Raw genomic sequence first — 140667 nt, 5'->3', positions numbered from 1 at the left:
AGGGATGGAACCCAGCCCCCTACAGTGCAAGTGCGGAGTCTTAACCCCTGGACCGCCAGGGAAGTCCCTTGTTAATTTAAATTTAAATACTTGCATGTGTCTAGCGGCTAATGTATCAGACAGTAGAGCTCTGGTCATATTATTCATAGCAAAAGACCAGAACTCTGGGTGATAGCAGCTAAGGCCCCAGGCATAAGACTTGCTGAGACAGGCCCTCAGTAAGAATTGGTTGAACAAATGAAAACTCAATAATCAAAAGTCACTGTGTTCCAACTCTGCAGTGGCAGAAATTCAGACCACTTCTCAGAGATTTCCAGGAACTTCGAGAAACACAGCTTTGCCTGGGGAGAGCCAAGATCCCAGTGACATTTCCTGTCAAGTGTCCAAGGCTAACCCCAGGTCTTGAGTGTCCACCCTGGCATGTGGCACTGCAATCAGCACTTGGAAAGATTATTTGCCGCTTGTTCCCAGTGGTTTCCTGGTCGCGTCCTAAAAGCCAGTGGAGTGTCCACCTGATCAGAAAAGCCCTTTTATATTTGGGGTTTCACGAACAACTTCTAAAAATCTCTCCAGTTGTCTCCTGGTGTTATAGATTTGGAAAGAGGCGTTTTGGTTTCTAATTATAAATTCCTGGGTGATGTCACTCAGTCCCCCAACACCCACTGGGGCAATGCTAAGCAGGGAAAGACAATATGCTAACAAGTTATCTGGAGGTGTCAGAAAGAAAGGATGAAAAACAGTACAGTTTGGGGAAATGTTTTCCAGGCCGCTTTCTGGTTTTAGCAACTGCGCTGGAGGAGATAAGATACACATGGCTTTTATAAGGAGGCAGCGGGATCTCCAGGGGACATGAGGCAGGAGAAAAGAATCAGGCTGAAAGCATCCAATCATCACATATTCACTGAGAAACAGATTACAATACAGCAAAGGAAGCTCTTCAAGGAAGGACTCCTACGGGGACCTTTGGGGCAAAGATTCAGTGCGCTCTGGAACAACTTGACTTCAACTCGATGGTATTTGAATAATCGGCCAGAGAGAAAGCAGATATAGCACACACGGTCACATTTAGCGTTGAAACTTTCAGTTTGACTGTGAGTAATGATCTGCCGTGCCCAGAGGTCAGGCCGACACTCACTCAGAAACAAGTGGGGAATTGAAGCAATTATTCAGATACCCACAGACATAGCTACTGGCCAGGGTTGCATCCCCAATTTAGCCCAGAAACAGTAACACTATTATAAACTGTTTGCGATGTGTGGGGCCATCTTGAATTTATTAAGGAAAGGAGATTACAGAAAAATCCAGAACGTCAGTGGGAATGCAATCAGGTTAAGTCACATAGAGTAAAGTGGGAGATTGAGGGCCTCTTACCACCGAAAGGAACATCTTGCTTTCGGCCAAAATGGAAATAAAAATTGGGGTTTAAATATTTCAGATGGTCAGTTCTTCACATCACCCTTTATTATATGCACAGTTGCTAAATTTCATATTGGACTACATTTGAGCCAAAAGACCAAAAAATGGTGAAACAGGACATTAAGAATTTTGAAATATTTGCTATGAATAAAGTAATATCATTTCAGCTGTTAATTAGTCCCTTCCAGTGATTTTTGGTGGGCTAGCCAGAGGGAAAAATGTTTTTTTTCCTCCCTTCAAAGTAGCTTCGAATAGAATATAGTTTACCTGCCTTTAAGAGATAACCCAAATATCAGCAGCTTAAATAAGATTTATTTTTCCCGTTTAGTAAGAAATTCAGAGGCATGTTGGTGTAGCATAGATTTTAAGGCTAAATTTTTGGGTCTTTTCCTCATAGTCACATAGTTTTTCAGGTAGCAGAAAAGGAGAATGGGAAAAGAGATCACCTGAGTCTTGACCACCCCCCTACCCACCCAACCCCCAAACTTGAAGGAGCCTTTTGAGAAGGCCCCCCAACCAATGACTTCTGACATCTCATTGGCCAGCACCATGTTACACGGCCACGTCTACTTGCAAAGGAGGCTGGGAAATGTAGTTTTTAAAGCTAAAGTTTCTAAAGCCCCCACCCCCACCCCCCTTAAAGTTGATATTCTGTTAATAAGAAAGAAGGGAGACTGGATATGGGGTAGGCATCGAGTAGAATTTACCACTTCAAAGCATCTTAAAACAAATTAAAACAATTTTATCTAGTTTTACAAAAATAATCTTGATAGTCATTATGAATGACTTATTTGTAACTAAGTACCATGTAGTAAAACAATGCTCATACCTACTATTAAATACGTATATCAAGGAAGAAGACCAGTTAGTTAAAAGGAGTGAGTGTGTGTGTGTGTGTGTGTGTGTGTTCTGCAGGAAGGTGAGCTGCATTTTTACTGCATGATGATTTTCAGGACATTCCTCCTGGGGTGTTACATGAAGTAGGTGTGACTTTGTCTGTCAGCCCCTCAGTCTCCTTCCATTAGAATCAGAGCTGAGTGGGGTCCTCCTGAGAACTAACTTCAGGAGGAGTTTCTTAAACCTGAAACGCACTGTCTAGAGCAAGCTCGACTTCATTAGCGATTTGAAGAGAGATTTATGGAGCCAAACGTACGACCTCTCTGAACGGAGTGCGTCTACCTTGGTTTAAGTAACTAAAACAGTCATGGTATTTGAGTGGTGCTTAGATTCAGGTGAGAAACAATTTTTTTGTGAGTCAGGAACAAAAAGGGGAGTCGAAAAGAGGGGCTGGGAATTGAGGCTGGGGGCAGAGGGGCCAGATAGCACAGGGTCTCCTGTGCACGCTAACAGCTTGGGCTTCAGCCTGTGGCTCAGGGCTGGCAGACGCCTTCAGGGCCAGCCAGTAACACAGGTACATGAGGCTGGTCAGGGTGAGAAAAGAGGGGCGGGGGCAAAGCCCCCAGCTCTCCATGGTGACAGTCACTGCTGGGCTCCGGGCAATTAATTCCATGTGAAGCTGCAGACCCAGTGCTGCCAGGCAGATCTTTCAGGAAAAGCCCAATATCTGAAGGTTTATATGAAATCCGATTTGGTTATGTTGGGTCAGATCTTACAATGCTGGGCCAAATGCTGATTCAACGTGGCCGTAGCTGGCAACTTTGCTTTGGGAGCAATGTGATGCTACTAAAACTCTGAGCAGGTTGCGGGGGGTGGGGTGGGGGTGGAGGTGGGCTTGAGAACACTCTAGAACAGTGAGGAGGGTAGCACAAAGGTGGGCCAAGGAGGATGCTCTAGGCCCAGGCAGGGCGGGGATTTGGTGAGCTTCGGAGTTAAGGCAACGGCAGTGAGGATGGAAGCGTGGGCCGAATTCTGGCACAATTTCTTAGGCGGAATCAGAGGATTAGTGACCGATGGGATAAGGGACGGGCCCAAGGAAGGCAAAGGGGGATTTGAGAAAGGGAGTGATTATATCACTATTTCAGGTAGAAGTTCCCATCTGGCATCTTGGCAGCTGAATCATCCTCAGAGGTGTGTTGTGTGGACCACATGGGGTTACAGTTTCTTTTAAATTAATTTCCTATTCTTGAAAAATGTGAGCATTTATATACCAATCTAGATTTCCAGCTTCTTTTGAAAGAAAAAACTATCTGAGAGTATTAGACGTGGATTCCAAGAAAGCAACAATGGCTGGAGCTGGGGGTGAATTGGGGCTTGGGTGGTAGGGGAGAGGTTCATGGACTCCCCACTATTTCTTTTACCCGCCTGGTTCCTATACATATTTCAGCCTGTGACCCCCTGAAGGAGCTGGTTGTGCAAGCCATGGGATATAAGAGATTGCTCAGAGAAAGAAGTGAGGAATTCCAGGCAAGAGCCACTTCAGGACAGAGTAGAGGATGATTGCAAAGGGGATTTACAAAAGATAGGCTGGGAGAATGAAAAAGCAACAGGAAGAAGTAGAATAAGAAGTAGAGGGGTAGTACTCCCTCACACCACATCCAAAAATAAACTCAAAATGGTTTAAAGACCTAAGTATCAGACATGGCACCATAGAACTCCTAGAAGAGAGCATAGGCAGAACATTCTTGGCTATAAACGTAGCAATATTTTCTTAGCTCAGTCTCCCAAGGCAAAAGAAATAAAAGCAAAAATAAGCAAATGGAACCTAATCAAACTTAAAAGCTTTTGCACAGCAAAAGAAACCATCAACAGAACAAAAAGACAACCTACGCAATGGGAGAAAATATTTGCAAATAATGCTACCGACAGGGGCTTATTATCCAAAATATACAAACAGTTCATACAACTCAGTATCAACAACAACAACAAACAACACCAAAATGGGCAGAAGACCTAAATAGACATTTCTCCAAAGAAGACATACAGATGGTCAACAAGCACATGAAAAGATGCTCAACATCACTAATTATTAGAGAAATGCAAATCAAAACCACAATGAGATATCACCTCACATCGGTCAGAATGGCCATCATCAAGAAGTCTACAAATAATAAATGCTAGAGAGGGTGTGGAAAAAGGAAACCCTCCTACACTGTTGGTGGGAATGTAAATTGGTGCAGCCACTATGGAGAACAGTATGGAGGTTCCTCAAAAAACTAAAAATAGAACCATCATATGATCTAGCAATCCCACTCCTGGGCATATATCCAGAAAAGATGAAAACTCTAATTCAAAAAGATACATGCACCCCAGTGTTCACAGCAGCGCTATTTGCAATGGACAAGATATGGAAACAACCCAATTGTCCAATACACACACACACACACACACACACACACTGGAATATTACTCAGCCATAAAAAAGAATGAAATCTTGCCATTTGCAGCAACATGGATGGACCTAGAGAATATCATACTAAGTGAAGTAAGTCAGACAAAGACAAATATTATATGATATCACTTATATGTGGAATCTAAAAAATAATACAAATGAATCTATATACAAAACAGAAGCAGACTCACAGACATAGAAAACAAACCTGTGGTTACCAAAGGGGAAAGACAGTGGAGTGTGGGGATAAATTAGGAATATGGGATTAGCAGATACACACTACTATACGTAAAATAGATAAGTAACAAGGATTTACTGTATAGCACAGGGAACTATATTCAATATCTGGTAATAACCTATAATGGAAAATAATCTGAAATACATATATATATAACTGAATCACTTTGCTGTACACCCGAAACTAACACGATATTGTAAACCAACTATATTTCAGTTTTTTAAAAAGCAGTAGATGGGGTAGTATTGCTGCACGATGCTACTGAAGAGCTCAGTGTAGAAGGATTGAAGTAGGCTGTTCATGTAAATTGGTGCTGCCACCTTGGAGGGGGTGATGTCAATGTGTGTGAACGTCATCAGGAAAAAGTACTCAGCTCAGTGGCCTGGAGGTCCAGTTCTCGGTATTTTCCCTAGAGCAGTAAAATTCCCACAGAAGTGCCCAGAGGAAGAGGGTCAATAGTACTCTTTGTTGCCTCCTTGTTTGTGATAGTAAACACCTAATGTCCATCAGTAGAGTTACAGGTAAATAAACTCTGGTCCATTGTATATCTGAGCTGTGGAGACACAAGGATCACTTAGAAAGATAAGCTACACTAAAAGACTTCCAAACGAAACAAATACTACCTGGCACCTTTTCCATCTCCCTCTCATTCCGCCTCTCTCAGTCTCTCTGTATGTGTAGATAGGACCTGGAAACTGCTCCCCTCCCCCATCACCACACTTGCAACGCTAAATACCCTTGTTGGAGGGGAAAGTTTCCAAGATGAGGGATAAGTGGTTACCAGGGAATCTATCTTTAAGTTGTTAATTATTTTTAACTAGGAAAATGCCTTTCTCTATCACTTGTGCAGTTAGAAATTACTTGAAAGCATAGGACAATGCATCTGGCATTTTGCAAGGACAGTTGCAGCAGGGCAATGAGAGTGGAGGAGAGATGACAGCATCTTGAGGGGTAAATGGGAGGTTAAGAGACAGAAATCAAAGCAAAGGGAAAGAGGAACATAAGGCTACAGAAAGGCCTGGGCGGGGGGAGGCAAGAGAAAGTTCTTTGTTGGTTGGCTTTTAACTGGGGTGACTGAAAAGCTCAATAAAAGAGCATTTTGATTTCCTCTTACAGGCCATTGCTTCTATGGTAGAGCATGGGGTTTGCTTCTGATTTGAGATCACTCCTCTGATTCGCATCCCAACTATTCTGATGTAGAAAAGCCTAGAAGGATTTTGATGGGAAATTAAAATTGTTTGCTTGGTAGGATAGGGCCAGAATACCTGTATAAAGGCAAAACATTCCTAGGGAGAAAATGTTGCTTGAAATAGGATACAAAGGAATGTCCACCAATGGAGAAATAATTAAATATGTTATAATAATCATTGGGGTAGACTCTTAGGTAGTTACTAAAAACCACGTTTTACAAGTTTTTAAATTTGAAAACATGGGGAAGTGCTGGTAATACAATGTTTGATTTAAAAAATGCATGCCCGGGGCTTCCCTGGTGGCGCAGTGGTTGAGAGTCCGCCTGCCGATGCAGGGGACACGGGTTCGTGCCCTGGTCCAGGAGGATCCCACATGCCGCGGAGCGGCTGGGCCCGTGAGCCATGGCCGCTGAGCCTGCGCGTCCGGAGCCTGTGCTCCGCAACGGGAGAGGCCACAACAGTGAGAGGCCCGCATACAGGGAAAAAAAAAAAAGGTCTATATGCATAAGGGAAAAGAAAGAAGGAAGCATTCATTTGTTAACAGTGCTTTTCTCTGGGTGATAGGGAAATTGGTGATTTTATTTTTCATGCATTTCTGTTGACACAACAATTTTCTATCGAAAACATGATTGCTTTTTTAATTCCCCAAAGGAATTGTTTTTAAAACTGTAGTTTGAAAATCATTTCTGAGGGAAGACAGCCAAGGGAGGATTCCTGTTTGGCAAGGAATCAGCCACGCAGGACCCAAGAAGCCTTTTGGGGACTTTTTATTTCCCCTTTTGCCCAAATGTCAAGTGTCAGGCATTCACACAGTTAAAAAGGACCTAAAACGATCAACTTCCCCAATGCTGGGTGACAAGTGTCAACCCCTCCCCCCTCCCATCCCAAGGGGCTGTTGTGTGTTCTTACATTTATAAGAGAAAACACAGAACTTGAGCGGGCTGGAGCCACAGGCTGGCAACAGAGGTTTGGCCCCTGTTTCCTTAAACTGATCCCGAAAGAGTTATGTAACATGCAGACAGAAGAACGAAGCTCTCTCCCTCCCCCTGAATCTCCCTCCTTCCCACTAACATGGCAGGAAGCAATACAGCTTCATGATTAAGCCTGTAAACTTTGGAATCAAACAAACCCGTATGGAATCCTTGCCTTTCTTTCTTTTCTTTTCTTTTTTTTTTTTTAAACTTAACAGCTCTGTGGCTTCCGGCAAATTCTGTAAACTCCTTTTACTTTTGTTTTCTCATGTGTAAAATGGGGAGAAGATCCCCACCTCATTGGGCTCCTTTGAAGATTCAATAGGATAAAATACAGAGAGTGGACATGTAACTATCACTGAATCAGTAGTTTTATTCTCAGGTTACCTATTTTTCTTTTCTTCTCACCCTACCTTAGGGCCATCATTCATGGGATGAAATAGGAAAAGACGGTGTGGGGAGAAAGATACTCTTGTTAACCTGCAGATTTTCCTGTGAAAAGCAAAACCTCCCAATTCCAGGTTGGTATCCATTGGGAGCCAATGAACCAATCTGTTGAGCACTATTACCTGCTAGGCCGTGTGCTTCAGCCCCCTTTCAGGTCCACATCGATTATACCATCGTGTTACGTTTTATTCAAGTAAGTCCTGAAAACAGCCACTTCTCACCACCTCCTCAGCCACCATCTCCTCTCAAGGAGGCACAGCAACAGCCTTCTCCTTGGCCTTCCCTCTTTCATTCTTCCCATTTCCAGTAAACTTTGGAATCAACCAAAATAGGAGAACAACCAATCTGGAGAGAGCGTAGTGTTACCTGTGGAAGCCCAGGGACTTCAGAACCAGGGAGATTTGGGACTGAACCCTGCCTCGGTCAGTTACTAATGTACCTTCGGTCACAAGGTAGCAAGTGGCAAAGGCGCTTTTCATGCCCATGGCTGCCTGGTTCCAGAGACCCCACTCTGCACCACCAGGCTTGCACCCATCATTGCTGTGACAAATAACCATCAAGGCGTAGCTGGCTGTCTCCGCATCACTAGGAAGCGGCTCTCACTTAAACAGATTGCTGATTGCTCCTTCCTCTCTGCTTTACCAGCACCGTGAGAGAGAAATTTATCCACCCAACCCATCCTAAGATGTTAGGGGTTCCGCTTCAGGAAACACAATACACGGCTGAGAATCTTTCTCCGCAGCTTTTAAAAGCCAGTCTTTGGATTAACCAGAGGTCTGACGAGCTCTTTTTTTAAACACATACCTACTAAGAGTGACAGTGCCGTTGTTTTTGTTTATGAACACGTCTAACTACTCTTACCTTTTATTGATCCGTGTTGAGGGAGTTGTAGGTTTTCATACAATGTTTTTTCAAAGAATGAAAAGCAATACTTCAGAATGAAGATAGGATCATACGTAGTTTTATCACCTTGTAGAGCTCATTTTATTTCAACCTGACCTTATGGAAGGAGTCCCATTTTGGTTTCGTCTTTTGGGACTCCCTGCTCAGCTAACTTAAAGGTTTAGCTTGGGATGTTTAATTCCATAGTCTACGATCATCTTAAGAAATTTACAAAAAAGGCAAAACACAATACATAGAACTGTTTACTGTGGTAGAGTCCAAAGTAGAGTGATCTGCAGTAATTCTACGTACGACAGCACAGCAAAAGAGAAATGGCTTAGCCAAGCTCATGCGTTGACATGAGAGATCCTAAGGCCATAAAAATTATGATCACACAGCTTATGAAAAAACATAAGGGGAATGTACATGCTATAATTATAATATCATATCATACGTAATATAATATAACTTAGGTACACAACGCATAACACAAAATAGTTTGCATTGAATCGGACAATCAGGCAGTCAGTATGCATTTTATTGATTACCTGCTGTATGCAAGGTACTTTTGTATGAAATAATCTATATAAAAAATATCTGAAAGGACTATGTAACGATAAGACTGAGTCAGGGAGATGGGATTATCATGGGTTGTTTTATCTTTATTCTCCCCTAACATTAAAAATATATGATTTCAAGTGGGACCTAATTAAACTTAAAAGTTTTGCACAGCAAAGGAAACCATCAACAAAACAAAAAGACAACCTACTGAATGGGAGAAAATATTTGCAAATGATATGACTGATAAGGGGTTAATATCCAAAATATATAAATAGCTCATACAACTCAACATCAAAAAAACAAAAAAAAAACCCAAAAAACCCTATTAGAAATGGGCAGAAGACCTGAATAGACATTTTTCTAAAGAGGACATGCAGATGGCCAACAAGCATATGAAAGGATGCTCAACATCGCTAATCATCGGAGAAATGCAAATCAAAAGCCCAATGAGATGTCACCTCACACTTGTCAGAATGGCTGTTATCAAAAAGAACACAAATAACAAACGTTGGCAAGGATGTGGAGAAAAGTGAACCCTGAGTACACTGTTGGCGGGAATGTAAATCGGTGTAGCCACTATGGAAAACAGCATGGAGATTTCTCAAAAACCTAAAAATAGAACTACCATATGACCCAGCAATCCTACTCCTGGGCATATATGCAAAAAACACTAATTTGAAAAGATACATGCACCCCAATGCATGTATTTACAATTACATGCGTTATTTACAATTGCCAATACATGGAAGCAACCTAAGTATCCGACAACAGATGGATAAAGAAGATGTGGTGTATATATAAATATATATATATACACACACATACACAATGGAATACTACTCAGCCATAACAAAGAGTGAAATTTTGCCATTTGCAACATGGAAGGACTTGGAGGGTATTATGCTAAGTGTAATAAGCCAGACAAAGACAAATGTTGTACGATACCACTTATATGTGGAATCTAAAAAAGTACAACAGGGACTTCCCTGGTGGTCCAGTGGTTAAGAATCTGCCTTCCAATGCAGGGGCCATGGGTTCAATCCGTGGTCAGCGAACTAAGATCCCACATGCCGAGGGGCAGCTAAGCCCGCACGCCGCAACTAGAGAAGCCCTCACACCGCATTGAAAGATCCCACATGCCACAATGAAGATCCCACCTGCTGCAACTAAGACCAATGCAGCCAAATAAATAAATATTAAAAAAAAAAAAATACAACAAGCACGGGCTTCCCTGGTGGCGCAGTGGTTGAGAGTCCGCCTGCCGATGCAGGGGACACGGGTTCGTGCCCCGGTCTGGGTAGATTCCACATGCCGCGGAGCGGCTGGGCCCGTGAGCCATGGCCGCTGAGCCTGCGCGTCCGGAGCCTGTGCTCCGCAACGGGAGAGGCCGCGGCAGTGAGAGGCCCACGTACCGCAAAAAACAAAAACAAAACAAAAAAACAAGCTAGTGAATATAGCAAAAAAGAAACAGACTCACGGATATAGAGAACAAAGTAGTGGTTACCAGTAGGGAGAGGGAAGCGGGGAGGGGGGCAATAGAAGGGTAGGGGATTAAGAGGTATAAAACATTATGTATTGGGCTGGCCAAAAATTTCGTTCGGGTTTTCCATAAGCTCTTGCAGCAAATCCGAAAGAACTTTTGGGCCAATCCAACATTGAGTGAGCTACGAGGATATACTGTACAACATGGGGAATATCACCAAGATTTTATAATTATAAATGGAGTATAATCTTTAAAGAAATATATGATTTCACAAATTTTTTTTTAAAAGGATAAAAATGTTTGAAGCAGCATAACGATAAGAGCTGCAAATGCTAATTTTGTGCTAACTTAATCCCAGGTACTGCTCTGAGCAGGCCGGGAATTTCATCTGGTTACTTCTACAATGATGGTATTGTCAACATCACTGCCATTTTACAGTGAAGAAACTGAGACGTGATGTTTTATACAAGCCCAATGTCTTAGGGATAGTTCATAGGAGAACTGAGTCCTAGAATGTTCTTCATTACTACTCCAAACATATCACACAAGGGTACGACACACAACTATGCATGTGGGATTTCCTACAGCATTTCCTTGATATATGGCCTTGGGAATGGATCCCTCCTTAGCTATACTGGAGTGTCCTCTGCTTTTCTTGTTTACCACTCTCCCAGGCCCAGACTCACAACTGATACTCAATCGGTCAATGAATAAACCAATCCCACATTGATAAAGGCGGCCAGGAATCGGGTCATCCACTCCTTTTTTCAGAAGTGTCTGTCAACGTCATGGGACTTTCATAGATTTATTTCTGTGTGTCCACCATTCCAAGTTGAAACAGATAATGTCAACCCAGTTCACAAGACAAGCAAACACTTAAACTGAGAAGACGATGATAAAACCAGGGACTTATTTCACCCTGGGAATATTCCAGAAACCAAGTTTGAATAATTGGTTCATGTTCAGTTGGACACAGGTTTACTCCCAGGTTGACTCACACATAGAAATACTCCGGACTCTCTTATGACTGCTACACACACACACACACACACACACACACACACACACACACACACACACCGTCTTTCCAAAATGGTAATTATGCAGCATGAACCAGTCACCCTTAACTTCAGAGCACCGAGTCCTTCAATGTCAACCTTGATTTCCGTCTCTTTCTGATACTCTTATCCAATCTAACAGCAAACATTGCCCACCCCATCTTCTAAATTTTAGGCCTACTGTATGGCCAGCACATACAGTCAATTTTGGTAAATATTCCATATGTACTTCAAAAACATTATATATTCTGCAGTTATTGGTTGCTTTGTTCTATAAATGTCAGTTCAACCAACTGTGTAAATAGTGCCAGTCAAATTTTTTTTTTTAATTTTTTTTTTTTAATTCCTACTAATTTGCTTTTGTTGGTTTGTTTATTAGTTACTGATAGAGGAATGGTGAAGCTTACAACTACCATGGTGGATTTCTTTATTTCTCCTTCTAGACCTGGGGGTTTCTGCTTTATACATATCACAGCTATATTAGCAAGAGTTTCTAGATTTAAAATTGTTCTGTCTTTCTCCTTGTCTCTGTACAGAACAAGGGCAGAATAGGCCCTCACCAAATGTTTGCTGTCTGCGTCAAATAAAGGGTCAGAGGGAGACAATTCAGAGTCTCTCTGCTTCTCGTCTCTAATAGTCTCTGTTAGTCTCTCTCTTTTTTTTTTAATTGGATCCAATAGTCTCTATTTAGCCCCTGAATGAAGAAGCCTACGTTTCCCTCTGAGTCAGAGTCAACAGCAACAACAACAACAACAAAAAATTCCTGGCTTGGTCATTTTTCCAGAGTTGCTATCCAAGGCTGCTATGGCATCGAGGGATGAAAGAAACATCACCACCAGCCCCCATTCCAGAATTTCCTGTCTTGTCTTGTGGTTAACTTAAAACCTTTCACCTCCCGCCTCCCTCTTTCTCACCATCTCTTCTTTATGGTTAAAGAAGGTATAATTTTGCAAAGGGCATGATTAAGCAAATCCAGAGATCTTGGCTAGGGGACCTGATTTTTCAAGGCCCTATTTTTTTTGTGAGCTGAAGAAATCTGTATGTTGCAGAGTTTGCACATGAGTTTTTTAGCCTTAGTCAGGACTGGTGCACAATTTCCTGTTTTTGTGTCCTCAAAACTGCTAAGCTACTTGTGAACAACTGGCCAAGAGAGGGAGGGGACAGGGGCTGTGGAGAGAGGGTTTTGAGCCAAGAGGGGTGGAGAAGGCTGCTTCTCCCCGGGTTCTGGCAGAACTTCTGTAAAAGTGGAAAAGTTCCTTGGTGTTTTATTTTTGTTGTTTAAAGGCAGGGAAGTAGAGACTGGAGGCAGATTCTCAGATTCTAGACTTGAAGTTGGGGGTTTGTGTGGTTAAGAGAAGAAGAAACAGGTCTGAGCAGGAATTTTAATCAGTTTCCAAATACTCAAATGACAGTTGAATCTCATAATGTTCTGATAAACGTGAACATTTACTAAGCACTTATTATGCGCCAGGCACCGTGTTAACTGCTTTGCAGGGAGTGTGCTGTTAAATCCCCGTAGCAACCCCAGGAGGTGGATTCCACTCTCAGCTCCATTTTATGGATGTGAAAGTGAGCCTGGGAGAAGTGAAGTGACCTGGAATTCCAACCCAGGCCCTTGGACCCAGAGCCTGTGTCCTTAACCACTCCTCTGTCCTGAAGAGACAGAAGGTGACAGGGCTGTCTCAGAGACCATAGTAGATGTGCTCTTGTCTGTGGAAACAGGGGAGGGGATGGGTCCCTGACCAAAGCTGCTCCCTGCTTCTTCTTTTTCTCTCTCTCAAAGCAGGGCCTCCGACTGTGCTGGGCATTTGCCTATTTGCTCCTACTTCCTCTCTCCATGCTGCCCTTCACACTGCCTTTCCCAGGTTCCATTGCCAACTGGCTCCTGGTTTGCTTCAGCCAGTGGAAGGCTCTGGCACCACGACATTTTTCCCTCCCATCAGCAGAAAAACACTGCTTCCGGACCCCCGTCCCCACAGCTGCCCTCAGGCAGTCTTTCCCCTCCCGCACCTCCCCACATGGCGCTCCATTTCCCACAGGAGCGCCCGGTTCCTTGGTCTGGTAACACCACCTCTTCCTTTTATCTGTCTGGCCCTAATAGTGGTTGTGGCTTCCTTCTGTGTCTCATCTCTGGATGGCCTCCTTGTCACATGCTTGCCTTGTCAGCTCTTCCAGCACCTTTAAAACCACTACCCATATTAATCCTCCTCTATTAGACTACTGGCACAAGCGAGGTTCCCTGAGAGAACCCTAAGCGAGACACAGACGTTTGCGCTTTAGATACAGACCCTGAGACAAGAAGTTGGACGCAGGTTGTTTATTTGGGAAGGGGTCCCCGGGAGCGTGAATGAGGGAGAGTGTGTTTCTGAGTGTTACTACTGGGGCAGTTGGGTTCAGTCTTGCTGGGGACACTGTGGGAGCATGCGGAAGACCCACCCCAAAAGATGGCGAAGCTGAGATATTTATCCACCGTTTTCCACCCCTCACTGGTTGAGGGTAGCCTCTGGGGACATGAACTTTCAGGCATTTCCAGGATGCCCTGCATGGGGGCTGAACAAGTTCTCACAGCCCCTGGAGGAAGCCACCAAGAAGAAAAGCAAATCATGGAGGGATCATTGAGGTAGGAAGTTATCAGTACCGGTGAACTCAGAGCTGGACTGAGGAGCAATGAGGCGGGGCAGCCATAGCATCTGTTACTATAGCAACCTGGCTAATAGTACAAGTAGATACAACCAAGGAAAGTCAAAGGCAGACCTGAGTTCCCTCCCCCACCCACCCCCAATTCTACTTTATTTTAGAAGGGGATGGATACCAGGGAAGATCGGCATTTTTCTCCCTCTCTCCTCCCTCCTTTCTCTTTTCTTGGATGAGCCAGACAGACAAGTGGTTACCAGGACGGGGAAAGACAGGGATGCGGCTTAAGGGTGTCCCAAAGATTGGATGGGCTTTGAGCCCTTGAAAGAGAAGACGTACACTCTACCTTGTACAGGTGTCACCAGCCTCATCAATAATGCTGACTGAGCACTTAACACTTGCCGGGCACCATGCTAGCAAGCCATAAATGCGTTGTCTCATTTACCCTTCTCAGCAAGTCTCTGAGTTAAGTTCCATTATTATTCCCATTCTACAGATGAGCAAACTAAGGTAAAGTAACTGACTCAAGATCTCACAGCCTTGGTTCATAGATGTGGGTAATCTGGATGGACTGTGGGACAAAATTCCAAATTCACACTTACGACGCTTGGGAAGAAGCATTGAAGCATTCTTTTAAGGACCAGCGCCATTTAGAGGTTTTATCTGAGTATTTCTTACGCTCGTTAAAGAGTCTTAAAAACAAAATGATGATACTTTATGGTATCTAGTAATTCAGGTCACTCAAGGAATCCAATGAATATTAGTTGAATTGAGTTTGCATTATTAGATATGCCTGCAACAAAATACAAATCTGATTATGTAACCCTCCAGCTCAGGTCTCTCCCATGGCTCCCTACTGCCCTCAGGAGAAAGTTTAAACTTCCTATCATGGGCTCCTTACTGCGTGTCCCTGTTGACCTGGTCTGGCCTTCTCCCCAGCCTTCACCATCTTATCTATCCTCCCCCCGCAGCCTCACTCCAGCCACGCTGAGCTACTTGCCATTCTCTCTGTAGACTCCGGGCTTTTGAACTTCTGTTCTGCTGGAAACCCCTTTGGCCATTCTTTGAGAGTTAGCTCAACTGTCGCCTCCTCCAATGGCCATCCCCTGTAGTCTTGTAGCAGTGCCTTCCTCTGAGTTCCACAATGCCCTGCATTTACTTATCTTACATTATATTATGATTGTCTTTTTGTCTGCCTGTCTTTCCCACAGATATGAAAACATGCATTTAAGAGCTTAGGTTGGGTTTCAACCTTGGTTCTGACCTGTGTGTCCTTGGGCAAGGTTGCTTCTCCTCTCTGAGCCTTGGTTTTCTCATCTGTAAAATGGGCAATAAACAAGGGAATTCATGTGAAGCACAATACCTGGCATATAGTAAAGTCCAGTGTTAGCTATCATCATCTTTGCATCTCCTGGTCTTTTTTAGTTGATGCTCAGTGAAGTAAGAGCTCAACCTAGACCAGTGGTTTTCAATTTTTTCTGCATCAGAACCACCTGGAGCACTTGTGAAAACACACATTTGATCCAGTGGGTCTGGAGGGGGGGCTTGAGAATTTGCATTTCTAATTGGTTCTCAGGTGATGCTGATACTGATTGTTATGGGACCACACTTTGAGGACCACTCAGCTGGGCACCTGAGGAGGGAAGATGTCTGAGTGATCAAACACTTGGAGCTAAAATAAACTCATACTAGAGCATAAGGCAACCCTCTTCCCAATGGACGTGGCCATAGAATATTTATCTATCAATTTACCCATTTGGTTGCCATTTATTGAGCATCTACTATGCCCAGGCATTGTGCTAGACACAGACGATAGAGCAGTGAATGAGACAAGAAGGTCCCCGGTGTTGACGAGCCCACGGTCTAATGGCCCTGGTTTGCAGGGCAGGCATCATAATTGCTCAGGTCCCATCAATTTGAATTGAAGGGGCCTGGTTGTTTTGGGGAACGGCTACCTTTAAAAAATACTGAGATTAGGGCTTCCCTGGTGGCACGGTGGTTGGGAGTCCGCCTGCCGATGCAGGGGACGCGGGTTCGTGCCCCGGTCCGGGAAGATCCCCCATGCCGCGGAGCGGCTGGTCCCGTGAGCCACGGCCGCTGAGCCTGCGCGTCCAGAGCCTGTGCTCCGCAACGGGAGAGGCCACAGCAGTGAGAGGCCCGCGTACCGCAAAAAAAAAAAAAAAAAAAAAAAAAACCAAAAAACTGAGATTAATGCTTGCTTTACTGTTTACTGCATTATCCTAGTTGCCGTCTCAATATTGATTTCACCAAAATGATAAATCAAAACTGATTATGGTAATCCCGTCATTCCCTTGTCTGGCACTGCAGCCATCATCTGGCACTGGTTTTAGGATGAGGTCAGCTCATGGGACATGGCAGAGCAGAGTCCCAGAGAATCAGAGGCAGGCTGTGACAAAACACCTGTTACATGAAATGATAAATATCCCTACTGTTTTTATTATTAATTAGCCAATTTGAGTAGGAGTTTTCAGCTACTTGGTGCTAAAATGCCCTGTGCTCTATCAGCCCTCCTGTACTGTTTTTATGCACCAGCCACTGCATGAAGCGTTTGCCTTGCTCCAACTTGCTCCATGCTCACAGCAACTCCATGAAGTTGGCACTTTTATTATCCTCCTGTTTAGGGAGGAAACTGACGAGGTAAGTCACTCGCCCTCTCCCCTAGTTGGGTGTGGAGATGAGAGAGGCAAGGCTGCTTTGTGGAGCGTGGTGGGCTGGTGAGGGTGACTTACATGCTTAGCAATGACACCAACTTAAACGGTTTGCAATCACACTACCCTTCCTCAAGCTTCTTCCAAGACTGAGCTGATAAGAATGGAAAAACCACCAACAACCAACTTTACCTTTGCTTGGGGGACTGAGAATCACAGAAGGCAATTGACTTACCCGGTTTGGCCCTCTTTTTCTAGTTCTCTTCATTCAACTTGACCACTTTCTAGAAGTTACTTAAGAGTAACATATTCTTAAAGAGTTGCTTCAGCCCAGCCTCCTGGTCGGGCAGTCAGGGAAAAGGACCAGGCTAGAGACTGTGGGACGCCAGGTCTTGGAACTCCCGGCTGTGGCCAGATTTAAAGGGAAATGTCCTTCAACGAGAATAAATCACGTGAGCAATGAGCAATCATTGCCAGAGTTCCAGCTGGAGGCCATTTTGTTAAGGAGTGCGCCTTTGGGGGAAAAAAAAAGCCATACAGGTGCACACCAGTCCCCCTCATAATAAAATATAACAAAGGAGGCAATTAAGTGCAGTTAGGGGCATACAGCTTTAAATTAGATAATGTATTCAAAAGGCAGTCTATAAACTGTGAAGTGTGTTAATGTAAGGCCTTATTATTATTACCCTTACTTCTGTGAAATTGCACGGGTTGCTACCCAGGCACGGGCTATGGCTAGTTAAAGGGCCAGGGGATAGACAGGCTTGAGTGAATAGGTTTCCGGGGAAGGGAAACAGAGGCGAAAGAGTTAAGCTCCCCAGAAAACCAATTTATGCAAAGGGCTGGATCCTGACTGGCATTCAGGCCAGGGCTAAGATCTGAATTACAAATTTACAGAATTTGCTGCTCTGTAAGTAATTTCTTTTCTTCCTAATGGAGCCTGTAATTTCCAGGGGGGCTGGACTCCCTTTATTTCCACTGATAGAGTGAACAAGATCTAGACCACAGAGGAACCTAATCCTACTCACCGAGCAAACTGCCTTTTTAAAAGGCCGAAAAAGGGACATTGGGAGGATAAAAGCTGATAAGAATCATCTTACATTTCTGCAAAGCGCATTCCCTGCATTTGCAACCTGGGTGAGTTAATAATGGAAATCATTTTGCTTTCCTTCTAAGGTAGGGTGGCGATCTGATTTTATTTTGTAAGGCTTAAGGTCAACTTGGGATTATTTGACAAAAGAAATGATACTCGTCAGGTCTGCTCCCTTCCAGGCACTTTGAGAGAGAGCCAGCAGAACACAGATTCTAGCCTCTTGGAATCTAATTAAAGGGGACCCCAGTGCATCTGTTTGCAAACAAACAACAACAGTCCAGCTAGAGAGTCTGCGTGTGTGTGTGTGTGTGTGTGTGTGTGTGTATTTAAATCCCCGATAATTTGTTTAAAGGGCAGGGGGGTACAATAAAACCAGTTTGGCATTTCCTTGGGTGGTATGTGTCCCTTTCCCCAAGAGGATGAATTCATGAGAGACCTCAGGGGCTGCTGAGAACAACTGTGCCTTTGAATGAATTCTTTTATGGATATCAGTCCAGAAGTCGCCGTTGGCTGGAGCTGGAAAGCAGAGTTTTTTGATTTTTGTTTTCCCCGATTGCAGCCATTTCAGCTCAAAGGCCCAGTTCCTGGAAAGGGTACTTCTTCATGACATTGGAGAAGACACTCTTCCATGTGCACCTAAAAATAAAGAAGTCAATAATTTAATGAGTATGTCAACTTCAAAAAGGTACCTTTGCCCCCTCCTCCAGGTCTTAATTTCTCTTTCAGTTTCAGGGTGTTAACATTTTGCTGTGTGCCGTTTTGCTATCCGAATGGCATTCCTGGGTTCTGTAGTTTGAAGAACTTCAGTCCTTCTGTGAATCCGTGTCCTGGGAGCTTTCCTGAGCTCACTTGGGAACCGTGTGCTCTTTTCACACTAGGTCAGCAGGAGCATGGAAATTAGTATTTATTGTAAACGCATCAGGAATTGGCTCGCCAGTCAAAACCAAACAAACTCCACAAAACTCAGAAATGGCGTTTGAACTTGCTTCTCAGGCCACAACTGGCTTTAGAATCCCCCCAATAAGCCATTTATTTGAGTCCTATCTGGCTTAAATTTTCTTAAAAAAAAAAAAAAAAGCAATTTCATTACAAGATTGTTCTCTTTTTTGGCCAGGAGGATGGGAAACCAGTTACAGAAACTGTTGGCATGCTTTCCAGCAAGATTCGCAGCAGAGAACTTCTTTTTAAAAATTAAAAAATGTTTTTCTGGGGCGGGAGAGGGTGGGAGGGCTCCTTCTGCATTAGTGACTCAGCCCTGCCTGGGGACATTTCTCTTCAGGGCAAAAAGCCCCTGTGTCCAGTGAGGTGAAGCTTGCAAATAATACTGTCACCTTTCTCAATAGACTGGTATGGTCTGGAGCCCAAAGGTCACACCAGGCAACCCCCCTGGTGTTTAGAGACAAAGCAGTAACCAGCTGCCTGTTTGCCTTGAATCATCCCATGTACTGTAATGGCGATGGTGGAGGTGGAGGGAAAGTCACCCCCCACCAAGGGCTTCCCCAATGTTTTTTTTTTTTTCTTCATTTGGGCAAAGTTAAGCATGCAGACATGAAGCAGCATGAGGTCATTCTCAGCTGGGTGAGTCACAGACACTGAGGACTCTCCAGGTTCGGGCAGGAGGGATGAAGAAACCAACCCCTCTGCAAGGAAAAGGCTTCTGGTCTTTACTGGAAACTGAGCATTCAGGCAGCCCAAGCTGGGAGCCAGCGGGTTCCAGGAGCCAAGGATCTCCCAATTTGTTCTTTTAGAAACATTTTTGTCCCGAACACATTTTCCAAAGGCCTTTTTGCCTAAGCCATTGTTTTATTTGCCTAAGGTATAGACTTGTCAGGAGAGGATGTTCAATGTTATTTCTAATCACTGTGATGGATTGTACATGCAATGGACTTGTATGAGTCAGTGTATGCATGTGGTTCTGTCGGTTACACGTGTCTGTGTATGATTATGAATGTGTGCATGCACTTATCTGTTCCTGTATAGAAGTAACTATGTTTATAAGTATGAATGTGTGCATATGTGGGTATAAATACACGCTTGGACGTATACATGTGTACCTGTAGTGGACACTTGGGATGACCCTCATCCTCTAGCCGGTAAGGGATCCAGCTTCTCAGCTCAGTGGGAGCAGCTTGCCTGTCCTGACACCTGCCAGGGTGGCCCATGTCTCACCAACAAGGGGACAAACCCTGCCTTGTAGGTATGACCAACTTTATGGTGCAATTCATGCTCCAGGGCCCCCTGGCAGATCAGGATGAAACTCAACTCCAGCTGAGACCAATCCCTGCCCTGCCCTTCTCTTCTTCCCTTTCCCCTGGGAGCCCTCCTTCAGCCTAACACGTGCATCTGAATCCCTGTCTCAGGCTCTGCTCTAGGCGGCGTGGCCTAAGAAAGTGTTTGTATGTATGTGCATGTATGCGTATATACAAATATACATGTGCACACATTTGTATGTGCACGTGCCCACATACAAGGAAATTGAGAAGGATCTGGGAGAAGAGATAAGATGGAAAAAGAGCACTGATTTTCTACTGTGGAAGATAAAGGCATCTCAGACATAGAGCACGAGAGACCTGCTTTCAAAGTTGAAAATTAAAAGATCCTTCAGATGTAAATGTACTTTTTATTAAATCAGAGAAAGATACAGTATACATGGTATCAGTCAATCATATGGCTACTTTGGATTACATTTTAATACACTCATCGTCCTATGTACTCCTCTGTACAAGTATTAAAAAAAACTCAGGTATTTGAATAATCTTCTGTAAATTTTTATTATTAACTGGGGTTATAGGGAGGGTTTTATCAGAGCACATCCTGAGAACATTAGGAAATTACAGACAGACTTGAGATAAGTGTCAGACAGAACAGATGAAGCAAGCCCCTCAGCCATCTGAGAAACATTAATAATGTAAGATTGCAGAGACCGAAATCTTTGTTAGGGATGCAGGATGCGGGATGAAAATGGAGACCTTGGCGCCCCCTAGTGTTGCAAAATAAACTCGCAACTTCACTTATTCGGTTTGGTTTGTTTTTTTTTGAAGTTGTAATCCCCGCCCTTGTCACTGAGCCTCAAAAAGCAATTGTTTTCCCAAATTATGTCAAGCCCTCTCCAGTCAATCTTTTCCCGCTCGTCAGTAACGTTCAAGAACCCTATTTGAAAAACAACTCTTATTCATTCCTTTGTCATTCCCCACACATTCCGTTCCAGAAAATTGGCAACCTCCCAACACAGAGCCCACGTTTTCCCTCCTTGAGACATGAACTTAAACAAACGGATTCTTGTCTCTCCTCTTCAAGCTGAGAGGATGAGCGTGTATTTACTACAAAGCTTAATCCCTTCAGGCAGGCGTTTTCCTTCTGCAACTTACTCATCACCGGCCATTTTTCATAACTTCACCAGAACGCAGTCCTCGGCCCCCTCCCCCTACCTGCTTGGCAACCATCGACTCTTCTGACCTGGCTCGTTAACCTGCTAAACCATCTTGACAGTTATATTTACCAGGAAAGACTGGACCAGAGACAGAAATAATACACCTCAATATACAACAGCTCACGCTTAATGTGTAAGCAGAATTTCATTTCGTGGCCATCAGAAGAAAAAATATATACATGGAGCGGGGCTGGGGAGGAGACTGAGTGGGGAGAAGACCTCTTGGTGGCGGAACTTGGTGGGAACCGTGGTGATTTGTTTACTTGGATTTGCCAACTGGTCCGATGGATACGGGGTCTGTTTGCACTTGAGCGTCCAACATCCGCTTGGGTCCCTGGAGAGAAATATACAAGAAGTTGCATCCTAGTAAAGAGCTGTAGTATCAACAGCAACTGCCATTTATTCAGCACCGACTCTGTGCCACATAAATACACCTTATTCGTGGGCAGTGGGTAAGAGGACGGTTTCCAATGAGATGCCCGAGTTCAGTGCCCAGTTATATTACTTTCTAGCGTTGTGAAATCCTGGACAAATGGCTGAACTCTTTCTGCTTCAGTTTCCTCATCTTTAGAATGGAGGTGATAACATTTATCTCGGAGGGGTTGTTCCAAGATAAAGTGAGTCCTGACTTGTAATGTACTTAGTACCTGGGGTGTAGAAAACCTGCCACAGTTAGAGCTCACTTCCGTCACCCTCTCTAATCACTTTCTAACCACACTGCCTGTTTGCTTTTCTTACAAAACGTATCTTTGCAAAGTTTTCATGTAATGCCAAGTAGGCTGCTTTCTGTTAGAATCCAAGCAGCATATGGAGGAGGAGGGAAAAAGGGGCAGAATGAAGGGGATGTCACTAGGAGGGCAAAGGTCAGGCAGGGAGTGGTTGGCGGTGCAGTCTCTGAGAAGCTGACCTGAGGGCTGAGGCTGGGCTGGGTGGGGGTGAGGGGGGCCAGAAGCTCGTTTCCTGTAGGTGACAGGGCCTCGATGGGTCCCTGGCTGGTGCCAGTCCCGCTGCCGGCGTTGCCCTCTCAGGAAAGGGGTCAGACAACCCCAGGGAAACGTGTCCAGCCTGACAGTCCTCAGGGCTTGATCGGATCCTTGCAAAATGGCAGGAAACCCCTCCCTCCTTCTCCACCACTGTTGGGAGTCTCCTGACAATGGAAGATGGAGGACTTGAAGGATAAGCACTTCCACCTCAAAGGGACGTTGCCGTAATTAAAGAGATGATGAATTTAAGTGAAGCACAGCCTCAGAGGAAGGGCTCGGTGACTTGAATTGTAATTATTATCTAGAACCTGCCCACGTCTTGGCATCTCTGCAGGCATCACAATGCCACACCGCCACTGGCTCTCCCAGGTAACCCTAGAAGTGTTACCCTGGGCATCTGTTTCTGCTCTTGCCACTCTATAAGCCATTTCTGCACTATAGCAGCAAAATAGTCTTTAAAGGCCATAAACAAAGGTCCTTGCTTAACACCCTTTAATAGCTTCCCAATTTAAGTAGGATTATGTCAACATTCTTTCCACAGCCTGTACAGCCAGCCTGTGCTGCCCACTGCTCCAACCTTAGCGACTTTTATTATTCACCTAGCTCACCAACTCCCAGCAACGGGGCCTCAAACATACAAAGCTCATTCCCACCCCAGGGCCCTTGCACATGCTGTTCCCTCCTGCTGGAACAAAGAGCCTTGCTCTCTTCCTGTCTGGCACCGATAATCAATCCTGTCTCATCTCAAATATTATCTCCTCAGAAACACTTTCTGGATCCATAGATTCCAAGCTGCACACGTACTGCTGTCCTCATCCCCAGCGTAACCCTATCACATCACCATGTTTATTTCCCCTCCGTGACTTCCCACACTAACATTTTTGTGTTTTAATTTATCTACTTTATAGTTCCATGTGTCCCACTAGAAAGTGAGCCTCAAACTGAGGTTCTACACACATACTCAAGGACACAAAGATGAGACAGAAATAGATGACACTGATGATAAAATTTTAAACTTGGGGCCTGAGAGTCTGTATTTCTAATAAACTCCCCAGAGATGCTTCTAAAGACCCAACTGGGGCCAGAGGAACCACAGCCCTCGCCGAACCTCCACTATAATATTAGAGGCCACCAGTGTCTACAGATACTCATGAAACGGCATAGTTAGGAATGATTAGGGCAGTCTGCTTCATGTAACTACCCCATCTTCACTGCAACATGAAGGTGAACCCCGGTTCACTGGCCCCATAGCTGATGCCAGTGGTATTGCCTTGCCTGGCCCTCCTGGCTCAACCCACGTTCCCACGGGCCCTGGGTATGATTTCACTTGTCTCTCTTTCTTATTATTTGGGTGATGATTCTTCTCCCTGTTTGCCAGGATTTACGGTATCCCAGATATAATGAAACCTTTACTAGTAGCGTATTTCACTCCATCTATTCGTTCATCAACAGACACTGCTGGGGTGTCGACTGTGTTCTAGCCACACGCTGGCGGGATGGAGGGGACAGCACGTCTGCCTGTGACAGGTCTGGTCACTGCCTTCCCTAAGCTAACAGTCTGAAGAAGGAGACAGAGAAGAACCAAATGGACACAAATAAAGAACCCCAAGCTTAGTTCACTATTTAATGTCTGGCCTCCACTCATCCCTCCCTGGACTTCCCCAGAGGGAAGGGGCTAATCAGTTTTAGCCTGGTCTGTATCCCCACCGCCCAGGGCCAGGCTCACAGCAGCTTCCCTGGTGCAAACTCCACAAGGCTGACTTTGACCACAGACGAGTGTCCCTGCTTCTCATCATCACCTGTTCCTGCAAACCCACCCCATCCTTGTATTCCCTCTCCTCCAGCCAGACTGAGCCTCAGATCCGTGCCGTCTCCCCCCCACACCTTTGTTCCCATGGCCTGGACCTCACCTGCCTTCAGACTTCCCCTTGCCTCATCCCTCTACAGGTTAACTTGAGGTCCCTCCTCACATGGAACCTCTGAGAAGCCCCCGCCCCCCTCCTCCCAAACCCAAGGCCAGGCCACGTCCTCACCCTCAGGCTCCCTTCCCGTGCCCGCCCCTGCCTCCCCCCCCCCACCCCCCCCACCCCCCCCCCCCCCACCCCCGCCATCAGCGTCACACCTGCCTGTGGCCGCGGAAAAGCGATGCCTGCGCCCACCTTGCTCTCTGCGCGTGGCACACAGCAGGTCCTCGGTGTTTGGCCAAGGCCCAGCCACCCCCTGGCCAGCCGGTCCCCTTTGGAAAAGCCCAGAAAGAAGAGGCGAACCGTCCACCCACCAGGCCCTTGAAGAAGCCCCCGAGGGGCGGTCGCCGCTTCTCGAGCCTCTTCTGGGACTTGTCCCCGTCCCGCAGCGAGTTCGCCTCCCCCGGGGCCTCCACGCGCGGGGCCGGCTCATTGGCTTCCTGCTTGCTGCTCTTCTGCTTCTCGGTCTCGGCAGACGCCTTCTTGTCCTTGCAGGCGCCCTCTTTGCCCTTCTGGCCGGCGGCTGCTGGTTCTGGCTCTGGCGGCACCACCGCCTTCTCAGTGGCCTCTGGGGCCTAGAGCAAGTTCAAACAAAATGCGTTTTTAGTGGCTGCAAGACAACGCTCAGTGGCAGGTGAGTAAACATGTTAAAACAGAGATGTTCAAAGGTTGGATGGTGCCTACGTGTTCAGGATTCCTGGGTGAGATGGAAAAAAGTAAGAAAAATGTGTAAATGTGTACTTTTTATGGTATGAGGTCACAGTGGGGACATTTATTTACCAATCTGGTCATTCATTCATTAATGAAAACTTCCCCAGCAAGCATTCTTTACTCCTTCTTCGGGAACTAGAACCTGGGTTTTCCCTGGAGAACCACCCTTCTCTCTGGTTTATTCCCTGTGGTTTCGACACATTCATTTCATCCCTGGACAAAGGGCACACGACTCAGGCCTGGCGGGTCAGAGCACTGCATGTGACTGGGCTGCTGGGATTGGTTCCAGCTGGCCAAAGGCAGCTAAACCTGGGCTAATCTCAGGGCTTTGCTAAAGCAACCGAGAGAGAGGTCAGTTCCCTTTCCATGAACTTGAAGCTGGGAAGATGAAAGCCTGGAGCTTCCAGAACCACCACCATTTCCAAAGAAAAATCCTGGAAGTGGAATTTCTTTTTTCTGAAAAATGAACCATGAGGCACAGAGGAAAGCAGAGCTGAGAGATGAAGAGAGAGAAAGGGGAAAAAAGAGCCCTCGTATGGATGGCATTACGCATGCCCCTGGATCTAGCCGTTCCTGAAGCCCCTTTTTATATGAGCCAGCTTTGAGGGGATTTCTCCCACTTGCAACCACACGTCACTCTTCTTGGGATGCCTGGTCTTTTCTTCATGATTATGTCTATCTTAATTTCTAGCGTGAAACTGTCATTTCATAAAACAGTGGTAAAAGAAGATAATGGTTTTAGTTGTGAACATACATCTTTTCACGGTAGAGTGAAATGTTTGCATTCCTACTTGGTTCCTACAATTTGGAGGAATAAGGCTGTAAAATCTAAAATTCTAGGTAAATTACAGACAACCAAAAATCTGTTAGGAAGTAAAAGACTTTTTCCCATAACTTGCTTGAACTGAAACGACTCTGGGGGTCAGACAGATAAAACGAAAGCATGAAAGAGGCTAGGGGTAAGAATAATCATATGGTGAACTTATTTCCCCAGTTGTGAAAGCAGCATAAGGCCAAAGAAATATTTCTCTAGTGTACGAAAAACAGTTCAAGCCCTGCTGGCTTTGATGCTGGGGAGACAATTTGCAGTAGGGGGCACTGTGGTGAACTGAATGCCACATGCCTTGTCTAAAGGGGCCACGACTGCTCAGACCCACCAAAGATACGATGTGGGATTACAGCCCCAGTGCTGTCATATCTTCTATGTTTTCAGATGGAAGCTTGAAATCGAATTATTTCAAATGCAAAATATGTCAGTTTAAAAATATTGACATCGAAAGTTTTAAAGCCCTGTTCACAGCAAACAACCACAACACAGTTATCCCTGTGGGCTGCATTTGGCCCACTGGATACATATTTACAACTTATGATTCATAAAATGTATGTGTTGTCCCCAAGTCACAAAGTTCTAGGACAAAGTGACAGTTTTGATTCAGAGGGCATAGAACTGTCATTTCACATCAGTGAATCAAACACACCCCTTAGAAATGAGCAGGAAGACAGAGAAAATTCCCCTGTCCCGAAGGCCTCCCCAGGCTGCAGCGCCCTCCTGGAGGGCAGAACTCCTTGGAGAACAAAGCCTCAGACATCCAGTGCAGCCCAAGAAGATGTTTTACAAGCACATATCCTGAATATTTCTGTTGGATCCCAGTTGCCAAAGTTGTAGCAAATGCTAAGATACAGATGTTGAGTATAACAGAGGGCCTAGAGCAGATACTCGCCTTAGAAAGAGACAGAAACTCCCACTGTGCTGCTCTGCACAAAGGCCAGAAACCAGTGACCCTGCTCAAACACCCTGTTAACTGTTTTTGTTGCATAGAAGATTTTAAGATACAGTGAGTAGCTAAAAGCTCAGTGTCTGGAGTCAAAAGAACATGGTGTGGGGACTTCCCTGGTGGCGCAGGGGTTGAGAATCCGCCTGCCAATGCAGGGGACACAGGTTCGAGCCCTGGTCCAGGAAGATCTCACATGCTGCGGAACAACTAAGCCCGTGTGCCACAACTACTGAGCCTGCGCTCTAGAGCCCGCGAGCCACAACTACTGAAGCCCATGTGCCACAACTACTGAAGCCCGTGCGCCTAGAGCCCGTGCTCCACAACAAGAGAAACCACCATGGTGAGAAGCCCGTGCACCGCAACAAAGAGTAGCCCCCGCTTGCCGCAACTAGCGGAAGCCCGCGTGCAGCAACGAAGACCCAATGCAGCCAAAATAAATAAATAAATAATAAAATAAAAAATTAAAAACAAAAACAAAAACATGGTGTGGTTCTGGTTTCATCACATCCTTGCTGTATGACCTGGAATAAATGGTGTGATCTCTCAGCTTCCTCTTCTGTACGGGAGTAACAAACAAACAAATCATACTTCATGGTGTTGTGAGGATTAAATTAGCTAGTAATGGAAAGCCCACTGCACACAGTGTCTGGATGCCAAGCATAAAGGGACCAACCGTCTTGGTCTGTCTGGGAGTGAGGGGGTTCTAGGACATGGAACCTGCCTTTTTAAAACCAGGAACGTCCCGGGCCCACTGGGATGAGTTGGTGGTCCTGGCTTAACACTAGCAGCAGCGACTCTGAGGGGCTAAGCATCCAAGCTGCGGGTGTAGACAAGGCGCTCAAGAAATACAGACACCTGCTGAATCGAGTCCCCGTGTCTCTCCAGCCTCATCTTCTATCCCGCCCCACCCCGCATCCCCCCACTCATTCTGCTCCAGCCACACGGTGCTTTTTTTTCTTGAACAAACTTATTCTCAATTCAGAGCTTCCTACTGGCTGTGCTTCTGCTCGGTCTGTCTCCAGGGCTTCAGATGACTGCTTCTTTCCCAGAAGGTCTCAGCTCAAATGTCATCACCTCCTTGGAGACACAGTCCCTGATTAGAGGGTCTAAAGATGCCTGACCCCCCTTCTTGTGGAACACTGCTGAATTTTCTTTTCTTTTTTTTTTAACTACCTTTCCCTATTGTATTTTTTAAAAAATATTTATTTATTTATTCGACTGCGTTGGGTCTTCGTTGCTGCACGCGGGCTTTCTCCAATTGTGGCGGGGGGGCTACTCTTCCTTGTGGTGCGCAGGCTTCTCATTGCTGTGGCTTCTCTTGTTGCAGAGCATGGGCTTCAGTAGTTGTGGCACATGGGCTCAGTAGTTGTGGCACGCGGGCTCAGTAGTTGTGGCTCACGAGCTCTAGAGCACCGGCTCAGTAGTTATAGCGCAGGGGCTTCGTTGTGCCGCAACACGTGGGGTCTTCCCGGACCAGGGCTGGAACCTGTGTCTCCTGCGTTGGCAGGTGGATTCCTAACCCCTGCGCCACCAGGGAAGCCCCTGAATTTTCTTTATGTTTGCAGTCATCACGGGGATTTCTTTGCTCACCTGGGAATGTTCTGATTCCCTCCGGAGCACGAAACTCCTCTGTGTCTCTTCCATTGCTTTATCCCCAGCACCTCACCTGACACATGGTAAGTCGCCATCAAAATGGGCTGGATGAATGGCCAGCAACTCGCCTTCCAAGTGTTCCCAAAATACTTCCCTTAGCACATCACTCGGGTGTGAAGTGGGAAGTCCCTACAAACCAACAGCTCTCATGGGACACTGATTTTTTTTCAAGAGGGGAGCTTTCAATGGGTCATATCCATTTACCACATGGTTATTACTCCATCCCTATTAGGCCTAATTTTTTTTAAAAAATGGCTTAGAAACGAACTTCTGGAAACAATACATGGCCGGTTCCTTACCTTCAGAGTGAGCTAAGAATCGGAACTGCGCATGACTGCTTTGTCATGAAATGCAGAAGATTTAGAATCTTTGCTTGGGGCTTGACGCTGTCTCAAAATTTGTAACGAAAATTATTCCCATCTGAATAACCCGAGTGTCTCCTCTCCTAGAACCCAGGGATGCTGGCAGGAAGCTGGAGCACAAGGTTACTGGAGCATCCCGCTTGATTCAGACACTGGAAGCCAACCCAGGCTGGGAATTTCTTGGGCTTTTATTCATGGAAATATCAACTAAGGCTTTTATAACTCAGAGGGCAAATCTAACAGGAGCAGAGAATGTCTGTTCCCACCCCCCAAAGTTAAACGAAGCATTTGTCATCTCCCAATAGTACACACCAATCTTCTCACGTCTGGATCCAAAGCCCTGGAAAATAGAATGCTCAAAACATTTCTAGATGAGTGTAAATAGAATGACGTTTCCAGCTCATTCAAATTTCCACTGACTGTTTTCAGATTTTAGAATCACCAAAATGACTGGCATAACTGTTTCACTGTCAGATTCCAGACAAAATGTACAAACATATTTCAGTGTTTCATGGTGAATGACGTAAGTTTATCATGTTTCCAAGGTAGTAACCTTTGGGATTTTTGGTTCCAAAGTGGTCCAGAGTATGGGTTTGGGGGGGGCAGGTATAGTAATAAGTTAAAAAAGAAAAATGAAAATAATTTGAATGCACTAAAAAGCAATATATTCCATGTCGAAATATACAGGATAAACTAATTATTATGGAAGTAGAAATATCATAAATTATTTAGTAATTGCTGGAATCTGTGTGTGTGTGTGATATGAACAACATTACAGGGTGATAATTTCTCATCAGAAGCACAATAATAATAGTAATAGAACAACAGGAACAGCTATGGCTTTATATGGTGAAGCCATATAAAGTCAATGTGAAAGTATTTGGAGTAAGGAAGTAATTAAGGTTAATTGAGGTCATAAAGATGGGGCCTTGATCCAACAGGATTAGTGTCTTTGTAAGAAGAGACACCAAAATACTCATTCTCTCTCCTCTCTATGGTATTTTGTTACGGCAGCTCATGCTGATAAACACAGCAACTAACACTTGTTGAGTCCCTACACCAGGAATGTTCTAAGCGCTTTACATGTATGGATTCACCTAAACATGACAGCCCTATAAGGCAGCACTTTTCCTAGCTCCATTATACACATGAGAAACTGAGGCATGGAGAGATTGGTAATTTGCCTTTGGTCACACAGCTAAAAACTAGCTGAGCCAGGATTCAAACCCGGGCAGTTTGAGTCTGCAACCCATGCTCTTAACCACATCTCTGTATTACCAAAATTAGAACAAGAATATTTGATGACATTTTTGTGGAGGTATATTTCTAAGTTAAAAAAGAGTGCAGGTTATAAAATAGGGTGTTGAGCATGAGATGATCCCACTGGGGAAAAAACAATACATATATTTATAAAAATGTCATAGCTGTCTCTTTAGGATAGAGAAAATGATAGAAACGAACCACCTGACCCCATGTCTTTCACACATCTATTCCAGAAAAAGCTCCTACTATGTACCAGGCACCATGCAGTGTGATTAAAAAAAAAAAAAAATAGAAGAGGCCCCTTCCTTGCTCTACAAATACTCCAGACAGGGGCGGGAAGGGGTAGGGGAGACAGATAACTAATGGACAAATGACTTATTTCAATGTGTGACAAGTGCCATGAAGTAAAAGGACAAGATGCAGGGATGATGGGTGGAAAGGGAACAGCTTTTTGAGGAGGTGACATTTAGGCCAAGATGTGAAGAATGGGAAAGAATTGTCCATGTGGAGAGAGGGAAGAGCACATGAAGGTGCTTTGCGGTAAGAAATAGCTGAGGAACTCTAGCTTGTTCGTGCTTGCATCTGCAAAGCCCAAAATGGTGCCTGGTATACAGCAGGCACCCAACCTAGAGACATCAAATGAGTTGGCTGTGGTTGAGAATTGCATCAGAAATGAGGCTGCAGAGAACCAAGAACATGCCAGCTGAACCCACCATTGAACCGAGTTCACAGATCACTTACTTGGTAGCTGGAGTCTTTCCCATTTATTTCTTCTGAGTGGGTGATCCCTCCATCCCCTTTCACTGACTAAAATAACAAACAGACAATGGCCTTTCAGCTACCACAAGCACAGCAACATGGAGAATGCAAGGGAGGTTGTGAAATGGATAACCTCAGTCATTCATTGTTGAGATTCAAGGTCAGGACAAATGGAAGACCAACTAGAAACGCCTTCCTCATGAGTCACATGATTTCTATGTGGTCTATAACCAGAGCCTGATTAAATTCAAGTGTTGGTCTCCAAAAATAACTACAATAAAAGTCTTAAACCCTGGGATTAGGTAATTCTGGGATAAATAAATGATGATGAAAATACTGATGTTGGAACCAGAAGGTGGTTGAACATGTAGAATGAATGAATAAGTAAACAAACAATTAAACCATTGGTAGCTATCTATTGGTAACATTTAAGTGGTGGGTGTTTTGCTGTAGTATTTTTTGCCCCTGGCGGAGTGATGGACTGTCGAACACTCTATTTTCCAATCTTTAGTGCCCCCTGTGGCCGGCGGCATCAGGGACAGGGCTGAATGGGGCTGACGTCACAGATTTGGGCCCTTAACTCAAAAATCTAAGCTAAAGGTTCTACAAGTGTGACACCGGGACCAGCAGCTTCAGCATCACCTGGGAATTTGACAGAAATACAAACCCTGAGAACTACACCAGATCTACTGAGTCAATAACTCTCGGGGTTGGGACCCAGCAATCTGTGTTTTAATAAGCCCTCCAGGTGATTCTGAGGCATCACTGCTTTAAGCTAACTGGCCATAGACAAATACAGACCAATACTGGAGTCTGTAGTTTTAGCTGTGGATTTAGTAATGTTCTATGCTTGATGCTTGATAGAAGACCTAAGAAGTCTGGCAATGAATTGTTCAGTTATTAACAATTTGGACTCAGGTCTAACCCCACATATTTTTTCAATGCTTACGGTCTCCTCCTCCTGGCTAGAGGGAGGGATTGTAGAAGTGGAGGTTAAGCTCTGTGGCACAAAGAAGAAGACTTTAGATTCCACTGTTATTATATTGGCTGTTCTGCTTGCGGACAGCAAGAACCTATATAACACCTGCACGGAGAACAGTTACAAACATTAAAGCATTCAGTACTTTTTTTTTTTTTTTTTCAGTACTTTTTTTTACTGGTTAATATTATGCGCCTCTATAATCTGAGATAGGGTACTCATATTAGCAGAGATAATAAAAATTATTATTTACAAAGGCTAACTTTTAGTGGAGTGCTAAGTGCCCGGAACTGTACCAAATGAGATAATAACATGCGTTAGTTCATTTATTTATCACTCCACAGTCTTAAGACAGAGGAACAATTTTATTGCTCTTGTTTTACCAGCAAGAAAATGGAAGCTTCGAGAAACTAACATGGGTCATGGAAGTAGCAGGTTGGGAGCCATGATTTGGCACTATGGCAATGAGTCCATCTTCTATATTCTTATTTATTTTTTTACTTTTGGCTGCTTTTGGGTCTTTGTTGCTGCACGCGGGCTTTTCTCTGGTTGCGACTTCATTGTAGTGTGCAGGCTTCTCGTTGCGGTGGCTTCTCTTGTTGTGGAGCACCGGCTCTAGGCGCGCGGGCTTCTGTAGCTGTGGCTCGTGGGCTCTAGAGCGTAGGCTCAGTAGTTGTGGCACACGGGCTTAGTTGTTCCGCGGCATGTGGGATCTTCCCGGACCAGGGCTTGAACCCGTGTCTCCTGCATTGGCAGGCGGATTCTTAACCACTGCACCACCAGGGAAGCCCCATCTTCTACATTCTTAACCTCCTCCCCACACTGCCCGTAGAAGGTAGGAGGTACCATTCAACGAACAAACACTTATTGAGCATCTACTATGAAGCTACCTAATTAGGAAAAATGATAAGGGCTTGGATAAGGTGGAGGTTGAAAATCTCAGATAGGGATATTTATGGGACATGCCTATCATCAGGGCACAAATATGCTTATCTTTACTGCTTGGTGCTGTTCTCTGATTCAGAAGACTTGACTAGGACTGTCTATGATTGAACACAGTATGAGAATTCCAATATCCTTCCTACCCCCAAAGCAACCTTTCCAGAGCTAGGCTACTAGGACCTTGATACCTACTTCTTCATTGATTAGGAATGGAGAAGCCATTCCTGAACTCTTTCTTCAGCCTGAACTCCCGGTGTCTGGAAGTTCCATGCACTTTTCTTAGAGATATCATTGTCATGGGTTTCCCCAAGCTGCTCAACCCAAGGGCAAATAAGGATCTGTTCTCTTTGTACAATTTAGACCCATTCAGATGGAAGGTGGTTTTTTTCTTCCTCTAGGTCTTCTGCATTGTTCTACAAGGACCAATTTCTTGAGAACATTTAGAAAAAGAAAGGGCTCTCAGTTATTATTTCTCTCCCTGCAACTAGCTCTTTCAGCTCTCACCCAAGAGTTTTACCACTTTGGGATTTCACGGGGCCTCCAGAATTCAGGCTGTGTTGTAACTGCCCTGCCTACTCAAACATACTCCCTAGGGTCCTGTAGAACACAGGGTCCTGTCCTCATGAGGCAGCCTTTAGGGAATGCTGAAAGGCAAAAACTAACCAACATGGTTTTTTAAAGCAAAACCTGAATGGATAATTAGGAGTCATGTTACACCCGCTAAGAGAGAGAGATTTTTAACTTCCCTTTAATTGTTTCAATTTGGTTAGTGTTAGGTACCTGCCAGTTTAAGGTTAAAGTTGATTTTCTTCTTCCTTCCTTTCCTAGCTAGCCCTTGAGGGAGAATTTGGATTGAATCAGAAGGCTCCCTTGACAGTAGTGGATCTAGGCTACTACCATCCTGAAAACAGACCGTCATGCTGCCAGGGAAATCATTGCAAATAGGTTAAAAGTCTTTTAAAAAAAAAAAAAAAGGGAGAATACCTCGAGTTTTTCTATGATTTTTCTCTGTTGTTCACTTTGAGGCACATAAAACGGTATTTATGCAAAGGTGACTGTATGCTGAGTTTAGACTAAGGGTCTTATTAAGTCCATCTGAGGTCTCTTCAATACCTGCAGTTATTAACAATTCCTCCCCTCCTTCCTCCCTCCTTCCTTCCCTTCTTTCCTTTCTCCTTCCCTCTCTCCCTCTCTCCTTTGTTTTCTTTCTACCCCTCCTCTTTCCTCTTTGCAGAGCCCTCTTTCAGTGACAAATTAAAATAGTTCCTGTTGGGCTTTCTATTCAAAGGACCATAACCTCAGAAGCTTATTTTTCCCAGCTGTCACAAAAAACAGAGTTGCTGTTTAAAGAGACAAAAATGCTTTCAGAGACTATTTAGTACTTTAAAGAACAGTTTGAAGACTATTAAGTAATTGTGGAGATTTCCCAGTATGATACTGAGCAAGTTTCTCTACAAAGAGTTTATTTTTATTCACGAGAATCCAAGATGAAGCATCTCAGGGCATCCAGCCTGCGGTGCTGAAATGGGATCTGGTTGTGAATCCAAGCCTTGCATATTAATGAAATCACTTTTAAATTTCTTTCATTGTGTCATGCATTCCTATAGCTTGATACTCTGAAGAATGTTGGAAGCATCTCTGATATATATCACTTAGGTACTTAAAATTCTAGTGGAAGTGTTTGATGGTCAGTTCAAATCTCTTTGAAAGGAATACAAATGTATTTTGATAGAGATCTATCCCAACTGAAGTTGCGATTTAAAGGAAGAATTGGGATATTTTAATTTAGTGTGAGTAGAGGAGCCCGACTGTTTACTAAATCAACCTCATTACAACAAATCTAAAGAACTGGACCTGCTAGAAAGTTCCAGGATAAACAGAGGTTATGAGTCCAATCTTTGTGTTTTACCAAGACGCTCACCTGAAATGGAATTGGACAATTCAGACAAAACGACACAGCCAAGGTAAATCTCGCTTTGGTGACAAGTATATTCAGAAAACTTTCGTCCAAGCTTTATGTAAGACGTGTATGAATTCTGCTTTCTTGCGCTTTGTTGTAATTTCAGGTGGAGAATCACAAAAATGGAGCTCTGGTTGTTCTATTTACTCTCCAAGAAAATGGCTGCCAGAAGCAGCACAGGAGGCAGCAGTGACAAGGCTCAGCTTTCGAAGCAACGAAAGCCTGACTCTGAATTCCGGCTCTGCTGTCGACCAGCTCCGCGACCTTGGCAGGTCCCTTAAACACTGAGTCTTCATGCCCTCATCTGCACAGTGGGGCAGGAAGAGTGTTTGTTTCACAGGGTTTTTAGAACAGTAGCTATTATTATTATTACTATTAATAGCTGAGACCCACCAAATGACTCCAGAGTCCCCTTTTAGGGTAGGAAAGAATGCAAGTCGCTGATGGAGACAGGAATTGCCCCCAACAAATGCTACTTTCAGAAACCTTACCTTAAAGAACAACTCAATATTCATATTTTAACACTCAGGGAAGAAGTTGAGATCAAAAACTTTGGCTAAAAGACGCCTGTTTGTTGTTTTATAATTATCCTTACAAACGATTCTCCTTTTTCCACAAGACAGTCAATTTCAGCAGGTTTTCTTAGATTTATTAGATTGAGTGTAATTAACAAAATCCCTCTGATTTCATGGCTGTCTCACTTGGGCCTTTAATTTGCCCAGTATTAAAGTTCAAGAGTCTTTCTTATCTAAGCCTGAGAAGGTTATTCCAACAAAGAGTTTCTTACAAAACTAATGGTCTAGAGAAAGAGACAGGAGGAGGATTAAATGAAACAATGTATGTGGCAATGGTTTGCAGGAGAAAGCACTTTTCAAGTGTAAGGTGTTACTAATATTGACAAAGTATAAATCTATTATCTTTGTACTTCCATCCACCACCTTTTCTGGTTTCATCTGCCTACCTGGTTTGTGGGTACATGAATACAGTTCTCCACCCACGCACTTTGTAAAAATATACTAGTGCTTCAGATAGCCAATTTCTTGACATACCGTTGAATTAATACACATAAGACTCTTTTTCTATTTAGGGTGTGACAGATGTCTTAGCTATTCCTTGCAATTTTTTCGAAAGTCTGCAGGAGCCCATAGGATTTTTGTGAAGTGCTATATCTACATGTGCCCAATGCAATGTTAGGACTTATATGACTCTATTTTCTTTTCCCTGAAATATAATTATTTGAAAAATGATCTTCTTTCTATTTTTAGGAAAGATTAATTTCTGGAAAGAAAAAGATCACTTTAGAAATGAACTGGGAAATGCATTTATTTAAAAAAAATACTCAACCAAGAAGTACTTTGCCTTGGGATAGTAAAATACGCTATCTGAAAGAAATTTAAGGGAAGGGAAGGCTAGAAAGTAGAAAATCAATGATCAGATGAATGGAAACCCTGATTACAAAACAAGGGTGACGTGTTTGCAATTGAGTTTTCTCTTCTATTAAATCAATTACTTTTAAAAACTATATTTTGCTAAAAATACTTAAAATCAGTTTAAAACATTCACTTATTCAATTATAATGCTCAGGCACATACTAAAAGAAATAGAAAATAAAAATCCCATAGCGATGGGCCAGATGCTGCCTCTATCTTCAAGCCCTTAAAGCAGTTTTTTGTTTGTTTTTTTCCCTACATAAATCCAAAGACTTTAGTTTGGAAGCTATGAAATATTACCCAAAAGTGTTTCCTGAAAAAAACTGCTGAAGCTGACTTGCAGGATTCTACACTACGGGGATATTAACACCTGGGCAAAAAGTAGACGTATAACGATATTCATGCAGGTTAGCGAAGCAGCTGAGATCACGTGTGGAAGATACATGGTGCGTGCTCACTGAATACGGCACAGACTTCAAAATAAGTCTGTTTTCCTTACTAGGCTTTGTTCTCCATGAGGACAGGGACCACATCTATTTACGTATCTGTATTGTCTAGAATATAGTGAGAGCTTAATAATTATTTGTGGAATAAGTGAATAAATGAAATGCAGAAAGTTGGAAACCAAATGTCCATCCATAGCGCAACGGTTAATCAGAACACGATAAACCCAGACAATGTGATTCAATGAAGTTCTCATAAAGAGTGAGATGGCTCTGTATCTGGGGCTGCAAACTCAAATACCCATGGGATAGACCAGAAATGTCAATGAGGGAGGTGGCCTGGGTGGGGCAATAGGGAGTGGTGGGAATTGTGGTAAACTTGAAAAAAACCCTGTCTTTTGTGTATCTGAATTAACTGCAATGGGAATATAATGTTCTAATGAAAACAAAACAGAATGCAAGACCAGAATAATTAAGAAATCTGGAATTTTAGGGGAAATCTCAACAATCATGGAAGCTTGGGGGTTTAAACATTAAAAGGAAGCAATAATATTCAAGTTTCCAGGTATAACCCTTTTAGTGGGCAACAGGAAATAAGAACAATCGACATTATAAGACCTGGCAAGACCTGGCACTGTGAAGTGACGGAGGATTACTCGGGGAAATGTGTCTTTTTCTACCCCATCCCTATCCTATGGAGAATCAATTCCAAACGACGCTTGTTTCCAACTTGTTCAGACTTACACAGTTTCTACTGCTAGAAAATATCCCCAAACAACATCTAATGGATAACTCCAGAGGATGAATTTAAGTATTCAAGGAACCTCACTTGAATTTAAGGACTTGTTTTGAATGGATGCATTGGGTGGTTTAGAGGTCTTTCATGCTTTATTTGGAGTCTCTTGTATTTTCCTCCCTTTTAAACGAAGAAGTCTCATGTTGATTATTTGGAAGAGAAAGTCATTCTGTTTGCTTTTTTTTTTGTATCTCTCAACTCCATCCAGAAACGAGAAAGTTGGACCATCCTCAATGTTGTGATGAGCTATTTGGGGATCCCATTTGTAATGTAGATGGGTTGCCAGAAAGAGGCCAAATGTTCTTTTCTTTCCTGATGTCATGTAAAAATTGATTTAAAAATCTCAAATCTTGATGCCCATTTTCAGTGCCAAATTGCAGAATAAATGGCCAGGAATACAGATGGGGTTCCAGCCATGCAGGCTGCCCAGTACTTCTTACTCCATGAGAATTCAGCAATAAAAGAAAATGATTCCTGTCAACAGTTTCTAACAGTGATTTCTAATATTCCTCATCTCCCACTGGCAAGGGTTTTGTTCTGTTTTGTTTTGTGGACTAGAAAGAATTCCTTAACAGATTGAGCTTGTGAAATTAGAGAGTTGCTTTCTCAAAGGATTAATTCCCAAATACTCCTGAAAATAAAGGCACACTATAATGAAATTCTTGTTTTTCATTAAAAGAGAATTAAACCAATGACCTTTTACATGTTTTTTTGTTTTTTTGTCTTCCAGCCGATTGGGGTTTGATTGCGTTATATTAAGTTTAGATATTTTATGCACATGACTCTTCACAGACGCCCAAAGATGTCTGCCCAGATTCTTTCCATTCTATAGAAATTAAAAACATGGCCAATTCACCAACTAAATTATACACCCTCACTATTAGGAAATCGTCATTTCCTTTCATATCATACCCTTTCTGGAATTATCTATAAACAAGCTTTGCCCAAATTTGTGTCACTCATACATCCCCTTCAGAAGTTTTCCAACATCAAAATATAACTTGAACTATTACTTAATCCTTTAAAAATGCCTTATGTTCTTTATGTAAATAAACGTACTTTCAAAGGAAACTGCATATTATTACCATAACGAGGAGAATGGGATCATTTGCCAAATACACAGCGAAACTTTTAAAAATAAATAAAATTAAAAGTAAGCAACACTATTAACTTCCAGGTTGGTATTGTTGTCTGCCACAGCTCAGGAGCCCAGGCCAGCTCCTCCTTTGTTAAGAAGGCAGTTAGCAGGGGTTAAAGGTTAAGGAAAATTAGCAATAAAGAGAGACATTCTCTGTGATTAAATCAGGAGGACGAAAGGGAATTTTCTCAACTCCTATTCGGTTTATATTCCATCTATACTACCTAGAATCATGTCTCACCGCCTGACCTGGGCTCTTTGGTCTCAGAAGCTGATGTATGTATTTCAGTTTCCCTGAACTGGAAGCAAGGGCTTACCATCTGTCTGAGAAACGCCATCAGAGAGGGTCTTGGTGTTTTGCGTTCTGCGCTCTTGAGCGTTTCTTCTGTGGGTTCAGGTGTGCGATCTCCTTCTTCGCTGAGATCCACTGTTTGTAAGGCTGATTCTACTTCTTCGGACTTTACAGCCTCTACCTGTGATTCACACACCACCTGGATTGTTTTGCCAGGTAATAAGACAGTGGGAAAAAAACCCCATCCCCCAGACATGTTTTATAAAGTGGGGTCCCGGTTCTCCCCTCAACCACATGGTAGCTACAGTTTGGAGTCTAGGTTATACACAGGCACATCTTGAAGAAGTAATACTTACATCGTATCATGTGCTCTCCAAATATGCTGAAGTGGAAGAGACAAAATTCCTGCCCTGGGAAGCTACAAGGCTTGGATAGGGAGTCCCTTTTAAGGACTGCCCTTCAGAGCATGCTCAATACCCCTTCCAATCAATCTATCAGACCCACCTGTTTGGTCTCCCATAAAGGTAGATCACACCTGGCCTGTGTAATTATGTCCTTAAGAGTACAATCTTAGGACAGTGGCCGGGATGTTTTCCACTGCACATCCTAGCTCGCTGCAGCTGTGGAGAAACCGTCCTCTTTGCAAGAGAGGATAGCGTGAAAGCTTCTCAGTTTAATGGGCTTGACTTCCTTGTTAACTCATTTTCCCACTTCTCCCCAGACCAGTCACTTGTTCTTGTTACTTAACTGAAGTTCCTGCTTTCAGAAACAGGATGAACTCGGCAAGAGAACCCTGGCTAAGTTCCTGTGGCCCCCAGCAGTGTACCTCGTGAGCTCAGCGCCCCTTGAATGTCTGAAGGGATGGCCACCAGTGGGGGGCTGAGATGGAAGCCCTGCCCTTAGATGGTTCACCTGCGCTCTGATTCCAGATTTTGTTCGTTTGCATTGCCTCACTCCGTTTGGGCTGTGCCCCAGTCACACCTGGGACAGCTTTTGTGTTTGCACTGGTCCCTGCAACGCGACAGAGTTAGTTGTCCTGGAAAGAGTTTTATAATTTCCTTTTCATTTCCTCAGGCAGGGGTTGGCAAACTACTACCAAATTCATCCCAGAGCCCGTTTGAGGATGGCCCATGAGCTAAGAATAGATTCTAGATTTTTTAAAGGGTTGGAAAAATTGTTTAAAAAGATGAAGAATTGGCAACGGAGACTCCATGTAGCCGGCAAAGTCTAAAACATTTACTATCTGGCCCTTTACACAAACACTTGTCATCTCTGCCGCAGAGAGAAGTCCTCTAGAGCCAAAGGCATCTTTGCATTTGTTTTGGCTGGTGCCAGACCCCCAGCTTCCTCCGAATCCTGTTCTTGCTCTTAGGGAGGAGGGGAAGGGAACTTAGTCACTTCTAAAAACACAGGATGACTGTGGAGAAATCATTTTCCGTTCCTCCATGCGGAATATACCATTGGTTTGCAAATAACCCAGATGATCCAAATTGAGAAGGACCCTTCATCTTTATATTGTCAGCTGAAGCAGGAAGGTGCCCATCAACGAATCAGCATATAGAAACATCCCCAAACCTGGCAATTAAATCATAGCATTCTCTCCCCACCTTCCATTTCTTAAGGTATCGACACAACTTGCAGCATTTTCCCTTTGTAATCTAAGATCTAGGTTGGGGAGTTATAAAGTCAAAAGTCCCCAGAATGCAAGGCAGGTGAAGTCAGCATGGATTGACCAGGTTTAAGACAAAAAGGAGTGGTGGGAACTACAACAAATGAAAGTTAAGTCGTCCCACTGAAAGACAGTAAAACACTAAAACCACTGGACAGTCAAACAAAGCACGACTGGGAGGAGGCTTCTGCTGCTGGGCTGTCTGTCTTCAACCCAGGCCGGTCTTTAGGAAACCAGGCAGAGACTAGAGCCAGATAAGAGACTGGATTAGTGGTCAAATGTGGTCCTGGGTTTCCGCATCCAGGCCTGACTTAATTTAATTGCATTTCTGAAAAATAAGCTTCAGCCACAAGAGCCCTGGGGTGCATCTGAAATGTAGGCAGCCTGGTAGAGTGACCAGCCTGCCTGGGCCTACATCTTGACCCTACCCCTTCCAGGGGCTCTAATCCAAGTTTCCTGCTCCACACGTCTGTGCTTTCATTTCTCATTTCTCGATGGGGATAGTATGCACATCAGAAAGTTGTTTTGAGAATTAAATCGGGCAACACGTGTGAAGTTCTTGGAACCGTGCCTGACATGTAATAAGCACTTAATTAACACTAGCGGTTGTTACTCAGGCTATTTGAGAGCCATTTACTCCACGGGCATGAATTATCTGGAATCACCCACCACGCACACGTCCATTATTTAGAGAAGATATCAATAACTATCTCTTACTATGTCAGACATTGTACAAGGTATTTTTAATATATTACCTCAATAAAGAGTTACTGAGTTACTCAAGACAGCTCAGAGTAGGTAACATTATCCCTATTCTATAGATCAAGAATCATAATGAGTGAATGGCTTAGCCAAAGTCACACCACAGGCAAGTAGTCATTTCAATGAGGATGGAGTTGTTTACCAGTAACTGAATATCTAATAGTGACTTAACCAATAACAGTATGGAAGAAGAAGGTTGAAAGTAGGAAGTTATGGGGTTGGTTCAGTGGCTCCACAGTGTTTCTATAACCTGGGCTCTTTCTATCCTTTGGCTCTGCCATCCTTGTCATGCTGAACTTTCATCCTTTTATCTGCTGCCTCATGGATATAAAGTAGTTGCCACAGTTCCATGCATCACATCCTCAATCCAATGTCCTAAGAAGGAAGGACAGTCACAGCAAAAGAGCGGCTTCAAATGAACTTCTGTATTTTGATCCTCTACTCAGGTTACATTTCATTGACCAAAAGTAGGTCACATCCTTACCCCTTGACTAATTATTGGTGAAGAAAACGGGATTGTTGGTTTAGACAAATCACAGTGAAATACTTTGGGGTTGCCAACCTTACCTAAGATCAAGAGAAAGAGGGTGGAGGAATGGGAAATGGCCCTTAGGTAGGTAATGAACAGAGTCTGACTCACTGACTCTGGGTTCAGATTTATTTGCGATTGAAGCAGCACGTTCATTTTTTGTGTGGAGAGCCTGGTGGGCCATTTACTCATATGATAAAATGACTGTATGGGAATAACTTTGCACATCAACTTTACTTGAGTGCCAATGGTTTTCTTACTGGACCTTTCCAAATGTCAAGGGGTGTCAACTTATAAATCCTAGCCCAGAGTCCATTCTTCAAAACACAACTATTTCAGTAGGAAGAAAAAAAGGGACTTCTAGGGACTCTCATTAGCTTTGAAGTCAGGCCAAGAAGTTGGCTTTCAGCAGCCAAGAAAAAAAAAAAATCCACTGACATCCAGTGTGGAAATCTAGAAGGATTCGAGCTAAGTGAGGATCTGATTTGCATATACAGACATAAGAATTTGATTTTTCTTTGGATAGCTTTCTGATTCCTTTCCAGGCCAGAGCTTTGGAAAAAGTTGTTCCTTATTCAGAATACATGACTGCATCTGCACGCTTTAACTTTGGGTACAGTGGACAAGGTGAAAATCAGATTTGTGCTACATTTTAGAATTAAGTCTCCCTTGCTTGATTTCAGTAGGGGATATTGTATGTTGCATGTAGATGGCTAGTACAATTAACACGGACAATACACATTTCAGCAAAAGGTTTCACTTTTTGCCCCTAGTAATATACCATATTTACTCTTAAAATTTGGTTTACACAGTTTTTACTAGAGCTGTGAGTTTCAGAAACTGATTTATAGCAAAATGGATTTCCTCCACTTAAACTTCACCCATGACATAATAATATTGATATTAAATTTTTAAATTATAGAATCTTATTTGGATTTGTTCTGATTTGATTTATAACATGATTATTTAATTGCAAAGACACTGTAGAGATTTTATTTTTATACCCAGTAACTCTTTCACATTCTTCCTCATTCTCAGCCCCCTAGGTTTTCTTTGGGAGGACAATCCTCCCTAACTTTAATACTATGTAATACGGATGAAGCTGGTTGAGCAGGTCTAAGCCAATTAACATGGCCTAGCTCCTTGGTCACATGAGTTCAGGGATGGGAATATGTGGCAGAAAGTGGAATTTTCCCAATTATTCATTCTGCCTTCCTATAAAAGAATTACACATGCATGCCCACTGCTGTGTGACTTGCTTTGGAGAATGGAATGTGAGTGGACATGATATAAACCTCGACTGAGTGAAAGTTTTAAGAGCTATTCCATGGCTCAGCCATGGCACTATTTTCTCTCTGCCATTCCAGCTGCACCTCCTTGTTGAAGGGGCTGCTTTTTCCATCTAGATTTCAGTAGGAAGAGGCCATAAGGATCACCCACAAGCCAACTTACAGCTGATATGCAGCATGAGTGAGGAAAAAAAAAAAAAAAAAAGAATCTGTGCTGTTGAAAACCACTGGAATTCGGGGCTTGGTTGTTATTGCAACACAACCTGGCAGATGCTGACTAACAGAGCGTGGGAACCCGTTTAAGTCAATGAACAGGAACAAATTCCAGGACGTGCAGGGTTGCTGCTGCACCAGTTTCTCCTTTACTCTGCACTGGCTGACGTGATGTTGGAAGGCAGAGGACGTAGCCAGGCCAAGAAGGCTGAGCCAAGGGAGAGCATGAGAGCCAATAAATTCCACTTTCTTTTTAATCCAGGTAGAGATGGGTTTTCTTTCACTTGCAACTGAGAAGTTCATCACTAAGAAAGAGAAATACCTGTTTCCCTGACCTAATAGGTCACTGGGAAGGAAAGCTCCCACCCCCGCCCCCAGCCCCCCACCATTAGTTAGAACATTACCTCAATTAACCAGTGGTCAAAACATTTTCAGGTTACAACAAAAGAATTCAATATTTTCCGTAGTCAGGATAAACAGATTTTTTTTCCTGTTAGGACCAAAGGCTCATTCTAGGAAAAGCGTTAAAACTTCCAGGGGCTTCAAGCACCTTATTTTTCTTTTCATAAAACATTTTGAAAAATGTTGACATCAGCCTGCTCTTTACTTTGCACTGGGTGATAGATCAGTTTTGGAAATTCTCGGTAGAGAAACTTTAAAAACTAAACTCAATCGCATTTCAGCCAGAAGAAGTTGAGACTGTTTCAGGACTCTTGTAATATGGTTAATGACACCTAATTGTCCTGTTCTGAAGGATTAGAGTATTATCCATTGTTTGGATTAACACCATCTCTCTTACTTGGGAAAAGGAAATTAAACTAGTTGTTTTACACATACCTTGACTCCACGTGGACACTGAGTCAGCTGTGAGGTGTGTAATTTCATGAGGAAATATAATCCCTGATTACTGGGAAGCACTCACTTCCTGTTGTTACAACTCCTATGCATTGACATTCCCGCAGGGGGAGGCAAACTCTTCCTGCAAAGGGCCTTGCAATTACTCAGCTCTGCCCTTGTAGCATGAAACCTGCCATAGACTGTGTAAAGGAAGGAGGGTGTCTGTGTTCTAATAAAACTTTATTCATAAACACTGAAATTTGAATTTTGTGTAATTTTCACGCATCACAAAATATTATTCTTCTTTTGATTTTTCTTCAACCATTCAAAATGTAAGAACCATTCTTAGCTCATGGGCCATACAAACACAGGTGATGGGCTATATTTGGCCCATTAATGGTAGTTTGCCAACCCTGAATTACTGAGTTCTTCCTATGTTTCAGGCACTGAAATATGCATACTACCTGCATTACTCATTTAATTCTCACAAGAATCCTAAGGGGTAGGTAATATTATTACGGCCATTTAAGAGATGAGTAAACTGAGGTCCAAGAGGCAGCACAGCCTGGGGATGATGGGGCCAAGATCACAACATTTTAGCCTCGCTCTTTCCAACTAACAGTTAGGAGATGAAATGTGAAAGCTTAGAAATAGAAACATCATTTGTAGGACTAAGCAATTTAAAGCGATCTTTAAATGCTTCTTTATTTTCTTGACAAAAATATTGGGTTGGCCAAAAAGTTTGTTTGGGCTTTTCCATAAGATATTACAGAAAAACCTGAATGTACTTTTTGGCCATCCCAATATTTTGCTTTCATTTGTATCTCTATCTGATTTTGTGTTATCTTTCAGTATCAATCATTTAACTAATTCATGTTATTTTTCTGTTTCAAATTTGAAAATAAAACACATTCTGTTTGCCTGCTGGAGATCAACTCTGCATTTTCACATGCGAGCTGCAAGAGACACGAGGTTCCTCGGATAGGCAACTACACATGAATATCCAAAAAGAAGTTTCTCTTCAGAAAACCTGGAACTTCGAAGCTAACAACTGCCCTGGATTTAACCTGCAGCTTTTAAATTTAAAGTTCATGGGAAGAGGTCCCTCTTGTAGGCTGCTGAAACAGAGACCTAGGCTTGCTAGAAAATAGCCAGCAAACTCATGAGAATTTGAATTACCAGAGACCTGAGCTTTGTGAGCTACTAAATTTGGCTCCAAAAAGAAAGGGTGGGGGGGAAGAAGATGAAGAAGAAGAAGGAGGGGGAGACAGGAGGGGGAGGGGGAGGGAGAGGAAGGGGAAGAAGGGGAAGAAGTAGGTGGGGGGACAGAGAAAGAAGGGAGAGATGGAGAGAAGGAAAGAGAAATAACAACAGTAACAACAACAACAGAGCAGATTCCGAAGGGTTTTCTCCCAACAAGAATTACGACATAGCCATTCTAATTTTTATTCCACATCACAGACATCCTTTCTGGAACATATTGGATTTTCAACTTCTGCTCAGTTCCAGCAATTAAATAAAGGTGAAAACACAAGTCCCATCCATGGCAAGCAAACAAGAGACACCTCGGAAGAGCTAAACATATTTTGCTTTGGTGAAATGATAACAAACAGTTTCTATCTTAAGGGGCTGTGAACTTCGCCCACTTAGAACATTTTCCAAAGACTGTACTTCTTTCAGAGCAGAAAGCTGCTGTTTTGGGTCTGAAACTCATAAGGCCAATGTATTCATCTCCCTGGAAGATGTTTTGGAAAGATACGTTTTTGTGGTGTCTCACAGGGAGCCATCTCCTTCAGACATGAACGCAACGTCTTGAAAGTTTTGACCATCATTCTCGGAAATTAAAGGCCAAAAAGAGAGTGAGGCTCAACCTATGTCTGTCAAGTGTAGACCCATACAGTTGGCTCTCCTGCCCGAGACCAAGAGTCTCACAGCAACTACTGCAGCAATCTGCCATCATATCTGATGCAACTACCTGTCCTGGGTACCACCGTTAGTGGAGAATCTAGGTTGCCATGGAAATAAAGGCGCAAGAGCGATCGAAGTAAGATGAAGCAGAGGGTGCAGCATCATTGTCCGTTAAGGAAGCGGCAAGATGTTCTTATGTTTAGTAGACTCTTTCAGCCCCTTAAGGGTAACAAATGCTAAAAATGTGTGCTCTGATTTTGCATTTTATTTGCATTGGTTCAATGGGCTTTACAAATATTTATCCAAAGTTAAGGCAGAAATTACGTGAAAGGCAGTCACGTAATTACGTGAAATTACGTGAAAGGCAGAAAGAGTCTACAGCGGATGAATAACACTTGGAACATGCAAGAACCCAGGACCCCAGAGCTGACACCCCCAGTGGTCCATCATGCCGGAGATGAGTATGGAATGATTCTGTCATTTAATGCATAACTTACATTCTCCTCTGCACCTGTGGGAACTGAATCCTCTTTAACTGACTAAAGGGAAGATAAAAACAAAAGTAAGAGTCAGACTGTTACCAAAACCGGGGCTAACAGCTCTCGGGTGCCATTCTTGGACATAGCTTATGCTACCTTGTTCCAAGAAGAAACTCAAGGAGCTTTACACAAATGTAAACAGTGTAAATTAAGTTATGTATTTTAAAATGTAACAAAGGAAAAATAAACATACAGATGCAGGGAGAGTACAAATGGAGTAAGGAGAAGGGATGCGACAGAAAACACAAACTACAGTCTTGGCTGTGGGCAAGGAACACGTTTGCCTTGACAGTTTCTGGTAGCTGATGAAAAGAGGGATCTATGATTGGTCACACGATACAGTCATTGTTAGGCAAGATACATGAGCTTCTCAGGAAAATTCTGGTAACGTGTCCAGAGAAATCCATCCCATGGTGCTCAGAGAGCAAGCAGTACTCAGCCTTACCCTGGCAGTCGGGCAGTGGCCAGCATCCGAAGCTCCATCTTACATCAGCGTTCAACGTAGGCCAAGGTCACCATGCCAAAGTACAATCTGGTTAAAATACTTCTATGAAGGGCCAGAGGGCTGGGGTCCAACACACCCAGCTTCAAACCCTGTTAATCCCTGCAGTAATTCTGGCATCTACAGTCCTGCCCCAAATAGGAGAGGAGTTATCCAAATCCTATCAAAGGTCAATATCACAATCATTATATCAGTTCGCCAAGCTCCAACTTGGGAGGTCATCTTTGCATATTTTTTGCAGTTGTTCTGAAGGATTTTTAGGTGGGTGGGTGGTGGTGTTTACAGACCACTTTGAGACTCACTTGACAGAGCTGGTCTCTCTTCTCAGAAAAGTAAACATGAACAAAATATTTTGCAAATAATTTCAGGGTGTTCATAGACTCTTGTCTTTCTTTTGGATTCCAGGGTAAGAACTCTTATCTATGTTGATTTTGTTCCAAGTCCTGCCTTTATTTTTGCTTTAAAAACATGCAGTGGGAGAGGAAGAAGGGACCTGACATTTGTAAATATATCTTCTTCATGTGGTGCTCTGCATACACCATGTCACTTAAAGTAGCCCCAAGCGGTCAGCATGGTGACCTTCACTTACACGACAAGAGACCGAAGTACAGAGAGGTGAAGTCACTTGTTCAGGATGGTACAGCTAGAAAGTGGTGAGGGCTTCCCTGGTGGCGCAGTGGTTGAGAGTCCGCCTGCCGATGCAGGGGACACGGGTCCGTGCCCCGGTCTGGGAAGATCCCACATGCCGCAGAGCGGCTGGGCCCGTGAGCCATGGCCGCTGAGCCTGCGCGTCCGGAGCCTGTGCTCCGCAACGGGAGAGGCCACAACAGTGAGAGGCCCGCGTACCGCCAAAAAAAAAAAAAAAAAAAGTGGTGAAAATGGTTCCAAAAGCCAGGTTTTCCCCCTGCCGTGATAACTTGAAGGATCAGAATCACTTTGTGTGGGGCTTCCCTGGTGGCGCAGTGATAAAGAATCCACCTGCCAATGCAGGTGACATGGGTTTGAGACCTGGTCCGGGAAGATCCCACATGCCACGGAGCAAATAAGCCCGTGCGCCACAACTACTGAGCCCATGTGCCACAATTACTGAAGCCCCCGCACCTAGAGCCCATGCTCTGCAACAAGAGAAGCCACCACAATGAGAAGCCCGTGCACGGCAGCGAAGAGTAGCCCCCGCTCGCCCAACTACAGAAAGCCTGCACACAGCAACGAAGACCCAATGCAGCCAAAAATTAAAATAAATAAAATACATAAATTTATTTAAAAAAAAAAAGAATCACTTTGTTTGTGTGCGTGTGTGTGTGTGTGTGTGTGTGTGTGTGTGTGACTGTGTGGGCTTCTTCCTCCTCTACCAGACTTGCTCTCTCGCTAGATGAGATCTTCAGCTTGGACCATTTATTTTTCCTTATCTTCTCATACTGAAGCTTACCTGCACACAAAATATGTCCCTAAAATGGACTGTGGGTTTTCTGGAAGCTTCTGATTGTCAGAAAATTATAGCACACTCAGAAGGAACTGCAAGCAGTGTAGCTTTCTTGGAACTACACCCCTTCTCCCGAGACCGCCTGGATGCTATTTAATCCCACGAAAAGGCAAAGAGTTAAATGATATTTTAAAAGCCAGGCGTCCTTAAACCTGACCCACAAAAGTTTCAAGAGTCAATATACTGTCTACGTTAGGCTGAGAAAACCCGCCCACTATGTAAGAACGGCACTTTTAGGTTTTCAAGGCCTTTTTCCTGTCCCAGTTGGTTGTAAGGAGACTAGTTTGTGCTTTGGTTTCCTGTGTCTGGCAAGTTCTTGGCTGTTGACTGCTCACTGTTTTCTAGAGGAAACTGAGAACTGGGTGTAGGCGATGGTGCGGCGTGGAAGGAGCTATTCTCAACAGCGATGTTTCCATCATCTTTGTTACGGCTTCAGACATCCAGATCCTTCTGATGTTTCAAAGTTGGCATTATAAGTACCGTCTGTTTCAAAAGCAATGACTATTTCCCACTTCAAAGTTCTACTACCCAGCAAAACACTCCTTATTTTGGGAATTAGCCCAGTGGGACATTTCTCAAAAGTCAGTAATTTGCATACCATTTTCACGATTCTTGACCTGCCCGTGTACCATCTGTATTTACGTGATATTTGTCTTTAAGTTGACTATCTTTTTACTTAAACAAATATATTTTAAAAGAAAGCATCTTATCATTATCATGAATGTAATATCAACATCCTCCCTGTACCAAAAGTATGTATCAAAACTACTGCAATGAATAAAACAAAAATGCTCATTAAATTCTAAGTATTTTTAAGTTTTTGTTAAAAGGAGAGACCAGCAAGTGTTATTAGCACAGTAAAAAATGCCTGTTAATATCACGAAGAGATTTTATAATTAAGGTCACCAAAGGAAACGGAGTAGAATGGCGAGAAGATAACTTGGCATTACATGACTGATTAAATGTTTAGGGCTGTCTTCAAGAGCCACTCAAAATCATTGTACGTTGCACACTGGCCTCAGGGCATAGCCTTCATGTTGGGGCGGCTGAAATCCAGTTAAAAGAAGGACCCAAATTGGATAATGAGACGCCAGGTTCTTGTTTCCCTTTAGCGTTCGGCACAGGCAAGGAAAACCTGCTCAGAATCCAAGTCCAGAGCATCTTGGGCTATGGAGTCAGGTTCAAGTTCACTGTTTTAGCTGTGCAACCTTGGGCCAGTCAACCACAGCTCGCTGAGCCTCAGTTCACTTACTCAAAAGTGGGCTATTGGACTGTTACCAATCAGAGAGTTGTTCTAAGGAATAGATACAACAAAGCCTGTGAAGGGAAAGTCATGCCTGAGGAGAGCTGAGACTCACCTACGTCTGGTGGCTGGGGTCAGGCCACACAGCTCCTCCCCGTACGTATGTGAAGACCTCCCTTTCCAAGGGCATTAGAGACTCTGGAAGGTGTGTGTATGGTGGGAGGGACAACTTAAGCCATGTTTGCAATGAGGGGTCAGTTGTCTACAGTCTTTTCTAGAAGTCAGAAGGCATGGGAGGAGAAGAAATAAAGACTTTAAGAAAAGGACATCAGAAAGAGAATTCACCGATGGAAGTTAGGACTCCAGGCAAGCCAGCTACCTGCAGGAGGAGCTCTGGGTAGGATGCTGGTGGCTGGTAGACCAACTCAGACCAGCTCAGCTACCCTCGAGTTGGGCGTCCACTGGGGAGAAAAGGGCTGCGTGGATGCCAAGGGTGGGTCTTGTTAAATGGTGTCACTCTGTGTCCCGAGCCGCTGCTCCCAGAGCTGAGCACCACACAGAAAGAGAGTTTTCTCCTACTGCTTTGCAAGTGGCAGGGGAACTATGGCAGGCTCGTGAGGACATCAGTGAGGCGTCGGGTAAGTTGGTGTGGACCTTCTCCTTGGTGGCTCTGGTGACAGTGGTGTGGTGTGGGAGAGATCACCCAGTAGAGACATATGGGGGCCTGGACTGATTTGTGATCACATTCCTTAGATTCCTAGAACTATGTGAATGGGATGAGTAGGGGTGTGGATTGACGTGCTTCAGTCGATGAAAACTGCTGACGTTAATCTCATATGTGTAAAGCACTTAGCACAGTGCCCGCACATAGGATGTGTTTAATTAATGGAAACGATTTTTGTGAATGCTGAGGAAAAGTGGCATAAATTAGGCCTACGTGACCTATTTAAGACTTTTCTTAGGGAACCCTCCTACATTGTTGATGGGAATGTAAATTGGTGCAGCCACTATGGAAAACAGTATGGAGGTTCCTCACAGAACTAAAAATAGAGTTGCCATACGATCCAGCAATCCTACTCCTGGGCATATATGTGGACAAAGCTATAATTCAAAAAGATACATGCCCCGCTATGTTCATAGCAGCACTGTTCACAATAGCCAAGACATGGAAACAGCCTAAATGCCCATCGACAGAGGAATGGATAAAGAAGATGTGGTACATATATGTATGCAATGGAATACTACGCAGCCATAAAAAAGAATGAAATAATGCCATTTGCAGCAACATGGATGGACCCTGAAATGATCATACTACATGAAGTAAGTCAGAAAGAGAAAGACAAATACCATACATCACTCTTCTGTGGAGTCTAAAATATGACAGAAATGAACTTATCAACAAAACAGATAGACTCACAGACATAGAGAAGAGACTTGTGGTTGCCAAGGGGGAAAGGGAGTGAGGGAGGGATGGACTGGGAATTTGGAATTAGCAGATGCAAACTATTATATAGAGAATGGATAAACAACAAAGTCCTACTGTATAGCACAGGGAAATATACTTAATATCCTGTGATAAACCATAATGGAAAAGAATATGATAAAGAATGTGTATATATGTATAACTGAATCACTTTGTTGTACAGCAGAAATTAACACAACATTGGAAATCAACTATACTTCAATAAAATATATTAAAAAAAACTTTTCTTGACTAATTCCATGTTGCTTTCAAAATTTCCTTATATCTATCTCAGATATACGTTTGCTCCTGAATCCCTTAGGAGCAGACATTTTTAATGTTGCTCTTAGGTTATACTGGGTTCCAGCATTGGAATGGGGTACAGGATGGTGTGGGTCTCAGTTAAAATCGTGATGATCTGCTCCCTACAGGATAAGTGGCACACTGACCTTCGTAAAACAAAAATCCCAGGACATCCTAACTTCAGCCCATTGTGCCAGTATTTTGAGATCCTTATTGTTTATATTTTGTTATATTGTTTATATTTTGGATTGCATTAATGAGCCCACCCAGCCTGTAAACTTGACAAATGCCCTTCACAGTTTATTGACCAAGTTACAAATAAAGAATCTGAATAAACAGGCCTGAGGCCAGATTCCAGAGGCCGTCCCAAAGACAGCGTCTTGCATGTGGTTTTGATCCTCTAATAAATATCCTTTGTTGGCTTGCATCTACCCATCTTGTGAACATGCCTTAGATGCGACACTACAGAACTGAAGAAAAGCAGTAATACTATCAAAGATAATAATAATGATAACAACCCACATTATTGGGCTCTGCGTCAGGCAGCAGGTTAAGTTTTCACGTTAGTATTCCACGTCAGTCTTCAAAATGGAAGGAGATCTCCCCTAATTTCTAGGCCTCTGCTCCAATACCTATTACATTTTGCTCTTATTCTAAAACAATACCTCCCTTTGACGTTTGAGGTGTGTCTCTAATTCTCCTTCAAAGCTGACATCCTGGATCTCACATTTAATGTGTATCTGTAACCAGGATGGTTTCCACATTCAAGACACAACTACAGACAAAGACATCGGACAACTTCTTCCTTTTCTCCTCATCTTTTCCACACAGCAGAAAGCCTGTGAGCTGAGGACCCAGCAGAACCAGATTCCGATTCATCATTTCCACTGCCAGCGAGTACGCCGTGATGGGTGATCTCTAAGGAGGAGGAGAGAAGACTAAATCTTCCACACTGGGAATATGTTTGGGAAAGGAATTTCAGAGACAGGAAGGAAAATCGGACGGCACAGCAACTCACTTCAAAGCGAATGAGAGAGAATGATTGTAAAGTGCAAGGTCGATTTCTGCAGACCAGAGGCATTTATTAGGTTCTCAAGTCCTTCAGCCAGAGGAGCATGATAAGGTGTGGGGCTGGTCAGGAAACACACAGAGCGTGGGATTCTCATTCAAATCTCAAAACCAGGAACACTTCAATCTTTTTCAATAAACTGGACATCTGGCTGTTATCTGGCGAGTCTAAAAATTGTCCAATCTCATTAACAACAACAACAAAAATCCAGTTTGAAATCTAAAGGATCTTGTCTGGACATTTATATTGCCAAGAATAAGGATCTAAATAGCATATGTACTTATCATATAAACGTGATTAACAAGAGCTCCTCTCCTTTAAACAGCGCATTTCAATTCTTAAAGGAATGTTTCTTTAAAATGCTGTCACATGGTAGCACTTAAGCCAGAAGACACCCCATTGCTACCAAGTCTTCCAGAAGCACCATTTGGATCACGTGACGGCTGTTCTGAGTTCACTGATTTCACGGTGGACCTAAGACTTTTTCTATCAAGGCTGGATACTTCATCCCATCTTTCAAGTGCTTCCATAATTGTCCAGCCCTGTGCCGGGCTTTCTAAACCAGGATCCCCATGGATTCTGGGATCACACACAGGATTCTGTATTTGAAATAACCCAGATGAGTCAAAGGAGTTTTTAAGTTCTCTTAGTCTGTTTTGACCTACACTGACTGCTCCCTTGTCTAATCAGCCGCAGCGTTTTTAAGCTGTATTCCACGGATTAACACTGGATTCCACACCTGACTGTTTTGTAATTCACTCACTGAATGCCACTCACTTTGCATTCATTTTCCAACTCAGTTCTCCCCCAAATCATGAAGGTAGGTACCACCTCCTACTTTCAGAGCTGAGGAAAGTGAGGCTTGGAGGGTGTAAGTCTCTGCTCACATTCAGACAGCCAGCAACCCTCAGAGCCGAGATTTGACCATGTGTCTCTTTGGCTTCAGAACTCACATTATTTTTCTACTTCATCATTTGTCTCTCCCAAAGGAAATCAGGAAAAAGGCTGTTTTGAAGGTGCTCCAAATGTATCATTTACTAATTGTGTGCAGGCACATACACATACACACGCACGCGTGCATGCATGCGTGTATATCCTGTTCCTCCAAGTGGATTTCAAGGTTTTGATGGTAGCAAATATGTCTTAGACTTGTTTTGTACCTCGGGTGCTATTGGCACTTGAAGCCCCACGTGGCTTTTCAGATCATAACCAGCGATGTCATACTTGAAGAAATGAGGGTAACACCGTTCACTGAGCCCTTAGTATGTCTCAGATGCTCTCCATGTAAATGATTGGATTCTCATAACAACACTGTGAGATAAACACAGTGCCTATTTTACAGATGAGAAAATAAAGGCTCTGAGTGATCAAGTAATTTGCCCAAGGTTACATAGTCCCACCTTTCTGATTCTGACTGTTACGCAAACTCGCCATCCCCAAGATTTTTTAAGATAATCTACTCCGATCTTTTTACTCAACAGAGGAGGAAAAAGAAACCCAAACAGAGTAAATAACTTTTGTGAGGTCACAGAGCAAATGGTATTCCAGTTAACCCTGAACAATCAAGGGCGCAGTTAGGCCATATAACTGGATTTAAACATTTTCTGGCAAGCACAACATAATTTGAAATTAATTTTCTCAAAGCTTATTTTTGTTTTTGTTTATAATAAGAACTACTTTAGCAATCAAGACTATAAATCAAAATAATGCATAGTTTCATACTGACAGCCTGTTAGGGGAAAAATTCATTTCTGATGTTCATAATTGCAAACTTCAAAATGTGTTTGTTTAAAAGCTTTTCAATTAAAAGAGAAGAAAGCGAGCTTAGGGTTAGTTAGTGGAAATATCAGCATTTTCTGGTGTTTCCCTTTGTTTGTTTTTCAAAATTTTTACCAGAATGGTTTTATAGCCAAAGCTTATTCTAATCTAAAGAAAAGAAAACAAAGACTTTCATTTTGTTTCCTACTAGAAATAAGTTCCTTCATGAGAATGTAAGCTACCAGAGGACAGCAATCTGCTCACTGATATTTTTTCAATGCCTAAAACGTAGCACGCACACCCCCCCCCCAAAAAAAATTAGCACAAAGAACCACTGCTGAATGAGTGACTCTCCCCTTTTTCACTTCCATATAATCTAGTCTTTCAGATTGGGTGAAAGAAGGAAAGACAAGATTTACAGGAGACTTGGTTTTTAGTTTCTCTTAACCTCACTGTTTTTATGATCTACTAAAGAAATAAAAGTCAGATAATGGTGAAAAACCAGTGAGACTGAAATAAATGAATAGATGAATGCCCAGTGGTCCTGACTTTTATTTTCAATGGAAAGAGCCGGAATTTCAGAGAGGAACCAACACATCCCTTATAGATGCCAAAGATAAGGAAAGAGAAAGCATGTGAAGTTTAGAAGCCCCCACAGACTGGATGGCACAGAAAGATGCAGAAGTGGACATGTTAGTGTCCCAGCCCTCTGAGCATAAATGACGGAAGGAGGACGGACCACTCATCAGACGCTGTTGTGTGAACCGCGGTGGTGGTGACGGTGGCGGGGAGGCGTTTACTGGCCTTTTAAAATTTAATCCTCGCTCATTTCCATGGCATGGGTACTATTATCATTTGCATTTCACAAATGAGGAAACTGAGGCTCATGGATGTGGACTGGGACTCAGAGTGGGATCTGTCTGACTCTAAGCTTTTAACCCTGCATCAGTGTTCCTCCAACTTCAGTCGTTTGCTGACCTCCAGTATAGTTCTGCCACATTGTACGCACCATCTGTGGCAGCCGTGGCCGTGTGCTGGTCAGATTTCCCTGCAAGAAAGGTAGGCTTCGATTGTCACGCCTTCAGCATCTGCTACCGCTGAGATCTCGCTGCTCCCCGGAAACGACTGAGCACAGAGGGTGCTGGGCTGGTCCTGCCCAATGCAGGACTCCCCCCGGGGCACGCTCTGCTCTGGGGGATACCTCCCGCCCAGCTCAGCACCACAGCCACCCTGAGGTCTTTCCAACCCTCTCCTCCTTCCCCCTCTCCCTGCACAGAGGTGTCAGCCCCTCGCTGTGGTCTGCAGCCTCTCGCCATCCACTCCTGCCCCCTTCCCTTTATCCTCCACAGTCGGTTTCCTCCGATACATCTCCTGCACATCAATTCTGTCTTAGTGTCCGCTTCCTGGAGGACCCCGATTTACCGTTATTTACTTATTATCCGTACCATTAATTACATAACACTTTCCTTTTAATTGCATTACCTTTTTAAACTAAATCTATATAGTCTCACCTTGACCAAAATATGTTAAATCTTGACTTTAATGTGCTAGTTTTATTTTTCCTAATACACTTTGAATATATGTATATATGGCTATTTAAGTAAAAATATTTGAATATGAGTCACTTAAGTCTCCCCCTTGCCACCAATATATGGATGTAACTTTCTTGGAAATTTTCCCCTTCATTATATTGCTGATAAAATATTTTTGTAAAAACAGACTGGTGAAGAAGGAGGATTCGAACAGAATGCCAAGTGACATCATCCCAAGTTTTCATTAAGTATTAAGAGTTTGTGTTCTGGGCAGAACCTAGAAGGGAGATTTCTGTACAACAGAAAACAAACAGGAGAACATTTCAGAAATCCAGCTGGATTCTGGACAAGAGCATAAACTAACAGCACAGCGGCATCTGTATTTATCACCTTCCTTGCATTGCGTGCCAAGTGGCATGGATGTTTTGTTGAAACGGCTAAGTTAGATTTTTCCAGTTCTATCTTACACCTGCCCCCACCACCTCCCCCTGCCCCATCCCTGACTTCTCGCTCATCTTTTGGCCACATTTAAAACAGGCAAGAGTTCTGCACCTGTCTGGCAGCTGAGGTTTGCTCAGCAATGAGATCAGGGAATAGCTCTCAGAATTGCTCAGCCCTACCCACCTCATTTCCTTACTTGGCACCTTAATTCTCAAGGGAAAAGAATTCAGACAGCGGTTTGAATTCTCCTCTCACAGAGCATCTTGTGGGCTTGCCCTGGTGGTGAACTGGTTGACAACCAAGGAGATGGAGACCTTGGGGCTGCTGATGGCTGCTTCCATCTGGCTGGGGTAGGAGGGGCAGAGAGCCCAGAGGCGGTTCATCTCGCCAGGCTGGGAGAGCTCAGAGAAAGCCAGGAGGAAACCAGAGTAACCCACATTTTATTAGTTTCGTTTGTTTGTTCTGGAACTAAAAATATATTCACAAGTCTTAAATCTAAGGAAGACTGAAGATACAAGAATGGCCAAAGATGTACTGTGAGCAAAACAGCATTGATGTTAAATAAATATACTAACAGCCCCAAGCTGTTAAGGGGACAAAGAGAAATACTGTGCTGTGATGAAAGGAACAATCTACCCAACGATCCCAGTTTTAGGAAATGGGCAAAACTTATGAATAAACAATTCACAGAAAAACATTAATGGTTCTTAACACAGATAAAAAAAAGGCACCCTGGGCTTCCCTGGTGGCGCAGTGGTTGAGAGTCCGCCTGCCGATGCAGGGGACACGGGTTCGTGACCCGGTCCGGGAGGATCCCACATGCCGCTGAGCGGCTGGGCCCGTGAGCCATGGCCTCTGAGCCTGCGCGTCCGGAGCCTGTGCTCCGCAACGGGAGAGGCCACAACAGTGAGAGGCCCGTGTACCGCAAAAAAAAAAAAAAAAAAAGGCACCCTACCTCATTCACAAACTATACATAATTTAAAATTACACTTGAGTACCATTTTTCACTCTGTAAGACTGGCGAGTATTAAGAAGTTTGATAAAACGCTGTTGTCAAGGGTGTAGGATAATGTGCTCCCTTATACTGCTGGTGGGGGCATAACCTTCATGTAACCCACCATTTTAGAAAGAAAATGAAATCACGAAATACCATAAACCCTCTGTCATGAACCGGATTAATTCCAAGAATGAAAAATTCGACTTGTTCACTTCCTTTTCTTTCCCACAAAACACATGCTTCTAACGCGATAGGTATTTCATTTTTCCCGGGGGTGAGCTACAAGTCTTCAACTCAATGGCAAGATGAGTCATTCTGGAGAAAAAGAAACTCTATGCATTGCTGAATACATCCGTTGGCCCAATAGAAACCATATCTCAAGTCATCCTGGCCCCAAGGACTCTCCAAATCTTGAAACTAGGACTTACCTTTTTCCAGAACAGTTTGCCCAGAGGCAGAGAGGTGGGGCCCCCCTTTTCCTTGGCACCTTCCTTTGCTATTTCAGTGGATGTAGAATTCTTGGCAGCCCCTTGGGGCTCCTGGGGCGTAACATTGCCTTTGTCTGACTTGAGGTCGGCTGAAGTGGTGGGTGACTTTTCGGCACCCTGTAAGAGTTCAAAAAAATTAAAATGATCTCAGGATTTCAAAAGCAAAAGATCTCTTTTTTACAAATATGGACTGGGGTTATGCAAGTTAAGTGTCTTCTTCATAATTTTCTGTATTTTCCAAATATGCTACATGGATGTGGATTTGTGTTAAAATCTTGGAAAAAGATCAAGATATATTCCTTTTGCAGAAAAAAAAATATATAGAACCATCATGTAACATGTTTATGTAAGTAACGCATTAGGACTCAAAGTGATTGGAAGAGGCACTTGGCTGTTAGAATGTTAGGTCATGTTGAGGACCCTGGTCTTCTTTCGACCATGGTCATGGCAGTAAAAATAGTCTGAACATGCACCTCCAATACACACGTATTTGTTTACATGATAAAGATGTATTGTTTTACTAATCCAAATTTGAAATGAAAGATGGGTTCCAATAAATATACTTCCAAAGAGAAGTGCTGAAGTTTTCCTCTCACACTCTGCTTTAGAGATTACTATAGTGATCTATAGTCTACAAAGTTTAGTCTATAAAGATCTAGAGATCTATAGTCTATAGAGTTTGTGTAAGGAACTCAGGGAAGAGGTTTGAGCTTGAACAGCATCCACAAGCCCCATTTCTTCACTTTCAGATGCAGCCTCAACATCTAAATTAGATGGGACTGGATGGATTGTCATTGATACAAAACTCCAAATGCTATTCACTCAGTCCCTATTCTCTTGCTCTCCCCCACCTTCTCTCCATGCCACCGCCCCCCATCTCTCCCCACTCCGAGCGGCCAGGCTGAGGTCCACTTCCGGGACATCTGATCTCTTCAGTGACTGGGCTGTTACTTCCATGCTCTGCCACCTCCCGACTCATGGGACAAAGGAAGAGTTAGGAGACTTACAGTCTCCATTTACCTCGACGTGAGTGAACATTGCATTAAAATTTTTAACACTGGGCTCACCTGACCTAACCTCGTCATCTTAAGCATCTTCATTTTAATGATCCTTGGTCCAGGGACTTGTGACACAACCCTTTAAATTCCCAGGGAGGTCAGATCTTTGACTACATTTTCTGAATAAAAGAAAAAAAAAATCTGGCAGTAGAAACAGGGTGTGGAAAAATTCAGGACGTTTCAGAGTATTTTTGATGTTGGAAAGAGTCTTAGAGACCACCTAATCGAATGCCCGAATTTTCATGGATGGGGAAATTGAGGTCTACGATCTGCCCTACACTAACCAGGGCCACAGTCTGGTCTCAGATCCAGACTTCCGGCTCCTATCTGGTGCTCTTTCCACACTGCACGTTGCCCCTCCAAAGGGAGTTCACAAATAATGTGAACTTTACTATCTGATGTAAGACAGTATCTTCTGTGCTGACTTCTTTGATACTAGGAGGGAGTCATTTATTGAACAGATTCTATGTTCGAATCAGGAGCTACAGGGCCAATGTATAGAAATGACTTTTGTGATAGGTGATCCTGGAATAATCCCAGTTCCATTTAAAAATGTATAAAACCGCATAATGCTAGGGTTTAAAATAACCTCTGCCTTGTATCAACAGTGCAATCAAAATGGCTGAGCTCAGACGGTTCTGCATTTATGCATGTTCCAAATGGTCTCGGACACCTGGTGCTGTTTTAGCTCTAAATGGTAATTAAATTAACAAGCACTGGTTGAAGGGGAAGTGCCCTCCACCAACTAGCTTGCTTGCTTTTCCAGAAAACAGGAGGAAAGTACTATGATTTATTCATGTACTCATAAAAAATGCATCGACTGCCTTCTATGACCTGCGATGGGTACTGAGTGCTGGGGTTACATGTCCTCATAGAGAGAGAGAGAGACACCAAACAAATAATTCCACAAATGTATGTAAAATTTCAACTATGATAAGTGCTGTGGGGTGGAGAGAAGGATTTGGTGCTAAAAAAAAAAAAGGCTAAACTAGGGAATTAGATCCATCATGGCAATCAGGAAGGCTTGATAGAGAAAGGGATGCTGTGTCCTGACCTGAAGGGTGACTAGAAATTAGCTGCAGGAGGGAGGAGAAGCACACCAGGCACAGCGGACAGCGTGCTCTCAGCGCCCTCGGAAAGCATCAGAGAGCCGTGATGGAAGCAGGAAGGAAAGGAGTGGCCACGCGTGGTCCCCAACATCAACTCCCCTTCTGCTTTCTTGGGAAAATCCCCACTTGCTCAAGGGGTCCATGTTAGGCCAAGAATCTGGGGGCGGGGTGAGGCTGACCTCACTTCTATCTCTAAGAAAGGGTTCTTGTTGGCTTAAGTAAACCGTCCGTTCTGCTCACGTCATTACAGCAGATGCTCCATTGCTCCACACTGCTTTGATTTAAATTCTGCTGCTTTGCTTTCTATACTTAGAGACGCCGCGTTACCTAACCAGCTCCTGGACACCCCTGCGTATGTGCTCAGCCTACCCAGCCAAAGCCACGTGGGGGTTACCAAAAAAAGCTAGTTCTGGAGTTCTAGACTTCTAGCCAGGACAGGTCTAGTTTGCTTAGCCCATCACACGCCTCTGGTTTGGCTGGTTTGACCCTTTCCTTTTGTTCCCCTCAGCCTCCTTTCTCTCTCAGCCTCTGGAAGAGGGACTAGGGTCCAAGGAGACTAGGCACAGAGATGGCCAACTTTTAACTCTGATTTAATAGTGACAATAAAAGGTACCAGTGCCAGGCACTGTTTTAAGCAACTGAATGTTCTAACAACAGTCCTATGAGGAAGGAATTAATTGTTATGTCCATTTTATTGTTAGGGAAATTTTGGTCCCAGGTGGTTAAATAACTTGCCTGTGATTGCACTTATAAGGCGACAGAGTTGGCATCTGAATCCAGGGAGTCTGATACCCAAACCCAGACTCTGAATAGCTACTCTGTCTACACTGCTTCCAACAGACCAAGGTCTCCCCACTCCATGTGCTGTTGTGCCCATCAGGGGATGGAACCGTCTACGGCATATGCATTCTCAGCCACGGCAATCTTAACTCCACGTGGGGGAAAGTTGGGGGGTGAGATTGCCCTTGTTCTTGGGGCGGTGCGTTATGGGCAATTTTTAGATGTTTATATTGCCTATGGCCCTACTAAGGGCCACGGTACATCAACAGATAAACAGTGTAGCTGTTGTACTAAAATTCCATGGGGAGAAGGGCAATTAGGGAGAAAATATCTAAAGAAGCTTCATGGTGGGGGGGTGATAATGCGAAAAAGGTTGAGGAACACATCTATACTGATCGGTTTTGTTGGGAAATGGCCAATTCTCTTTGCCCTGGGAAGATACCCTGAGATCTTTGAAAAACATGACAAGGACATGACTCTATCATATGTATAGTAATAAAATATAACGAATATATCTGTGTAACTGTTGAGTATGCATTTCTCTGGCCAGAGTATGAGTTCTGTGAAGGCAAGAGCTGTTATGTCTTAGTCACCATTACACTCCTACCACCCATCAGACCCAGTGTCTGGCTCAAAACAGGCATTAAATAAATAACAAATTAATTTTACGAGAGGGACCACAGAGAGCTACCCACATAGCACCCTGCCATGTCATGTTTCCGTCCACCCACCCCCTCCTTACAGGGCTGTGGAGTCACACACACCCATTAGTCATCCTTTCCCTGCCTACTCATCTCCTTGCTTCCCAGAGAAGTGCCCCACATGGTGTTCTGCCAGCATCAACTGAATTCATGCTCTTTGTCTCCATTACGGAGGAGACTACGAAAATTCTATCCATGTTTTTTGGAGACAATCCCCTGAGTAGGGCTGCCAGATTTAGCAAATAACAGTGAGACTATAGGATGTCCTGTTAAATCTGAATTTCAGATCAACAAAGAATAAGTTTTTTGCCTAAGGATGTCCCAAATATTGCCTGGGACATACTTAGATTTATACTCAAAGATTATTTGCTGTGTATCTGAGATTTGAATTTAACTGGGTACTTGTTATTTATCTGGCAACCCTACCCATGAAATTCTAATGTATTAGATTTGGAGATTGCATATCAGATGACCTTACCTTCTTCCACAAGAAGTTTTCATCATTTTCACATTTGAGGGTGGGAGAGGGGACGTGTTAGTAAGATGGAAACATTGTACCAAGAGCCAGAAAACAATGAATGTGTGGCATAAGCTTATGAACCCTGGGAGGTAGCTGCTAATGTTTTAGCTGCCTTGCGGAGAGGGTGGGCATTGAGCAAACCTGAGTGGGGAGGGGAACGTTTCTGGGCGTGGCAAAGACATTCTAAAACAATGTCCTGCTCTGTGTACATGTGTCATGTCCAACGTTTGCAGGTCGTGTGAAAAGGTTTTATTCTGAGGAACCGCATGTGATTAAGTCAAGAAAAAAAAATTCAGATTCAGCAAAGAAACGCTGACCCCCTCGTTATTTATAATAATAAACTTACTTCATTGATTAATGTCAGCCTTTCCTCTTTGAAACTAAGCAGATTCTTTTTATAGGAAGGAAAATTGACATACAAAGAAATGAAAGGAGGAGTTAACCAGAATTGGTAACCACTGTATTTTTTTTTTTAAGAGCAAAACTAGAAGATAACGTTTTATCCTTGAATTTGCTTGGATGCCTTTTTTCTGTCTTAGGTCACGCTGAGATCAAGGAGGATGAGTATCACACCTCCCATAATCATGCAACAGGGTTCACTGATGGACTCTGGCTGGTCAATTTTAATGGCCCTGTTTTCCTATCTTTTGGGATGACAGAACAACCAATTGAGGAAAAGAAAAACACTGTCCTAGGCATGAAGGTAAAAGCCAATGAGATCTACCACACTGCTGTATAAATGAGAATTAAGAACATCTGGGAATTGTCCCCTTACTTTACTTTAACGTAAAAAAATAGACCGAATGTAACTCAAGGCAAAACCTTAGTCTGTGTTACAGTATCCCAGAAGGGGTCCTTTCTTCTCCATCGTCCCAGTGGTTTGAGAATCCTCTCCTACCCCAAACGTCAACTCAGTTGGCAGGATGTGAAGCCAACAATTGGGGGAAGCCCCAGGAATGCTGAACTTGGGTGGTCCACTTGTGGGAGGGGAGAGGTTCTGGAGGCACGAAATGAATGTCGTGATGAAATGCAGATCTGTGGGGGTCGGGGGAGGGGGAGTCATAGCGTCTTAAACTTTCAAGGGCCCCTACTTACCGAAGCACCGGTGGGAATTCAGCTAGATTCCTTTGTACCAGATCCATGACACATTTCACTAGCAGTTACCAAATTGTCGCCCACATACAGTCGTACCACTTTTTAACGTTCCCTCCCCCATTGCAGTGTCTCTCATCCACCCCCTTGTCTCGCTACAGGACAAAATAACCCTGTATGGAAATCGAAGGGTGGCTTCATAACCTAGTTTGTTTATGCAAATATAGATTCCGCCGGGAGAGCTTTCTACGGAGCTTTTATCTGCATACACAATCCTGGGACTATTACATCCAGCTGGGGAAGTTTTTCAAATAAGTTCATTCAACTTAGTGGAGAATGGTGGATATTTTAAACAAATTTACAAGCATGCTGGCCCAAGTCAGGGATCCTTTTAATTGATGGTTTCAGACAAATACTGGCATTTTCGTAGACATTAGAAGAGTGAAATCTCCGAAACTCACTTCTCTGTTGTCTTTACTTTCCAAGAACGTGGAGACAGAACTTGCTCTGCCTTCATTCATTGTTTTGTTCTGCCTGGGCTTCCATTTGGGCTCAGTATAAGTTTAGTGAATACAGGGAAGAGATGGAACGGACCACAGGAAGATAGAATTGTTATCTTGAGGTTAGAAGAGCATTTCCCAAAGTATAGCAAGCATACCATTGGTGGGATCAGAGATGGCCTCAGATTGTGCTATGATATTAAATAATATTAAAATCGTGAAAATACTTTTCCTTTTTCAATTCTCATCTTTCTAAGACCATTGGGGGAAAATCTCAGTCTGGTGCCAGTAGAGAAATCTTTAACATTTCCCTACTGCTGGCTAATTGCCTTTTCATAAAGCTAGAAATGGCAATAGATTCAGAGCTTAACACAAGCGAGACAGCTAGAATGTAATCTCTTTTTTTATTGCCCATATAACGGTACATTCCTCTTATGAAAAATGATCTGCTTTTCCAAGTGTGATGTAATACAAAGCTTCTTTTACAGATATCTTTAAATAGGAAGTGAGTCAATTTCAATATAAAAATATCAAGTAAATAGTGGTATATCTGCCCAAAACGATGAAGGTGGTATGCAAACATTCAACATTTGGGAAACACTAGGTTAGAAGAATAATCTCAGAACCCTGGTCCACACTAGGAAAGTAGTCTGAGATGTTTACAATTATGGGGACTTAAAATCTCTGAAATTTGATTCACATAGTACTTAATTCCCCTCTAATGATTTCTACCACCCAAGGCTCTGTCTTCACTGAAGTGGAGCAGGCTGGATACAGGATGGGCACATGTGTCATGTGGTGAAGACCAGGGTTCTTATTTTTCCTCCTATTTTAACAAGATACAGACCTTATGCCTAAAGAATTTTCTAAAGGCGAGTCCTAGCCTGGGGCTATGCAGATGCTTTTTCTTGGTGCCTTTAGCCTGGATCTCGGATGTCTTCTGCCCAGCTTGTCCATCACAGACACTTTCTGCTTTAGATGCCTTTTGGGCAACAGCAGTCACAGCTTAGAACTTTGTTTTTAAACAGAATGCATTCTTTTTCTGTTGTTTTTAAGCGCAGTAATCCACTTTGTCAATTAGCTGCCGGTATATCACCCCCATCTCCCAATCACAAGACATCATGTGAATGCTTATCTTTTTCAAACTCTCAAAGACGATTTGTTAAAGTGCAAATTCACAGTCTATTTCAGGTACATGTTGATTTTCAACACAGCAACCTATTTAAATGACCCAGATTAATGCAGCTCCATTTGCTAAAGACAATGACAAGATATTTAAGCTTTGTCTACAGGACATGTAATATCCAGGTGAAAAAAATTAAAAAATAAAAACGATAATGCAGTCCCTACCCGATGATTTTTAAAAATCTAAATGCTATTGTCACGTGAAACAGAAGAAAAAAATACCTGAAGACAAGCAATTTATTTTTGCATCCTGGAGTCAAGTACTGCCACTAAATGGCTTTCATTCTCAAACTGATCTCCTCTTTTGCGGTATTAGAAACTTCAGGGAAGCAGTATCACCCACAAAAATCTCAACTGACTTCTAGATGGGCAGATCTCCTGGGCAAAAGATGTTTCTAGAGTGAGTCAGTCCACTGAGCCAAAGTGAGGGGAAATTGGAACTAAAATAGCCCAGCTACAACCATTCAGAATTGTTGACTCAAGTCACAAATGGCAGGGGATTTTGTGTGTGCAGCAGTGGAGTGTGCTAAAAATTGCCCAGGGCCAAATGAGAAGATGGACAAAAGTGTTGACATTTCAAAAGCATGAATCCAAGAACTTCAGTAGAAAAGATGTCAAGAAGGCAAGTATGAGAACCAGGTTGGTAGAAAGAGGTCTGTTTGTGGGCATCACGGACAACCTACATTCACAAAACCTGCTTTTGAGATCCAGTTCCATCAGCACTGAGCGCATAGCTCTCTGGGCAGGGCCATGAGATTTTACCACTAGGTACTTTCAGCTGGGACCACATTCTGGGTGGGGGAAGAGCCTTGATGCCGTGAGCAGCTAAAGGGAGTGAGGGCATCAGGTCACTCGGGGAGCCACACAACACACCCACATACCCCACTGTTTATAGCCTATTGTGCTGACTCTGTGATTTCCAACAATGCAGGACACAGAACCCAAAGAGAAACATTTGGACCCAACCATTCATTGAACTTGACCCTAGCTGCCTTGTAGCAAATAAATAACCTTATGGGAAAATGCACGTAGATACCTCAGATATATCTTTTTTTTCAATGGAAGAAGAAAATTCTAGAGGAACCAATCAGTACAATACAGATGTAATCCTGATGTTCAGTCTGTCCTGCTGTGATTATGGAAATAGGGATCACCTACATTTGAACAGAGCTCCAGGGTTTACCAGGCACTGTCACACCTTCATTCAGTCCTGGGGTTGGGGAGGCAGAATTTTTATTGCCCCAGTTTTACAGATGTGGAAATTTGGGTTCAGACAGGTTAGGATCACACAGCTATCAAGCAGCAGGACTGCGGCTCGAACACAGGTCTTCTGAGACAAATTCTAGGATCCTTTTCACAACTTAGCCCCTTCAAATACAGGGAGCAGATATACTGGGTTGGCCAAGCCATTTGTTTGGTCCCAGTGCCTTTCAAAGCACTTTCAGTTATCAAAAGGAGGACACAAGACATTTATCTGTCACCAAGTTAAATTTCCCTCATGATTCCCGTGAAATTTAAACCACGTGTTCTACGAAAGGAAATCGGTTCTCTCAAGTGCAAAGGGAAAACATCTCTAGAAAGCAGTCATTCCAAACAAAATGTACTTTGAGGGGAACTGGCTGAATTTCTAGGATGACGGCGAAAAAGCACACACCCTCTAGGGCATCCTAACCCCTCTACTTGTTCCTTCATTTGGCAAGTGTCGACTGGTGACTATTTCATGCACCAAGCAACTGCCATTGCAGTGGAGACTAATTTTTTTCAAATTACATGAAAAACAAAGCAAGACATATTTCTTAAAAACCAAAATCTAGCAGCTCACATCTGCTTTAAATTGAGTCTCATGACTTTCGCATTTCCAGTGGCTAACTTTTACCATATTCCCTGGGTCTCTCTACACACAGCTAAAAAGACTAAGATGATATATAATAATGAGTATTCTGTTCTTATTCTGTATAAGAAATTGGTTTTTATGACATTATTTAGCCAGAATTGGCACATATTTCAAGCTTCCCACCAAAATTTTCATTAAAATACCATTAACGTAAGTAGAACATTTTAAAGACAATCTAACAGCACTATTAAATTGCTAAATATGTAGATGTGTGTATGTATATCCCACGCACACAAAATTCCAAAAACAAAGACGCATACGTAAATCCAAATCCAATTCTACGCACAAACCCAAACCCAAACACACTTCAAATGACCTACCGTGTCTTCTAGATCTTTTTTTGTTTCAGCTTTGTTAGGCGAAACCTTAAAAGTTTGAGAAAAACCAAATGTTAAAAACCATAGCTCTGTAGGGTGTTTCTCTTTCTTTCTTTCTTTTTATTTTGGTTCCCCGACCAGGGACTGAACCTGGGCCCCGGCAGTGAAAGTACCAAGTCCTAACCACTGCACCACCAGAGAATTCCCTATTTCATATTTTTATTTAGGGTGGTCCACTTCACTCTACAAGTAAGGAATGTAATGAGAAGTCCTTTTAATTTAGTAGAAACCCATGGACTTCTGGGTAATACCTAAGTATACATAAGTTAACAAAATTAATATTTTATAATGAAATGCATCAGATCTTATACATTCACTAAGAGCTTGACCACATTCGAAACTGTCTCCTGGAATGGCTACACACTTTCCAGCAAGTCCACCACTAATCCAAACAAATGTACAAGGCTTTGGTGTTTGTGGCACATTCGGTTGACTTTTTCTGTTTTATCTTTTGAAGTTGGTCTTGGCCTTTGGGAATAGCCCAAACACTTGGAGATGTCTGTTTAATTATGCATTCACTCATTCAGCCCTTTTTTGAGTGTCTGGCAGGTGCCAAGCTGCGGGGTCTGAAGAGTCAGACAAGAGCAAGCAATGCAAGATGTGAGTCCCTGCCTCCACCCAGTCAAATGGGAGCTTTAGATGTAACAAGATAGAAAGTGATTTCTACAGTTTTATTTGCCATTTGAGTGGCAAAAATGCTTTGATAGGTCAGCAACTCAAGGAAGTATTTTCCAATTATTTTTATGATCAATGACCATAAGATATCCAATTGCAGTAGCGTTCTACTACCACATAGCTCATGTCGCATAGTTAATCTCACAGTTCGCAGCAACTAAAGACTCCTTCACTGAAAGCCAATTCCCTTACGAAGCACATCTTGTCCCTGTTCTCCAATGTCCCAGCTGCATCAAGCCGTTTAGAGCAGTAACATTCAAGTATGCATCATTCTTAGATCTAACAAAACTTTTGAGCAATAAAATTGAGGAATAGAATAGAAAAGGAGATGAAACTGCTTACCAGAGTTTTAAGGAAGCTCATGATGGAATTATTATTCTCTGTCTGGGGGTCCTCCTTTGCAATCTCCAGTTCTTCAGGGACCCCGGGGACAGAGCAACTCACAGTTGGGATTTCCTGTTCTTCTTTTCCCGTGCCGTCAGCTATGTCCTAGGAACAAGACAGAGTTTTCATGGTTGCAACTTGTTGAATGTGGACTCTCAAAGTAATATTTTTGCTTCGCGCCCCTGTCTCCCTTACCCCCTAATTCCAGCCATACTTCTTCTGCCCACGGGGGTGTAGAACAATCAGGAGCTTATGAGAGTCACTCTTCCTTCCCCGCCCCCTCTTTCTAACATAATCAGCATTTGCAGTTAGTTGGAGGGACATTGTTTGGAGCCAGAGGCTAACAAACGCAGCAGTGCACGTTGCATCCCAAACAAAAACCCTTTTCTCCCAATTCTGCACAGAGGTTATGTATGATGCCAATATTTTGTGGTCTTCCAGTTTAATCATGGAAGATGCCTCTATCTGATTTCCCACAATCCCCGCAGTGCTGAATTGTATCAACTGAAAAAATAAGTACTGATGTTTTAAAATAATAATTCCGCTTTCAGGATCTGGGAGTTAACTGTGCTAAGGATGTGCTATTGGGACGGATTTTCCTCTCTAACTCACCCAGGAGTGTGGGATGCAGGCTGAATATCCTCCTTTTTTTCACGTTCACTCCCATGACCTTGGCCCAAGCCAGGTTACCTCAAACCCATTCATTCTTCAGGCTCGGGCTCAAGTTTACTTTCTCCACTGAAGTCTTTCTGGGCCACAGCGCCCATGGAATCTACCCCCTTCTCTGAGTTTCTAGACCACCTTCTCCGGCACACTCATTTGGCACGTGGGTTACCCTAATGCCAAGGACTGGGCCAGAAGAACCTGCATTATTGGGTTCTCGGGGTTATTGGGCTTCCCTGGTGGCGCAGTGGTTGAGAGTCCGCCTGCCAATGCAGGGGACACGGGTTCGTGCCCCGGTCCGGGAGGATCCCACATGGCGCGGAGCGGCTGGGCCCATGGGCCATGGCCGCTGAGCCTGCGCGTCCGGAGCCTGTGCTCCGCAACGGGAGAGGCCACAAGAGTGAGAGGCCCGCGTACCGCAAACAACAACAACAACAACAACAACAACGGGGTTATTGTGGAACAGTGATAAAAATGCATAAACACATTTCGGTGAATATTTTAAAAAGTAATAATAATGCTTGTATCCCACAGGGTTTCCCTCAGCCCCAGCACTCCCTCTAAACGGAGCAGTGCTTCTTGTGAAATGCCTCTTAAAGAGCTGGAACTTCATAAAGCCCAACGCAGATAGAAGCCAGGGCCTTAACAAGCTTCTCGGCTTTTCTAGTTAATTCCAGGCAAAACGTGTTTTACTTGGGAAGAGATGAAGTTTCAAACAGGTTCTAAAATAACTTACTGTTCATATTAGAATAGAACTCTAATGAGTGGAACTTTTTATAATTCCTATAGGTATAATTCAGATCCAGGTTGTTAAGTAGGTTGACAAGGAGGATGGCTGAAAATTCTGTTTATAGCAGATGAGTGTGGTATACCTACAGGGGTGGTGAGTTTACTTTAGGTGGTGCACACACATGCACACATACACGTGCACATACACGCACGAGGTTATTCTTTAAAAGTGCTTTTTGGAAAGATATTTCTTTGGTACAATGGATATTTTTGCTTGGATGAAGTTGAGTAGAAAATTTTTAGATAAAATGTTAAATTAAAAATATTACATGGGCTTCCCCGGTGGCGCAGTGGTTGAGAGTCCGCCTGCCGATGCAGGGGACACGGCTTCGTGCCCCGGTCCGGGAAGATCCCACATGCCGCGGAGTGGCTGGGCCCGTGAGCCATGGCCGCTAAGCCTGTGCGTCCAGAGCCTGTGCTCTGCAACGGAAGAGGCCACAGCAGTGAGAGGCTCACGTACCACAAAAAAAAAAAAAAAAAAAAAAAAAATTACATAAGTCAGGACTTCCCTGGTGGCGCAGTGGTTAAGAATCCACCTGCCAATGAAGGGGACATGGGTTTGAGCCCTAGTCCGGGAAGATCCCACATGCTGCAGAGCAACTAAACCCATGCGCCACAAGTACTGAGCCTGCGCTCTAGAGCCCACGAGCCACAACTACTGAGCCTGTGTGCCACAACTACTGAAGCCCACACGCCTAGAGCTCGTGCTCCACAGCAAGAGAAGCCACCGCAATGAGAAGCCCACGCACCACGATGAAGAGCAGCCCCTGCTTGCCGCAACTAGAGAAAGCCCATGCACAGCAACGAAGACCCAATGTAGCCAAAAATAAATAAATGAATGAATTAATTTTAAAAACATTACACAAATCATCAAGCAGGTGTTTGGAACATGAGCCATTACGAAAGTGGTACCAGGACTAAATCTAATGGAGAGGTGCCCCACTAGGCCTGACGGAGCTATTGCCTAGGAAATAGTTATTTATTTCCAATCACTCATTTACTCACCTTCACTCAATAGCTTGCTGGGGGAATTCTGACCATGTACAAACTGTATCGAGGCAAAATGATATTAGCACGGGCTCTGAGGCCAGCCCGCCCAGACTCCACTCTCTCTTCCATCCTTCACACCAGTGCGATCCTGGGCATGTTCCCTGACATCTGTGCCTGGGTTTGCTCATTTGTGAAAGGGGGATCAGTAGCACCTGCCTCTCAGAGTGGTCGGGGCGTAAATGGGATAATCCATCCGCAGGATTTAGCGTGGTGTGTAGCACATAGTAAACATGCAGTGAACGCTAGCTATTATCATCATTATCATTATTGTTACTATCATAGTTTACGTTACTGAGCCTTGTTCTGAGCCCGGTGAGATTAACAAAAATGAATCAGACACGTTCCTCTCTCGAGATGCTTACAGTCTCACAGTGGATAAAGGCCAGCAGAGGGGGATAAGTACTCGGATAAAGAGATAAAAGAATTCCACTAGCCCACTTAGCCCTGCACAGCGTTTTCAACCAGTATTAATGCCCAGATGCCACCCGAACCAATTCGATCAGAATGTCTGGAGGTGGGGCTCAGGTGTCAATATTTTTAGAGCCCCTGGGTGATTCCAATGTGCACCAAGGTTGAGAATAGCTGAAGTACAGGGACAAAAAAGGTGTGAAGATGAGGCAGCGTCTGCCCTCGGCCCTGGAGCCTGAGCTACAGGTCGACGTGCGGAGGTGGGGGAAGGATGGCGTGCTGAGGAATTTCAGACAGAGGAAAGGGCGTGAAAAACATGTAGAAAAGGATGAGGTGGGGATGGGGGTGGGGAGGGTTTCGGGGTAGATTGTTCAGGTCAATTGAGATACAGATAAACGCAAGGTGGTTAGAGAAGACCACCGTCAGCCACACTGAGCTTCCTCTCAATCTGCTGGGCGGCAGCTTATAAAGTAGGCGCTTTCTAGGTGGAAGGTTTCTGGGCTGGGGGTGGAGTATGGGGCAAAGAGCCCCCGTAGCAGAAGAAGCAGTCGAGGGGCTTCCCTGGTGGCGCAGTGGTTGAGAGTCCGCCTGCCGATGCAGGGGACACGGGTTCGTGCCCCGGCCTGGGAAGATCCCACATGCTGCGGAGCGGCTCGGCCCGTGAGCCATGGCCATTGGGCCTGCGCGTCTGGAGCCCGTGCTCCGCAACGGGAGAGGCCACAACAGTGAGAGGCCCGCGTACCGCAAAATAAATAAATAAATACAAAATTTTAAAAAATAAAAAAAAAAGAACGTAAGACTCTGCTTCCAGGAAGAAGGAGGATATAGACTTTCCTTCATTCCTCCCAGTAAACACAGTGGAAAATCCTGGACATTATGTAGAAAACAAACACAAAAGGACTCCGAGTGGTGGAGAGGAGAAGGCAGGCCAGCTAGGTACCTCAGCAACAAGATGGTGGTGAGTTCCCTGGGTTTTCCTTTTGCCGCAGATATCCTGGACTTGGAGTTGGAGAAGCCAATGACCAGGAAACACCGATGGGCAAACCCTCCCGAAACGCCTGCTCGAACCAAAGGGCCAGGAAAGGGCCAGTCTAGCATATGACAGAAAGCGTTTAGACAATAACTGCTCTCCACCAGCCAAACACCGTAGAAATGCAAATAAAAACCACAATGTAATATCACCTCACACCTGTCAAAATGGCTATCATCACACAACGAGAGATAACAATGTTGGCGAGGATGTGGGGAAAAGGGACCCTCGTGCTTTGTTTGTGGGAACCTAAACTGCTGCAGCCACTATGGAAAACAGTGTGGGGTTCCTCAAAAAATTAAAAATAGGCCTACTATATGATCCCACAATCCCATCTGTGGGAAAGAAAATGAAAGCAGAATCTTGAAGAGATGTCTCTACTCCCATGTTCATTGCAGCATTATTCACAATAGCCAAGATATGGAAACAACAAGTGTGTCTGTCTACAGATAAATGGATAAAGAAGACTGTATATAATATATATTATTCAGCCGTGAAAAAAGAAGATAATCCTGCCATTTGTGACAACATGAATGGACCTTGAGGGCATTATGCTAAGAGATAAATGTCAGAGAAAGACAAACACTGTATGATATCACTTATATGTGAAATTTTAAAAAGCTGAACTCATAGAAATAGAGAATGGAAAAGTGATTGCCAGTGGCTGGGGGGTGGGAGAAATGGGGAGATGTCGGTCAAAGGGTACCAACTTCCAGTTATTAGACGAATAATTTCTGGGGAATCTAACATACAGCATGGTGACTATAATTTACAATACTGTATTATATACTTGAAAGTTTCTAAGAGAGTAGATCTTAAATGTCCTCATCACAAGAAAGAGATGGAAATCATATGAGGTGATGGAGTTGTTAACTAACCCTACTGTGGTAATCATTTTGCAGTATATACGTGTATCAAATCATCAAGTTGTACACTTTAAACTTACACAAAAATTATATTTCAGTTACATGTCAATAAAGTTAGAAAATAATACCATTTATACTTGTACCAAAAATGAAATACAAAATATGTACAGGACTTATATGCAGAAAACTATACAATACTGATGAAAGGAATTAAAGAACATATAAACAGAGAGACATACAGTGTTCCTGAACTCAACACAGGAAGACTCAACACAATAAAGATGTCAATCCTCCCAAGGTGATATACAGGTTTAATGCAATTCCTATCAAAATCTCAGCAAGATGTTTTGTAGAGATAGATGAGATTATTCTAAAATTTGTAAGTCAAAGGAATTAGAATACCTAAAGCAATTTTGAAAAAAAAGAATTAAGTGGGAAGAAGCAGGCTTCCTGATTTCAAGCCTTGTTATTTAGTTATAGTAAGCAAGGCTGTGTGGTACTGGTGGGTAGAAGCATAGACACATAATTGACTGGGCCAGAAGAGAGAACCCAGAAATAGACCCACACAAAATGTGCCCAACTGATTTTTGACAAAGGTGCCAAAGCAATTCAATAGAGGAAAGATCATCTTTTCAAAAAAGGTGCTGGAACAATTTGACATGCACGGGAGGGGAAAAAAAAAAAAAGAACTCCAATCTAAGCCTTATACCTTATACAAAAATTAACTCAAAATGGACCAAGGACTTAAATACAAAATGTAAAGTATAAAATTTTCAGGGGAATTCCCTGGTAGTCCAGTGGTTAGGACCCTGTGCTTCCACTGCAGGGCTCACGGGTTCAATCCCTGGTCAGGGAACTAAGATATCACATGCTGTGCAGCAAGGTCAAAAAACAACAAAACAAAACAAAACAAAAACCCTTTAAAAGAAAATAAGAGAAAATTTCTGGGATCTATGGCAAAGAGTTCTTAGACTTGACATCAAAAGCATAATCCATAAAAGGAAAAAATGATGAACTGGTCTTCATCCAAATTAAAAGATTTTGCTTTGTGAAAGATCCTATTTAAAAAAATGGAAAAAATGGGACTTCCCTGGTGGCGCAGTGGTTAAGACTCCGCGCTCCCAGTCCAGGGGGCCCGGGTTCAATCCCTGGTCAGGGAACTAGATCCCACATGCCGCAACCAAGAGTTTGCATACCACAATTAAGGAGCCCGCGTGCCACAACTAAGAACCAGTGCAACCAAATAAATAAATACATTTTTTTTAATGGAAAAAAAGCTAGAAAGGGGGAGAAAGTATTTGCAAACCACTTATCTGACAAAGGACTAGAATCTAGAATAAATAAAGAATTCTCGAAGCTCAACAGTAAAACAAACAAAAAATTCAAGCAATCCAATTAGAGAATGGCAAAGACATGAAGAGACATTTCACTGGACAAGAGATATAGATGGTGGGCTCCCCTGGTGGCGCAGTTGAGAGTCCGCCTGCCGATGAAGGGGACACGGGTTCTTGCCCCGGTCCGGGAAGATCCCACATGCCGCGGAGCGGCTGGGCCCGTGAGCCATGGCTGCTGAGCCTGCGCATCCGGAGCCTGTGCTCCGCAACGGGAGAGGCCACAGCAGTGAGAGGCCTGCGTACCGCAAAAAAAAAAAAAAAAAAAGAATATATTCTTTTACCAAGCGATTCCACTCCTAAGAGTTGGTTTTAAACCTCAATTCACATAAGTGTGAAATAACCAATACACGAGCTTATTCACTACAATGAGGTCATGGCAAATGTCTGGAAACCTGCCAAATGTCATTAATAAGGTCCTGGGTAAATAAATCATGGTACATCCATTCATTGGAAAACTATGCAAGTGTTACAAATGAGGAAGCTGTACAGATATAGAAAGTAGTGTTAACTGGGAAAAAAAAGCATGGGATAGAACAGAGTGTATATTATATTACCATTTGCTTAAAAAAGAAGGAATGTGAATTTATACTTACCTTTTGCTTAATATATGCTCAAGAAAGACTCATTTAAAAATACAAACAGTGATCATCTATTGCAGGTGGCATTGGTAGAAAAGTATACCGTTTCATAATTCCTTATTTTGACCCATGTGAATGTATTATCTATTAAAAATTAAAACAAAATGTGGGCAACTAATTCCAAATTTTAAAAAACATCCAGAGGGCCACACTCAACGCAGTTTGGAAGACGATCCAGCCCAAGGCCACCAGTTTGTGGCCTATGCCTTAAATATTGGGTTATTTGTAGGAGCTTTGTCCTTAAGTACAAATACGTCTGTGCTATTCTCATGAGGCCTGCAGATCATTCTCAGCAAACAGAAATTTTAGATAGAAACATAGGCGTTCTCCAGGAAATATCTGGAAACCTCTTTTTAAGCAAACAGGTGTCCATGGTGTCAGCTTGTTTTTCATCCATATGGAAGAGGCCTGTATTTTTTTCCTTTCTGTTGGCTTCCAAGGGCAAACAGATAGGAACACCAGTTAAGTGATCACAATGTGTCATGTTGAAAAATTGTGCTGCCTCACCCTAATTTGATGGCCTATAGTAAACGCACATGGAACTTCCGGTACCTTCCTGCCACTGTAAATTGTCAATTGGCTTTCGTCTTTCTCTAAGCAAGGTCTGCATTGTCCAAGTGAAAATACAAGTGAAGGCAGGACGATCAAGGCTAAAAAAAGCTTTGTCTGGAACTATTTGTGATGAATGTCTAACTTATCTAGATGTCCCCACCGATTGTGCATACCGGTTTCATTTTGAATCTTTGTACCGAGAAATCAGTGTCTAACAGGCAGTTTAACACAGGAAGATTTGTCTAAAAAAATGTTGACTGGTACAGAAACCCATTACTCTTTTCCATCTGTTGGAAATTCGATCCACAGGCTGTCTGGGATTAAAGGGAGGAGCTATGTTTCCTCTCCCACTTGGTTGCCCCAGCAGCACAAAGGGCATCATCTGCTCAGCAACAATGTTCTCTAGACATACATCACGTCTTTACTTTTTTTCTTCTGGGAGCACATCACCTGCATACACCCATTGTCAGACTGGGGATGAAAAATGGGATTTGGTTAATTCTTAAAAATAAAAATTTATCCTCCAATTTCCATAGAAGGGGAAGCAAATTACTGAAACAAGCAGGAAGGAACTCTAAGAACAAAGTCTACCAACAATATTTAACGGAACGTCAACATTTCCGAAAGAGTTGGGCTTTTTTTGTTTTAAACTTTGTTTTACTACAAAGCCCAAAACCACCGAAGGAAGGTCTACCCCTGTAGCTAATTTTGTATTTTTATTTTTTCCCACTATAGCTTCCCAATGCACATCAACGGATAAAAATGCACTCACATCTTTTAAGCAAAAATTAGGAAAGAACGCAAGTAGCACAACCTTAAGAAGTGCCAATTACGAAAGGGCTTTGAAAACTGCCACCCACGACAAAATTCCTCTTTCCAAAATACACATGAGCTATACGTGTTAAAAATCAGTGTTATTTCTGAGCAGGAAATTGCCACACAAGCTCTGGACTGCACAGTTCCGGAATTACCGTGAGCGAAAATAACCTGTTAAACCGCTTGTTACTACTGCAGTTTCTAATACAGTTCAGGATGCTGCAAGCTTCATAGCGCTATCTAGTGGAGGAATCAGGAAATTACCTAGATTGTAGTATTTTCCTTATACTTAGGCAGTACTCAGTGCTTACTTGCTCTATTTCTAAAAAAGAGAAAATCTAGATGAGCAAAGAGTAAAAATATAACATGCACCCATTATCCCATTACAGAAAATAACTACTACTAACAATCCGCGATTTTTCTTTCCATACCCCTCTTTGGGTGGAAGAATGAATATGTGTGGGCAGGCAAGGCAAATATGATTTTTACCCAAAATGGACCTTTCTGTATATACTATTTTGAAAGCTGCTTTTTCCTTTTTTTTTTTTTTTTTTTGGCCACACCACGTGGCATGTGGAACTTCCCCAACCAGGGATGGAACCCACACCCTCTGCAATGGAAGCACAGAGTCTTAACCACTGGACCACCAGGGAAGTCCAGAACCTGCTTTTCTTTTTTAACATTATGTTATAACCGTCTTCACATGTCAATACTTCTATTTCTATGTCATCTTTGTTATGATGTCCAGCGTAAGGGTGTACCACAATCAGTACAAAACCCCTGCAATTAGATCTTTTAGATCTTCCCAACTTTTCTCTTACAGACAATGCCAGACTTAAAAAAAAAAAAGCTTGTGGATAAAATGTTGCCCATTTTCTCAATAAATTCCTAGATGTCAAATTGCCTTTTCAAACCTTCTTAAGGCTTTAAAATTGTGTACTGCCAAAGTGCCACGGTTGAAATAAACTTCCTAGTGATGCAGGTAGTTAAGAAATTATCAGACACTTCAGAGGGCAATAAAAAGAACATAAAAATATTGAAACGTGAGATCCAGATTTTCATATTGTCTTCTGGCATGTTTTCTAATTGGGGAATCTGCATGACACAGATCTAAAAATGCTCCACTTACCTATTTTTCCCTCCTCTTTTTGGGAGGAGAGAGAGGCAACTGTTCATTTTAGCTGCTTATGCTAATTGAATCAAGCGAGGTTGGACCAATTATCCAGTATGATGCTCTTTATTATAAATCATAAGATCACCACCTGTTTTAATACTCTGTAGACATAACCTCAGGATGTTAAAAACTCATATTCTATCTTGGTGGCAGAAGCGTAACATAGCACCTTGACATGGTAGAGCCTCATTAGCCCATGATATTGACGGATGCAGAGATGTTTTAGTTAAAAGATTAAATAAACCAGTTGTTCATTGTAGTCATAGGTGGAGAGTGGAAAGAAATCTATCAGAGAAAGCAATTCACACTTTCTTCCTATAAATAAGGGTTTTCCATTTTCTGTCTCAGTAACTCCTCTGCTTGAGGGGTAAGTGAATTTGTCAACTTGATTTCCAATGGCAAGTGAAATGTGGGTCGAGGATTAAGCAATACAATGTTCTTTCCTTGCTTCTGTTTTTGGCAACAGTAATTACTTTGAGGATATTCCTAAGAACACATAAGTTGGCACACTTTTTTTTTTAAATTTATTTATTTTTGGTCGCATTGGGTCTTCCTTGCTGCGCAGTGTGCGGGCTTCTCACTGCGGTGGCTTCTAGTTGTGGCACGCGGGCTCAGTAGTTGTGGCGCACAGGCCTAGTTGCTCCACGGCATGTGGGATCCTCCCGCACCAGGGCTCAAACCCATGTCCCCTGCATTGGCAGGCGGATTCTTAACAACTGCGCCACCAGGGAAGCCCTGGCACACTCTTAAATAGAGTCCATTATGTATGATATAAAATTGAAAAATACATTTACTGTGGGCAAAGGGTGGGTGGAGAGTGATTCCCACTTCACATCAGGCAAAAAAAGAATCTGTGGTAGATTCTTCTGTTCTATGATCAGTTCCAACATGTGCAACCTCCAGACTGATAATGACAATTTACATTTATTAGAGAAAAAAATATCCAACATCAAAAAAAACCACTTCAAAATACAAAAGCAAATAACCCACAGTCTAGAACGAGTTTGTCATCTGTTTAACAAACACTTCCCAGGAGTGAGAAAACTGTTTTGAATGCTGCCAAAATTAAGCTGCAGATTTTCTAAGAATGGTTTGGCCTTATGCAGAAAAAAGAAAAGTCACATCCTTTTTCCTGAAGTTTTACATTAGACCAAATCCTTCCTGACCCTACCCCCTACCCAATCCTAATTACCAGCCCCTTCTCTTCTCTGCTTTCTCAAAACTCTGTTTATTTCATTTGTAACCCTTTTAATACACTGGAACTCTCTGTGTATTTATTTTCGTGTTTATTGCTGGTCTTTCCACTAGAATGAAAGCTCCCATGAGGTACATCATTCTATCCATCCTAAAATCATTCCTGGCCCAAAGCAAGCACTCAGATGTTTGTTGAATGAATAAATTAAAGTATCAATGCCTCCCATTTACTGTTCAACACTTGCCGACAAACTGACTCTTGGGCTGGATTTATAGTTTATTAGCCAGATGGTCACCTAAATTGCTTCAAATTGCCTTATGTGCTACGAAGGATGCAAAGTGGTCTCTGATGGAATTACTCTCAACTCTACCACAAGAAAATAACAGTGCAAGTGTTATAGTGAAGGACAACTCACACGCTGTACTCTCAGGAACCAACAGGGAGGGGTGGGGACTTGGGTGAACTGGGGAGTGAATGCCCCATCTCGAGGGGCAGTCACAACTGACATCCCACCTGGGAATATAGGATGAAACTTCCCATTTTCCAGAAATTTCTGAAATATGGACTTCTATTGAAATCTCATAATTTAAAACTATTGTGAACTTTGTCAATTTCAAAATGTTATCAATTAATTAAAATATTATTTAAGACACTGTGTAGGTCAAATAAAACCCATCTGTGGCATGATGCATCCTACAAGAGCCCATTTTCCAACTTTGGTCTACATGCGTAGCTCAGCATTTCCTAGAAGAACTATTCCTTGGAAGATGCAACTGTTCTATGGATAATTAAGTCTGAGAAGCAGTTAAAGTGAAGCAGGTGTGCTTCTGCTGCAGGACTTTTCAGAGGCTTTAGTAGGCTGGCATCACTGTGAATCTTCAGGAGAGTATGAAGCAAGTACTATTTTCCGAAACTATTGACGGTGGCACCCTATTTCTAGGCTGATCTCACTGGACTGATGAGTCCACAGAATGTCAGTTTGGGAAATACTAGCTTCAGGAGTTTTAAAAAGATATGTTTCCAAAGGTTCTAAACGTTCCCTCTTTTTAAACTCACAGGCACAGTGACTAAGCCTGTAGGTGACAAATTCCAGCTCTGCCGCTTTCTAGCCACTTTATCTTATGCAAGTTACTGCACTCCTCTGTGAGTCAGTAAATGCTCAATAAATCAGGACTGTTATTATAACCCTGGAAGGAGAGAATCAGACTGGATAATGCCAAAGGGAGAGTAAACTCAAAATTTATTTTGCAAATTCACTGCAAAACACAATTCACTTGATACTCAACCGTGATGATTAACACCCTAACATGTTAAAGGCTGAATGAAAAATACCAAATAAATAGTAGAGATTCATGATTCTACATAGTTTATCTATGAGAAAACATCTATAGCGTACATATATTTCGAAATCATTTTTATTTAAAGTTGTGTTAGGCAGAGGTGATAATGAGATTGCAATAATATATTCTAACATTCTTTGAAAAATTGTAACATGATGTGTACGTACCACCTTCATCCTTGTCAAGTTCATCTAACGAACATTACTGCCTGCCAGGGTGTGCCAGGCAGGGTGCACTGGGGACACCCAGTTGCATAAGAAACAGTCACATCCCTCAAGATCACTGTCTCCCTATGTGAAAACGGTGATGGTGGTAGAAAAGAGTTTTTCAAACTTCAGATTGTGACTACGGGTGGACTGGAACACAATTTAATGGATCAAAATCAGCATTAAAACCATCAAATGAAATAGACTGGAAAGAATAGGAAATACCAGCCTGTGTTACGTGCGGTAAGAATACTACTATTTGGTGAATTCTTTGTTTCATGTACATGCACATGTATCACATCAAGATGTAAAATCTATTTCTTACTGCGGATCATAGTCAAGTTAAAGAGCTATTTATTGGGCTTCCCTGGTGGCGCAGTGGTTGAGAGTCCGCCTGCCGATGCAGGGGACGCAGGTTCGTGCCCTGGTCTGGGAAGATCCCACATGCCGCGGAGTGGCTGGGCCCGTGAGCTGTGGCCGCTGAGCCTGCACGTCCGGAGCCTGTGCTCCGCAACGGGAGAGGCCACAACAGCGAGAGGCCCGCGTACCGCAAAAAAAAAAAAAAAAAAAAAAGAGCTATTTATTTAAATAAATTACCATAGGGGGATACTGTAGTAGCCTTTAGCAGCTCCATCCACTTAATGTTCTTCTCACATAAAGTTGATAGAAAATAATATATCTGGTTTCTACCTGTGACATATCTTCTTTGCGGGCAGAGCCTGCTTTCTACTGAAGAAACTTTCCACCCCCCTCATTGTACCTCCACCCAGATATGTGACTTCGTTTCACCAATGAGTAAATTTTAGGAAACTCCTATTTTATTTGATAGAACATTATGACTCTATACACTGCTTGGAACTATGGCAACCTTCTTAAAACCACAAAGCCAATATTTTACAATAACTATAAATGGAGTATAACCTTTAAAAATTGTGAATCACTATCTTGTACACCCAAAACTTATATAATATTGTACATCAACTAAACCACAAAAAAAAAAAAAAAGAAAGAAAAAGAAAAACCACAAGGGATCAAGCCTGTGAACCAAGCCAATACACAGAGGGCACTGAAGACTGATGCATTCTGGGGCTGTGAAGATGCTGAACCAGACTAAACAACCCACTTCTCGAATTCTTATTATGTACAAGAAATAGTACATTTCCTTTCATTAACGAAGCCACTACTGATTTTTTTTTTCTTTACTTGCAACCAAAGGTACCATAGATGATATACTATCCAAACTCCATCATACTGGAAGACCATTTGCTCTATTTCATTATTCTTTATTTCTAAGTTTCTGACAATTTAGAAAATATACTATTTCATTTAGCATTATTATTACTGACTGCCCATGTCATCTCTGTCCTTGCAATAGCGTCTAGGGCAGGCAGTATCTTCCTCTTGTGAATGAAAACACAAGGTTTTGAAATGAGTGAGTGTAACAGGCTTTGGTCACTGCCAGATCTTGATTCCAGTTCTGCCACTAATTTAGCTGTGTGGCCTTGAGCCAGTAACTTAACTTCTCTGAGCCCTGGCTTCCTCATTTGTTAAATGGCAATAAAAATATGTACCTTGTTGTGTTGTTATAAGAATCAAAGCCATTAAGGTGTGACAAATGCTTACTACACAGCCAAGGAATAACCAATTATTAAAAACTGGGGCAATTGTTATTAGTTGACTCTACCACACAGCTAGTAAGTGGTAAAATCTGAACTCATTCCTGTGTCAATCAGGCTCCTAACACTTGCACCTCTGCTACAGTAAATGTTTCACATCAAATGTTTCTTAGTGCTAATTTATAAAGTTCATAAAAATTATAGCGTTATAGCTGAAAACCTTGCTTACTCCATAACCTGTATAATTTAAGACAGGTTTTCCCTCTTTACTGACAAACACTTTTGGGTGGATAGTTCTCTCTACCTGTTGAAATGTCATGGCCTTCTGGCCAGAGGTAAACAGGATGAAATAAAAAACACACCTTGTAATTCACTTGGCCTTCAAATGCTGGAATGAGGGGATTTTTTTTTCTTTTTGATTTGAGATTAACTTGATATTTCCAATACTGCATGTACTAAAATTTTTAAAAGCACTTCCTCACATCATTATTTAATTTTTCATAGTTGCAACGTTATTGCAGTTTCAAATAATTGGTAAAAACATAATATTGAGCATGAGAAGTATGGGCTTTGGAGACGGACACGTATTCTTTTTTAGCTGTGTAACTTGGAGTGAGTGACTTGATTTCTCTAAAGCTTTGATTTCTTCATCTGTAAAATGGTAAAGATACAAAAATTCCCTTGTAAGTTTTGATGTTTCAGTGAGATGATTCCTTCAAAGTGATTTTATCACAGAATTTCACTTAACATATAGAATACCAAAAAAAAAGAAAAGAAACACTAGAGGGATTCACGTCATCAGAAACCAGCCAGGAGTGGGGACATCTCGTCAGCTTCGTGGAGAACTTGGCACTTGAAGGTGAAGTAGATTTCTGATAAACAGAGAGAGAAGGAGATACAGGTAGAGAAAATCCTGGGGAGCAGAAGGCATCTGCACAGGTCATATGTTGGCCATTTTGACCAGATAAATTTAGGGGAATAGGGGAAAATACAGTTAGACAAACAGACAAAGGAAAGCTTGTAGAGACCCTTGAATGTCAGACAAAGAAAACGGGGCTTGCGGGTATGGGGCTTGCAGGTATGGGTATAGAATAAATTCTGTTATTTCTAAAAATAATTTTACAACTCTGGCATCTTTTTTTTAACCCAAATTAGGACTTATGCCTTTGGTTATGTAGCTTTCAAATTAGATTCAATTGTGCTATCTCTGCAGGTTTTGGTTGAAGACTATGGAGGGGAAGGGTAAAAAGACTAAAATGTGAAGTAAGGGGGAGAAAAACCGTGATACTGATAATATTTCTCAAAATGCAATAGCTCTGTGTTAAGTACTTTACATGACTTATTTAATTTTCAGAAATGTGAATAATGTGAAAATGTGCTTGATATTATTATTATCCCCATTTTACAGATGAAGAAACTGAGGCTCAGAGTGGTTAAGTAACTTGCCCAAGGTCACACAGCCAGTAGGTGACAGACACAGAGTTGAAACCTAGGCTACTTGACTTCAATGCTTATGTTCTAATTCACTACTTTATACCATGTAGAAAAGGACTGTAGAGATCTTGGTTCTTTCATTCCAGTTCTACCACTAAAGAGCAGTGGTAGGATGGAGTTGCCAGTAACTGAGATGAGAAGCCTGTGGATTAAACAAGTGGGTATGTTGTCGGTGGTGGTGGTGTTGAGTGTGAATGAAGAGTTCAGTTTTGGACCTATCGAGGTCCAGATGTCCAGTAGACATTCAAACAGCGGTGTAGAAATCCAAGTAGACAGGCACCAGAGGCAGCTAGATACTCAAGTCTGGACTTCGGGGGTAGATCTAGGCTAGAGACATCAATCTGGGACTTGTCAGCAGATGGCTATATTTAACCCTTGGGACTGGGGGAGATCTCCAAGGAAGGAAGGAAGTGTAGTTAAAGACGAAGACATCCAAGAACTGAACGATGGGGACTCCGATGTTTAGAGGGTAAGACTCAGCACGAGAGATTAAGGAAGAGCAGCCAGGGAGGTGGGGAGCCTGCAAACCAAGTGAGGATGCTGCTTCAAGAAGGAAGGGATGGTGGGCTGTGTCAGGTGTGACCCGCAAGTAGGGTAGGATAAGGATGGAGATGTACTCAGTTTGGCAGCTGAGGTGAGGGGGGAGGTGTGACATCGTGGCAGCTTTGACAAGAGCAGGTTTTATGGAGGACAAAGCCTGAATGGTATGTGTTCAAGAGAGAAAAGAAGAGGAGGAAGCAAAACACTGAGTACTTCTCTAAAAATCCGTAGCCTGAATGAATTTCAGGATCAATGCACTTATCACAACCTCCCTTAAAAATGTGTGTCTTGGGACTTCCCTCGTGGCACAGTGGTTAAGAATCCGCTTGCCGATGCAGGGGACAAGGGTTCGAGCCCTGGTCCAGGAAGATCCCACATGCCGTGGAGCAACTAAGCCCGTGCGCCACAACTACTGAGCCTGAGCACTAGAGCCCACGAGCCACAACTACTGAGCCCGAGAGCCACAACTACTGAAGCCCACGCGCCTAGAGCCCATGCTCCACAACAAGAGAAGCCACCGCAATGAGAAGGCCGCGCACTGCAACGAAGAGTAGCCCCCGGTCGCTGCAACCAGAGAAAGCCTGCGCGCAGCAACGAAGACCCAACACAGCCCAAAATAAAATAAACAAATTAATTAATTAATTTAAAAAAAGAGTGAATTGAAAACAGACAAATACCATATGATTTTAAAAAAATAGTGTGTCTCTTACTAGATCACATGATCTTTGAAGGTCTAGGACCATAATTTATCTTTTAAGTGCCTTGCACAAGGTTGGTGTTTAAATAACACAGAATTTAATTAAACTTTTAAAAGAAAAGGGATAGTCTTGTTTAAATCTCCTGAATCTGTGCTTGGCAACACTTAAAGCACCCGTACCCCCAACATAAAGACACTTCTGGAATTAACCAGTGACAATAGAAATTTAGTGTTGCTTTTTTTCTTTACCCACTAAAGATCAAGTTTTCATGATGCGATCAATTTTGAGAGGGCTGAATCTGTTAAATGCGTATTTATAATTCTGGTTCAATTGTTGGGGTGAGAGAAAAATTACAAAAAACCCACCTCATCCCTGCCAACACATTGGTTTGTGTGAATCACAGCTCAGTGAAACCTTTCAGGCATATAATTTATCTTTTCTTTGGCCTATGTAGTAAATGCTTCATTTGTTCATGAATTCTGGCCTTGTTTTAATTATGCTATGCTCTGAATGTAGTTTTATAAGGCACAAAAATAAGATTGTCGTTCTGAAAACACAGAAGATTTGTGTGTTTCCCCCAGAATGAAATGGTGGCATCTTTCTCCCAATTCACGGCTCTGTGGGTTTGTGGTTGGAATTCCAATCCAGTAAGAGACACACAGTGAAACCGGGTGGTGGGGGGGAGGACTGAGTGGGTGGGAGAGGAGAGACAGCTGACACCGCTGAGCCGAAGGCATAATTTACCCTAAGAATTCTCAATCGATACATTGACGGCCACTTATGCATAATGTGCTACTCCCACCAAAAAAGCCATTGACTGAGAAGTTTTATTCCTGTTACTTTCTGAGGGCTGGACCCTTTCATTACACTTCCAGGACAATTGATTTTTCCCCAAAATACAGACTGTGCAGCCAGGGACCAGAACAGAAATCTTAACAATCAGAAGGCTGTTGTTGTTAAAAACCTTTACAGATATATGTATTTGAATATCCACAAGTTTACAGACTGGAGGAGAAATGAGTGGCTATTTCATAACTTTTCCATGTTTTATAAGCACGTAGGGCAGAGTGAGCACTCCATATTTCAAATCCCAATGATACAACCAACCCAAAATGGAAATTTGTAGTGGAACAAACACAGATGCAAATTTCATGGGTGAATCTAGGGAAACAAATTCACTTATTCCAAAAGGAAGATAAGTGACAATTTTTAGATTTTCTGAGAGGTTACTAGAACTTCAGGCTTGACTATATTAAATACCTTCCATGTTCCCAACACAGACCCCATCTTCTGAATCTCATCTCATTCTGGAACTCATTCCACTCCAGTTGAGGTGCTGTCCCAGAGCACTCAATTAAAAAAAAAACTGAGTTGACAAAGCACAATTCTAAACCTTTCTGCGCTCGTCTTAGGATAGGAATGGATGGATCACATTAAGCTTTTAAGGTTAAATACTTTCAAGGGTCAGTTCTCGGAGGCTGAACGGGTTTACTTAATTAAGATGGAGATTTGGGTGCCTCACAGACACCTATCCCAAGATGGGGAAAGCTCAGTCCTTCATTCTCTTTCCATAAATAACTCAGCCTTTTCCTAACTCAAGCAATGGGCTGGCTTTGGATGCCCATGAAAATGAAACATGTGACTCTTCAAAAACTCAGAATGGCCTTAGTAGCCCATGACCAATAACAAGAAGGCAACAAGAGTTTCCCCACTCAAAGTAAAGTAGTAAAGAGCTTCTCAAATATTCATGAATATTAATGACCAGTTTATAGCCCCAAGACAAGGATCTTTGGGGCTCCAGGTTTATACATTTGATGGAAGGTTCCCTGGGCCAGGTAGGCTAATTCTCCTTGTGTCTGGACATCCTCTCCAACACTTGGCCTTCCCCACCAGAGCACTGGGCACCTTGCATTGTCACTGTGAGGTTTTTGTACCTCTTCTCTCTCTAGACCAAAAACTCCCTGAGCACCGGGACCCTGTCCTGTCCACCACTGTGGCCATGCTTCACCTGCACCTGGCAGCGTCACCCTCAGTAAAGATTTGACGCCAGCATACATTTGAAGACTCACTTTGAATTAAACAGAAAGCTATTCAATTGGCTCCTGAACTGCTGCATTTGGGGAAGTGGGCGTTTAAAGGGCAATTTTTCTAACTTTTGAAAGAAAATACAAGAATCAGTTCTTAGAGTAAAAATTTACAGAAATGACAAGAATGCTGATAGCATGAGCCTAAACACACGAGCCTCATCATCTGTGCCTCAATTCTAACAGTCCAGAATTTTCAGGTGGTGTCTAATATTTACAGTATAATTTTTGACAGCATCCTGGATACATTAAAACCTCAGATTAATGTGATACTCATTTTCCTGAAGGAAAGTAATATCTGGACAGTGCTTAGAACAGAGCCTGGCACATTGTAAAGGCTAAATAAATGACAGCCAGTGTTATCATTAGCAACTTGGCAGGGAAGCTGGTTGTCATGAAGACAAATATATTGACAGCAATGATACACGACCATGTAATAAAAAACAACCCATTTAATTTTTTCCTGGGTCTAAGCTCAAGTAGAGGCACTTTACTCCCAAATTTTGAAAAATCCTGTTGTTTAAATCCATTAACTAAGGGAATAAGTGCCTTAAAATACAATGTGTCTACTTTTATTTCCTTCTTCATTCAAGGAGTTCTTTTCTCGGTCCCCAATACAAACAAACTCTCAAGGTTAAAATCAAACGCTCTTTTTAAGATCAAAAGGACTTGCCTTTCTTTGCGCAGGAAAGAAAGCAACCGGTTCAGATGCCTCCTTTAAAAAAAAAAAAAATCTCGTTTTTTACAAAGGTATTACTCCAGCGTGTTGAAAAATAATTTGTACATAAAAGAGTCTGCCCAGAGCTGTAAAAGCTCTTTCTTTAAACGCACACTTTAGTGCAAAAGATAGTTAAAGATCAGTCCAAGCTATTAAACAGAAGAAGTGAACTGCATTCCAACAAAAGCCCATAAACATTCTGTATATGAAACCAGCTACTGAGACGGGCAGGTATTTAAGTCTTCTAGGAACCGTTTTTATTCTGCTAATGCTTTTCCCTCCAGCCTCCATTTGATCATAAATGCAACCTGTCCACCTCTGCCTTTGATAAATGGAAGGACAGATTCATCTGTATGTGACTCACCTCCTCTTTTCTTTTACGTGAAACAGATGCCACAGCTGTTGCTGTTCTTCCAACAGATGTTTCTGCCCCGCAGAAACCCTGGCGAGCACCGCGCTGCAATGTGCTGCTGGTTCTAGAGGTATCCACGGCTTGAGAGCTTGTCAGGACCCCTCCGTGATGGCACAGCAACACACGTGCAATCGTCCTGCCCCACAAGTGCCCCCCGAGCCTGCATTAAGAACAAAACGGATTGTCTTACCCTCTCTGCAGGGACATCGTCCGACTGCGTGGAGATTCCAGGAGTTTCGGCGGTGGGGTGGTGATGCTCTGCACTCTTGGCTTCCTGCTGGCGGTCCACGAGGGCCTTGTCCCGTCCCTTGTCCAGTTTGAAGAGTCTGTCAAAGAAGCTGGAGTCCTTGGGCTTGGAGGGGGCTGCCCCTCCGGACTCAGATAGACGAGACTCTGGTCCCCAAGTGGCAGAGGGCCCCTCGGCTTGGGCCGGGGTCTGCACGGGGGTTTTATCTGGGTCGCAACCCAGTGCAGCTGCCACCGGAAGCGCCATGGGCTCACTCGGGTCTTTGTTCCCTAGAGCTTTATCGGAGCTGACATCAAGCTTCACTGGTCCAGTGGATGAATCCGTGGCTTGGTCTCCGGTACGTCCTGGTACAGGCCGAGAGAGTGTCAAGAAAAAACGAGATTTAGCAGCTGGTGTCTGGGGTTTGGCCTCCTTCCCAAGATTCTTCCCGTTGGCATCCGCAACAGCGCTTATCTCCATTGTCTTGGGGGAAGAAGTGGCCACATTATCCTCCTGGACACTTGTTTCCAAATCAACTGTAAACACAAACATCAACAGCGGTCATTCAGCCCAGCGAGGAAATTCAAGGATTGCTAATGGACTCCCAACGTCTCCTACACAGAGGCTGTGATGCAGTCTGGGACTCTGCTGTGCCTGGGTCCCTCTGCGGAGCAGAAGTCAGCTATCGAGGTGTCTTCTGACCCTGCTTTTCTCTGGAGAGAGGAATGGAAGATTAGGGAAGAGGAAAGCCAAGTTACTGGAAAGCACGCACCAGGTGCTGTGTTAGTGACACATTAATTATCTTCTTTATCTCCGTGGGAATCCTGTGAGAAGCTAATTATCATGATTTCACCTGGGAGGCAGGACAGCAGTTATGGGGTTAGGAGAACAAGTTTCCCAGCCTCGGGACTTATTGCTGTTTGGGGCCGTATCATTCTTTGTTCCAGGGTCCACCTTGTGCCTTGCAGGGTGTACGGCAGCATCCCTGGCCTCTACCCACCAGATGCCCATAGCATCCCCTAGTGGTGACAACCAGAAATGTCTCCGGAAGTTGCCAAATGTCCCCTGGGGGCAAAACTCACATTCGAGAACCACTGAGCCAGACTGTCAATTTGAATCTGAGTTACTTAACTTTTCTGTGCCTCAATTTTCTGGTAAAATGAGGCAAATATGGAACCTACACCCATAATTTTGTCATGAAGATTCCATGAGTTAATATTTTTAAAGCACATCAAACAGTGCCTGGTATATAGTAAATGCTCAATAAATGTTATGAACGTTAGTTATTGTCATTATTCATGAGTGAGAAAATGGACAGCCAGAGAGGTTGATCCACCTTCCCAGAGCTGGCCAACAAGCAGAATCTGATTATGGGCAGAAATCTGACTCCAAAGTTCATGCTCTCTCTATCTTATATTCTAGAAAGTTTCCACTGTGAAGTCTGGAAGTTCAGATGTCTAGACAGGAAAGTGGATTAGACCTTGGGCCGCATGGAGGCAGAGTGTAGCGTTACCTGTGCAAGACTGTGGGTGCAGGTTCTGCCCCCTCCAGGGAGGGGTGCTGTTTCCAGAATCCACCTGTTTCTGTTTTGAACTCTGCATCGACCTAACTGAACTGCATCCTTTTCGAGGGCCCTTTTCTAAAGCAATGCAATATTAAGGGAAAAAAATACACTACAAAATTGGAAATCACAGCTAAAGATCAAGATTCTCTACCGATAAGCTGTGTGACCTTGGGCAGGTCACTAAAACCCTTTGAATTTTCTCATTTGTAAAATGGGAAAAATAGAAGCTCCCTTGCAGGGTTGTTCTGATGTTTAAAAGAGAAAACTCATGCAAAGGATCAAGAATCCTGCCTTTTCCATAGTAGCTGCTTAGTAACTGACAGATACTGTGACTGTGTAGTTTGTAGTCAACCACTTCTTAATATCTGTTTGCAGGATGATAGAAAGAGAAAGAAGAGAACCGAGGTTTATTTAGCTCATCTCATATTGCTCATAGGTAGTGAGAAATACACACATCCATTAGCAATTATTTTTGCCAAACTCTAGTATCTCACAGTGTCTAAAGTCAAGAACAAACAGTAAAGGAGAGAGAGAGGGAGGGAGAGATGGAGAGAGGGCTCTGGATTCCTGTGCAGAGTGGTGGTCTCCTCTTTAAGCTTTGAGGAGCAGAGAAGAAATGGTACTGAAGACCAGTGACAAGCACTAAGGGCTCCTCATAAACTCAGACCCTTTATGAACATTGGATATATCCTTTGGCTCTTCTTAACCATTTTTCTTGTGGTCCTGGAATTCGTAATTGTGGTAACTATTATACTCAGAAGGGAAGAGGGAGGGAGAGAGTGGGAATAAAGAAGTGATGGATGGATGTGTCAAGATGCCAAATAAGCAACTCAGGCAGTTGAACTGTCAGAGTGAATATAAATGAATTGTGGGGATGCTCCATGCCAGGAGAAGGGGAAGCAGTTGACAGAAAAGGAGGAGATGAAGATTCAAAACAAGGAAGGGCTTTTCAAAATGCCAAGAACATCAACTGATCTCCTCTAGTCTTCCCTACTCTCTGGCGGGAAAACAAGGAGCTAGTGGTAAGTAAGAGTGTTACAGTCAGAGAAAAAGTCTTTGAAAAGAATCTTCCCATGGACAGACTTCCAAAAAAGTGCCAATATATTGCTTCAACAAAGGATCCATCCCTTACATCCAGGTATCTAAACTAGACTTCAGTGCATGAAGAGTTACAGCAGATACAAACCATAGCTCTTGATATCAGAGAATGGGTAAAGTATTTTTGATAACTTGTAAGGACTAGGACCTCTTAGATGGGGCAACCCATTTCCATGAAGCTCTGCCCCCCGAACTTGGGTGAGTGCATATCCAAGTCCATCATCTGGAGCTTGTATTTCCCTTGCTAAAATGCTCACCTCCTAGGTGGGCACATGACCTAAGCTACACTAACAAAAACCAGTCTTGCGGCTTTTGCTGAACCTACTAGAACAGAGTTACAAATGTTTGTGCTTGGGTTGGCAAACCAGTAGGAGGCACAACTGGAGCTGGTGGCCTTGGCCGTCACCTTTCAGAGCGCTTGCCTGAGAGCTAACATAGATGAAAGCAGAGCCAAGAGGTCCATGGGAGCATCTGGACGCCTGAATCCAGCTGTCCCTGAAGCTGGTTTACAATTACATAGCCAGAGCCAGCAAGTTTTTTTTTTTTTTTTTTTCACTTATGCCAGTTCAAATTAAGTACATACTCAGTGACTTGCAGGGAATTTCAGGGAATTGGTCAGTACCTATTTCACCTGTTAATTAATAGCAATCAATCCTCTCCTTGAGAAGTGGTCTCCGGGCTCTTCAAATATGTCTAGGAGGCATTTAATATGGGATGGAGGAGGGGAAAGAAAATGAAATGGGAGAAAGTGAGCTCTAAGAAGCTGGATAGAAACAAAAAAATACCCGCCAACATTTTGTTTTCTCAGTAAAAGTGAAGGAAAAAAATCCAAGTGGGCAAAGAGATTACAGTCATTTGAGACCTTAGATAAGCATTAAAAAACAAATACATTATGTTCTGAAGCATTAACACACACACACACACACACACCCAATCTGTGTGAATGAGTAGGAAGAAAACCCATTGGAGTTCCAGGTTTTATATTCTTGCAAAGATGGGGATAATTTACAAGCCTTCCTCACATTATTATGGAAAGAATAAAAAGTTCCTTCTAGATGACTGGAACTAAGCTTTCTGTTCCTATGAAAAATCTTGGGAGAAGCCCATCTGGAATCTGGTTTCAATAAAAAGTTTTCTCTTAAAGCAGACAAACAGATGACATACCAAAGAGATTTTACTTTCCATGAAAAAAATGTGTAACAGTTTAAGGAAGATAAAAAGAAATCAAGTAAGAATGTAAATGGTAGCTCCCAAATATTTAGGAGAGTTGAAAATTTTGATCTCCTTAACGCAGAAAATATATTTTATAGTGTGTGTGTGTGTGTGTGTGTGTGTGTGTGTGTGTGTGTTCTAAGAAAGTCTTTTTTTTTTAAATTATTTTTTGGCTGCGTTGGGTCTTCGTTGCTGCGCGCGGGCTTTCTCTAGTTGTGGCGAGCAGGGGCCACTCCTCTCTGCGGTGCACAGGCTTCCCACTGTGGTGGCCTCTCGTTGCAGAGCACAGGCTCTAGGCGTGTGGGCTTCAGTAGTTGAAGCATGCGGGCTCAGGAGTTGTGGCTCGTGGGCTCTAGAGTGCAGGCTCAGTAGTTGCGGCACATGGGCTTAGTTGCTCCGCGGCATGTGGGATCTTCCCGGACCAGGGCTCAAACCCACGTCCCCTGCATTTGCAGGCGGATTCCTAACCACTGCGCCACCAGGGAAGCCCTAAGAAAGCCATTTTATCTAGACATGTGATGGAGATGAATGGCATCTTAGCGTAATTGATAAGTACTTAGATTGTGGATCAGAGGGACCTGGGTTTAACCTCTAAAATATTAAATATGTGACCTGGACAAGTTACTTTATATCTCTATGCCTCAATTTTCTTATAAAATGGACAAGAAAATAAGGGTCTTCTTCAAAGAGTGAGGATTAAATGAAATACTTCCTACATGTTGCTTAACATAGGCGGGTACGTGGTGGATAGTTAATAACTATTAGTTGTTTTGTTATATTTATATATTATTACTACAATTACTATTTAATTTTCTAAATAGAAGCATAAGGAAAGGAATTATTCCAATGGTTTAACCTCTAAATTTGGGTGCTCTGGAAAGACTTTTAAAATAGTAATTATATGAATTAATTTATCTTCAGAAATCTAAGAACCTGGGCCAGAGAAGTTTCAAGAATGCTTTTTCCATGCACCAAGTATTCTTAGTTAAAACAAACTGCTTCATCAGATTTCTATCACATATTTAAGACACACACATACATACACACACAAGGTTTGTGTTACACTATTCAGAACTTCTGAGTAAGGGCTATCTTTTGTTTTGTTTTTTCATGTGCCAAAGCTGCAATTTTCACTTGGTACAACTGTAATCACAATAGCTAATATTCATGGAATGTTTCCCAGGTGCCAGGCATTATAGTAAATGCTGTATGTAACAAGATACATTTTATTTATGTATTATAGCAAATCTATGCTAGATACCATCAGCACTCCCATTTTACAGGTGTGGAAACTGTGGCTCTGAGAATAAAGTCACTTTTCTAACATTATTCTGCTCACAAGTGGTGGAGTCAGGATTTAAACACATGTTTGCCTGATTTCAAAGCTCAAATTCCTAACAATGTATTGTAGTAGAAGCAAGAACAGAAGAGCAAAGGAGGAAAGATGAGTGGAACAAAGTCTGGTTAACAGAATTAGTGGATTTTCAAGGAAAAAAAAAAAACTCTGCACAAGGCGGAATAAAAGCCTGTGCTTTCTCATATCTGGGCAACACTGGTGTATGATTTTTGTTTATTTGTTTTAAATAAAAATCAGATCATATCATTAATCTGCATAAAACTATCCAAAGAGGGCCTCATCACATTAAAATCAAGTCCAAATACAACAGAGAAGAACAAGCCTGACTCCATATTGGATCTATCGCTTTAGCTCTAACCCTTGCGCTCTGTTGCCTGTGCTTAGTCATGCTGGCTCTGCATCTTTGTATAAAAAATGCTGCCTAGAAAAAAAAAAAAAGTTGCCTAGAGCCTGAAATATACAGGAGAGCCCATCTTCAGATGGGCTCTGACCTTTAAAGGTATAACACTTTTCCATTCATATAGAGATAGAAAGTTGCAGAACAGAAAATAACATTTGTCCTGGTGGAGGCTTATAGGAACATTATAACCAGACCTACATGGACAGCTGCAAGAACAAAGGATTCTGTCACCAAGAAGTTTGCAGCAACCAGCCACAGCCCCATTTAGTATAAAAGAAGCCTGAATTCTAACGCGGGGACGATGGTTCTTTGGGACACTAATCCACCATCTTCTTGGTCTACTGGCTTTCCGAATAAAGTCGCTATTCCTTGCCCCAATGCCTCATCTCTCAAATTACTGGTCTGTCGTGCAGCACAAACTTGGACTCAGTAATACAAACTGTACGGTAGACCACACCCACCACAACCTCAGCTCATACTGTGTGCTTCCTCTCACCTCTCAGCTCACCAATTGTAGTCCCACCCAAGGCCCTTCACACTACTTGTCCTTTCCACCTGGGAACGCTTTCCCTAAGATCTTCCATGGCTACCTCGTCATCATTCAGGCCCCAGGTCAGGTCTTCCTAGACCACCCTCTCTAAAGTAACCCCTCCCACTCACCCCATTCACTCCATGGATTTTGCAGAGCATTCACTGGTCTCTGAAACGATCTCATTAATTCATCATTTACTTGTTTCTTCCCCAGTAGAACGTAAGCCCTGAATGGACAGACTTGGTGTGTTTTGATTACAGCTGCATCCCCAGTGTCCCCAGCAGTGCTTGGCATATAGTAGAATTAAGTCAGGGAACACAGTGAGGCAGGGAGAAGAGCCAGGGGCATAGCACATGCTCAGCAGCCATGATTCTAACAACGGCAAAAATAGCAACCCAAGTAATAATGGCGGCAGCAGAGATGGAGTTGTTGTTTTTTAACTTTTATGTATATTTTTTATTGAAGTATAGTTGATTTACATTATATTGGCTTCAGGTATACAACATAATGCTTCAATATATATATATATATTTTGAATTATATATAATTCATATTATATATATAAAATATATATATAAATATATATAATATATATATAATATATATTTATATATATTTTGAATTATATATAATTCATATTTTTTATATATATATATAATATATATATAAAAGAAGCCTGAAAATATATATATATATTTTTTTTTGCGGTACGCGGGCCTCTCACTGTTGTGGCCTCTCCCGTTGCGGAGCACAGGCTCTGGACGCGCAGGCTCAGCGGCCGTGGCTCACGGGCCAAGCCGCTCCGCGGCATGTGGAATCTTCCCGGACTGGGGCACGAACCCGCGTCCCCGGCATCGGCAGGCGGACTCTCAACCACTGTGCCACCAGGGAAGCCCAATGCTTCAATATTTTTATAGTTTATACTCCATTTAAAGTTATTCTAAAACAATGGCTATATTTCCTTGTGCTGTACAATACATGCTTTTGTTTATATATTTTATACAAAGTAGTTTGTATCTCTTAATTCCTTACCCCTATGTCTCCCCTCCCTGCCACTTTCATTTTAAAATGGCTAAACTTATTTTGGACTTCTTTTAAGAATTCATTATCTAAACATTCCTAGTTCTTAAGGTTAAAGAGGAAAACAGAAACTGTCATCATAATTTTATCCACAAATGAAGTGTCCACTTACGATTCCCCACTCAGACATCCCTTCCTACGCGACACTGTCCCTTCCTATGCGACACTGTCAATATGGTGGTCAGTCAGCATAAAAGCTAAATAAAGAGGAAATACAATGCACACTAATTGTAAAGGGAAATTGCAAATCTTGCAAACGATGGAAGAGTTCATAGTCATATAAAGATCACACACATGGTTATTGTTGGATGGGGATCTGGCAGAGTTAAAGTAGTTCGCCAAAGAAGAAGGAAAAATAGAAGGGAAAGTAGATGATGACACACTAAATTCTTCAAAAGGGGACTGTAGTTGAATATCAAAGGATTACAATAGGCCCTAGGGAAGACCGATGAAGACCTCAAAAAGTTTTGCAAAAATGACCCTTTTGCGGTCAGCCTGCAGGAGTCAAATGACACTTCAAACAACTGTGGCTTTCTGTGTTGTGTAAATGCATTTGTTGTTTTAAAGGTCTTGAAATAAGGATTCACGTGGCAGTTGCTTATGGCTTGGAGGGAGATGTTAGATTTCAAAACTTCACTGAATGATCAGATTTCATGCTCTCCATCTCAATATTAAAAAGCCAGGTTATCTTCTCCAAGAGATTCTAGCATAAATAAAAGAAAGGAACGGGTTTGGGGGGCAGGAGGGAAGAATTCTCAACTGTCAGCTGGATACAATGTGTCTAAACATTTGGTGATGAAAATGCTGGGTTCAAACATTATGTGGGCAGAAGGTAACTCACCCCACGCTCTCCCGGAAGCATCCTCTGAAGTCAGCAGTGACTGTTAGTCACTGTGGGGCAAGACTACACCAGTGACTTAAGGATTTTTCCTCTCCTCTTTACTCACACATTTCCTATCATTCATGTGCCTATAAAAGTCTGGAACATACAAAGATAATTTACCTGTAGAACCAGGCTTTGCTCCAACATGAGCAAATATTTCACTCAAAGACACATCAGATGTTTGATTTTTTTCTCAGTTTGATAATAATACACATTTAACATGTGTTTACCTCCCAAATGATTAATCTTTCAACCCTTTCCTTTCCCTATCTCTACCCTCTACCCTCACTGCAGTATAATGAACATCTGCAAGCCAGGGTGGCTTATCAAACTTTGTTCATGCTCAGACAAATACATACAAGCCTCCCAGACACATGTACATATATCCTGGTTGTTTTTTATAAAAATACGATTATGTTAGATTTTGGGGGTTTTTTTTGGTTTTGTTTTGTTTTTAACATCTTTACTGGAGTATAATTGCTTTATAATGGTGTGTTAGTTTCTGCGGTATCACAAAGTGAATCAGCTATACGTATACATATATCCCCATATCCCCTCCCTCTTGCATTTCCCTCCCACCCTCCTTATCCCACCGCTCTAGGCGGACACAAAGCACCGAGCTGATCTCCTTGTGCTATGCGGCTGCTTCCCACTAGCTATCTATTTTACATTTGGTGGTGTATATATGTCCATGCCACCCTCTCATTTCGTCCCAGCTTACCCTTTCCCCTCCCTGTGTCCTCAAGTCCATTCTCTACGTCTGCGTCTTTATTCCTGTCCTGCCCCTAGGTTCATCAGAACCTTTTTTTTAAGATTCCATATATATGTGTTAGCATATGGTATTTGGATATTGTTTTTGATTGCTTTTATATATCACTGTTATGGATTGACTATTTGTGTCTGCCCCCCACCCCCCACCCCAAAGTTCATAAGTTGAATCTTAACCTCCACTGTGATGGTATTAGGAGGTGGGGGCTTTGGGAGGTAATTAGGTCATGAGGGTGGAGCCCTCATGAATGGGATTAGTGCCTTTAGAACGGAGGCACTAAAGAGCTCTTTTGCTTCCTCCACTGTGTGAGGACACAGTGAAAAGATGGCTGACTGTGAACCAGGAACCTGTCCCTCATCAGACAAAGAATCTGCTGGCACCCTGATTTTGGACTTCTCAGCCTCTAGCACGGTGAGAAATAAATGGTTATTGTTTAAGCCACCCAGTCTATGGTATTTTTGTTAGAGCATTCCAAATGGACTAAGACATCAGTAGTTCTCCCTCCCAATCAATATATCCAAATCTATCTTATCTTCTTTTCAATAGCTGCAAAATATTCCTTAATATGGATATACCAAAAGACATGTATGCCATTGCCTAATTAATGAACATTCTGATAGTTTCCAAACCTTTATTTTTCCATTTCCATTATAAACAAATTTGGGGAAAACTTCCATGTTCAAAAATCCTAAACTAATGCTTTATTTCTATGGAATAGAGGTACAGATGTAGAATTGCTGCACCCAAATTAATGTGCATTTAACTTCTAAAAGAGACACTGCCAGATTACTTCCCCAAAAGAGGCTCTAGAGATTCACATTTCCGGCAGCAACGTGATGAGTGGCTCCCACCCCCAAGGGTAGCAGTGATGCAAAGCAGCAGGAACACTGATCACATATATTTACAATATTAAACACCTTTTAAATGGTAAAAAAAAACAACAACAGGAAAATCATATAACATTCTATTAGTGCCCTCAGCTCTTAGGATACAAAGGGTAAGCTTTGGAGATGCTAGGTGGGGGTAGGTTGAATTCAGGCCACAAAGAACACTGCTAAAAAGTGACAGTTATTAGCTTGGGGCCCCAGGGCACTGAGAGTAGCTAGCCAGAAAGTCATATGAAACAAAGGGCTAGAGGAGAAGGATGCGGAAAAGAGCCAAATCAAGAAGACATTATAGGGCTTCCCTGGTGGCGCAGTGGTTAAGAATCTGCCTGCCAATGCAGGAGACATGGGTTCGAGCCCTGATCCGGGAAGATCCCACATGCTGCAGAGCAACTAAGCCTGTGCGCCACAACTACTGAGCCTGCGCTCTAGAGCCCGTGAACCACAACTACTGAGCCTGCGTGCTGCAACTACTGAAGCCCACATGCCTAGGGCCCGTGCTCCCAACAAGAGAAGCCACCACAATGAGAAGCCCACGCACTGCAACGAAGAGTAGTCCCCGCTCGCCGAACCAGAGAAAAACCCACGTGCAGCAACGAAGACCCAACGCGGCCAAATATAAAATAAAATAAATTTATAAAAAAACAGAAGACATTATATTCTGCAGAGTAGAGATACAAATGATCAATGAGTGCATAAAAAGATGCTCAACATCATCAGTCATTAGGGAAAGGCAATCGAAACCACAATATGTTACCACTTCACACCCACTAGGATGGCCATAATCAAAAAGACAGGCAATGACCAGTGTTGAGGAGAATGTGGAGAAATCGGAACCCCCATACATTCCTGCTGGGATGTAAAATGGTGTAACTGCTTTGCAGTTCCTTAAAAAGTTAGATATCAAGTTGCTACATGACCCAGTAATTCCCTTCCTAGGTACATAACCAAGAGAATGAAAACATATGTTCATGCAAAAACTGGCATATAACTCAAATGTCCATCAGCTGATGACTGGATAAACAAAATGTGGCATATCCATACAGTGGAGTATTACTTAGCCATATAGAACAATGACGTGCTGCTACCTGCTACAACATGGGTGAACACTGAAAACATCATGCTAAGTGAAAGAATCCAAACACTAAAAGCCACATATTGTATGATTCTCTTTATATAAAATGTCCGGAATAGGCAAATCCACAGAGACAGAAAGCAGATTAGTGGTTGCCAGGGGCTTGGGGAGGAGAACGAGAGATGAACTGCTCAAGGAACTTCTCTGTGAGGTGATGAAAATGTTCTGGAATCAGGTCGTGGCGATGGTCGCACTACCTCGTGAATACACTAGAAAGCGCTACGCTGTACGCTCGAAAAGCGTGAATTTTATGGTGTATGAATTATATCTCAATTTTGAAAATGAAGACATTATATAAACACCAGCACAGCAGGGGATGGCTCAACACGAAACGTGAGCAGGGAGTCCACAGAAAAGACAGAGGCTTTTAAGCCAATGAAAAGATGTGCAACCTGATGAGTAGTAAAATGTAAGCAAAATAAAATTGTGAGACTTAGCTCTCCTCCTAACAACTTGGTAAAACGGGAAACATGCAGTAACCGGCAGCGGAGAAAGGATGAGGAAGAATGCCCGCATCTCTTGCGGGTGGAGGTGTAATCTGGCTGTCTCTCTGGAGGATAATTCAGGAATATATATCAATATTTAAAAATTCACAAACTCTGGGAGCTCTGATTTCTACTTCTGGAATGTTACCCTATAAATACAATCGCACAGAGCCACAGAGACACATGTAACAGATACACATCATCTGCTGGACTATTGCTGTGGTGGCAAAATAGTAAAACACCCTAATGGCTTAGCAATAGGGACCTGGTTAAATTAATGATCATTTGTCCACACAGTGAACTGCTCCACAGGCATTAACATTCTCCAAGACATACGGTAAGTGAAAAAACAGCCATGTTCGACGGTCTGTATAGTATGTTCCCGTTCGTTTTTTTAATGGTGTCAGGAGGTAGAGGGGAGGATTTAAAAATACACACACGTGGAATACCTCGGGCCACAAGAAACTGTAAAGAGCTCCGGCCTCTAAGAAAGGAAATTTGGGGATGGAGGTTGGGGAGTGATCAGAATTGGGGATGGGAAGGTGTTCCCTGTCCTATCTTATTATGTAAACTGTTGAGAATGTTTGCTAGGTATACCCCCCAGGTCACTTAAAAATGTAAAGTAATGAAAAGAAAAAATAAAGGGAAAGGTGAGGTCTAGAAAAGAGAGGTGGGATTTAAAGCCAACTGGAGGAATGTGTGACCTGCTTCCGGTCTGCCTGGGGCTGCCCAGCGGTGATGGCAGGCTCTGCAAGCGACAAGGTGCAGCTCTGATTGGAGGAGTTGCCAGGCCAAGTGGGTCCTGCATCCTGGAGTGAGGGGCATGACCTCTGGGGCACCTCCATATTCCAGAGTCTGACCCTTTGCTCAGCAAACTCAGAAACTCAAACTTTTTAAGTCACCTGGAATCCCTGTACCTCCCAAGGTCATTCTAAAAAGGACTTGTGAATTAACCACAGGCAGCTTCTTGGTTTAAGACAGGAGAGCTGCAAAGGGGACGGGTCACAGGCGACCTCCCGCCCACTTGGTCCCTCCCTGTGGGAAACTCACATGGGATCCCATCATCATGGGCAGGATGCCCAGTGAGCCGAGAGGTCAAGCCAGCACGCTGGGAGTTGGCTGTAGGATTTAAATGTTTAATTGTTTCAGGCTGGGATAACCTGATGACAATGATGATGATTTAAAAAGGCTTTGCTGAGAGATGCGCTTTAGGGAGAAAAACTTTACAGAATCAGAGGTTGGCAAATATGAGATCCACTGACAGCTTGGCGCTGGGCCAGCAGAATGTTTAGATGTTTCTGAATTGGGGAATTTCATTTGCAAATCCTAAAATGGGGCTTTCACTGAAATATCCTCTTGTCTGCTGAGGGATTCTCACTGGGCAGCCGGGCCGAGGGCTGACACAGGGAGAGTTTCCAGTTTCCTGCAGCCTCCACATCTCGTGCCAGTTCTCAGCTGCAGTGGTCCTTGCTTCTGGGGGAGTGTCAGAATCTCCAGGAAGGCTTGTGAGAACAGAGGGCCAGCCCCACCCACAGCATTGGATTCTGGAGGTCTGAACTGGGCTGCAGGTCTAACTAGTTTGAGGTGACGGGATGATGCTGGTCCAGGGACCACTCTGAGAATCACTGATACACATCCCAGCTTCTGTACTGACAAATGGAGCCAGACTCCGCTTATGTCTTCCTGCTCTCATTCCCAGAAGTATTTGGTCTTTGAGGTATGTTTGCATATATCAGATCTCACCCACTAATGTGCTGTTTCAATTGTTAAACTTCTAGCAATCTGGAGGGCACCTTACCTTTTATTTGGTCTAAGTGATTTATTATTTTTATTTTTGTTAACTGAAAAGTTGTTGGCAAGCGGGTGTGTTTATTCCATTTCCAGATCTGATGAAAATGCGCCCCGGAGAAATGAGATGATGTGCAGTTGTCACAGGACGATACTGTTTCTCTTCTTGCCGTTTTTTTATGTTTTCCCTTGGTCTCTCCCTGGCTCTCTTGGTCTTCCCTTTAAGAGAGGGACAGGTTCATATCGCTCAAGCTGCAGGAACCGTGTGCATGCTTCTATCTTTAGAGAGGAGTGTGCTGGTTGTCTTCTTGGTCCAGAGAGGCAAAGAGCAGGCTGTGTGTTACTTGACAGCTGCGTGGAAGTTAATGCACCCAGACGGTCTGCGCCCTGGAACGGAAAGCTGTGCCCCCGGCGTCAGCCATGGCAGGGACAAAAATGTTCCCAAACAAATTAAAACAGAGATGCCAATGTTTCACTTTTGAAAAATGTGAATAAGGAATTTTCTATTGGAGTGTGTTTCAAAGGGTTTTCAACGCTGGCAGAACACGAGGAACTTTAAAAATACTTAGCCCAGGGAAACTTGAAAAAAGACATGCCCGGGCCCTACACTCCAGGGCTTCTGATTGTATTATTCCAGGTGAGGCCTGGGTATGAGGATTTAAAAATTCCCCAGCAGATTCTAATGTGCATTCAAGTTTGGGAACCACTATTTTCAGGAGTCTATATAAGTATAATGGCGATCATTTTTTGTTCCAGGCACCAAGTAAAGGGGTTTGCAAGCACTATCTCATTTTCTCTACCATCAGGTCACAAAGTCTCTTGTTTATCCTCACACAGCTGCTGAGAGGTGGGGTGAGGCCTCAGACACAAGTGGTTTGTCCAAAAGCACCTGTCTAACCATTGTACAGGCAGACCCTGGAGATTTGGTTTGGCACCAGATCACAGCAATAAAATAAATATTGCAATAAAGTGAGTCACACAAAGTTTCCGGTTTCTCAGTGCATATCAAAGTTATGTTTACACTATACTGTAGTCTATTAAGTGTGCAGTAGCACTAGGTCTAAAAAAAGTGCATACCTTAATTTAAAAATACTCGATTGCTAAAAATGCTAAGCATCATCTGAGCCTTCCGAGAGTCGTACGCTTTTTGCTGGTGGAGGGTCTTTCCTCGAAGTGGATACTGCTGACTGATCAGGGTGATGGTTGCTGAAGGTTGGGAGGCCGTGGCAATGTCTTAAAATAAGACAGCCATGAAGTTTGCCCCTTTCACGAATGATTTCTCTGCAGCATGTGATGCTGTCTGACAGCATTTTACCCACAGTAGACCTTCTTTCAAAATTGGAGCCAATCCTCTCACACCCTGCCGCTGTTTTATCAACTAAGTTCATGTAATATTCTAAATTCTTTGTTGTCATTTCAACAATCTTCAGAGGTTCATCGCCAGGAGTAGATTCCATCTCAAGAAACCATTTTTGGGGCTTCCCTGGTGGCGCAGTGGTTGAGGGTCCGCCTGCCGATGCAGGGGACGCAGTTTCGTGCCCCGGTCCGGGAGGATCCCACATGCCACGGAGCGGCTGGGCCCGTGAGCCATGGCCACCGAGCCTGCGCGTCCGGAGCCTGTGCTCCCCGGCAGGAGAGGCCACAACAGTGAGAGGCCCGTGTACCACAAAAAAAAAAAAAAAAAAAAAATTCAGTAAATCATGTTGTAAATAGACGTGCTGTCATCCAGGCTTTGCTCTTCCACGTATGGAGCACGGGCAGAGCAGAGTTAGCCCTTAAGGGCCCTAGGATTTTCAGAACTGTAACTGAACACTGGCATCGACTTAATGTCACCAGCTGCATTAATCCCTAACAAGAGTCAGCCTGCCCTTTGAAACTTTGAAGCCGGGCATTGACTTCTCCTCTCTAGCTATGCACGTCCTAAATGGCATCTTCTTCCAATAGAAAGCTGTTTCCTCTACACTGAAAATCTGTTGTTTAGTGTCACCTTCACTAATTATCTTAGCTAGATCTTCTGGATAACTTGCTGCAGCTTCTATATCAGCACTTGCTGCTTCACCCTGTACTTTTCTGTTATGGAGACAGCTTCTTTCCCTAAACCTCATGAACCAACCTCTGCTGGCTTCAAACTTTTCTTCTGTAGTTTCCTCACTTCTTTCAGGCTTCATAGAACTGAAGAGAGTGAAGGCTTTCTCTGGATTAGGGTGTTTTTTTTTTTTGCTCAAGCTAACGTTGTGACTGATTTGACCTTCTATCCAGACCACTAAAACTTTCTCCATGTCAGCAATAAGGCTGTTTTACTTTCTTACCATTCATGTGCTCACTGCAATAGCACTTTTCATTTCCTTCAAGAACTTCTCCTTTGCGTTCACAACTTGGCTAACAATTTGGCACAAGCTTTCGGTTTGTCTTGTCTTTCAACACGCCTTCCTCACTATGCTTATTCATTTCTAGCGTTTGATTTAAAGTGAGAGATGTGTGACTCTTCCTTTCACTTGAACACTTAGAGGCCACCATAGTGTTATTAATTGTCCTAATTTCAACAGTTGGTGTGTCTCAGGGAAAAGGGAGGCCTGAGGACAGGGAGAGAGATGGGGAAACAGCTGGTCGGTGGAGCAGACAGAACACACGACACTTATTGATTAAGCTCACTGTCTTACATGGGCGAGGTTTGCAGCACCCCAAAACAATTACAATAGTAACACCAAAGATCACAGATCACCATAAAGAGTTTGCAGTATTGTGAGAATTACCAAAATGTGATACAGAGACATGCAGTGAGCAAATGCTGTTGGAAAAATGGCCTCCATAGACTGGCTCAACACGGAGTTGCCACAAACCTTCAATTTGCAAAAAATGCAGTATCTGCAAAGCACAATCAAGTGAAGCTCAATAAAACAACACGTGCCTGCATTACACGGCTTCCCTCCTGAAGAAGTTATCTAAAATACAAAGAATAAAAAACATGTACAAGAATGTTTATTGCAACATTGCTCAGAGTAGAGAAAAATAGAAAAAAAAAAGCCCAACATCAGGGTAATGGCTGAATGAATTACAGTACATCCACACCTTAAAATACCTTGTAGCTGTTACAAAACAATGAATTAAAGATGTACCAGTTGAATGGAAGGGATTTGCACACGTCTGTGGAGCTCAAGGATCTGTCCCGGCCTGGGATGGCTGGAACATCTGGGGACTAGCTGAGCATTTCTTTCTTGTCACATGGCTTCTTCATGTGACTAGCTTGGGCTCCCTTCCACCATGGCAGTCTGAGTCGCTCTGACATGGTGGTTAGCTTTCCCCAGAGCTAGTGCTTTGAAAGACAAAGGCAGAGGCTGGAAGGCTTCTTAAGACTTAGGCTTGGAAGTCATGCATCATCCCTTCCACTACATATTATTGGTTCTACAGGGTCATCTCAGATATCAAGGGAGAAGACTACAGGGGTGTGAATACTGGGAAGCCTTGATTATTGGGGGGAGGGGAGGGATGTGCAATTTTGGAGACTGTCTATCACAACAGAGTAACAGGGAGGCTACATGTACCAGACAGAAATTCTCCACTAGAATTTTTTTTTTTTTTTCGGTACACGGGTCTCTCACTGCTGTGGCCTCTCCCGTTGCGGAGCACAGGCTCCGGATGCGCAGGCTCAGTGGCCATGGCTCACGGGCCCAGCCGCTCCGCGGCATGTGGGATCTTCCTGGACCGGGGCACGAACCCACGTCCCCTTCATCGGCAGGCGGACTCTCAACCACTGCGCCACCAGGGAAGCCCTCCACTAGAATTTTTGATGAGAAGAAGCACTAAGAGGTTGAGAAGTATTAGATTTCACAGGGACTTCTGCATACTTCCGAGGACAGAGGAGCCAGGAGCTGTCAGGCCACCTGGCAGAGCGCTTTCAGGATTCTCTGTAACCACTTTAAGTAGAGAGCTGTCGCAGTGCAACCCAGAGGAAGTGCCTGTGTGGGTGGCATGTCTAGCAGGGTTGCAGGGTGGAGGACTGAAGATAAGGAGCTTATTTATTGAGTGAGATATATACAGCAAGATGGTGGAAGGAGAGAGAAAACGGGCGTTCAGGAAATGAGCTAGATCCCTTTAATGACTTTTGAAAGGCCTGAGTAAACATATGTGGCTACTTTCGGTTGCTCAATTGTAATTCTTTGAAATCAAAACACTGGCAGACACTGGGGACTGCCTGTCCAGTGGCCAATCCACTCCAACCCGTTTTCTTTGCTTGCTGCCCAGAGAAGTCCCAGCATCCCCTGCAGCTAGTGGTGGTCATGTGACCTCACTCTGGCCAATGAGATATAAGTGGATGCCTACTTGAGGCAGGGGCTTCTAGGAAGGACCTTCCTTTCTTTTCTAATAAAAGGAGAAAAAAGAGTAGCAAATCGTGGCTTTTCCCTTCTGGCTTTTGGGTCCCGTCATGTGAGGATGTGATGTGTGGGTCTGTGGCATCTTGTGAGCCACAGTACATAACTGGCACACTTATTTGGTGTCTTGATAGTGCCGTCAAGATGCTGCACCGAGCTTGGAACTGCCAACCCCCAGGCTTCTCGTTATAATTAAAAGTGCTATTTACTTAGGGCTGTATTATTGTAGCAGATACATCCGGATCTACAACTCTCTCTTCAGCCGCATTTTCTTGCTCTGCTGCCACTGGTCTGATGTGCCACCGTTCATTTGTTCATCAGTCATTTCCAAGCCCTTTGTGTATCTCAGAGCCTGTGTTAACTTTGGGATTATTGCAACAACAAAGGAAATACTCTGTTCTCAGGAATTTTTACTCAAGTGGGTGAAACATTAAAAAAGCCGGCCAATTGTGGGGAAATAGAGGATGCTAAGAGGATACGTGTGTTTGCTCCCTTCCCAACCAGTGAGGCTGGTCCCACGTCTTTCTCTCTATCAGGTAGCTATGAGTTTTGGCACCGGGTCTCCCATCACACTTTGCCCAGGCATCATGATTGGCATATTCTTTTCCTCCCATTCATCACGTTACAGCATCGGCAGGAGCACTGTTTACTCAAGGATTTTCAATCCAGTGAAATGATTCCAATTCTTCTTTTAAAAAAAGCAAAATCAGGCAATTCTTTTTAGAAAAAATCAACTAGGAACAAAAAAAGGAAAGATTAATTTTTTAGAAACTTCTTACCCAGGTGGAACAGAGACAGTCCTCTGTTTCTGAAAAATGGCGTTTTCTGGCAGATAAATCATGCCTTAGTCTCCACCATTCATCAGCAGTGAGAACTGAACAATTTTTTTAAAAGGGGGAACTAATGTGATAAATTTGATAGAAGGAATCAAAGAAGGAGAAAAATGAGGCATTTTTATTTCCCTAAAAACGGGTGAGGTTTTAGGGATAAATACACAGGTGGGAAAGTCTGGGCAGGTGATACAACAGGGGAAAGGCCAATGATAAGGGCCACTCATGACAGTGGACTCTGCTTGTAGATTTCCCTGTCTTTTTATTTCGTCACATTTACCCTGTGCCAGCCACTGTTCTTGGAGCCACCTACACAGTTAATATTATTATTCTTCCCATTTTCGAGATGAGTCTCTGAGAGTACACATTTCTTGCCAAGGTTACAAAGCTAGTGAGCGGCAGAGCCAGGACCTGGTCTGTGAGCCTCGGAAGCTTCAGTGTGCTCATATCAGTTTCCTTTTGCTGCTGTAACAAATTACCATAATTTTTGTGCCTTAAAACAACACAAAATATCTTACAGTTCTGAAGGTCAGACATCAAAAATGGGTCAACTTCTGGAAGCTTGAGGAGATAATCTGCGTCCTTGCTCTGAAATCGAGCAGGACCCTACAGGACCTTCTAGGGGACAGACCTCTGTGCCCCCCGCCTCTTGTTTATAGAAAACCTTTAGCCTCCTAGGCCTTCCCCAAGTTCCCAAGAGCAAATTTAATCACAGAAATGAGAAAATGCAGAAACAAAGGAAAACAGTCAAGCAAGACAAAAGAATTATAGTTTAGCCACAAAACAAAGTCCAGACCTTTAGTTCCTCTTCAGGGGCTACAGATAATATCCTGAGCCATATCCTTGAGTTGGTTTGCAGATACTAAAAACCCCACAGGTGGAGGAAGTTAACTACATGATGACCACCAGCACGGAGACCCCAGACCAGTTAGAACCAGAAGGTTGATGACTGAAATTTCTGAAATACCTCCCAGTTACCTCACCACCAACCAATCAGAAGAACGTCCACGAGCTGATCAGGCAGCCTGCAACCCTCTCCCTCAGCTTGCTTTTAAAAACCCTTCCCCAAAAGCCAGGGGAGAGTTCAAGTCTTTTGAGCCTAAGCTGCCCATTCTCCATGCTGGGTGCCTTGCAATAAACACTGTACTTTCCTTCACCACAATCCAGTGTCAGTATATTGGCTTTGCTGTGCATGGGGCAAGTGGACCCAAGTTTGGTTTGGTAATCCACATTCCTTGCCTCATGGCCCATTCCTCCATATTCAAGGCCAGCAATGGAGCATCTTGAAGTCTCTCTCTCTGTGACATCCACTCCAACATTACATCTCTTTCTCTGACTCTGACCCTCCTGCCTCCTGTTACCATGGCTGTTAGTCTTGAGCTCTAACCCTCCGCCTTGCTTGAGGGGATATAAGCTGCAGAGAAGTGTTATCCGTATTTTACAGGAGACCACCAGAAGAGAAAAACAAGAGCCCACCAGAACTGGTTCGAATCAGCAAGGGCCAAGATGGCAGAAGCCCCAACCTCCAGCAGACCGTGAACTTCATTATATCACTGTAATACATTAGCAGCTAAATGACACCCGCCAGCACCGTGACTGTTGACAGTTGCCATGGCAACAGCCGGAGGAGGGCATACAAGGACTGAAAAGGGGTGTTGTTCCAGTACTGAGCATACCACACCCCTATTCTCGGAGAAGTCATGTACATTTCTCCCTCTCTTTATTCAATTCCCTCCCTTTTGCCTCGACCCTCCTATATATACGGTGTCTCAGACCAAGGCGGGTTGAGAAGTTGATTTTCGAACTAAGTCCCCGCTTCTCCATTCTCTGGCCATGGAATAAAGCTTGTGCTGTTTCAGCCTCAGCGTCAGTTTCGTCATTGGCTGTGCGAATCCGAACAGGAAAAGCACCTTCCCCAGCAAGGCAGGGGGCTTCAGCCTGGCTAGGGCCTAAGTGGTGATCCATACGACCAACCTGGTAACACTGCCTCTTATAAGGACCCTGTGGTTACACTAGGCCCGCCTGGATAATCCAGGATCAGCTCCCCATCTCAAGATCCTTAATTTAATTACCTCTGCAAAACCTGCTTTTGACAAGCAAGGTAACATAGTCACAGGTTCAGGAGATTCAGATGTGGCCATCTGGCCTCCTTTTCTTGGCAGGATAGTTTTGAGATCCCTCACGGTGCTGTATTTGGTGGTAGCTCATTCCTATTTTTGCTGAGGACTGTGTGTGTCTGCCCTAACTGATGCGACCACTCTACCAATGGACATTTTGCTCTGCTGGAAGTACTTCCCCAGCTACTCTGGAATTCAAATCAACATGTACTGGAAAAAGAAAGGGAGAAACCGAATATATGAATTTAAACAATCACGTTTTGGTAGAGCAAACACGTTAGCCTCTAACCCGAAGTTGCAAGACAACGTGTTGCTCTCTGTGGCACTGCAGGTAAATCACGCTGTGCGAGGCTTTGGCATCATTACCAGCTTTCTCTGACACACGACTTTCAAATGGCATCTGAAATTGGCAAATTAAGCTAGAAATATAATGTGGCAATAAAAATGAGACATTTTGATTTTCTAAGATACTGTTATTGAAGATGAATTATAATGCTAAGCTTTGGAGAGAAAGCCCTCATTCACATGAGCTGTACTAATTAATGTTTGTTTGATATCACAATCCCCTGGTCTCTTGCCCTTCCCAAGAAAAAATACTGTGCGAAATAAATTTATTTCTATGAAGAAACAGAATGTAACTTCATGAATCACTTTAAAAGAGGTGTTTTGCCTCATTGCTCTCTCCCACAGTGTCTCTGGAAGACAAATAAGTAAAACATTGAAAAAGAATAAGGGATGTAGGAAAAGCAAATTTTAAGGTCAGATTTTAAATTTCTAAGTGCTATGCTAGACAGGGCTAATACAGTTAACTTCAAACTGTAATGACAGCCTTTATTAACATTAAATCCAACACAGAAAAATAAACTTTCCTCACATGTTGACCACGTGCCAGGCACTCTTCCAAATATTGTAGGTCTATCAACTCCTTTAAGCTTCCCAGTGATCTTCGAAGCTCTGGCCTACTGCTATTATGATTCCCATTTTACAGATGTGAGAACAGAGAGGCTGAGCAACTTGCCTAAGGTCACACAGCAGAGCCACAAATTGAATTTAGGATCCTGACTCCCTAGGTTGTGTGCTCAGCCACTGTGCCATCACTGCTTCTCAATAAGTCTTCACAGAAAACATTCCCGCATGGCAATGAACAGTTTTAATTATAACAGGAAAAAGTATAGATGGAAAGAAGGAAAACAGTCACCCAGCATCCCACTTAGCTATTTTTCTGGTGACTTTTCTCTATGTGCATACATATGTGCAAACAGCAAGAGAGATGAACACAAATGTGCATCAAAAGACCCAGTCAGAAAATTCTGTCCAAAGGACAAAAAAAGTCACCCAGAATCCCACTTTCATACCCCTTTAAAAACTGCATCGAAAATTATAATAACCTAGGGGAAAGAGCATGAGGATGATAAGCTGCCTTCCTCATTAAATGAGATAATCATTCCAAAGTGAGTTGCAGAGACCTGGGTTGTCAGTGAACGTAGGCAGAGTTTTTGACTTCAGAGGATTAACTTAAACCCTTTACAGATTCTCAAGCCGGTGCTGATGCAAGGCTGCAGGGTATGAGAGCTACGTGCAACCAACCTACGACTCACTCAAACCAGATTCTCTTTTCCCTTGTGTGTAGGTATCCACACAGCAATACACTGTCCCAGACTGTTACCCTATATTTCTGTTACTTATTTTCCTCTTTCCAGGAAGACTGCCTCTTCTATAAAAATAAATGTTGGGAGCAGGGAGGAAAGGAGGGAAGGAGGGAGAAAAAAAGGGAGGGAGGGGCAGAGAAAGAGAGAGACAGAAAGAGAGAGAAAGACTTTTTCAATTTTCAAGTTTGTTCCTATGCCCTTCCTACACACTCCTTGCCCTTGTGCCCCATATTAAATAGGGGCATAAAAACAACAACAACAGTAATAATACAGATAAAATGATGATAAAGAAAACCATTTCTGTAGGGCATATTATATTCTCAGTGCCTCTCAATTTTTTGAGAACACCTACAGTTTGCAAATTATAAAAACAATATGATTCTCATTTCAAAGTCTGTGCATCTCAACAGCCAGCTTTACACTGTTCTCATCAAAGGCCACTGCTGTCAGTACAATCCATTTTGTGCACATCAAAGTAGAAGCTTGACTCACAAGGTTGAAAGGCAGGAAGAGACTTGTGACATGATCTCATCCTGTGGTTGCCAATCCTGGCTATGCGTCAGAATCTTCTAGAAAGCTTTCAACAGTTCAGATCCCCAGGCCTCAACCTTAGGGTAGTCTAGACAGAGGCTATGGGCTGGGACCTGGGCATCTAAGTTTTTAACAAGCAACCTGGGGGTATAATGTATTAAGAAATACAGGACTCCCCTGGATGTCCAGTGGTTAAGACTCTACGCTTCCACTGCAGGGGGCATGGGTTTGATCCCTAGTCGAGGAACTAAGATCCCACAAGCAGTGCAGCGTGGCCAAAAAATAAATTAAAAAATAAATCTATATTTGGCCTTCATCTCTGTTCCTGGCACAGAGCTCCTAAAACTTAACTTTAAGAGCCATGAAGAAGACTTTTATCATTCATAACAAGCCAGCCCCTTTTAACCACATCTGAGTTTATGTTATTGAGGTGACTTTGGAAAAGCCCCTAAGGATGGGGGCCCCGGTTGCCAGGGGAACAAGTCATGTGATTAGAGGGCTGGGACTTTCAGCCTCACCGCCCCCCATCTCCAGGGAGGGGAGAGTAGCTGGATATTGAGTTCCACCATCAATGGTCAATGATTTAATCAAGCATGCCTACATAATAAAGCCTCCACAAATGTCCCTAAAGAACAGGGTTCAGAGAGCTTCTGGGTTGGTGACCACGGGGAGGTGCTGGGAGGGTGGCTTGTCCAGAGAGGGCATGGAAGATCCACTGCCCCATCCACTGCCCCCAGGATCCCCTCCCCCATACCTTCCCCTACGCATCTCTTCCATCTGGCCATTGCTGAGTTGCATCCTCTTATAATGAACCGGTAATCTAATAAGTACGTTGTTTTCCTGTGTTCTGTGAGCAATTCTAGCAAATGACTGAATCTGAGGAGGAGATCGTGAGAACCTCTGATTTGTAGCCAAGTAGGAACAGAAGTTGTGGGTGACCTGGGGACTCCCCACTTGCCATTGGCAACTGAAGTGGGAGGTAGTCTTGTGGGAGTGAGCCCTTTACCTGTGGGAGCTGCTGCCAACTCTGGGTTGATGGTGTCAGAACCGAACTGAATTGTGGGACACCCAGCTGGTGTCACAGAATCACTTGTATGGAAAACCCACACATCTGGTGTCAGATGTGGTGTGGGTAGCAGAGCATAGCGAGGGGAAACAGAGAGCAGTTATTTTTCTTACACTAGGAAATTCTAAAGCCGCTGGAACCAATGCTATGATTCATCTCATTGTTCAGGAAATGAAGCTGAAGCCCAGAAACTTACATGTAAAGGACAGCAACCATAAGCCTCATATAATCATGATAGCTAATACATACATAGCACTCACTATGTGCCAGGCACTGAAAGATACACTTGTATTATATCTGATATCTGTGTTGTAGCTACTGTTATTATCCCACTTCACAGACAAGGAGGCTGAGGTTCAGAGAGGTTAATTAACTGGCTCAAGGTCACACAGCTGGTAGGTGGCAAAACCAGCAGTCTGATTCCAGAGTTCATACCCTCAACCACTGGGCTATACTGCCTCATATAATTTATAGATATTCCTCACATCGTAGGACTCAGTCATTTTTGATGCTTTGAATTTATAGCCTTATACTCCAGAATGAAATCAAATTGGTAAGTTACATTGTCCAGTTTTAATACTGCCCTCTGTTGTCTTCTATATTTTACTTGTTTCTTTGGAATTCCTAAGTGCTGGGTAATATGTAAAATGCTTGGTGAATGATCTCCTTGAGTCCTCTCAGCAATTCTGTGAGCTAGGTGTTCTTATCCCCACTTTACAGATGAGAAAACCGAGGCTTAGAAAGCCAAACGACTTGCTCCAGGTCACACAGCTAGTAAGTTGCAGGACAGGGATTTTCACTTTGGTCTGTCGGACTCTGAAGAGGCCAGACTCTTAGTGTTTCTACTGTATTGCTTTTAATTCATTGCTGTAAAGCCTCGGCCTCTTCCAGGCATCATACATACTCAAGAGAGATGAGTACTGTTAAGAGTTGAATTGCCGAGGAGCTTCCCTGGTGGCACAGTGGTTGAGAATCCGCCTGCCAATGCAGGAGACACGGGTTTGAGCCCTGGTCCGGGTGGATCCCACATGCCATGAAGCAACTGGGCCCGTGTGCCACAACTGCTGAGCCTGCGCTCTGGAGCCCATGGGCCACAACTGCTGAGGCCCGTGAGCCTAGAGCCCGTGCTCTGCAACGGGAGAGGCCGCCGTGGTGAGAGGACTGCACACCACTGCCAAGAGTGGCCCCCACTCGCCTCAACTAGAGAAAAGCCCATGTGCAGCAACGAGGACCCAATGCAGCCAAAAATAAATTAAAATAAATAAATAATTAATTAACAACAACAAAAAAGAGTTGAATTGCCAAGAAGATGAAGTCCTAGCCCCCAGTTCCTATGACCTCATTTGGAAAGAGGGTCTTTACAGAGGACCAAGTTAAGATGAGGCCAGTGGGGGTGTGCCCAATCCCACAGGGCTGTGTCCTCATAAAAGGGGGAGGTTTGGACACAGAGCGGAGAAGGAAGATGCTATGAAGACACAGGGAGAGCACCACGTAGAAGCCAAGGAGTGCTTGAGGCCACCAGGAACCAGGGCACAGGCAGGGGAACAGATTCTTCCGCAAAATCTCAGAAGGCACCAACCCTGCCCACACCTTGATTTCCAACTTCTGGCCCCAACATGGTGAGACAATACATTTCTGTTGCTTAAGCCACCTGATTCGTGACACTGCGTTTGCAGCCCCAGGAACTAATACAAGTGTCTTCCACGTGAGTCTGTGGCTTCAACTCTTCCATCTTGTTTCACCATCAACAGGGATCAGCAGACCCTTCACCATCCCCCCAACCCCCAGGAGGAGCAGTCCCTACGTGACACTGACCTTCATGGTAGAGTTGAACAGAGTGGGTGGATACCATCACCGGCATCCCATTTTGACCACACTTGTCGCCAGATGCCACCTGGAACAGAACATGTGGCAGTATTAGCCGAGTCTTTGGGGAAAGTCAGAAAAACTCAAGGCCACAAGGGTGCCTCACAAAATTCAAGTCTGCATTTCTAGGAACTACCCCGTTTTCTATCACGCCTCAGAGAAACTCTATAACCCGCTGCAAGGACTGGACTCCTGTGTTGATAAGAGCTTTGAATGGTCTCTACCTCCTTTCAATGAGTCCCACAAGCACAAGCAGGACAGACACCCTCGTACAGATGGGACACACAGGCAAACTGGGGTGCTGGTCTGACCAGGGAGGGGACAAGAACTTGACATGCTGTGAGGTTAACCACACTCCAGGGTCCTGCACACAAGCACAGGCGTCTCTCGTCAAATACAGGAAGTTCGTTGTTGCTATTTTTCTGCTCTGTGTCCACTCCTTCCCCTGCACTGTTACAACCCCCTTCCGATTTTAGACCACTGCCCTGAATTTTTTTCTCTTCTGTTATTTACTGTAGACATTTAAAAAGATTATACATATATATGTATGCACAGATGTACATATATATACACACGCACATATACACATACTCTCACATGGAAAGGAAAAAAGGTTGCAAAAAAGAATGTATGTTATATAATGTCATTTTAGTAATAAAATAAATTATACCTCTAATAGTTGGCATTAACTGAATATTGATTATATGCTAAGTACTTTGCATATCGTGTCTTATTTTGCCAATACTATTAGTAGTATAATATATGTTAATAAGTGAAGAGAGAAAAAAACCTAAAAGACTAAATACTCACCTCCTGATGATGGGAAACTACTGGGGAGATGTGAAAGATGTTTCTTTTCTTTATATTTTTGTAACAGTTTTGCTTAAAAGAAACCTGTGTTGGGAGTTCCCTGGCAGTCCAGTGGTTAGGACTCGGTGCTTTCACTGCCAGGGCCCAGGTTCAATCCCTGGTCGGGGAATTAAGATCCCCCAAGCCACATGGTGTGGCCAAAAATAAATAAATAAAAATAAAAGAAGCCTGTGTTCCTGAATTTATCATTAACCCCACCAAGAAATCATAAAATTGAAATATCAAACTCGAGATCATTTGGGTCTGAGGTCATAACAGGCATCCCTGGGGTAATACTTGGTGTGCAAATTGATTTACTTGGCTCACAGAAGTTTTGTTTGTTTTTTTTTTTTTAAGTATTTTGGAATCAGTTGCCAATATTTAAAAAATCAGGAGGTTGCATTAACACCATTTTCCAGCTTCACATGAAAAATAAGTCTCTGGGAACGTGTTAAGGGTGAAGTTGGTCAGAACCAACTGTCTGCAAATGGGCTTCACCCTCCCGCTTTGCTCATTTTTGTCACTGCCTGGTCCTGGAGGCCAGAGGCTCCCAGACTCGGAATCATTTGGGGATCTTGGGAAACTACTGATGGCAGGGCCCCTACCCAGAGGTTGTGTTTTAGTTGGTCTCAGGTGGTGCTGGGCATCGGGCGTTTTCACCATTTCCCAGGGATTCTAATACGTGGTCAGGTGTGAGAACCTTCTCTGACTGCAGCCTTCTGTTCTGAGCAGGAATTCCCTCTATGCTGTGATCAATATCAGTTCGTAGGTATTACCTCCTCCTCCAATGATCTCCATGTCTAACTGGGCTCTAGATCTTAAACTGAGTTGATTGCAGAAGCACTGGTGGTGGACATTTAGCTTCTCTGCTGCCTGCTTGTAGATCTAAGGTCTAAGGAGAAGCATTTGGGTGTCCCTGGCCTCAGCCCTCCAGAGCAATCTTCTAAAGGAGGGATTCACAAACAAGAAGTTCTACACGTCGGCTGAACACGCAACAGCTGAGGAGCCTTGAAAATCCAGGTGCCGCCCTGGTTCCCACACACAGATTCTGATTTCATTGGTCTAGGGTACAATTCCAGCCTCACGATTTATGTTTAAGTTTCCCAGATGATTCTAATGTCCAGCCACGGCTGCAAACTGCTGATCAAAAACTGGGTTTCTCATCCTCAGCACTGCTGATACTTCGGGCTGGATCATTCTCTGCTGTGGGGCCGTCCTGTGCATTGCAGGGTGTCTAGTAGCATCCCTGGCTCTACCCACTAGATGCCAGTAGCACTACCCGAGTTGTGACAACCAAGAAACATCTCCAAACACTGCCAAGTGTCCCCTGGTGGGGAGGCAAAATCACCCACAGCTGAGAACCCCTGGTCTAAACCCACCTGGGAACAGAGATCAGATTGGCCCCAGGGGAACCAATCACCATGGAGACAGGTTTCATAGGCTCCCAGCCCTGCAATTTCTGACTCAGCAGGCCTTGAGCGGGGCCTAAGGGCCTGCACTCTTAACAAGCTCCTTGATGGGTTCTGGAGGTTTGAATACAACCGAACAACCCCTGGGAAAAGCAGCATCAACCACGCCTCTGTGATGAGCCCTGGGCAGGCTGTTTATTCTGCCGTTACCCCCGACTCTCCCAACTAGTAGCTAATGACCCAGTGACCATAACTACACCACCTTGTGAGTGTCCGCTTCCGAGTCGTTCTCTTGGTCCTCGACTCTTTGGGGGACACTCATTTGGTTACCCATTGTTCCTGCAACAGAGAAAAAGAGAGACACAGAGAAAAATGAAAACCCAAGACCAGCAGAAGTCTCACTCCTGCCTATAAAACTAAGGTGCAGAGACTGCCAAGGTATTGTGGGTATATTATCACAAGCCCCAGGTAGACCAATTGCTTGTGTTTATTTTGGGGAATGAGGGGAGATTTTGGGCTCATAAATTCAACAGAATTAAAGTCAAATGCAGCCCCAGTTTTCAATTACATTTCATTGCTGGGAGAATATTATCATCTCAAAAAGGATATTCCGCGTAGATAACATTTTCTTCTTTCTTAGCCAGTCACAACTATTATATCAAGAAGATTTTAGAATGGGGACAGTTAAAATAATACTTATAATTTGTAGTATTCTCTGATCCTCAAACTAAATTTAGTCCCGTTAAAACCTCTCATAGGACTGGCATTTTTTTTCATAGCATTTAGCACTACGTGTAATTGTGTGTTTATCTGGCTACATTTTCATTCATTTATTGATTCAACAAATATATAGTGAGTGCCAGCTCTGTACCTTACGCTGTGACACACACTAGAGTTACAGCTGTGAATTAAATGGATGAGGCCCCGGACTTCATGGAGCTGAAATCTGTTGGGTGGACAGACAATAAACAAATAGACAATAAATCCACAAATCAGGCCGTTTTCGATAGTTCAAGGCAGCATGGTGCAGTGGTTATGAGCACAGACCGGGAACAAGACAACCTGGGCTTGAACCCTCTCCCTGCCCCTCACTGCTGTGTGTCCTTGGATGAGTTGATTAGCCTCTCTGTGCCTTACAGGACTGCTACAAGGACACAATGAGTTAATGCTTGTAAAGCAGTTAGAATAATGTGTGGCTCTTAAGAAGCAATATATATGTTAATGTGTTATCAAAACACATAGGATTCAGTGCTATGAATAAAAACGAAATTTGTAACGTAACAAGAGGGGGGCCACAGCAGAGGGCAAGAGGTGGCAGCACTGAATAGGATGGTTCTGGAATGAAGTAACAATTGATCTAGATTTGGAGGGCAAAACAGAGCTTTTAACTTCTGTCTGCCTTCCCCAATAAACTGTAAGCACCACGAAGGCAGGGACTGTCTGTCTTTACCCACTGTTGTATCTCCTATTCTCAGCACTGCATTTGCATTGATCAGGTGCTAAATTATTACTTATTAGTTGAGTGGAGGGAATAATCATTCATCACAACCCCTCACCCGGCAGGGAGGCGCTGAACTAGACACTTACCCACATTATCACTAAACCTCTCAAAAGCCTTGTTAGAACAATAATGGTAATAGTTAACGATAATTTAGCATGTTCTCAGTTCCAAGCACTGTTTTCCAAGAGCGTTTCCTGTACCGTCTCATGTAGCCCTACACACCCGTGTGAAAGAGGTGTTGCCATCGTGTCCCTCTAGCTGAGAGGAAGCTGAGTCACAAGGAGGTAAATTACTTTCCAAAGGTCAGCCTGTTAAAGATGGCAGAGACTTTGTAAAACAATTATACTCCAATAAAGATGAAAAAAAAAAAGATGGCAGAGACTAGATTCAAACACCGGCTGCCTGTGCTCCCAACCACTGGAATGTTCCACATATTACTTTACAAGGGGAGGTAATAATATGTCCCACATATTATTACCTCCCCTTGTAAAGGAGGGAATTGAGTCTCCCAAACTCACCCAGGACACATCCAGAAAATGGCCGAGTGAGGATTTGACCCAGAGTATGTCTGGTTCCAGAAGTGGGACTCTTTCAGCCACTCCAAGCTTCCTTACTACCTAAAAGCTTTTCCACGCACACGAACGATTCCAGCATAGCGTGCGTCTCCAAAGACCTGGCTGCTGGCTCATCTGCCCTGATGGCTCCCAGAATAACAGCCAGGGCTTTTGCTTTCTGGCTGAAAGCAGCCAGTGCATCTCCAAGGATTCCCATGGGCCTCTGGCCCATGGTATGAGTTTTTATGCCCTGGTAATAGACTCAAGTAATCAGAAATTGGGGAGGCCAGAAAAGGGCTTTCTTGGGGGAACCTGGTAGAATCTGGGGATTATATATGTTTACTAACTACAACATGTAATCAGGCTGAGCAGTGCTAAAACATACAGGACACTAGTTATGTTGCAATATTTTCTATTTATAAAATCCGAGATATACATACTTACAATAGGCCATCACTTCATCTATAAATGGGACTTTATGAATATAATATTGAATATTCAAGGCCAGGGTCAGGAAATGACAGCTGGGGGACAAATCCAGCCTGCCGCCTGTTTTAGTATGGCCAGTGAGCTAAGAATGGGTTTTACATTTATAAGTGGTTGGAGAAAAAATCAGAAGAATCATAGATTGTGACACATTAAAATTATATGAAATTCAAATTTTGGTATCCATAAATAAAATTTTATTGGAAGACGTCCATGCCCATTCATTTATGTATTATCTACGTACGTCTGCTTTCACGTACTGAGGCAGAGTTGAGTAGTTGCAACAGAGACCATATGGCCTGCAAAGCTTAAGATATTTACTGTCTGGCCCTTTCTACAAAGTTTATCACTTCTGCTCAAGATCACCCTGGGTCACATATATACCCATTTTGCAAATAAGGAGATTGAAGCAGCTGGGAAGTTAAGTGTTGCCCAAATTGAGACTGACCAGGATTTGAACCCACTGTGTATAAAAATAATGACAACAACACTCTAACCATAGTAATGATAAGATAGTAATAATAATAACAACAAATTTGGTGAGTGCTTACGATGTGCTGAGAAACTGTTCTAAGAGCTTTACTTGCTGTAAATGAATTCATTCCTTATAGCAAATCAACAAGGCAGTGGCATCATCATTCCAGTTTTACAGATGAGAAAACTGAGCTTTGTAGGTTAAATTCCTCGACCAAGGCCACTTGCAAAAATGGACACACACTAGATGACATCTCCATCATCCAGGTTTTATAAAATTAAAAATTATTTACCAAAAGATTTACAAACTTTCAAAGTTCCTGTTATTCAATCTAAATTTAGTCCAATTTGGGGGCTACCTTCAATAAAAATATTTGAGGTTATGAAAAAATCTTTGGACTGGGAGAGATGTCATGTGTGCAAGCAGGAGAGAAATTTTTTCAACCCACAGAGTTCGGGTTCGAGTTCGGGTTCCATTACCCCAATCACTGCACTTTTAAGGAGCCTCTTGGCAGATTCAAGGCCAAATGGACTCAGAAAAGGAAAATCCATTTGCACGTCTTTTGCGGGGACAACTTGGACTCAGATAACATTGCTTTCCACCAGCAGTTACAACATATGTGTTGTGAAATTGCTCCTGCCCTTCCTTCAAATTCTGCGAGGAGCCTGATTTCCACGAGACAAAAACAGTTACTGCCACCTATTGGTCAATGTCAGTATCGGCAGAAATGAACATATTCAGCCTCCAGGGCAAGGTCAAAATGTCTGGGGAGGTCAAAGGAAACGGTTTTACATTTAGCACTTAAACCTTCCGATAAAAGTTGGCAAGACGGTGGCAAGTCCTCTAGCCCCAAAGATAGTACAACTAATAAGACAATAATGATGATCACATCTGCCTTATGACGTGCCAACCCAGTGCTAAGAATTCTAAGCGGAGAGCACTGCAGCAGGATAAAAATGTGGGCTCTGGAGAGAAACCACCAAGTTGAGAATCCCTGCTCAGCTACATACTGAAGGAGTGACCCTGAGCCAGTGACTGAGCCTCACTGGGCCTCAGTTTCCTCTTCTGTAAAATGGGGATAATAAGGGCACACACTTAAGAGTTTCATGGGAGTTAAGGCGTTAATACGTGGAAGGTGCCCCGAACAGGGTCTGGCACGCAGTGAGTACCCTGAAGGTGTTCTTCAGGATTAGAAGTATCACCATGATCATCACTGAGATTTTCAGTCATTTTCCCCCAGTTGTCTGATATGATCAACTAAAGAACTTTGTAGCACTTCTGATTCCCATGATCGTCTCACCAAAAAGTCAGGTTGGGGCCCTGGATCTGTAATTTTAGCAAATGCACACAGGTGATTCTCACGATCAGGCACATAAGGGGAAACACCGTGATGGGGACCATCAACCAGGTTGTCCCGGGAATGAGGGCATTCTGGGATGCAGGACTTTCCTGTTAAAGCTAGGAAAGTCCTGAGCAAACCAGGATAAGCTGATCACCCTGGAAGCCAGGTCGGGGACTCTGTGAGGCAAGGGCCCTTTTTATCCCCATTTAGCAGACGGTAAAACCGAGGCTCCAGGTGGTCCAGATGACAATTCCTGTCTGTGATGAAGTTTCCTCCAGTCTCCAACAAAGGAGAAACATAAATTAGATGACAAGTTTTTTCATCAAGAAAAACATATTCTTTGAAAGAGCTAGGTTTTATTTTGGAAAAAAAAAAAAAAGTTTGAAGGTGATGTCAAAATGCCCCTTCTTTGATGAACTGATGGTGTGAGTTGTTTTGTTCTTATGACCTTATCTCACATTAAACACAAGCCTCCATATGGCAGAGGGGTTTGTTTTTGAAATTGGACTCATGTTTGAGGGCCCAGCATTTGGAGAACATGGGGTAAGTCTTTGGATGGGGCTCATTCAGATGAGAAAGTCCCTTTCCTTCTCCGCTTCCCGACTGTGTCCTTGAGGCCAGTCTTCAAACTGGGTTACACATTAGAATCACCGTTGGAGATTTAAATGCCCGGGCCCGGGCCCCAGCCAGACCCATTCCATGAGACTCCCCGGGGTGGGGCCCCGGCATCGGAATATTTTCAAGATCTCTGGGTGACTTCCATGAGAGCTGAGGCCAAGAGGTGCTGTTTTGGATATTTTGGGGAAGTGAGCATCCCCCAGGCCAGGGACCCTTCCAGAGGCCGACTACCCTGGTACCCAGAACCAGGCTCGAGATTCTCATCTGGAGAAAGGGCATTGGCTTTCAGGTCCCACAAATCACAATCAGCCTGGGCATTTGAAAACATTCACAACCCTTTCAAAGCACTTCTTTTTTTTTTTTATTGGCTGCACCGCCCATGTGGCATGTGGGATCTTAGTTCCCCGACCAGGGATGGAACCTGCACCCCCTGCAATGGAAGCATGGAGTCTTAACCACTGGACCACCAGGGAAGTCCCGCACTCCTTTTTGAGCCCTCTGTTTTGTTAGCCCGAAAATCAAAAGAAACCTCCTGGGTCTCCGGCTTTCCTTCCCTGAGAATAGGGGTGCAGGGCACACTTGCTCCTGGACAGCCTCACCTCCTGATTGGTTGTTGAGAAGTGAGGGGCACGTGCCCCGCGGGAGGAGGGTAGAAGGGCAGCCTGAGCGGGGAGCCATCACTCTCCTCCGTTTCTGGGCACCCCCTCTTCCCCCTCATGAAAAAGAGCTCTGGAGTGACACATGCCTCTGTAAACCCCACGATTGTGAGGCTCTGGGCCAAGCACTGGGCCCTTTCAATGCATTTTTCTTGTGGAAAATGACAGTATTCGTAACGGTGACAACAATAAGCATGTTCTGAGTGTTTCCTATGTGCCGAGCACTTCTTCTTTTTTTTTTTTCGGTACGCGGGCCTCTCACTGCTGTGGCCTCTCCCGTTGCAGAGCACAGGCTCCGGACGCGCAGGCTCAGCGGCCATGGCTCACGGGCCCAGCTGCTCCGCGGCATGTGGGATCTTCCCGGACTGGGGCATGAACCCGTGTCCCCTGCATCGGCAGGCGGACTCTCAACCACTGCGCCACCAGGGAAGCCCCCGAGCACTTCTGATTTGTGTGTATTGACTTCCCTTGGCCCTTTTGCAACCGCTCTCTGGGTTAGATGCTATTTTCTCAATTTTCTTTTTTTTTAATTGAATGTAAGACTCTTTAAATTCTACAGTGCTTTACAATTTTCAAAAGTTTCACACACATGGTTTCATATAATCCCATAATAACCGTTTCCCCTTACCACTATATTGCCCCTCCCCCATTCCCTCTCCCTCTCCCTACAATCTGTTTGTTCTCTATCTCTGTGAGTCTGCTTGTTTTTTTGTTTTAGTCACTAGTTTGTTGTATTTTTTAGATTCCACTTATAAGTGATATCATACAGTATTTGTCTTTCTCTGTCTGATTTATTTCACTTAGCAAAATGTTCTCCAAGTCCATCCATGTTGCTATAAATGGCAAAATTTCATTCTTTTTTATGACTGAGTAGTATTCCATTGTATATAAATGTGTGTGTGTGTGTGTGTGTGTGTGTGTGTATCACAACTTCTTTATCTATTCATCTGTTGATGGACACTTAGGTTGCTTCCATGCCTTGGCAATTGTAAATAATGCTGCTATGAACATTGGAGGGCATGTATCTTTTTGAATTAACATTTTTGTCTTTTTCGATATTTTCTCATTTTTTTTGAGAAACTGAGGCACAGGAAGGTTGTGACACTTACCCAACAATCTTTATACATCACAGTAGTGTGTGGGAAAGGTTAAATGAGGTAGGCACGTAGCAGGCACAGAGCTAGTATATTAAATTATATAATGTCTGGTGCATTTGGTCCCACTTATCCAGGACTATATATTTACATTTTATATTTCAGATCTTGTCATATTTCTTGATGAGTTACATTATTATATTAAAATGTTCTCCTTAGGGGCTTCCCTGGTGGTGTAGTGGTTGAGAGTCCGCCTGCCAATGCAGGGGACACAGGTTCGTGCCCTGGTCTGGGAAGATCCCAGAGGCCGCGGAGCGGCTGGGTCCATGAGCCATGGCCGCTGAGCCTGCACGTCTGGAGCCTGTGCTCCACAACGGGAGAGGCCACAACAGTGAGAGGCCCGCGTACCACTGGAAAAAAAAAAAAAGTTCTCCTTAGAAATATGCTTCTGTTTCTCACAATGATTCAAGAGCAGTGTTTCTCAAACTGGGGGCCCCCCAAGGGACATTTGGAAATGTCTGGAGACATTTTTAATGGTCATGACTCAAGATGGGAGGCTGCTACTGGCATTCAGTGGGTAGAGACCAGAGACGCTGCTAAACATCCTACAATGCACAGGGCAGCACCACAACAGAGAGTGATCTGGCCCCAATGTCACTACGTGGAGGCTGAGCTGAAAAGAAAGCAGTTCATGCAGGGTTTAGCCCACTGGCTGGTGCACAGCAGTTGAGGAATAAAGATTAGCTATTATTATAAATGGTAAATAAAGTGTGCCATACTTTAGAAACAATAACACCTACTATTTCTACAGTGCCTTCTCTATGCTGGGTATTGCTCTGAATGCTTTTCTGTATTAACTCTCTGTATTAACTTTTCTGTATTAATTTTTGTTATGCTTTTCGTATTATATCCTCCTAAGAACTTCATGAGGCAGATATTCTTTCGGTCCCCATTTTACAGATACAGAACCTAAGCCCAGGGACCCTAAATTTCTTGCCTAAGATCATGCTATGAACTGAATTACATCCCCCTCCAGATTCACATGTGGAAACCCTAGCCCAATGTGACTGTATTTAGAGATAGATTAGAGGAAGTTATAAGCGTGGGGCCCTAATCCTCTACGATTAGCGTCCTCATAAGAGGAGACACCTAAGAGCTTGCTCTCTCTCTCCCACGTGAGGACACAGCAAGAGGGCAGAGGTGTGAGGACTGCAAGCCAGGAAGAAAACTTTCACCAAAATCAGAATTGGTTAGGATCTTGACCTTGGACTTCCCAGCCTCCAGAATTGTAAGAAAATAAATATGTGTTGTTTAAGCCACCCAGTCTATGGTATTTTTGTTATGCAGCCTGAGCTGACCAATACAGATGATCAGCTAGTAAGAAGAAACATCAGGACTTAACCCTTGGCAGCCTCGTTCCAGAGTTCAAACTCTTAACTTTCTTACCTTTACTGTCTCCTCTGCCATATAACTTATGCTATATTTTATTTATTAATACAACATAGAATATTAAATATTTATTGCATATGTGTTTTTGCAGTGAGAAATTAAAATCATAACTAGTCAAGGAATGTAGCCAGATCTAAAGTGAGGAATAAAAAATTGAGAAGTCATCAATAATCTTTGGAAAGATTTAGCCCGAGGGCTTGGCAGTAGTCAGATGAGAAAATGTTAGTTTTTACTATTTATTTCTCATATTAATGTTATGATCCCATTAGCTCTGTGGTCTGATCCACAAGTAAATTGGCCATTCTGGAAGTTTCCTTTGAATCCCTCATTTACTCCAGTGATTTGTGTTCATGTGGCTTCATTTAATTTAATCAATTAATTTTAAAGATTTTTAATTGAATAAATTTGATGTGTAACATTGTGTAAGTTTAAGGTGCAACACGTTACTTTGATACATTTATATATTGCAAGGTAACTGCCGATGTAGTGATATTTATCACATTACACAATTGTAAAGCAATATTATTTTCTATACTCATTATACTGTGTACTAGATCTCTATGGCTTATTTATGACTCGTTGCAAGTTTGTTCTCTTAGACACCTTCACTTTTATCCCCTCCTAGCCCTCCCACCACCGCCAGCATCTCCTCATTTTAGTTACAGCTTAACAGTATGCCGTCCTCCTGGGAACAGATCAAACACCAAATATGGTACAACCTGCCCTGCAGCTGCCTTACCAGCCGGCAGCTAAGTGACTGTTAAATGAAAGGAGGAGGTCCTCGAATGGTGGAATGGCGACAGAATTAGTCACCAAGTAAACAGAAACACCTTTGATCAATGCAATGCAATGCAGGCCAACTGTGGCCCTTCTCACCACCCATTGAAGGCGGTGTCAACATGGCCAGGCTGGCACACCAGCAGCAGCCCTCTGCCTCCCAACTCCAAAGGCAGGGTCAGGATGAGTAAAGAGAACAGACCTGCTCTGCCAGGTCCCATAGTTCTGCATCTCCCCATGGTCCCCAGCACCGTGCTGGGAACATGGGCTGCAGTGTGCAGTGGTGCAGGCTGCCACCTGAACGAGGGAGCACATGAGGACTGAAATCCATCCGTCTCTGTGCTCCCCAAGTCCTGTGCCCTGCGCCCTGCCATGGGCCCATGTGGGCCCAGGGGAAGGGGCTTCTTTATCAAAATGGCGCTGAGTGTTTTAGGAACGCTTCGTAACTGATGTCCTGCTATTGGAACACTCCATTGTGTTTGCATCCATCTACGCATTGTTGTTCCTAGAAGGGTCAGAGCTCAGTATCTTATTCTGAGCGTTGCATCAACCATTTTTAAGCTGATAAAGATAGCAGGTAACATTAACTGCAGGCTTACCATGAGCTGGGCAGGGCCAGGAGTAGGGTGGGACAGGAGAGGCATCCGGGTGCAAAATACAAGGAGGCTTCCCCCTCAAGGTTGGGTAGGTGCAGATGGGCACCTAAGAGTGAGTGCCTCCCTGAATTTTGCCTCCAAGGTGCCTGGGGCCAGGCACTTTATTTACATTGTCTCCATTTTCTCTTTCAGCAGCCCACATTATTCCCCCATTACACAGATAAAGAAACTGAGCCTTAGTGACGCAAGCCCTTCATCCCTAGAATATACGCTCCATGAGGGCAGGCACCTTGCTTTTCCTGCTTGCACAGAGCGAGCCCTCAGTTCACCTTTGCTGATTAAATGGATAAAGGAGAGTAAAGTAATCCTGATCAGAAAGAAAGCTCTGGAGAGGCAGAGCTAAGGTTGAACCTGGTTCCACGTGACTCAGGCACTCAGATCCTTAACCACGTCCAGGCCCAGGTCTGGGCAGCAAAAGAAGCTGCTGACATGGTGACACTCCACAAATGTTTAACCCGCCAGCAGCTCGGGCAGGCCTGTGGGAGCCGAGAGCAGCCCTCCCAGGTCTTTTCCAACCCTCTCCCTGTGCAACCCCATCACTGGGAACAAGCCAGGATGGGCTTTTCCAGGCCCATTACTCTCCTGAAGCACATGCCTTTTTCCTAAAAAGACAACCCTTCCCAAGTTTCAGAACCCTTTGGAAAAAACACCCACCATGATTTGGGACCCCTTAAATTGAAAACTACATTAGCACAGCCCTCTCTTGCCTTTTATTTAGGGAGAGAGGAAGGATCTATACACCCTAGGCATCTAAGGCAGTGCAATCGGCGCAGAGTGCCATGAGGATGGGGCCAGGTGCCCCCTGGTGTAAAATTTAAGGGGCACCAGAAAACTCAGCCATCAAGACAGACGATATATTTCACCACAATATTTAAAAAAACCAAAGTTAGTGCTGGGACTGATCCTATCTTTACTAAATATGTTGCTACTTTGTTCACAGTGGAGTTTTGGCATTGATCTTAAAATTTTAAACCATTGCCTTAAAATATAATTTATCTCGAAAACTGAGTTTTTTGGTGTCTCTTAAATTTTGCACCCAGGAGTGCCTCACTCCTCTCACTGAAGTTCTGGCCCTGATCGGATCCCAGTTTCACAACTTCCTTTCTGTGAGCTCTAGAAGGAGTTCCTACCCACGCCCTCCTCCAACCTCATTTTCCTAATTATCAGACGGCGATGATGATATAACAACAACAAAAATACCAGCTAACGTGTCAAGCGCACAGGTGTTCCCATGCGTTGGTCTCCTCAGCTCTCATGGCTGTCACTTTGATCTCGGTACTATGATAATGCCCATTTTATAGTTGAGGAAACTGAAGCCCAGAGAGTGAAGTCACCCGCCCCAGAGCAACCAGGCAGCCCAAGGTGGGACTGAGACTGGTCCCACCCTCTCGTCACCATGACTCTTCAAAGCAGGAAAACTTCTGAGGGCAATGCAAATTTCTGCAGTTGTGCTGCTGGGATTTGAATCAGCACCTACCTCAAGGGGCAGTCTTGAATGTTAACTAGGACAATTTATGTGAACAGCAGGATTCACAAAAGGCACTCGGGGAGTCCTTCTCCCTGTCTCCTTTACTTCCTTAGACAATGGCCCTAGACACAGACTCAAAGTTGGCTTTACTATGGGGGATTCTTGTCCTGATGGTGGTCCCCAAATCACACAGAATACCCTTCCACCTGCTGACTTTCCCCCAAGTTTTACACTTGAAATGACGCTCCACTGTTCCATGCAAATAGGAGCTGTTTCTGTTGCTTTGAACTTGACACTGCCCACATTGCCATTTAATCTTTGTATCCTTTCAGGTAAGGCTATCTTTGGGTCCATTTCACAGATGGTGAAACTGAGGCTCTCACATACCCAACGCCACGCAGTGACTCAGCGGCAGAGCCGGGGTCAAGCGCAACCCTCTCTGACCCCTGGCTTCTACATTTCACTGCCTGCCACAAACAACAAACCCTCCAGTCACGCTTAAAGGATCTGGAAGCAATTACCTGCTGAGCCCCTGGTGGGAGTGTCTTCTGTCCTCTGGTGTCACCTGGAGCTGCTTTTACTTGGAGCGCTGTGTCTCCAGCTGGTGCTGCCCAGTGCCAGGCTGTCAACTGAGCCCGGCGGCTCCCTGCCCTTTGCTTCCTCGTCCGCAGCCTGCTGGCTGAATACACAGAGCAGGGCAAACACAAGTCTGGGTGGAGCCCTCCTCTCCCCGACTGCCCTATAGAAGCAGGTTCTCTTCCTGGATTCAGGGGCTGTCCTCACCTCTCCAATAAAACCCGAGTACCTGATTTCTTTTGTGCTAATGCCTCCCTGGCACCACAAGCATCCTGTCTGGTTGCCCTCACCGGCCGCAGCTGCTCGGGTTGACCTGGGTAGCTAATTCCCCTCCCCGGTAACCACGGGTCATGGGCAGAGCAGGGAAAACACGTTCTGTAAGGTTTTACCGTTCTGTCTGCCTTTCACCTTCACTCTTTCTGGAACACCCCCTCCGCCACCACCTAACCACCTAATCGGGAGGAAATAACATCTCACCTACTGCACCGCCCCCAGTCACATAAACATCACTCCCAAAGGGCTTTGGATACTGGAAGGCAGGTAACCTAAGGGTGGCTTATTGCTCTGGAGACAGAGCACGGCATTGGAAAAGGCATTCTTTTTCTCTGCAGGCCAGAAATTCCAGACAGGCTATTTATTTTATTTAATTCCAGCAAGGATATTTACTAAGGTGTCTTAGAAAGACATATGCAAGGCAGTATGAGAGCATAAATAAAAAGATAACAAAAGAAGATAGAAAAATAAGAGTGCGTACAGCAAATGGGACCAGCACCACATATAAATCTGCATGTGGATTTACAAACTTGCTATGAAGGCTTCACAGATGTGGCTTTGAGCCTCCTGATAGCCATTGCAAAAAGGGAAACATGATAAGTTATATTATTCAGTGTTCTTGAAAACATTCAGGAGAAATACAAACTAGTAATTATTGTGGCTTTATTCATTAATATGCACATCCAAGCACCCACCATGAATACTTGTTGAGCACTGGGCTATATATAGGCCTGCATTTAGAGTGGTGAGGAAAAGAGGCCCTGTCCCCACCCTGCCCGGGCTCATTATAATTAAACACAGAGTCCTACAAATAGAGTCACAGAGTAGGATCCTCATTATGAAACAAAAGCCGAGGCTGCTAAGAGAGAGAAACAGGGAGAGCTGGAGAAGGCCCCTTTCAGAAAGCCACATTTAAGGGACAAAAATACTATTGAAATAAAAACTGAATTCACAGCTGGATGCACCATAATTAGGTCTATAACCTCAAGTTCAGCTCAGCACTGTACCTTTAAATCTGGAATGTAATAAACCCAATTGCTAAGCAGCTGTCAGGCGCGCACACAGTGCGGACACAAGCACAGAGGCAGGCTGGCCTTGGGGGTCAAGGGCCTGGGCTCCCGGACCCTGGGTTCACACGTCACCAGCTGCTGAGTGGAACAAGCAGCTTGCCCTCCGCCCCCCTCAGTCTCTGCCACCCCTCTTGGCTGCCAGTGCCTTGGAGCTGATTTGGTGCTGGTTTTTGTATCCCGACTCTCAGCACCCTGCAGAACGGGGTGACCACCTCCCCGCCGTCGAAGAGGTGCTGGGCAAGCACTTCCTGATGGGACCGCCCCCCCCCATCATTACTTATGACAATAAGTGCCCCATGGATGGCATTCTACTCTTTGCAAAGCATTTCACATCCACCCATCTCAGTTACGTCCACGCCATGATTAGGAGTTTGGCATCTGTTTTACGGGAGAATTAATTATATGAGGTTTAGGGCCGTGAGTGACTCGGGCCACGAAGGAACATCAGGCAGGACACTTGGCATTGTGGCTGGTGTATCTTAGAATCTCCTCGAGTGTTACTGAGTAGTGGTAATGTGGGCAGGGCTGGCTACATGATGTGCAGGACCCAGTGCAAGAGGAAAATGTTGAGCCCCTCGCTCTAAAAGCAGGAAATAGTACTGGTAGACATCCTGAGATAGAAAGCGCTTTCCCTTCTTCCACTGTCTCTCGCTACGTGTTATGTATTTTATTTGCTATTCTAAGTCACTCTAAGGAAAGAAAAATTTAAAAAGTTATTAGCGTGAGTTTTACCATTCATACTCTATTGTGCAATATCGGTTTTAAATGCAGTGAACTCCTGTGCAGAATCTCCCACATCACACACTCGTATTTCCTTTTTTTACTAAAGCAGAGTAAAAGCCACACAAACTGACTCCGCTGTTTTGATTTTGCTTCTAGACACGCATGCATTCTACCAACACCGTGTACCTTCAGTTTATGGAGGAGTAAGGAAGGGTGGAAAGGAAAAGAAGCTACTGGTTGCTCCATCCTTCCTTTTCTAAGTCATCATTTTTGCACATTGGCAGCGAGGTAACCTGAGTAACAACTCATGCAATAGGGTTCTTCTGTTGTTCATACTTCTTAGACTGCATCGCCTTCTGTCTGCATTCGAGACAATCTCTGATTTGAATGGAAACTGTGGCTTCTCAGGGCTGCCAGCGCCCCTACAAACTCGGCTGTAGCTACAACACACTGTACTTTATACTCACCTTGAGGCTTGCTAGACACCCACCCATCACGGTCCCCTGGGATTCTCTTCCTGTGGGGCACCATGAATGCTATCTGTGAACAGGCAGCAACAGGCAGCAGGCGTGTGTGCCGTGCTTCCTCTGCTCACGTACCTGCCGCCTTTTCCATCAGATGTTTTTTAAAGATTCTATTGTTTTAGGTTCACAGCAAAATTGAGAGGAAGGTATGGGGATTCCCCATATGCCACCTGCTTCCACACATGCAGGGCTCCCCCTCTATCAGCATCCCACACCAGAGTGATACATTTGTTTCATTCACTGAACCTACACTGACACTTCATAATTACCCCCAATCCATAGTTTTGATTACAGTTCACTCTTGATGTTATACATTCTATGGGTTTGGACAAATGTACAATGATGTGTATCCGCCATTGTAGTATCATACAGACTAATGCCCTGTCCAAAAGATCTTCTGTGATCTGCCTATTCATCCTTCCTTCCCCCTAACCCTGGAAACCATTAATCTTTTTAATGTCGCCATAGTTTTCCTTTTTCCAGGATGTCATATAGTTGGGATCATACAGTTTATAGCCTTTTCAGATGGGCTTCTTTCACTTAGAAATATGTATTTAAGTTTCTTCCATGTCTTTTCATGGCTTGCTAGCTCATTTCTTTTTAGCGCTGGATAATATTCCATTGTCTGGATATACAAGTTTATTTATCCATTCACCTTCTGAAGGACATCTTGGTGACTTCCAAGTTTTGGCAATTGTGGATAAAGCTGCTATAAACATCTATGTGCAGGTATTTGTGTGAACACAAGTTTTCCATTCCTTTGGGTAAATGCCAAGGAGTATGATTGTTGGATCACATGGTACGAGCATGTTTACTTTCATAAGAAACTGACAAACTGTCTTCCGAACTGGTCACAACATTTTGCATTCCCACGAGCGATCTAAGAGAGTTCCTGTTGCTCTACATCCTCATCAGCATTTTTATTTATTTATTTATCTTGGCTGCGTTGGGTCTTCGTTGCTGCATGCGGGCTTTCTCTAGTTGCGGCGAGCAGGGGCTACTCTTTGTTGCTGAGCGCAGGTTTCTCACTGCGGTGGCTTCTCTTGTTGCAGAGCACGGGCTCTAGGTGCATGGGTTTCAGAAGTTGTGGCGTGTGTGTTCAGTATTTGTGGCTCACAGGCTCCAGAGAGCAGGCTCAGTAGTTGTAGAGCACGGGCTTAGCTGCTCAGCGGCATGTGGGATCTTCCCAGACCAGGGCTCGAACCCGTGTCCCCTGCATTGGCAGGTGGATTCTTAACCACTGTGCCACCAGGGAAGGGAAGTCCGCTCACTAGCGTCTGATGTTGTCAGTGTTCTGGTCTGACCATTCTAATAGGTTGTCCCATCCAATTTTGCTTCCACAACACGAGTTCAAATATAAAATTGTTAATAATTTCAAGACGGTGACCACAGAGTGTTAAACCAAGCTCAGGGCACTGGCTGGAGGTAGCAGTGAGTTGACAGACTTCTTGGTGGAAGAATTCACTTCTGACCGTCCACATGGCAGGAGTTGCTCCTGGCCAGGCATATTTTAGGTGGTGTTCATCATCACTTCTCATGACCTGGTTCTCCTCTTAATCTTTCTTTACCATCTCCACCCCTCTTCAAATATTACAAACTCATGAAGTTGTCAGCTCCTGTTATCAAACTGCTTTCCTGGAATCTGGACTGGAGCTGGTCCCTCTGCTGAAGATTCATCGGAAATCGGAAATCTGAAGTCTCCCTGGCAACTTTTCCAGGCCTCCTCCGGCCAGCACTGCAGACACTCCTCCTTTCTACCTGCAGGCCTCTCACTCATTCTGAGCTGATTTCAGCCGTGTTTTTGATCACTGACCCAGAGGGGGGAATGACCCAGACATCACAGTGTGGTCATGCATGCCCATCCTGCTTTGGCTGAGACACTAAATCTAATACATGTGTCCACTCTTCACTTGGCATTCTTCAGATCACTTTCTTGTACATTACCTGATGTGCTCCTTAGTAAAATCATATGACATAAGAGGTATCTACTTGGGTAAGGAGGAAACAGAGGTTCTGAGAAGACAAATGTCTTGCTCCAAATTGAACTACAGACTGACACTGGAGTCAGTTAAAGGCTAAATCCAGGGCCCAGCCTTGATTAGAAACCCAGGCTCTGGAGCCATGCAGTCTAAAAAAGAATCCTGGCTTCGGGAGCTGATTGGCTGTGTGACCTTGAGAAGGTAGATTGCCCTTTCTGTGCTTCAGTTTTATCGTCTGCTAAATGGGGGTATTGGCAGCAGCACCCTGACTTGTGGGAATCAAATGAGATAATTTGATTATTTCAAATGAGAAAATACTTCACATACTGCCTGGCACAAAGTATGGTTCGGAAGGGTTTGGAAAGAAAGGGATGACATTAGCTTCTATATGACAGCACTGATGAGAAGGGAGATCTTGACCTCATGGATCCTAGTCTAGACTTGGGAGCTAGATTTTGAGCATGGACGGGGTAAGGGAGTTCACACAGTCTAACCCATCTGATTCTGCAGACCAGCCTCCAACACCAGCTTTGCAGTGGTCTCCGCACCCACATGCTTATTCAGAGTCTACAGGGACATAAAGGCCGTAGGAGGACCCGCACAGCTACGGAGAGGCTGCCGAGAAGGAGCACAATCTACACGGACTGGCATGGAAATTAAACACCATGTTAGATTCCCACAATTTTAGTCATTTGTTTCTTTCTTCTAATCGTTAGAATTAATGGCTTCCCTGCTAACCCCTGTTCTTGAGGATGGCAAGGGGACAGGACTCCCATCTTCCTAGCTCGTTCCAAGACTTCATTACCACGAACATAGGATAAAACTGTCTAAATATCGTACTGTTGTCAATGTACTGTGCTTCAGAGACTTCAGTCAGAAAGCTGTTTTAAATTAGAAGCATCTGTAAATACTTCTGCAAATAGAGTTGGAAATACGGTATTATGAGGTGCTAATAATTTTCCCTCCCTGTGTGATTTCTCGTGGGGTTTTCCTGCTCACACTGAATGAAGTAAGAGGCAGAGAACATAGATCGGAGGGCAGGCAGGGTTTGTTTTGTTTTCTTTTCCTGCTTTCAGAAAGGTGGACGGGGTTTCCTGGGCAGGAGTGTCAGAAAACCACCTCAGGTCTCCCTCTGTATTAGAGCAAACACGAACGACGACACAGATGGCAACTAGAGATTTCCTTCTGTGGGGACTTCCAGAATAGAGAAAAGGTTACTGTGTCAGAGAGACACAGGCCGTTACTGTATTCATTACGGCCGTGTGGGTGTAAGAGGTATCTGTAGCCCCTGTAGCTGGGTACCCCCATCTCCAATCTTATAGATGGGCGTGGATATCCCTACGTCGATTATTTCACTTTCTTAATAGTAGCACTTCAGACTCAGGTGACACTTTCAAGGCATAATTTCTACGGTTTCCTTTCCCCTTCCTGGCCAGTTAGCTTATTCCCATCACCATGGGGAAAGTGTGTGAATCTTCGGGAAAAGTCCTCCATTTTCCCAGAATCCATCCCGCGAGAGCCCAGAGCAAATCGCACATGGACCTGCTTATCATGCTTGCAAACGACAAGTGGATCAGATTCTCACCGCGAGAGGAGCAGAGAGCCCGGGGCCAACTGTACTTGTGCAGGACAGGGTGATGTGCAGATCCCACCCTTTCTTCTTACGCCGTTAACTTAGGATTTTCTGCTTTGGTCGTCATCCGCAATGGATGGATGGATAGAGACTTCATTACATGAGGAGAGTGTTCAGAGAGTCTCTTTACAGAGGCTCCAGAGTCCAATGGAAGGACAGGGTTTAATCTCAGCTCTGGCACTGAACTAGCCACGTGGCTGCAGGGAATGCTGCAAGGCCTGCCCGGACGCCCCCTCCAGGACTGAGCGCTCGGTCCCAGCTTCTGGAAGGGCTGGCTGTGGATGGCTCTTTCTCTCTCTGGAACTTGCTCTGCCTCAGATCAGCCCTTCCCTGGGCAGTCAGCATCCTATGACTGGTTAGTGTACATATAAAGACCTGGTCACCTTGCTTCAGTGGGGACAGCCCTGAAAGGTGGGCTCAGCTCCAGAGCTCCCTGTCGGATTGACAGTGTTTCCCTTCTCCCTCTGCCCAGTCCCGCCCCCTTTACCCCGCCCCCCCCAACCCCAGGAGTGGTTCACAAGAGCACACCCCAATAAACTCCCGACAGGCAAATCTCCATCTCAGAGTCTGCATCCCATGGAACCAATCTATGATAATGACCTTAGGAAAGTTGATTTTTTAAATTGAGATGCACATGGGAAAAAGTGAAAAAAATAATTCAAAAGGTTACTCAAACAAATGTAAACAAACAAAAAAATGGAGCTATCACTCCAACTCTCCTAGGATGACACCCTAGAGCTACATAATTTTTTTAAAAATTAATTAATTAATTTAAAACGTCTTTATTGGAGTATAATTGCTTTACTATGGTGTGTTAGTTTCTGCTTTATAACAAAGTGAATCCCTCTTGCATCTCCCTCCCACCCTCCCTATCCCACCCTTCTAGGTGGACACAAAGCACCGAGCTGATCTCCTTGTGCTATGAGGCTGCTTCCCACTAGCTATCTATTTCACATTTGGTAGGAGCTACACACTTTCTTGTGGATAATTTATGATGGCGATTCTCAAAGTGTGGTCCAGGAATCTGTGGATGTCTCTGAGCCTTTCAGGTGGGCCAAAAGGTTACACAGTCTTCATAATATCACTAAGATGCTATTTGCCTTTCTCTCGCTCATCCTCTCACATCTATAGAGACAATAAAAAGTTCATTATATGGTTTCAGATTTCACACTACAACTAACCTTAAGAAACTGTCCTTTGTCAAGTTTTGGCGTGGCATCATGGCACACTACCCACAATTATTTGAAGAGGCTGTTAAAATACTTCTTCCTTGTCCAGCTACAGAACTGTGTGGGGCTGGATTTTCTTCCTATACTTTAACCAAAGCAACATATGGAAACACATTGAAGTAGAGCAGATATGAGAATCTAGCTGTCTTCTCGGAAGGCAGAAATTTAAAAGACTGGCAAAAATGAAAAACTGTACCATTATTTCTGCCTTTTGTTTTCAGTTTTGGAACAAACCAAAGAGTTTTGTTGGAAGCTTTTGGAAAAAGAGTTCTTTTTCATAAAATGTTATTTTTGTTAACATGGAAAGGGTTTATTATTTTTTAAAAAATGAATTTATAAATATTTTTTAAATTCTTAGCTTTAATTTCTAATATGGCAAATTTTGGTAGCTCTAATCCACATAAATAAAAGCACTCTGGGGTCCTCAGTAGTTTTTAACAGTTTAAAAGGGTTCTAGAGAACAAAACTTCAAAAACTGCTCCTCTCTTTTCTCATTACAGAAGGAATAGATGCTCATTATAAAATATGCAGGGAGCAAACGTATAAAAGGAATACTAATCCATAACCCTATCACTGAGAAATACTCTCTTTTGGTATTTCTCTCATTCCATGTCAATATCACAAACATTACTGATTCTGAAATACTGTTTTGAAGCTAAGATATCTTTTTTTAAAAATCACTGTATATCCTGCCAAATATGTCATTTAAAATAGGGTTTGGAGTGTCTCTGAGTAGCCATGCCCCAGATGAATTAACTACTGGCCATGCTGTACATTTAAGTGTTTGACATATTCCACTATTATACACATGACAGAGATGGACATCCTTGCAGCAGTATTATTGAAGTCATTTCCTAGATTTTTCTCGTAGAAGCATTTCCCAGATGTTGAAGTGTGGGATCAATGGGATAGTCATGTTTTAAAGGCATTTGATACACATGGCCAAATTCCTCTCCACTAAATGGCCTTCCGTGAGGCCAGGGACTGGGTCGCCAACACTCATGATTATACTCTGTTTTTCCACAGATGAATGAATGAATGAATCAGTGTGTGAGAGGGACAGATTCTTTGTATCCAGGTGAAAATTGGGCATTCACAGTTAAAAAAATTATTTTGTGTTTGCTTAGTGAAAAAAGATGACCTCTCATCAGTATGCCATCTCATAATTTTTCCTGCCTTAGTGAACATGAGGGTGAAAATGCTGTCACATGTTTATTGGACATTTGTCTTTATTCTTTGTCGACTGCCAAAACAATTGACACCCAGTTCCGTTTATCTTCCAGGACTCGGCCTCCTTCCTGATCAGCTTTCATTACTCAACCAAGGCAGAGGTGGAAATAAGTGGCATGAGGGCCATAATCTTAGTGATTAACCTTCCCTGATGTTGTCAGAGGGAAGAGTGTTGTTTTTTTGTTTTTAATTTTTATTGGAGTATAGTTGATTTACAATGTTGTGTTAGTTTCAGATGTACAGCAAAGTGAATCAGTTATACATATATCCACTCTATTTTAGATTCTTTTCCCATGTAGGCCATTACAGAGTATTGAGTAGAGTTCCCTGTGCTATACAGTAGGTCCTTATTAGTTATCTATTTTATATATAGTAGTGTGTATATGTCAATCCCAATCTCCCAATTTATCCCTCCCCCCTTACCCCCTGGTAACCGTAGGTTTGTTTTCTATATCTGTAACTCTGTTTCTGTTTTGTAGATAAGTTCATTTGTACCTTTTTTTTTTTTTAGATTTCACATATAAGCGATATCATATATTTGTCTTTCTCTGTCTGACTTACTTCACTCAGTATGACAATCTCTCAGTCCATCCATGTTGCTGCAAATGGCATTATTTCGTTTCTTTTATGGCTGAGTAATATTCTATTGTAGATATGCACCACGTCTTCTTTATCCATGTGATCCAGCAATCCCACTCCTGGGCATATATCTGGAGAAAACCATAATTCGAAAAGATACATGCACCTCAATGTTCATTGCAGCACTATGTACAATAGCCAGGACATAGAAGCAACCTAAGTGTCCATCGACAGAGGAATGGGTAAAGGGAAGAGTGTTTTTTAAAAGCAGGAATTAATTTAATAATCAGGGAATTGCATACGAAAATTCACAGTTCTAACTTGGAAAGGGCTAGGAAGTAGTCTCTCATCACTGTTGACAGGGATTGGACATTGGCTGTACCTTTTATTTATTTATTTTTAAATAAATTTATTTATTTATTTTTGGCTGCATTGGGTCTTCATTGCTGCGCGTGGGCTTTCTCTAGTTGCGGTGAGCAGGGGCTTCTCTTCATTGCGGTGCGCGGGCTTCTCATTGCAGTGGCTTCTCTTGTTGTGGAACACGGGTTCTAGGCGCAAGGGCTTCGTAGTTGTGGCTCGCGGGCTCCAGAGCGCAGGCTCAGTAGTTGTGGCACACGGGCTTTGTTGCTCCGCGGCGTGTGGGATCTTCCCAGACCAGGGCTCGAACCCGTGTCCCCCACATTGGCAGGCGGACTCTTAACCACTCTTAATCCCTCTTACAGTACAGGGAAGCCCGGCTGTACCTTTCAAAGAGCCATGTTCCTTGCTCAAGTTTCAATTCACCCTGGTCCCCTTCTCTCCCCCTACCCCGACCTCCATCTCCCTCTCTCTTTCTCTGGCCCTGAGTCCCAGCATCGTTTGCCATTTATCCTCACCCTCATGCTGCCATTTTTTCTTAGGGTAAATTTAAAAGAACCATGAACTGTTTCTTATGCACAAGTTTCTATCAAAAGTACCAAAAAGAAGAGTAGGAGACCCCATTGTCTCCATTTGTAAGTATCCTTGTGAAAGTGAAATATATTTAATGTAATTTGATATACTACATTTTAATGCAATGCATTTAATGCAATGTATAATATGTTATATATTATATGTATATAAATATAGTTGCATATACTTAGTATGCAAAGCATGTGTGTTTAAAGCAGCAGGTATGATTTTTTCATCTAAAACATATTATTTTTTTTAAAAAAACCTGTGGAAAAATGCCCAGGCATCGAGCTCTTTTTAGATGGAGAGTTTATTCCAACATGTGTATCACATGCCCTGGGTCTCTCTGAACTGTAGACACCTGAGTTTGCGAATCCCAACAAGGCTGTCAGATGGTGTCCATCCATCTTCCTCTTGCATTTAGGCAGAAGCTTTAAGCTGAGCTTTGTGAGTGTTTTTCCTTCCCTCGAGAGAAGGAGATTTCTCAACTCACCACGTGCAGTGTTTAGGCATCTGGGCTATTTTAGCCTCTCTAAAGAGCTAGAGCTGAGAATATGAGAAAAGCCATCTCTTAGGAGCTATAATGTACACTGCTCTGACAGATTAAAACAGACGGTTAGGAAAAAAGATGGCAAGTTTTTCATAGGTGGATTTAAACATTATCCATATGGCCATATTTGTATTTTCTCCCTCCTCCTGCAGGGTTTTCCAAACTTTAGTTACTCACTTTTGGTTTTTTGCCATACCTCTTATGCCAACTAAACTATCACTTATATGTTTCTTTTAAATTGACTCACAATTTTATTTGATGTATTTTTTTTAATTGGACATGATTACCATAAAAGGAAAACCAATATTACTTCCCACAATTGAAAAGTAACATTAAAAAAATAAACTTCAAACAAATATAAAGAAGGGTCATACATTCTAGCTAGATCCTGTTACCTGCCTAAGACCCACACCTGAGTCCTGCTCGTTCTGTTAAAAGATGTTAAAGAACTTCCGGCATCAAACTAAGATTTCCTCCTTGACAAATTAAAAGCAGTAATTCGTAACTGAAAGAAAGTTTCACAGGGAATAACTTTGCCACTTGCTTACTTGGTGAGTTAATGCTATATAAATCTCGTTTTATTTACAATGTAAAGATTTTTCTCTATCACCACTGGTAAGTATTCCATAATTTGTGAAATCCTAGTGTACTATTAATCATTTTTTAATTGAATTGAAAATATTTGTATTACTACTTGGGTTACTTCTACCTACCAGCTACTATGTCAACCTATTATTGACTGAACAATCGCTACAATGTGCTAGTTTTTTCAAATCCCGACAAAACTCTTTGAGATATTCTTTCATACTGTTTCTCAATTATTCCTACTGCCTGTTTTACAGATGAGGAAAAGGAGGCTTAGAGAAGTTAAATTTAGCCAGGTTTTCTCACAACTAGAAGTGAGCTGAAATTCAAACCCAGGTCTCATACTACTTGTAATAGTTGGAATTGCTTGCCCTTCAGATCAACAACCAACTTCACTACAGTTTTGCCCCCTCAAACCCCATAGCCCTCACAAGTTAAGAAATCAGTAGTGTTCCAGTGGCTTTCCCCTGCCAGAGGGCTGGAATAGAAAACCCCTAGAAGTGTTCATTTTTTCCTTAGGAACAAGGGCGGCTGTGGTTTCAGCTCTCAGGATCAATCATAGATGTGACCCGTATTGAACTATATCTTTATCCAGGTGAAATCTGCTTACAATTAGCAAATAGACTACCTTGAAGGAGAACAAGTGTCTAAAAATAAGACAACTTACATTCTGAGAAAGGGGGAGTGGGGCCTGTACCTTCTTCTACAGAATTCTGTGGGTCAATTACAGTTGGGAGAAGACTTGATTTCTTTGAATTCCAGAAGATGGAAGCTTTTGTCATTCCTTCATCAGCTGCCTCCTAGAGGTATCTGTCCATCTGTCTACTCACCCATCCATCCAGTCATCCCCTTAACCATCCATTCACTTACCTACTCACCCACCCATCCAAATACCCAACCGTGCATTTCCCCAGTTATCCACGCTTCCCTCCAGCCATCATCCAGCCACTCATCCATCCATTCTTCTTTGCTTTCAACATTTATTAAGCACTTATCACATGCCAGGCCTTGTGGTAAGTGCTCAGATTACAAGAGGATACAAAGACACAAAAAGTATAGATTTGTCTGGGCCACAGACTAACAGGGAGAAACGCATGTGTATAAACTGAAAAAAAAAAAGTGTTCAAACAGCAGGGGGAATACAAGACTGAGGAGGAGACACCCTAGCTCTGCCTCGGGGGAGAGAAAGCCTTCCGGAAGGAAGCATCTTACACATGAGAGTTGAACAAAAACGTGGCATTGGTCAGGTGAAAATCAGGGGTCTGGAGGGGTGGAGAAAGTTGCTTCTAGCACAGAGAGCTACATGTGCAAAGGCCCAGCGCACACAACACTGCTAGTAGTAAAGCGCTGGCATATGGGTCGCAAATTTTAAGTTCTGAGGGGATTGCCCGGCCTTGCTTGCTCTTTCTGGATATTCAGATTCCTGCTTGGACTCTCTCTGCCTAAGGACTTGGGTTTTCATTTGTGTTTGCATTCTGATGTTGGCTGAACCATGGTCAATATTGTCTCAGTTCGTCTGGCACCAGGATTAAATGCTACAATATTACTCAGAGCAATTAACCTTTGGTGTTCAGCCTGGCGTATCCACCATATCCCTGTGGAAAAAGGGAATGGGTGTTTCTCCAGCTCATTTCTCCTGGCCCAGGGCTGCTTGTTGGGAGCATTTCATACAGAATTATTTTGTCTGCTGACAAACGGCTTGGAGGTTCTCTCGAATCTCTGAGGTTAAACCAGTACAGAGCTTGCTTTCTGACATCTTTTTGGTATCCCCACTGAGGCCATGACCCACCCCAAGCTGTTTTATGGTGAGGCTGAGG

At 43.4% G+C, this 140667-nt stretch overlaps 1 protein-coding gene across 1 annotated transcript; it reads right to left on the bottom strand.

The window, feature by feature from the left end:
* Positions 1-20683: 20683 nt before the first annotated feature.
* Positions 20684-127634, bottom strand: BCAS1 (brain enriched myelin associated protein 1). Its single transcript, XM_027086956.1, has 12 exons — positions 127491-127634; positions 116156-116232; positions 113585-113663; positions 87984-88555; positions 68069-68215; positions 66995-67039; positions 57776-57952; positions 46516-46557; positions 38837-39010; positions 30814-30879; positions 24623-24883; positions 20684-21695 (listed from the first exon to the last, which is right to left on the bottom strand). Exons 2-12 carry the CDS (start codon positions 116225-116227, stop codon positions 21621-21623), a joined length of 1710 nt encoding a protein of 569 aa, XP_026942757.1. The 5' UTR covers positions 116228-116232; positions 127491-127634; the 3' UTR covers positions 20684-21620.
* Between the last annotated feature and the right edge of the window lie 13033 nt (positions 127635-140667).

This window comes from Aethalodelphis obliquidens, unplaced genomic scaffold, assembly GCF_003676395.1.
Source record: "Aethalodelphis obliquidens isolate GAN/ISIS:26980383/991018 unplaced genomic scaffold, ASM367639v1 scaffold57, whole genome shotgun sequence".
Taxonomy (NCBI): Eukaryota; Metazoa; Chordata; class Mammalia; order Artiodactyla; family Delphinidae; genus Aethalodelphis; species Aethalodelphis obliquidens.
This window is presented reverse-complemented; position numbering and strand designations above follow the sequence as displayed.

Bases quoted from the DNA above. Each gene is read 5' to 3' on its own strand.
- BCAS1 (XM_027086956.1), bottom strand. From the start codon at position 116,227: ATGGGTAACCAAATGAGTGTCCCCCAAAGAGTCGAGGACCAAGAGAAC. The intron at 57,953-66,994 runs GTAGGTCATTTG...GAACTCTTACAG, and splicing joins AAAAAGATCTAGAAGACACG to GGTGCCGAAAAGTCACCCAC. The intron at 39,011-46,515 runs GTAAGTTATGCA...AAAACAATCCAG, and splicing joins CCACAGGTGCAGAGGAGAAT to GTGGTGTGTGAATCACAGGT.